The 121896-nt window shown below is 36.1% G+C and overlaps 2 long non-coding RNA genes across 3 annotated transcripts; one reads left to right on the top strand and one right to left on the bottom strand.

Moving 5' to 3' along the window:
- Positions 1-22904: 22904 nt before the first annotated feature.
- On the bottom strand, positions 22905-64144 carry LOC115340694. 2 transcript variants are annotated; one of them, XR_003923138.1, is made up of 5 exons: positions 63913-64144; positions 53207-53333; positions 40383-40511; positions 40042-40080; positions 22905-23010 (listed from the first exon to the last, which is right to left on the bottom strand). It is a non-coding gene; the product is annotated as an uncharacterized LOC115340694 (long non-coding RNA). The 2 variants fall into 2 exon arrangements; XR_003923137.1 differs by lacking the exon at positions 22905-23010 and adding an exon at positions 39478-39524.
- Positions 64145-68351: 4207 nt separating this feature from the next.
- On the top strand, positions 68352-92580 carry LOC115340875. Its single transcript, XR_003923242.1, has 3 exons — positions 68352-68978; positions 69203-69295; positions 91520-92580. It is a non-coding gene; the product is annotated as an uncharacterized LOC115340875 (long non-coding RNA).
- The last annotated feature ends 29316 nt before the right edge of the window (positions 92581-121896 follow it).

Raw genomic sequence — 121896 nt, 5'->3', positions numbered from 1 at the left:
GTTCCCTCAGTACTCTTGGATGGATCCCGTCTGGTCCCATAGATTTGTGAGTGTCCAAATGGCGTAGTAGGTCACTAACTATTTCCTCCTGGATTAAGGGGGATATGTTCTGCTCTTCATCCTTTCCTTCCAGCTCAGGGGCCAGAGTACCCTGAGGATAACTGGTGTCCCTATTAAAGATTGAGGCAAAGAAGGCATTAAGTACCTCAGCCTTTTCCTCATCTCTGGTGGCAACCTTCCCTTCTGTATCTATTAAAGGATAGATACTCTCCTTGGCTCTCTTTTTGTTAACGTGTTTGTAAAAACATTTTTTGTTGTCTCTTACAATAGTGGCCAGATTGAGTTCTAGCTGAGCTTTTGCCTTTCTAATTTCCTCTCTGCATGACCTAACAAGAACCCTGTACTTCTCCTGAGTTGCCTGCCCTTTCTTCCAGAGATGATAAACTCTCCTTTTTTTCTTGAGTCCTAGCAAAAGATCCCTGTTTAGTCAGGCCGTTCATCTTCCTCAGTGGTTCATCTTGCGGCGCATGGGAATAGCCTGGTCCTGAGCCATTAAGATTTCCTTCTTAAAGAATGTCCATCCCTCCTAGACCCCTTTGCCCTTCAGGACTGTCTCCCAAGGGACTCTTTCAACCAGTGTCCTGAAGAGGCCAAAGTTTGCTCTCCGGAAGTCCATAGTGGTGGTTTTGCTGACCACCTTCCTTGCCTCACCAAAAATTGAGACTAATTGAGAACTCCCACCCCAAAACCTAACTTTACCTATCCAGTGATGTAGCTTAAGCAGTGATTCAGGAATAAGATCCTGGAGTTGTAGTAAAGAGTGTGTGAAAAAACTATATGAACTCCATTCCCAGTAGCAGTCAGAAGCAGACAGGATATTAGAAATGATTAGGAAGGGAAACATGATAGAAATACCCCTATGACTTTATTTAAAATGATGGTGTACTAATATCTGTTATACTCTGAACCATTCTTGTTTTTTTCTCCTCAAAAATATTACACCTTCAAAGTGTCCAGGGAAGGGCAGTAAGAACGACCAAAGGTATGAAACAGCTTCAAGTGAGTGAGGAACTAGTATTCTTCTGTCCTGTAATTATACCCTTCCCAAGGCATTTCCTATGGGCTTCTGTTGGGGACAGGATGTTGGTCTATGTGGATCTTTGATGTGGCCTAGTGTGGCAGTGCTTTGGCTCTGCTGTGTCTGTCGTGGAGGGAGGAGTATGGCATCAGGGCAAGCAGACAGAATTAAATTCCACTGAAACACAGTATCCACTACTGCTTGCCTTTGAAGAAGTGCTCCTCTCCTTTTATAAAGAAGGTGTGAGAGTGCATAAGGCTGTAAAGAAATTCAGATTAAGCACTGCCTCATCCTGAGGAGTTCAAACACACACCTTCCATCTCTAAGGGAATTTCCTCCTTAACAGGCTAGAATTAAACCTATTCTCCAAATAAATATTTAATCTGACTTTTGAGTTGCATTTGGGTATGTCTTCATTAGCAAGCAGCGCAGCAGAACAGGAGCAGATCTGTAGAGTGAGGCAAAAGGAACCCAGTTCATGTGCCAGTGATGGCTCCAGAACATGAACCACAGCGTGGTAAGGGCGACAGTGGGGGGTTTCACTTCACAGCCATAACCCTGATACAACACTACATGCTCATATGGACGTACGCTGCTGGAATCTAGTTCTCAGCCCTGTGAGTGAGCAGACTAGACATTAAGAGGAGATTGACAACCCTTATGCTCCTTTTCTCTGATACAGTAAGTCTTCAGGGTTTTATTTTGCAGGATAGCAAAATCTGAACGGAAGGAGGGGTGCAGCATCGTCTGTAACCAAGTGTCTAGGACAGTCACCAGAGGATGACAACATGGGTTTGAATGCCTTCGGATTGAGAAAAGCACTCATCAGCGGAGTACTTGTGAGGTATTGCACTATTACCATCAACCTCTCCTCTCAACCACTTTTAGAATAAAGGTATAATCCCATCTCTACTGCCAAAAAAGACATTTTAGGCAACAATGACTAGGTGTTTATGAATCTTAAAGAGGTGCATGAAGCCCTCTCACCTTCTTCAGAAAAGAGGGTAGAATTGCAAGATGCTTCAGTTTCCTCAAGGTTTTTTAATGCCTAGTTCTAATGCCTGTTAAATCCTTCTCTGAGGTGCATAACTTTTCCTAAAATTACATATGGAGTTAATACTTACACTCAGCATAAGAAACTAAATTGTGAATTTCACCTTACAGTTATAGAATGGAGTCTTTTTTGTCTTTGACTTTATCCCAGCTGAAACCAGGGGAGACAAACAGGAAATAATAACCAAAAAATGAAAATAAAGTTCTGTCGAGGTCTTTTTGTCATATTTGACTTCTTAAGGTCTTCCAAACCCTTGCATTACACTTTATATTTCTTTTTCAGTTTTATTAAATACTTAAATGAATTGCTAGAAAGAGTTTTTCCTAAACTACGTGTAAGCAGCAACTCACTGTCTTCACCTGTACCTGGCCTAGCTGATCTTGGAGCTCAACACTGACAGAAGCCACATCCATGGGACCAAAAGCTATTTCAGCTTGCAGCAGCTGGGACGTTATCGTTTTATACTTTCTTCACCGACCTGAATTTTGTAGCAAGATGTTAACCCTAAAACTCATTTTCATCCCAGTGAAAATGTAATTCCTTCTTCTGTTACTGTTTATGTAATGCTTATACTGTAGTTTAAAGACTCATTTGGGGTTAAGACCCTATAGACTCTATGGCCTTTAGCTACTGGACAAATACCTCTGAACAGTAACCCCTGCCACATTTATAGACATAGGTGTTGTCTAAATTGGTAGCCATTTCCTGACAAGGATGGTGAAAATAAGAGCTTTAGCCCAGAACACAAGGAATTTCTCAGTTCTTTATGGTTTTTGTGGGGTTTTTTTGTCGTTGACGTTGTTTTTTTCATTGGTTCAGTTTGTTTTTTTTTTTTAACTCACAGCAATTTTCAGACTATTTTTCATGACACAGTTCATTAACTAGCTCCTTTAAAAATATCACTTGAGAGTAGTATAAAATATCTTTCGGCTTAGTTGCTTTGCTGCCAGGAAGCTGGACGGTTAAGTGCAGCCAGAGCATGCCCCAAGTTCCTAACCTATCCACAGCAATAATGAGGACCTGGTGCACAACACAGTGCTCACTGCATTACCTGAGGAATGCCTCTAAAATTTCTGAAGGCTTCTCATGGTAAGCAGCCATCTATCCTGTGTTATTACCTACTTTTTACCTGCTGTTGATTTTTCCTTTGGGAGAGGAAACTGTCTGGCTGACAAATTAATGCAGTCCTCTCAGTTTTGATTTCAGTGGAGAAATGAGTTGGCTAAAATATTTTCCCGTTAATATATGCTTGAAATAACTCCAAGAATTTGCTTTTAATTGCTCCCTAATAATAGTTTTATATGACCGGTAGTTGAAAACACTTTTCTCTCACGTTTCTCCTTAATTGCAACATTAGCTTTTTCCTCACAGTATAACTGCATGAAACAAGGAGAAGAAGTGCTGGATTCTGCACCTGGGACAGTGTAATCCTGGATGTATGTATAGACTGGGGGACAAGAGGTTGGAGTGCAGCCCTGCAGAAAGGAATCCATGGGTTTTGGTTGGTTGTAAGTTCAATATGAGTCAACAATGTGCCCTGGCAGCCAAAAGGGCCAACCCTATCCAGGGGTGCATGAAGCACAGTATAGCTAACTGGTTGAAAGAAGGATTGTCCCACTATACCTCAGCATTGGTGCGGCCTCAACTGGAGTACTCTGTGCAGTTTTGGGCTCCACAATATAAACAGGATATAAAAATAGAATGTGTCCAAAGGTGGGCACAGAGATGGTGAAAGGAGTAGAGAGCATGACTTACAAGGAGTGGGTGAGGATACTGGGTTTGTTCAGCTTAGAGGAGACTGAGGGATGACCTCATTGCTGTCTACAACTTCCTCATGATGGGGAGCAGAGATGGAGGTGCTGATCTCTTCTCTCTGGTGTCTGGTGATAGGACACGAGGAATGGCTTAAAGCTGCATTGAGGAAGTTCAGATTGGATATTAGAAAAAAGTTTTTTTACTGAGAGGATGGCCAAGCACTGGAACCAGCTCCCCAAGGAAGTGGTGATGGCCCCAAGCCTGTCAGTGCTCAAGAAGCATTTGGACAATGCTCTTAGACATATGGTTTAATTTCTAGGTTCCCCTGTGTGGAGTCAGGAGGTAGACTTGATGATCCTCATGGGTCCTTTCCAGCTCAGGACATTCTGTGGTTCTGTGATTCTAATACAATGGTAAGCCTATCCTTTAAACCCTTCTGAGTATTTTTCTTACACTTTTGCTTCATTATATAATTAAAATAGAAATTGCAGTTTAATTAAACCTGAATTAGCTACAAATTTTTAGTTTTTTTAAAAATGACAACAGTGTTTAGGAAAAAATTTAATCCTAAATATATTTTAGTTGCTCTTAAATCCAAAATGTATTTCACCTTTCAAAAGACTTAAATTCACAGTGAAATACAACAACGGTCTGAAGATAGCTTAACTAATATGTACAGCCTTTTGTGTATATATGTATTTGTTTTTCTCTAAATAGTATAGATACTGTTTTCTGCAAACTGTTCTGTACAGTCTCAGGAAATAGAAAAGTCTTTTGTCAAGAGTATGATATCCTATGAAAAGTTATAGCAACCTCATGGACAAGTAGAAACAAGTCATTTATACTAATTACTGAGTTACACCCTGATTTACAGAATTTCGGAAACTGGTAAGTAAATGCATACAGCAAAACCTATGAAAATGAAAATGAGAATAAAGCCATACAAAATGTAATTTTTCAACTTTAATTTATGTTTACTTATAAGAAATACTTTTGTGTTTATTACTGCTTATAGCATTTCCACACAAGCTTTATTTGCAGTGAAGTTTGTTCTAGTAATTAACATAAACCTTAAACACACTGAAGAATGAATTAATGCAATTCAGGTTTGGAATATAAAAACCTATATAAATGTTAAGATAAATATTTTCTGATTTATAACATATTTTGCAAATTAAATCTTCTCTACCCATTTTAATAAGAACTTTTAACTCTATCTTATTTTAAAAAAAATCTAACTCTATTTTAGAAACAGACTTTTGTAAAATATAAATTTCATTATACATATTGCTAGAGCCACAGATCTTTAAAATTTGCATAGTTCCATTGAAATCTCTGCAACAGTAAGCAGCTGAGAAACTGGGCCCTTGAAGTCCCTTAAAATTAGTCTATAATTAATGAAAATGTCACCAATTAAATTAATCTACAGCAGCTCCTGTTGCATTTCAAAAACAGCTGTTTGTATAAGAAAAGATAAGGAAGTGTAAATCCTAAAAGTTCAGTGGAACGCAAATGCTGAGATATATTAATAGGTTATGGATAAAACTAGCATTTACATTACAAGTCAGCATGTGAATCCTTTGAAGTCAACAAATTATATCCTTGTAGTGTCAAAGTCAAACGACGTTCACAAGGAAAAGATACTTATGTGAAAGATTTTTAATTAGATATGAGAGGACAGAGAAAGAGAGGGAGGAGTGACAAATCAATTCTTTCTCAAACTTGCTTTAATTTAGGCAGTTGGTCATGTACCTTTAGCTATGTCCAGATTCTCTTTCAAGTGAGTCTCCAAAGGCAAGAGGAAAAATGGTTTTATTGTATGTAATTCATGCTTCCTTGGATAAAGCTGGATATCGTTTGTCTACTATAGATTTTTTTTTTTTTTAATTCTAGAAAGCCTATTTTCTTTGTTGTCTGTTTTTCCCTCCACACTTGCATGATTGGACTTGGACTGGGGAAGGCAGAAATCCTGATACCTTTGTGTGTCATCTCTTGTATTTCTCACTGTTGTCAATACTTTGTCTTGCTTCTGAAGATGAGATATCATTGCAGTCATTGTGATTTTACCATTCTAGACAGTTTGTTTACTCCCACTAGGTATTTTTTAACTTATCTCTTTAAAGAAAGGTTTTTTCTTTTCACTAACGTCAGGCAGAAGAGACAGTAAAGAACAGTCCATAACACTGAATGCACAAGTCCTTGGTTTCAGCAAAGTGTCTCAGGAAAGGCAGAATTTTATCTGTTAATTTGAACTTGATTTAGCTTTATTGCTTATCTAGTTATTTAACTACTATATTCACATTTAACATAATTAATGTTTTTCTTAGGATGGTAATCTTTCGCCACAGCAGCATTTTGGTACTTCAGCACTTCCCCAGTACAAAAGATAGACCATTTATTTTCAAGAGCAGAGTTTGCTTGAATAGTCAGATAAACTTGCATGCAACAGAGAATTCCGAGCATAACAAAAAGCTAAAACATCTTTATTACCACTCAGCCTCAGTGACATTACTATGAAAGCAAGGTCTGCATTTTATCTCTCATCTTATAATTTTCTTTCCTTATTATTTAGATTTATATTAAGCATACCTTTTATAATAAAACTGTAACCTATAACCTACCATTTTTCTAGCAATGCCTTTTTTGAAAATCACTTCCATATATCTCATTCTAATTCAGACGATGGTGTTTTCTAGAAAGCCTAAAAATACACTTCACTTTTGTATTATTTGTATAGAGTAGATGAATATGATGATATGAACATACTAAAACTGAGTATGGAATAAATGCTATTGAACTCATGGGAGACTTGTAACTTTACTTCATCAGAATGGCCTTCTCTATTGATATAAAAGTACTGTGTTAGGTTCTTGAGAACTGAACTGTGGGAGGAAACTATTCTACTCCTTGTTGTTACGAAGTTATCAAAGTAGTTTAACAGTGGATTTCTCCCCTGTTGCTTGCAGTTGCAGTAATCTTTCAGAATATAAAAGCATTTATTAATTAATGGAATAAACTGTATTTAAAATATGGATTATTTGAGTTATCACTCTCATGTAAAGATCATGGACTCCTGGAGCTACTGAAACAGAATGAAAATTTCAATCAAGTTCTGTTTTCCTGCAGGAGAAGAGAAGAGTGAAGATCGTTTTTAATGTGCTGTACATCTGGAGACTATGCCATCTTAAAACTTTTTACTCCTTTTAGATTCTGAAATCCTGAGGAAATCCAAAAGATTAAAAAAGGAAGGAATTTGAAGTATCTGTTCATAAAGATGTTCAAATTAACTCTCTGTGGTTTCAGAGAAAGTGTCCAATAAAATTAAGATTACTTCATACTGTTTCTTAGGAAAGGCTAACTCTGTTTTACAGACTCTGCTACAGAGAGCCAAATGATTTCTCATCATCCATGACACTATTCTCCAGTTCTGTCTTTTCAGGGAGAACACACAGAATCCACACAGCTGACCCTATTCAGCTTCACATCAGTGGTTACACTCACAGATAATTGCTTTAAGTAGAAGAGCTCCTCAGAGAATGCTATTCAAGTGCTGCCCCTATCTACATTATATTTAAGTGTAGATATTACTGTTACATAGTAAGGAGGGCAATGCAAAGGGTTTTGATATTTCTCTAGAGGGCTTCAGAGTTTTACTGAGTAAAGTATGAATAGAAAACAGTAAAGAAAAATCAGTGTTCTCAGCCAGCTATGAAATCCCTGTTAGTGTCCTAACTATTTAATTTGGAATTCTGTGGGTAAAAAGAATTTCTCAGGGTATCAGTTTTCAAAGACCATTTTAGTTATTGATAGCTAGATAACTATACATTTAGAAAACTTGAATATATTAAACATTAACTTTAATTTTATTCTTTTTTATATCTCTTCATGTGGGAAAAACAAAATAAAAAGCTTTCATCTGAATGATGTTCTGTGTCGTAACATTTCAGTGTTTCCCATACACTTCTTGGAATGTTATCACGAAACCTGGACACTCTATGTGAATATCAACAGTTGGTTTAGAATATTTGTGTCCAATATAATTAAGAAATTACATTTTTTATCTACATATTTGTTTAATATTGCATGTATGACTCAGATGTTTAGAAAGAGTAGTAAATAACATTGAATTCTCTCCCTTTCAATGGTTCATCGCCCATCAGACTGACTTCAGATTATTTGTTTCTGATTATGAGTCTAACATATATTAATGCTTATTACTTACAGTTTTGGAAGATTCTGTTTTACTCCTAATCCAAAAATCTGTGAGACTGAACAACTGTTATGATCCTGTTAGGAATTAGCTTTCTACTTTTTTCCTTTACTTGTTTTTTTGTTTAGATTGCTGTTAGTATTATTAGCTCCAGCAGTAAGTTGTTTACAGAACTGCAGTACAACAGGGTTGATAAGATAGTTTTTTGTCTCTTTTTCTTTGGCTGGACATCTGGTGGCCATTAACAACCAAGCATTCTGATGTGTTATTCATCTGTGCTGATACTGCACAAAGGATTTTGCCACCTGTTTGATTTTTATTCACTGCTTTAAATATATATTTAGAAGGGGAGCTTTTAATACTTTTGAGTTAAACGTGAAGGACATCGTATCAGAATGCGTAGTTCAGCAGGCAGAGCTTATAAAACATACTAAATCCCACAATTTTGAATCTCATGAGGTTTCCTTCTTCAGTTAAGGTTTGCTTGCAGTAATTTGGAACTGCATATTTGTTTACAGACATTGAATACTGTGCTGAGGAAGTCTCTGTCTCAGAAAGCATAGCTGAGATTTTCCCCTCTGATACTTGAAGGCTTGCATTTTTAGAATCGGAGGGATCCCCCACTCTGGCCCTAGTACTGATGATCTTCAAGGTGGCACTGATTATTCCTCATTAATCTGAGGTCACGATTACAGACACTCTGAGGATAATGGAGGGTTAAACCCACTCCCAAACTTTAAGGAAATGTGGTTAGAGAGCTAATCTCTCTGTCACCTGTACACCAAATGGAACAAGAGGAGGTCTTCTAAAACATAATTCAGGAATTTATAATGGAAATCTAGTCTACATAGTGCAAGTAAAGAAATGTCATCATAAATTTCAAGGATCCAGTGAAATTTGGTATTACATCTAAAATAATGCTGAAATTTCTTAAGTAGTTAATAGATGTGAATGTCTTTGAAAGCTTCCAGGAGAACATGCCCAGCTTAGTTTAGGTTTCTAAATTAAGGTGCTAACTGCACAGAAGATAATGCTCCTTTCTGATCAATGTTAATCAAGAAAAGCTAGCAGTGTTTTAAAATGTACAAACTCTAAAGGTTTAAAATCTACAAAGTCGAAAGGAGGTGCACAAAAATAAGGTGTTGTCGGTCTGTTTAAAGTTGTCATTTTGATGTGCTCAGCATCAGAAAGACTAATGGCTTGGGAGAAGGTAAGCTATGTCATCTTCTGGTAGGAGGGAACGATATTTTGCACGTTGTGAATAACATAGAGCATGTGATACAATTAAACAAACATTACCTGCCAGTGATTATCCCACAGCTGTAAATATGCTTGTTTATCTGTGGAATCCTGAGATAGATGAAGGCATTTCTTAGATATTTAAAAAATAACAAACATCATTGTCCTCCCCAAACTCTGGAATAACTGTAATTTCAGAAGCCTACAAATTTTACATTAAGCTCTCATTTCAATTAAATATACATCTTAATAAATTTACTTCTAGCTTATCTTTTGCTATAACATAATGGGTAAGGAAAACAAAAATCTCAGTTAGATGCATAATTTCACTTGGGTTTTGGGGTATGTTTTCCCTGCATGCTTACAGAAATTCCTTACAGTGAAACACTATTTCCTGTAGAGAAATGACTGAAAGCCTTAGAGCCTATGACAGTTAGGATGTCTATTATCCAGTTTAGAAACTCTAAATTGCATGTAAATGTATATATTTATAAAATAATACTACTAAGCATTTTATGCCATCTGAAAAAATAACCTTACTCTATTAAGTCGCCTATACAATGTAAGTGACATTTGAAGATTAGAATGTCTTCAAATGTTGTAAATTTGAGTGTTTTCTTCCCTCTCTGGTTATATTCTCTGCTACTTATATTTATAGGAAAAAATAGGTCAAAAAAGAAAAGAGGTATTGTAGATCATCTAGTCCAAACTTCAAAGTTAAATCAGGGTGCTCAAGGCCATAGCTACACAATAAGTGATTCCACGGTTACATTTCTTTGATGTTTCTACGTACTAAATAGAAAACTTAAATTTTATTATGAACTTTGTTTTAAAAGTATGAAGAAGGCTTGTTGGCTTCCTAAGATCTTTTTTTTCCCCCCTCTAATTGATTTCACAATCCCACTAAATAAACAAAAGAATTATTGATTTATGAAGACAGAACGATACTGTTATGCCAAAAATCAGAGCAATCTCTTGATATCAGCATTCTAAAATAAATGATAGATCACATAACAAAGTCCATAAGAAGTATAGTTCACCAAGCTAGACCAAATTTGGTTAACTCAGTCTAAAGTACAATAGGAATGTATCTTATTTCTTTCATCACAGAAAAAAATAATCATTTTAAGTTGGTTAAAATTGGAAGACAGCTGTGTTAGTGCAGATTTAAAAATAGTAGAATATTCTTTACTAAAGAATGAGATAGAGAGGAGACTACAAGGAATATAGGTCCAAAGTCTTCCTCTCCACCAACAGAGGCATTTTATTTCTCTCAAGTGATTTTCACCTAGTTGTTTATGTAAAGAATTGCCTGCAGAATGTTAATTTTTGCTTCAAATGCAATCTCTTGATCAGCTTCTACCACAGAAAGACTTTCTATCTTTGTGTCTGGCATCCAAAAAAAATTTGTTTTCATGCTGTCACACTGTCCTTCAAACAGTTCTGCTAGTATATTAATAGGGCTCCTGCCGTGATTTAACCCCAGCCGAAACCAGGACAGCTCGTTAGGTGTTTTCTCCCACTTCCTGGAACCTATGCTAAATCAGATATGGTATCCATTTCTGGGGAAAAAAAAAAAGAAAAGTTTCTCTGATCTTGTTTAACCTTTGAAATTTTAAATGCTACTTCAAAATCATGTGATTACTGCTTGGTAAAACGGTCAGTAGAATTTAAAGAGTTGCCTTGCAAATATAGCAGAATTCATCTGGATGGCTGTACCACTCCCTGTTTTCATTTTCTTCCACTTAAATAACAGCAAACAGCGGGGGCAGCTCCATTCACTCCACAGAACTGCATGAGACAAAATATTTTAAACTGGTAGCCAGTCATTTACATTTCAAAGTATTTTGAAACCTGAATCTGGTTTTATATTTAATTTTCTCTTCTCAGCAACCTACAGAGAGAACTTTCTATTTATTTAGGCTGAGAACGTAGGGATCTTACAAGGTATTCAAAGCTGAATCATTGCATAAACAATACCCAGTTTTGCTCTTTCTGGAACAAAAAAAAAAAAAAAAATTACTTGAAATAATGCTTAATTAACTTGCAAGTGAATTGAAACATGAAGGAACAAACTAAGACATCAAACAAACATTTTTCTTTGAGGTGACTTAATACTAGGGTACAAGAGTTTTTGATATCTGAAAAAGGATGGTATTCTTAAGGAAAGATGGCACAAGATCTTTCTTTTGAAAAATCATCTTATGACTATGGGAACAATAGATGTGACTTTTAATATTACGACTTAACTGGAAGAGATAATTCAGTAGCACCTGAACTTGTTTTCCCAGAAGTTGGATTTATACCACTGTATGCACAGTAATGTGAATGTGGTTGTTCTGGAGATACAGTGTCGAGAATCTGCCCTCAGTAACAGCTACTTTAATGGATAACACTGGCACTGGCGTGTTCTTATCTGAGGTCACAGATTGGTCCATGATTTTCAAATCCATGCTACTGATTTTGTGATTTGTATTTCGGTATCTTAATTCACCTTAGCTGTCATACTGAATTAATTGTGCCCTCTGAACAAAATCACTACATGTAATTTTTTTTTTTTCTGAATTGGCTTTTATTTATTATTGTTGTCAATTTATAGTTATTATTAAACTTTCTAATCTGTCCTGGACTTAGAAGGCTGAGTATGATGGCTTAGCTCATATATTCCTTGCAAGGATTCAAACTCTGAACAAGGAAAAGAATTAGTGTGGATTTCACTTGGAAAAATATGAACTTCAGGAATTAAACCCTGCAGATTTCATTAGCCTTAACCTGGATTCCATCCAAGACCTTGCAAGTTCCCATGTGGTGGGTTCGGATGATAAAAGGACAGGCCCTATGAGATTGTGCTTCTTATTATAATGCAACACTGATTCAGTGCCCCCAACAGTTTAGAAATAGCTGAATTCTACTTAGGTGGCAGAGTAACTTAGTGAAAAGTTATTTCAATATATTTTGTAATTATAAATGTATTTTTGTGGTAGGCAAATTTCAGTTCTTCTGCATGCTCAGAACCCAGTTTATTTATCATATATTAATGCACATCATCCAGGCCATGGAGGACATTAATACCTCGTTTTAAAGAGGACCTGACATGTTATGACAAATTTAATCTTATCTAAAACCTTATTATCTAAAGTCCACCATATCCCTGTCTGATAATAGTCTAGCAATTTTTCTTTGATTTTGCTTTGGGTTTTTTGGCACTTTCTAATATCTTGTTAAAACAACACTATCAGAAAAAGTATAAAATATTTTGGATGTGATAGGCATAATAGATGATTTTAAGCTTGTGTAAGACATTTAAATTATCAAGTAAATACAAGATAGGTCAAGCATTATTCTGCATTTCAGAGACACTAGGAAAGATGCAGGAACATTCATTCCGTCCCAGTAGGAGATAGGCACATTTATAGTCCATTTGAAAATAAAGCCTGTGTAACTGAAGTAACTATTAACCACAGCTTTAGGGACACACATTTTGGTAAAGTTGCTTTGACTTTTCCTCAAAAATTCACTTTTAGCATCTGCTTAAAAATGTGCTTAGCTGAAGCATGAAATTAGTTCTTATTCTGACATCAAAATTAAGTTTACTCTGAAGTACATATCAGAAGTAATGAAAATACTGGAAGAGTTGACTCACTTGAGTATTCCTTAAGACAGTAGAGGAATGTCAGGAGTAAGGTTATTTACGAGTGCATGAAGTATTGGACTTTCTTGTTTGTATCTCTTACACTCCCAAAGAAGAGATAAAATACTTAGAAAAATAAAGAAATATGATGCTAAATTATTTTTAAATATATGTTGGGACACTCAAGGGCACTTATTTTCTCAGACATTATTTCATTTCCTTAAAGTACCCCTCAAAAAAATAGATATTATCTTGCCAGTGCCCTTTATGTTTTAATATAGTTTCTTGTACAGTAACACTCTGACCATCAAAAAAGATAATTTTTCAAAAATGTTGTTAGTTGACACAAAGTTAATTCTCACATAAATCTAAATGCAACCAATAACATTTCCAAGTTGGGTAATTGATTGAATTCTGTTTTCACTGTAGGTACTCAAGTACTTAAAATATACTATGCAGCCTGAATAACTTCATCAGGAAGCTGGTTTGTTTTGGTTTGGTTTTCAGATTCCTCAGAGAAAGACCACATTTTTGTAAGACATACAGCTTTATTTGCATTTTGTAATTTCATTGGTATTTATTTTCCCAAAGGACTACAGCAGAATCTTACTTGGTGTATATAGTACTATCTGTAGCGCTTACCTGGTACCCATAGTACTGATAGGTGTATAAAATATATGATGGGTAGGAAGAAGGATTATATTTAAGCAGTAGAGTGACTAAATGATATTTTCCAGTAATCCTGGATGAAAATTGTCAAATGTTGGTCTCAGATTCACCTCATTTGCTGAATTCTGGACATTTAAAAAGGCACTTTATTCAGGAACCTTATACTGTTTTTAAAGCTGATGGGAAATCTCAAACTCTTTCACAGCAGAAATCAAACACCTAGGCTGATGTTTAATATTAACTACAATGCTATGTTTCACAGTGTTCAGCACCCAGTAATTGCCAAGTAATTGATACTCAGCAACTCAAAATGACAAATGAAAGAAGGGTCTGTTCTTCATCACTGATCTTTTTAAAAAATAGTACCTCTACAGGTGGGGAGTGTTTATTAAAACCTTCTTTGGCTACATGTACCCCTCTTCCCCTTCAGTTTCAGGGATGAGAGTGTCTAAAACATAAATTCATGCTCTACCTCTTCAGAAATCGGCATGCATCTTCCTTTAAAGGTTGTTGAGACTTGCTGAGACTTGTTGATGACAGATACAAATAAACATTGGATAACAGCACAGGTCAGAGCAATTTTCAGTTCAGAAGTCCCCTGTTATAGTTTTATCCATAGAGAGATTCACCCCATCTAGATTAAGTTTCTGATCCAAACTATCATCCCCATGGGCCACTTTCTCCATTGACTATCTGAAAGCCGTCTTTGCTTTGCATTAGTTTGTCAATATAGCTCCTCACTCCAGGACTGCTAAATCTGGTAAACACCACCTAAAAGGGTGGACAACTTTAAGTGGGGAGTTGACCTGCTGCAGAGGTTCAGGAGGAGACTATAATTCATCCCTCATAGGAAGACCAACTACCACTCTCTCATGGAATAACTTTGAAGCAAGTCTGCTTCAGATTCCTGAAGAGCTTTTCCTCTTCCTGTGCTCCCTCTCACAGGTAAAGTGAGGGTTTAGAAAGTCAGAAACAGAACAGGGAATTCTGATTACTAATAATCTATTTTCCCTGTGATTGCAGCTTTTTTTTAGTTTAGTGGATTTAAGCACCAGAAGGGCCAGTTTTTACAGGAGCTATCTTTCCTTAAACTTTTCATGACTTAAACTAGCATTTTTTTGTGGTTCTTATTTGCAAAAGTTTCTTATCACTGCAAGCTTTTCATCTACTAAACAAAATTTGTTCTGTTTTCATAACAGTACATTACCAATACCACACAGTGTCTCTGGCATTTGCTATTTTGAAAATTAGTTTAAAAATACCTGTGGTGTTTCTTAGTGAAATTGTTGTCAATAAAAGAGTTAGCAGTGATGACATTTAGATATTTGTAAAACCCACTGCCTTGCAATAAGATGAGATTATAGTCAAAAGAAACCCCTGTGTATAAAACCCAATATGCAGCTGATCAGTTATGTGCTAAAATGTCCCATTATTTCATCATATATCTTCTATTAGTAGGTTTTGCATTACAAATCTATGACTAGCTGCCAAAACATTTCATTAGCTAAATGAACCATGATAGAAAGTAGATGACCTGCGTGTATTGGTAATCATTTATGTAGTTTGAAGTGAGACATGTTCCTGAATCACCGCGTTGTTACGTGACTTTTCCTTATCATTTCTGATCATTCTGAAAGCTGTTGAAAAATGCAGCACTCTTGGTAATAGCCTGGTTACTTTCAGCATGTAGGACATCCATTAGGGCTGCACTTCTATTGCAAAGGGGTGGGATGATCACGGGTAACTCTGCTTAGAGCATTTTATTTCCTGGTCTGGAGGCTGCACTCAGATCAACTTTGAATCTGTGAGGTGTAAAGATGAAGCTCTCTGGCCCTCAGTAGATGCAGTGGATAATCTGCCCTATCAAATCATTTAAGCATAGCCTATTTCATTCTTCCCGAATGTATGAAAGTCTAGGGCTGAGCAGGAGCAGGGGACAGGAACCTGATAAAGTCACAGTCAGAGCTGCAGTACTAACCCCAGAGAAAGAATCAATAGCAAAATGATCAATATTGAATAGCAAAGATGACAGGGCATCTACATAACTGTATACACTGCAACTTAGCTAATACTTTACCATCTTAACCTATGGCAGGGCAAACATTTGCTAGTCTTCTGTTGTCAGTGTAAAAGGGTGTAGTTCATTGATACACTTTGTTCAGATTTGAAAGATACCACTGCAGTCTACTTTCTTCGGTCTTACTAAATTCTCAGGTGTTGCATTACCTTCATAAAAAGTGTATATAGACAACATTAAAATACCACAGAAGCATTTACTTTCCCCTCTTGCCTGACGGAAAACTCACAGATTTAATAGATGCTTAACATGCAAAAAATTTTCTTAAAGGTTATGATTTGCTGTTGATTGTATTTCTAACTAATAACAGGAATAATTCCCAGGTTGATGTTTGTTTCTTATATGACCGTTTCTACTATATTTAAGTGTATGTGAGTGGTTTAAAGTCTGTATTTGAATTTTTCAGATTCTATCTATAGATATCTGTTTTCAGTTCCTTACAACCTTGTTAGAGTTTGATCAATTTAAGCAGACATTTTCAAGAAGAGATTTCTGGCATATGCAGAAAGTTTCAAGGAATAGTTCAGCTGAAAATAAATTGACATTTCTGAGAACCAGGTTAGGGAAAAAGTATTCTTATATCCATGTTGGAAAAAATTAGTTCAATTTTACATTGAAAAGTTTTGGGGTTTTTTTTAAACTTGAAATTAAATAGTGTTTTAACAGCAGTAATGTGGCTTACCCAGCTTTAGTCACATTATAAAAGGTACAAAAATTATTTGTTGCCCACACAGAGATGTTTTTATATCTTACCTAAATGACAAGAAAATATAATTTTGTAAGTGTTGATAGGACTGTAGAAGACATGCATGCTATTTCCAGGCCTTTCTCTTCCTGCCTTTTTCTTCCAGTTGTTACTCTAAGCTGTTATTGTCCAAGTTTGGGTGTAAAAGAGCTGAAAAGAGTTGGGAAGAGTTGCTGTCTTCATTTATCATTACATCTGCTGTTGGTATCTAGCAAGCACAAAGAATAACAGAAAGGATGTGATGGGAAAGGTGAGAAAGGAGTAACGGACAGATTTGGAGGGAACAGGAGGAAAAAGTTGCAAGGACAAGAGTTGGGAAGTAAGTGAGGGTAAACGGTGGATCATGATATAAATCAGGACAAGGCTGAGAACTGACAAGACCAAAAGGCGAGAAGATGAGGAGTGTAGAGTGGGATTGCAGAAGGAGGTAAGTAAGCATGCTGTGTAAGGCCAAAAGCTAAAGACAGAACAGGGAGAAAGGGCAATGTAGAAGGCTGTGGGATAGGCTCAATGATTGTTGATCACTGCAGAAAATTAACCTGCAAAACCCAGAACTGAATGCAAGACTGCTTATATCTACACTTTGCTGCTGCTGGCACATATTTGTGAAATCTGATGATGAAATTTATGTCCCACTCCATTTTACGGGAGACTTCATGCAAAGGCAAAGGCTTTTAAAATTGCTTTTAAAAGATGGCTTGTGAATTTAATTTGATCTGCTCAAGCCTCTCTGTAAGATACTTTTCCTGATAAATGCGATCCAACTTTTTTTTGAACAAATATATTTGTGTAGCTCAGTACTCAAAATGAAATACTTAGTCCCAAAATTCAGGCATGTTGGGAAGGAGGCTGTTTTATGATCTATGCTCAGTTGTGGTAGAAGTATACGTTATGTAATATATTATGTATTATTAAGTGTATTTTATACAACTGAAGAAACAGAAAGTCTGGTCTCATGGTTGAACTTTGATATTGTTTCCTCTTTTGGTGCAGGTTTCCTGTAGGTGGCTGCTCAGTTCACATGAAACAAACTTTTTGGGATTGGCCAGTGCCCTTTTTCTGGGTTTTCAACACGAGATGCCTATGCACATTTTGTGAAACTGTTACATTAATGCAGCTGCATAGCAAATAATTTACAAGTGCCAAGTTCTCTAAAATATCAAGTCCTAGGTGTTTCCAACTGAGTACCATGAATTCTTGGATATTTTAAATTATTTTGTTCTTAATTTCTTTTTGACTCAGTTTCTTATTTATAAAGTCAGGTTTAATCTTACATATACTGTAAAGAGAAATATATTAATGCTTGTAAAATGGTTAGTTCCTATGGTGAGAATGCAGGAGAAATATGTGTGAAGAAATTAGTAGTTTAGTGTTCAGCTCAGGGTTTAAATACTACATTTAATTAGTCTGGAGCTACATATTAAACTAGGGCAAAAATAATACTGAGTGGTGGAAGAAAAATAACAAGTGTGAAAAATAGCATCTCAGGCTACAGATGCAAATGATATCAAAACACATGAATGTAAGAACACTAGACATGTCAGTTCTGACAAGTCTTAACTAAGGTCTGAATTTTGGACCTTACAGTATTTTTTACCTTTTTTAGCTATTGGTCTTAGTATTACTGTAAAATACAGATTCCTATTTTGGCCATTCAGAATCATGGAGTGTGAGATTTCTGTTTCTTGCAGTTCCTATGACAACACATCCAGCTCACTGTTTCTGTCATTTTCTAATCTAGTCAGCAGGTCCTTTCTCTTCCTTTTCTGGTTTACCTGTTTCACAGTAAAATCAGTTGACATGTACAGATAACCAGCAGAGATTGCTCACTTCTTAAACCTAGAACTCACAGCATCAACTAGAAATATTAAATGATGTAGCTGCAAATGTTCATTTCAGTGCCGTGGATGTACAAGGATATCGGTACCAAACCGTTGCTGCATAGCAAGTACGCCGCCTGGGTCACTTCTGACCAGTGGAGCAGTAGATGCATTGACTCAGTGGATATTAGGCTATTTGTTGCTGCTCTAAAAAAATGAAGTAGCGTTACTCAGTCGTGGACAGCTGATATTTCAGCGTTGAAATCTGGGCTGAATTTATTGTTCTCAATTTGAGACCTTAGGAATGATAACACCTGTCCTGAGAAAACAATCATTAATTAAATAACATCAGAATGACATAGTCTCTTAGCAACAAAGAAATATATTATAAAAAAAATCTCACATACCAATAGAGCCTCTGTAAATGATTTTTCTGGGGAAGGGATAGAGATCGTTCACCTATAATCTTTTTACAGCAAAACAATGTTTTCTTTGCAATAAAAATAGCTTTACTGCAACAACTGACATTATAGCATCCTGGCATGCAGTTTTGAAATTTCTCTCTCTCTTACTCCCTGGGTTCGAGGTCTATTTCTGTGGCGGAATAAGCTGCGTAAAATAATTAACAGATGCTGGCATTTGATTTTGCAATAGAAAATATAATGAAAAATGTAAGTGGTGCTACTTTGTGCTGAATTTTTGGGAATACAGGCCAGAAGAAAGGAATAGCTCTCTGATCACAACACTTCATATTTAGCCATGAGGATCTTTTCTGTACAAGATTTACATGAAGCAATCATATCTCACTCCAACCTTGTAGATATTTACATCTCCTAGACATGCCATTGATTTGGAGGTGAATACCATTTAGTGGATGCACAAAACTTTGCTCAGTCAGGACCTCAGTTTTAAGAGCTTCACCTTCTCTTTCCTTTTTCAGGAACTATGCGGGTTTTCCTCAAAAGCTAGGGTGACCAAAGGCCCCTTTCTAGCTTGGTCTCTTAAAGTAAAAATTTTGCTAAAATGCTGTGTAAAGAACACTTTCTGATGAGCACTGAATGGATCTAATCCTGTAGGTTGTGATCCTGAATGCTCTATTCAGTGACAGATCATTTTTTGAATGCAGTAAGTTGCTTCAGGTCCATGAAGCTTCTCTTTGCTTCCTACCCCATCTGTGTCAGTACCTTGCCTCACTCAGACTTTTTCCCATCCTCTTGCTGCTGCCAATCATTTAGTCTTTTTCCTCCTTTGCATTTTTTGTCAATTTTTCTTCCACCAGAAACTAGATGAAATCTCTAAAAAAAACCCCCGACACAAAAACCTCAGGACTTAGAGATATATTACCATTACCCTTTTCCTTCCTTTTCTTTTGTTTTCCTGTAGTGAACATATTACAAATTTGTCTTCTTACCTAGCTCACAACATAACTCTGGTGTCTCATAACTAGTTTTTACTTGATGCATCAAGCTTTTGTTTTCATTTTTGCTACTCAATTCTGAGTTACCTGGTTTGGGGAGAAAATTAAAACTGAGTAGGTATTTGCCATCTCCCAAATGGCATCACTGTAATAAGTATTGCTCTCTGATTGACAAAAGATTAATTACCAGTGTGCAGAGAAAGTTGCCTTCTAATCTGAGCTATCTTTTCTGATGTTGTATTAATGATGTAGTACAGTGTGCTTCCTCCCACCTAAAACATATTATGGGAGTATCCCTATTTCTCACTTTAAAAAATACTACAACAGTTATCATGTTATATCTTATCTAGGCCGGAGACTACCTGTATTACTTTTTCATCTGTAGGAATTTCCTTTCTCTGTTACAAATTACTTTTATGTCTCTGTTGGTTACCTGTAAGATGCTGCTACAGTATCTCTAAAAAATCTGTGAGTGCTGGTTTGACAAAATATCTTAATTCAGTCATAGAATCACAGAATCACAGAATAGTTTGGATTGGAAGGGACCTGAAAAATCATCTAGTTCCAACCCCCTGCCATGGGCAGGGACACCTTCCACTAGACCAGGCTGCTCAAAGCCCCATCCAACCTGGCCTTGAACACTTCCAAGGATGGGGCATCCACGGCCTTTCTGGGCAATCTGTTCCAGTGCCTCACCACCTTCAATGTAGAGTGAAGAATTTTTTCCTTATACCTAATCGAAATCTACCCTCTTTCAGTTTAAAGCCATTACCCCTTGTCCTATCACTACATGCCCTTGTAAAAAGTCCCTCCCCAGCTTTCCTGTAGGTCCCCTTCAGGTACTGGCAGGCTGCTATAAGGTGTCGCCGGAGCCTTCTCTTCTCCAGGCTGAACAACCCCAACTCTCAGAACCTGTCTTCACAGGAGAGGGGCTCCATCCTTGTAATTTACATATCACACATCCCCTTGTTATCTGTTACTGTCTCATCCTGGGTAATTGTTAGGTTCTACCACTTTTACCTTAGTTGTAGAATAATAGGCTGCAAATGTATGTTGACATTATGTGAGCTTTTGAGAAAGAAAAACATCATTTGAAACTGTTTGGTTTTACTAAATGAAAAAGAGCCACAACTAAGTTTTGACTAACTTTCTTTCCATATCTGTGTTAATATCAAAGCTATTACTAACAGAATAATGACTGTAGTTGGATATATCAGGGTAATTTTCCCCTGCTTTGGCATATTCAGTTTTCCATTGTTTTAATTGAACAGTATATAGAGGTATTTAATGTGTGCTAGAGAATGCATCATAAAAGAGCCATTACATGTTCTAACATCTGTTGATATCTAAAAAACTCATTATTTTACAGCCTTCAGGGTGATTCCATTTCACTCTTTCTAATTCTAATATCGCCTAGAAATAATGTTTGGCTGAGCTCTTTAGCTTGTTGTTTTATTCTCTTAAATGTTCTTTAGGCACTTGAGGTTGTTACCTTTAGACATACTGCAAACAAAGCAAACTCAGCCCACTTTATGCACAGTTGCAACCGATTTTATAGCCTGTGTTGGGTTCATCTCATGATATCTATGCTTTAGAGGTACCAGTCCTAGTCTTTGATACAGTCTTTGCATCCACGTTGCTCTAGGGAAGCACCAACCAATATGCGTTCCACAGGGAACGCACCAAATGATACCTATTTCATTACTGTTTCAGGTTTAACACATAATATTGTAATGAAGTGGTTAATATATGAGCTATACGGAATGGAATTGCCATCTGCAGTGTTTACGAACCAGTTACAGGCCTTTCCAGCCTCCTCCTTGTGTGATTGCAAAACAGCAGGCTCCATGTGAGACCACATCTGATATAATACTGGCAACTCTAGTGCTCCTGACTTGTTTTGTCCATTGTGCTCAGGAAGCCATAATACAATTTTAGTTGTGTCTCATTCTTTAAGACTGAATTAGGTGAGCCACTGCTGCATGACCAGATCCTTCATTCTGATCGAAATAGGAATCTAGAAGTTTCAGAATACGGAAATTAATTCCACAGATACAAACCAATATGTCTGCAGGTCACAATGGATTGCATTTGCAACCATGTCTATAGGGAAAACATTTTGGATCTTGAAAAAGTAGTGATTTAAAATATGATCACATTGGTTCATATACTTGCTATGGCCATCAGGAGATCTGGATATCTAGATGAAGGGAGAAACATTTAAGATCTTTCTGCATGCATTATTCAACACAGGTGTACCCTATCACTGAAGAGTCTTGCAGGTCGTGTCCTAGTAGCTGGAGTGTAGCTTGGGACAAGCAAGTCCACTATAGGCATGATTGTGGCTTCCCCACGTATAGTTTATGGCTCCTGGATTGAGGATATCAGATACAAGTAGCTGTGTCCCCAAAATGGGAATTTGTGATACTATTACAGTGGAAAAATAACTATTAAGGGGGGGGGGGGGGGGGGGGGCAAAAAAAAAAAAGCTGCAAGACATGGCATCAGCTCTGGCTTGTAGATGTTTACGCCATTGTACTTCCTTATGAGAACTTGCACTTTTTTCCTTCAACAGCACAACAGACAATTATGGTATTTCTCAAAGTGAAAAGAGGGGATTCAGATCTCAGAGGACATTTACTCTATTTTAAAGTAAATCTGTCGTTTAATAGTTCCAGATGCTTTACTGTTCTGTACATTTGGTTTCCCAAATACATAGTTACCCATGATCTTTTTATCTTCTGTTCTCGTGGCACCAGGTTTGGTCAACAAATACCTACTCTTTCCTTGGATTTTCTATTAAGTGCATCCAACAGTAAGACGATAAAGAATGACTGAGTATCATCACTGATGTGAGATTATATGAAATTTAGATGGAATCCAACATTAGTCTAGTAATTTGTATTTTCATTAAAATACTCGCTAACACAAATGTATATTCAATAGAATACATTAAAAAGAGTCATACCTTCATAAATAATATTGCAAATAATATTGCCAGATGAAAAGTAAATATGCATACAAAAATTAAGTATGCACAAACTAGATGGTTTCCAAGGCAAAAACTGAAAGATCCTCATATGATCAGAATTTGGATATTGAAACAAAGCACAAAGAAGAAAGGCTCATATTCTGTTTAAGTAGAAAACTCACAGCACAGCTGCAAACAATCATTGTAAGTGACAATAAAATTGCTGTATATCAGAAGGCTGAGAGGGATATATCAAGAAACTGTTGAACATACAGAATGCTTTTCATGATGTTTCCTTAACAGTAACCATTTCCTTTGCAGGCGTGTCTTGAAAAATGAAGTTTCTGAAAACAAATGGATTCAGTTTTTATTTATGATCATATTTTTTAGTAATTTGTGTTTTTCACATTTATATTTTTCTTGATTAACAAGCAGACCTAGTATGTAGAAATACAGGCTTCCAAAATACATACAATGTAGTTCAAAGGAAATTTTTCCAAGCTTTAGTCTGTTTATGAACTGCTTATTCCAGTATTGTGTAGTTGCTATTCACGCTGTATGTTTGGTCACCTCAGGCGTTGTGCCTGTTCTTTGCCTGGATGAGTCAGTATCTTCAAATATGACCATAACAAATGGTGTTTATGTGATTCGTAATTTCTGAAACCTGAAACTTTGCTGACCTGCTAACATTTTCTAAAATGCCAAGAAATCACCCTGAAAAGAATTGTTGCCACTATAGGGAAGAGTAATTTCCTTAATTATAAGAACGTTCTGAGGTGAGAGAAATGACAAAGTAATTGTATGAGAACCAGCAAATCCAGGAGACAAATGGTAGATCTAGAAAAAGCAAAATATAAGCTATTGCCATTTTATAACTTTTTTTTTCCTAGACTAAAAAACTTTTTATACTTTTGGTTTGGGCACTAGATTAAAAAGAATAATTAATAACACTTTTTCAGGATAAGTGAACTTTAATTATGTTTCACAACTTGTAACTTGATGGATCAGCTCTTCACAAAATGACAGCAATCTGAGACTTCTGAAAGAATATTCGGTAAGAAGCCAGAAAATATGATCATTGTAATAACTTGCCGTGTTATTTGACTTTTGCTGTTGCACTGATTTGTTATTGTTCTCTGATTATACCAGCGCAGATAATTTTTCCTTCTTAAATATCAGTCTACTGCAGGGAATTCTGGACTTCAATGTATGTGATAACAGATGAAGTTAAACCCAATTGCAGCAGACAGTATATTGTCAAACATGTTCTTGTGATAAGACAAACTTTTAACAGCAGAGTTCCCTTTCCATAGATCTGAATTTAGCGCTATCAAAAGGAAAACATATGCTTAAATTTAGATGAAACTATAGAATAGAAAATAAGCTATATTATGACATATAATACACAGTAGTGAATAATTTGTATTTTATTTAACTAAAAAATATTAAGCATTCAGATTCTGCTGGTTTTCTCTTTTAAGTCAACTTAATATCAGTTGTAATCCAGCCTAACCACTTCTCGTGTATAGATACTACTGAGGGGAACCCTTCTTCTCCTTGAAAGTATTTTTGCTTTTTTTTTTTTTTTTTTTGGTCTGTGTGTATGCATTTGTCTATATTTGTCTGTGATGAATTCTATAGATTTTAAATTATGGGCATTAACTGTTGAATACTTAGTAAGAGAATTAAATCTAGACTACATACCAGAACCATCCTTTCCCTTTTCCCTAGTAAAAAGGCAATCTTTCACTTTAATGATGAGGAAAACAAATGTTTCTGACCATGGATAAGAACACAACATGAATAGGGTATGGAAACACACGAGTCACATTATAATCTGACCACCAGTGTACACTACTGAACTATGACCAGCAAGCCCTTGGACAGATTGTTCTCGACCATTAACACACAGCCACACTGTTTTATCTAAGGTAAAATACCGCACACTTTGTTGAAGATCATCCCTTTAATCACTGTATTGTGTATCAATACCACTTTGAATTCTGATGCTGTCCTTCTAGTTTGGTCCACAGACACTTTATTCCATTGTTAATAAGTAATTCCATTTTATTCCATTATTTTTAAGTTGTTAATAAGGCACTAAATAGAACTGGTCCAAGGCAGATTGTATATGAAAGTTCTTAGTCTAAGGCATTAAAGGTCAGTTGAGGTTCTTCCTCCAAGTGAGTAAAATAGTTAATACTTCGAAATAAAAGTTCCAAGTATCTTTGGTTTGGTCTTGTTTGTAATGAAAAACCAGAGCCTTATATTGGAGTCAGTACTGGCCTTTTCTGCTTTATGATGAAATTAAAAATAAGACTGAAAATTTTCATCTCAGATGGACTTAATCTTAAAACATACCTTCAGTGCAACCGTGAAGTATAAATTCAAAGGCATGATAGTTGTTCCAAAGCAATTCATTACAATGGACATTGGATTTACCTGTGAACAGTATTGGAACAAATATGGAAACAGAAGTTCTATTTTTGCTCAGTGTGTGCAGAAATCAATATGTCAGGGGCTGAATATGGATGCACTGTCTGATTCCTCCACTGAAATGGTTGACTAAGAAGCATACTTCTATTGCACTGGACCCAGAACATAATTTTCCAACTGAACAGCTTGGGAAAGAGATTGTTTACATCAACATCATATTTATAGTAAAATGCCTGGTGCAGAATTTGTATCTGACATCATGGCCTTCTAGGACTTATTTTTCTTTCCACTTTGGTCTTAGTGGTCCACACTTTAAACAGATTACTTTGATTTTATTTTGCCTTTAATGAGATTTAATGTCATCCCCTAAAGATGAGCAGTGGAAATAAAACACCAAATCAATTTATTGTTTTCTTAGGTGTTTGGAACATAAAATGCCAAAGGTGTTGATGTGTTTCACCACTGACAAAGTGCAACAATTCCTGTTTCAGTTTTTTATTGCAGATACTCAATCTCTCCTATTAATGTGGTCTTCTTCTCCAATGTCAGACCTTTTTTTAACTCTTTCAAGTGCTCTGAAGATCCTGGCATGTTGCAGTAGATATTTACCTATCCAACAGAAATTAAGTCTTTTTTAGTGTTTTAGCATTTGTACAAAACCTCTTAGTAACAGTGGAATAAGAAATAGAACCACCCAGGTTGCACAAAATCAGTTTATATACTCACGCAGAAAAATTCTGACAGTAAAATCTGACAACTATAGTGAGTAGTAGACTCATCTTTTTACTGAAATTAAGAAAATCTGTGCTTTTCTGATCTGTGTTACCTCTTACGAAGTCTTCTATAAAATTTAGACACATACTTCCACCTTTCTCTGTGCAGTTTTCTTCCCATTCATATCTTGCATTACCAAAGGATTTTAAGTGTCGAAATGAGTGATAGATAGATACCAGGGTACTTGTAAAGTCTGCCTCTAAACACTTTGCAGTAGCAAAGCCTCTATTATACAGCAACAAGTGCAGATCACCTTAGCCACTACTGTCTTTCAGAGTGTTAGCATTGTAAAGTCACAAATCAGAAATCTCGGATGAGAGTGATATAAATATAGTTCTTTTGTGTCAGTAACCAGGGGCTGAAGATGTAAGTCAAATTTTGGTGGGTACCCTGATCAGCAGCAGAGTAGGATTACAGCCACCGCCTTAGCAAAAGAAAACAGATGGTTTTGTCAATGACACAAGCAGGTACTTCACACTGAAGTTATTGCTGTCAGGTGATGGTAATGAGGTGTCTGCTCTTCTGTCCCAGAAGGTAAATGCTTCTATGTGATAAACACAAGGGTATCAAGTATGGAGATGATTGGTCTAAGACTGGGCATGAATTTCCCAGGAGAAATAGGGAGATACTGAATTATACTGGCATACTTCATGGACCGGTGACTTTATTTTCACAATTTCCAAGTATTTGGTATTACATCACCATTTTTACAAATGACAAATAAAAAAGAGACTAAAATCAAAAGTATCCATTAACTTGGGCTAATTTAAATAATCTGAAATCTGTTTTTCAAAATTAAAAATTTAGAGCATTTTTCTTCTCAGTGCATGAACATTTCAGGGGCTCAGGCTCAGAAGCATGCAATTACCAGGCATCCAGGGAAAGTTTAATTTCATGTGATTTTTTTTCCAATAACACACTGTAACTCAGTGGCAGATTTAGAGAAAACCATGCAATTTTCCAGGGCAGCACTTAACTTACTAATGTGTAAGACTGTGGCTGCTTTTCTTGTAATCCCTGCTTCATTCTATATGCTCTTGCCACCTTTGATGACAAATTATTCCACCCCAAAGCACAGTCCAATCTGTGTGTTGAATGAAACATTGATCATGGCTTCTGGAAAATTAGTATGTGAGCACATAAAAGCTGGAGGAGTATCAGACAGTACACTTGATTTTGATTGCATAGGAAATGCACTGGGCATACATTTCAAATTCTCAATTCATTTAAATAGATGATTTTAAAAAATTTCCTCTGAAACACTGTAGCTGGAATGAAGGAACATGCCTGTTCTTTGTCTTTGGTTGTTATGTACAGGAGCTCTCAAATTCAAGTTCACACATTATCATACTCTCCTCAGCACACATGCGGCCAAACACAATTTCTTTGATGAAAGCATTTAAAAAGAAAGTTTCTTGCCATTTTCCCCCACCTCGTTTCCTTATAGGGTAATTCTGCTGCTAGGCAATACTTTAAATCAGCTTGATTTGCAAAGCAATAGATTTTTACACACCATTCCAAACTAATTGCATAGTCACAAAAGAATGAGTCACACCAAACCAAGGGTCTAAAAGGACTGCTGATGAACTCACCATAACCTTATGTTCCTTTCACTGATTTCCTGGAGCATGTCTAAAATGACAGTAGCAGCACACCAGGTGCTGTTGAGTACCATCAGTGACACAATTAAACAGAACAAATCACATTAATTGATTCAAAATTAATTTTTAATTGCCTAGTATCTCAAGATAATGTTAAACTACCTCAATCGGAAACTGTTAACTATATATAAAAGATAAAAGCAATTTTTATTTTTCCTCCCATTTGTGGATGGGGCAGTGTTTTGGGATACAATAATCAAATCTGATTTCAAAGAATATTGATTAATCTGCAATTTCTTGGTAGAAATTAAGGAATTTGAATGAGCAATTTAATATTTGTTTTTTAGTTCACATGACTTGTTTGAAGAAAATTTTATCTAAACATTGTCTCTGTTTTGGAAATCAGAAGTTTAGAAATTTGCTAAGAATGTATTTCAGTGTGGAGTGTATTTACACATGTACTGACTGTCTGATCTACAGAAGATTCCCTGTTAAGATTTTGTCTGGATATTTTAACCCAAATGAAAATTCAGTTTCCCTCCAGCTGGTGAGAGTCACAATGTGGCATCAAAGTAACCATATTGGGTTTATGTGGCAAGGTTTTGGTAGAGGGGGGCTGCAGGGGTGCCTTGTGTGAGAACACACCAGGAGCTGCCCCCATGTCAATCAGAGCCTGTTCTAGTTGGCTCTGGCTCCAAGTCGGATCCGCTGCTGGCCAAAGCAGAGCCCATCAGTGACAGTGGTAATGCCTCTGGGAGAACAGATTTAAGAAGGGGTAAAAACTGCTGTGCAACAGCAGCTGGGAGCGAGGAGTGAGAACGTGTGAGAGGGACAGCCCTGCAGACCCCCAGGTCAGTGAAGAAGGAGGGGGAGGAGGTGCTCCATGTGCAGGAGCAGAGATTCCCCTGCAGCCCGTGGGGAAGCCCATGGTGAGGCAGGCTGTCCCCCTGCAGCCCAGGGAGGTCCACGGTGGAGCAGATCTCCACCTGCAGCCCGGGCAGGACCCCATGCCAGAGCAGGTGGATGTGCTCTTAGCTGCAGCCTGTGGAGAGCCCACACTGGAGCAGGCTCCTTGCAGGAACTGCAGCCCATGGAGAGGAGCCCGGGCAGGAGCAGGTTTTCTGGCAGGACTTGTGACCCTGCAGGGAAGCCATGCTGGAGCAGTCTGTGCCTGAAGGACTGCAGCCCACAGAGAGGATCCACATTGGAGCAGTTTGTGAAGGACTGTCTCCCATGGGTGGGAACCTACACTGGAGCAGGGGAAGAGTGTGAGGAGAAAGGAGTGGCAGAGAAAGCCTTATGAACTGACCACATCTCCCATTTCCCACCCCTCTGCACCGCTCGGGGGGAGGAGGTAGAGAAGTTGAGAGTGAAGTTGAGCCCGGGAAGAAGGGAATAGTGGGGAGAAGGAGTTTTTAGATTTATTCTTAGTTCTCATTTTCACACTCTGTTTAATTGGCAATAAATTAAATTAATTTTTAGAATCATAGAATCATAGAATAATTTGAGTTGGAAAGCACTTAAAGGTCATCTAGGCCACTCCCCCCACCCCCTGCAATGAGCAGGGACATCTTCAACTAGATCAGGTTGCTCAGAGCCCCATCCAGCCTGACCTGGAATGTTTCCAGGGATGGAGCATCTACCACCTCTCTGGGCAATCTGTGCCAGGGTTTCATCAAGTCTTCCCAAGTCCAGTCTGTTTTGCCATGACAGTCACTTGTAAGTGATCTCTCCCTGTCTTTATCTCGACCCATGAGCTTTTCACAGTATTTTCTCCCCCTGTCCTGTAAAGAATGGGGAGTGATAGAGCGGCTTGGCGGGCACCTGGCAGCCAGCAAAGGTCAACGCACCACATAACAAATGTTTCATTAGAATTATTTTTATTTCTGCAATATAAAAAGTAAGAAGTAGAGAAAAGAAATGGGGATCTATGACCTAAAATGCAGAAGACTGGACATTTCTTCTGTCTGGTGAAATCTATCAAATGTGCTGATTATTCTGTATTTTCTTTTTTTGCCATTTATTAAATATCTTTTCATCACAATTATTATCATGAGGAAACAAATAATTGCTTTGTAAGTGCACCCATTGCAAAGAATCATTGAAAACATGTTGAAACTATCCGAGACAATTCCACTAAAATTTGCATTAGGAAGAGACAATCACATTCTTCCACTGGACTTCACATTGGATTGTGAACTGGACCATAAAGAGTAACTCCTGCAGCGTGTATCCCAGAATCTTTACTGAAAATTTCAGTAGTACAGGTACCACTTGCAAGAGAATTTCCAAGCCCTTGATGTTATCCAATCCATTCAGGACAAGCTTTTCCACTTTCTTTTCATTCATATTTAATAGCCCTAAGCTTAAGAAAGTCTTCCTTGGTTTCTGCAAATGGATTTTGCCCACTAAGGTAACAGAAGGGGACATTAGCATACTCAGCACATAAAATGCTAATGGCTAACACTTATTGTTAGGCCTTTTGTCTTACATTTCTTTGCTAAGGCTATGTGGACTATCTGACAAAACTCACAAAAGCAATAGAACTTAGAGCAGATACTTTAATTCTATTTTAATTAAATCATTCTACAAAATGTTTTGCAGTCCATATGGTGACCCCCTGCTCTTTTCCATACGCTATGGGGAGAGACTTGTGTCTTCATTTCCCTATCGTGCAGGTTTAAATTAGCCCCACAGTGTTATATTTGTTTTCTGCATTTTCTGTGAGTTTCCTTAAGTATGCAAGAGAGGACCAACCTCCTGCTGTTGTGGATTCATCCAATCCAGCAAGAGCAGAAGGAAATCTGTCCACAGTGAACATTCACTTCATTCTGGTTTGCATCCTGATTTCAACTGGGAAAGATATTACATAAGAAAACAGCTGCTTTTTAAGCAGAAAATAAGTGCTATGCACATTCACTTTACATACTGATTGTGTCATTGTGTCCTTTTGTACAATATCATAGAACTTAGAGTCATATACACTGTTTATTTTCTCTTCTAGTCACTTTAACTCAAACCCAATCCCTCCTTATTTTCATTTTTTTTAAAACTAAAACCAACAATAAAAGTCACCACATCCCTTCTACTGAGGTTTGTTGAAGTCTGTTTCATGGGTCATTATATTTGTCAGTGTATTTTTGAAGACTGTGAAAAATCACTTGACAAAAGCCCTCAGAATCTGATGGGTAAGAATACTATGTCTCAGAATAAGTCTCCTGGATTAACATATACTGATGCTGATGTACTTTAAATTTTGTGTCTCAACTCATAGCTCTACATGGTGGGAATTCATGACAGGTATCATGATACCTAATTGTCTTTCAATAGTATTCTGCATTACAGACATTAGCTTAGCTTATGTCATTACTTCATAGGTGATAGAATAGCTGCTACATTTCTAATTAACTCCTGGACTCTGAACTGCAGTTATTTCCTGAGCAGCAGAATGGAAATGACTGGTGACAGACAAGACTCTTTGCCTACCCAGGTTCTGGCTCTCTGTTGCACTCCTGTTGTCATGCTCTGCTGGAGCAAGGCGATGGGACCAGTGTCAATAGTGATGGCCTGTTCAAGTTAATTGCAGCTGCTGCAGAGCAGAGTAAGGATTGAAGAGTTCAGGAAGCACTTTGGGTTTCCACTGTCTTCTGTTTAGAGCATTTTGGGAACATAGTTTTGCAATATTCTCTTAAAAAGAGACACAAATAGAAGTTGAAAATCTCAGTGAGTATGAAAGTTGGAAATGGAAACTGGCTGCCAACTCCTAAATTGTTATGTGGCTGGAATTTTATCCTGCAAACTGTATGGATTTTTCTGTAAGGTTGGATGAGTACCTTCTGCTCCATGACTTTTTGAATAGAACAGATAAGACAAAGCATTTACAGAAGGGCTTAAAAGTTGTTCCCAACATTATTAGGATTCTGCAAATGGGTAACTTACTAGGGAGAGCTGGGGAAAGGAAGATCCCTTTAAATTGCCAGTTGAATAAGATATGTTTCACACACTTAATACCTTGACAATATTTTCTAAAAGAGAGTTAAACTTTAAAAAATAGCTTTATATTTGTGCTCACTTAATCTTTACATTGATCTCAGTGAGAGGTTTTGAATGCACAGCAGGAATGTAGCTCTGAATCTAGTGGTCTGACTTTGAGTGCAAATGTGACATTTTTGTCCTTTATTTTTATCTCAGATTTTGCTCCACTTGACTCCAATTTTAACACTTTTGTCCTTTTCTTTCATCCATTTATGATCAGTAGCAGCTTTCAAGCCCCCAGCTTTAATGACGAACTTTTAAGACTTGGTATATGATATTCATAAACATTTCTTCATCTTGTTCCATTTTTCACTCACAATACGCAGCATGAGCATACAAAAATCTACAAGGTAGAAAGAGTCAATAATATCTAGCTGCAAAAGTGACTTTTGTTTGACAATTTTCCTGAAGACTGGAGGGATATATAAATATACAGCAGACAAATGGGATCCACAGGGACCCCTTTGAGATCTTTATGAATATTTGAAAGGGCATCTGGATCCATGGCTACACAGGGCAATCAATTGCTATGAATTTTTATTTCCCCAAGCACTCAAAGGGAACGGCATGACAGGTATGTATTATCAGCAAGCTTCATTTAAAGAAACATGGGGTTTATTTTGGTAGGACCAAGGGGGAGAAAAAACCTCATCCATAAGTAATCTCATTTAAATTGAGGCTGGCAAAGCTGGTTATTTAATTACTGCAGTTATTGTAAAACTGAATGCTTCCTATTATTTTTAGATGCTGTATAGTCTTTTTTGAATTCCAGCACTGTTTCTCTGGAAATTTGAAAAGCAGTCTCAGGAGCCTACAGAAATGAATAATGAAAAGAAACCTTTTTATGAGAATTGAAAATCAAATTAGAAATTGGGATTTTGAAGGTGTCCTTCCTTCCTTCCTTCTATAGAGACTACTTTTCAAAAAACACTGAGGGAGAAGAGTTCAGACCTTTAAGCTTATCTTGACAGTCACCAAGCATTTTAAAATCAGAGATTTTGTCAAAGGCAATTACAAATGTTATTGTGTCACTGGAAATCCCATTGTCACTGTCATTTATGTATATTTTTTGTGGTTTATATTTGCAATAAGCTAAAACACATAAACATTAACTCACACTTGTAATAAACCTGTAAGAGGAGGCAATATTATGTCTATTTAAATTAAAAAATAGCACAAGGTACCTTCTATTTGTTTTTACTTTTTTTTTAGAAGTCCAGTCAGGTCCAAAATGTTGTTCTTAACAAAGCCCAAGTTCAAATGGTGTAGAATTAACAACAGTCAGGAGATCAAAAAGGAGTACATATACTGCGGAGATACAATATACTATATACATAGTATAGAAATGAAGACTGGGGTTTGCCTGTGTGGGTACTTAACCACGTATATAACCATAATTATGGTGTGTATGCAGCTTACTTTTCTGAGATCTTAAATTCACTCCCACAAATCCAGCTATTTAGTCAGCCATGACATTACTGGCTCCAGAAATTATCTGTAGAAGACACAAGTTGAAGGACTTGATGCAGAAGGTGTCACAGTTATTTTAAGCTACCCTAAGACATGTGCTCCTTAGTTTTGCCATTTTTCAGTCAGCTCAAATTTTTAGGAAGACTATAATCCAAAACACATTGCCAGTGTGTAAGTTGCAAATAGTATAAAATAGTTGGTAAATTCTAAGCAGCTAGTAGGCAGGGATTAATATATGGAATAAAATGTTTTCTTGGTGACTATTCAGGGTCCTCAGGGCATAAACTTTTTTACCCCAAAATCCATTCCCTTGGACCTTAGTCTTAGAGAGAACTGTTTTTGCTTTACAGTATTTCTTATACAGAGGCCACTGGCCATAAAAGGTATTGAATCCATCATAATCTTGCAGAATTTCTCAAAATCATGTCACAGTTTAGTCTTGCCATTTCCACAGATCAATTCCAGAAGCACTATTTCTATAAAAATAATCTTGGTTTTGTTTTGTTTTTTTTTTTAAATGCCTAAAGCTAAAATATGGAACATATAGATCAGTGTAGCTGATAGCTACACTGATAGCTTGGTAGTTATTGTTTCTGAATACCATGTACTGAGGTTTCACCTCAAGCTATTTTTGATCTACAGATAGCCATTAAAAGACTGTTGACTTATGTACACATGAAAACCTAGTTCAATACTCAAATATATGACTGACTCAGAGGTCCTCCTGGTTAAATAACAAATGAACTAAAAAAAACCCAATACCAACTACAGACATCACCTTTTATTTTCCCAATTTATTTTAATTAATTCATGTATTGGATTTTTAGCTTCACCTTTATTGTTAAAAAAAAAAAAAAGATTAAAACACAGAGTACAAGCTTCCTTGCATTGGCATAGCATAAATGTTGTTCAGTTAAATGCTAGGGGTTTGTTGTTTGTGGATACTGACTTTAAGATTTCAATATTGATACTGGCTCATGTGTGTACTGCATAAGAAACATCTTGCTGTTTATTTCTGTTTGCTGATGGACCGGATACTTTGCCTCAGTTTGTTTGTAGTGTCCCATTGATTTTAAGGTCTCTTGTTTTGAGTAGATGATTGCAAAAATGGCTTGAATACTCAGAATAGCTTGTGTATGCTCATTATTCTCACATCTCACTTCACCTATCAAATTTCCCTTTGAGGAAATGACATAAGTAAGATTATGTATGTGTGATATTTGTAGTGTTGAGTATTAAGCCGTGCCAACCTACTGAAGTCACTGGGATTCTAGCCTGAGAAAACCGTACAGGATCAGACTTACTTCCAAGGTAAGAATAACTGAATTTCTTCCAGAATTTCTTGCATCAATTTTAGAAATCACTTTGCATTCTTCAAACAATTACTAGCTCAAATGAGGTATTTTTCTTTTCTAAACTATGTTGCAATACAATTCTGTCTGAATGGCTCTAATCTCGAACAACATTTATAGGTCAGATTCTACTTCGCTACCTCTGGAAAAAAATTAAATTATTTGTCTCAGGACAGAGGACACAAGATAATCTTTCTGCTTGTCTGTTGTCTTAAAATAAGACAAAAATCTGCAAGAAAACTCCAAAAAGCAGGACACCTAGAAGACTTTTATCAATGAAATTTGGGGTGGAGGTTCAGATGAAAACCTCTGTTAACACCCTAAGACAGTGATACATTTCCATTCATCACCACAGACTTGAGCTCCTCACACAGAACGCTTCCAGCACAACAAAGGAAGTGGCCAAATATCTCCTAAGTCCAGGCTAGCATCCTGTCTCTTAGTTCACTTTTTTTTTTTCCCAATTCTGGTGTGGGATATAGTTATTCAACTACCTCATTGTATGAGAATGTGCAGAGACAGAGATAGTCCTTTTGTGAGAAGATTTCCGACTCCATTCAAAAATCCATTTCAACGGTGGAAGTAGGAATCTGCTCACACACAGACATAAATGTAGGGCTTGATTTTCAGAAGATCTGAGCAGTAAACAGTAGATTCCGAAATTAGGTGGTAACACTGAAAAAAATCAACTCTATCAACACCTGAATGCAGGTACATACATGTGAACATTTATAGCCTCTAAATACATATTTTAAAATTGATAGTTGTCTTTCTTCTGCTTGCACTTGTCGAAAACCAGAAGATGCGTAAACCCATGGAAATATTTCTACTTGTTACTTACCCTCTCTTCTGCCAGTTCATTAAACATTGGTTCAGTTCATATTTGTTATAACAAGACTTTTTTTCACTGCAGTGACTTTTGTTGTCTATAAAAAATATTTTGGTACCAGTTCAGACAATGCAAGGAAATTACACTGGATTTTTGTTCAGTTCCCCCCGCTTCCCCCCTCCCCAGTATTTCTTTAATTCTGAGAAAGGGTTTGGTTCACCATTAACCATCTTCTCTGCCTGAAAGCACTTTAAGAAGAGTGCTGTGGAAGCTCTGATCTATGTTCTCAAGGGAGTATGACACATTAAATTGGAGCTGGGACTGCTTTAATCACCTTTATTTTCATTGTAGGCCAGCACAGTTATTTAAACAGAAACTGGGCTACTAACCTTGTTATTTGAATCTCTCTCTACTCTTTACTGTAGTTGGCAAATCTGTGTCTCTTACACACTCTGTCATTTTCAGATCCTTGCTTTCTGCTTCCTATTCTATATTTAGCCTGTTATTAGAAACATGTTTAACCCCTCATTTTCAATGATATTGAAAATCCTTGCCAATAATTTAAATTCCCGTATTGCAATTACTCTGCATGGGCCGAATTGGCCTTCGTGGCTTCAATGAAATCTTATGCTATAGAGCTGAATAGTGAATTGTGTTCATTTCAGTGTATGTAGGGGAAAACTACAGCTACAATGATTTGTGCATCTTATTCTCTGGAGGCTACATGTGTCTAATATTCAGGCCTTAGGACACTGTTCTCAGTTAAGGTCACAGAAGGAGAAGGGTGTTAAGATAATTGACACAAATAGAGCTAGTAAAAACAGTGCTAAAGTGTCAAACTTTTAGAAAGTTTAAACATTGAAGAAAAGGATGGTCATGGTGGTCCCATCACTCAAGTATCCAGTCAGAGACAAGCTATAGACCCATAGACCATGGGCAGGCATAAGAAGAGTTTTCTCCCATGTAGCCAAGATAGCAAGACTAGAGATGCCTTTCCAGTCTCCTGTCTCTCACTGATATTGCTGTAGGCCCTTTGCTCACCCTAGCTTCATGCAAGATGTGACTGATTTGTCCCGCTTTCAGTATTCTCAACATTTAGTCGCTTTATTGATCCCTTCATTGTGCAGTCTTTTCTCACAGAAATTTCCTTAATCCTGTCTTCCAAATGAGGACATTAACAATAAAATACTGCTCTAGTCTGGAGGATTGGGCTTGAAGGCACCCTGTGATAAAATATACTTGAATATAGGAGGGTTTTTTATATAAAATGCCAATAGAATACAAAACAATACGGTAAAGGCATTCTGATTAGTGACTTCTTCATTACAGAGAAACAAATGCATTAACACTTTAGAGACCAGCAGTGCCTAAAGGAAACGTATCTGAAGTTTTCCTGGCTCATACTAAAAACTGCAATTTACAGTTTTCAATAGTTTCTATACAACTCTGTAACAGACTGAAAAACTCAGATGAAAGAAGAGCCACAAGGATAAAAGAAACCATAGTGATAGCCAGCTCAGGTGAGTGATCAGTCCTCTTTATAAGTATAATGTTCTGGCTACAAGTAAACATGCAGAGAAGTTATGAATTGAATTCTCATACCTAGGTACACATATACTAATACAAAATTACTACATAGTCTGGTTCTTCTTTAAGAAAATCCTTTTGTAGAATTATGATGCAACTTCATTTGGTAAAGGCAGTTATCTGAAAACCATGATAAAATCCTTGTTGTGGGACTATCATTGTACTGCTTCTCTATTTATGTAAGACAAAGGATCTGTGTTATCCCTTTGTGTAATTAAGGACATTAGTAAATAGGATCCACCTGTCTTAATAACAGGTATTCTAGAAGAAGCTAGTTGAGGAGCTACAAAACAGCCAAGGAGCTCAAAGGAAGGCTGATAAATTTAAATAGATTTGCAATCCAGAAAGGAGGAAGAAGAATAAGTTCAGTCTTATTTTCAGGGAGAAGTTCCTCAAAAATGGGTAGGAATGCAGCATACTTACTAGGTATACAAGTGGGTTGTTTCTTAAGCCCATGGGTGGATAATATTGCATGCCTGGCAGCAATATAGAGGGTTTTTTCATTAGTTTTTCCCTTGTTCATCAGGTGGACATGTCCTGTCTTTTCATTAGACTAAGCACAGAGAAATGTTGTACCAATGTGGCTGTGACACTGAGTAGTCCTGGCTGGCAGGAAGACAAAGAGACTTATGTTTCTATGCTTGTTTTTAGTCTGGATTTCTTTGCCGCATTTGAATGTCCCTTAAGAGTTAGGCTGGCCTTTCAAGGCCTTGAAAATCCCACTCCTGCAAATGACCTTTTTTTTTTCCATACCATGAAGTTTCATGCTCAGGCTTCAAGACAGTTTTCATTGTCCTCTTTTTCTCTAAAATAGTTAATCAGAACCTATGCTGTTGGTGATCTGACTGTTAGTAATCTCCTTGGAATACACAGCAAAAAAAGAATTGGTTTGCTCTGCTGGGCACCCATCTTTTTCTCTGAGCCTGCTCTGATAAAGTGGACAAGTGCCAAAGCTGAGCAATCCTCTGCTGTCAGCTCTGTGCTTTCCTTGTCATTCCCTTCTGATTTTTGTATTAAAAGAGGAGCACGATGCAGCAGAGAAGAAACGTACAAAGTGCTGCTCTAGTCAGGTGCAAACGGACAGGAAAAATCTGTGCCAAACCTTATGTGTAACCTCTACAGAGACAAATACTTCAGACCTGGAGTGTGTATGTTAGTGTATATATATACACACGTCACATATATGTATACAAAAAGAGAAGATGGTGGAAATGAAGAGCAAGAGACAGGAAAAATCCCTTAGGATCTACACACAATAAAGACAATATATCGTTAACTACTTTACATATCCCAGTAATAGCAGCCACGTTACTACAATGATACTATGATACTACCCAAGCTAGTGAAATTTTAGATAATCCTTTCCACCAGCTATGCTTTTATGTTTTTTGTGATCCACAAAAGTATGTTATATTTTGGTGTATTTATTATACTTGTAATTGTATCAGAGTTACTGTTTGTTTATAATTGGTCTATAATAAATGATGTAATCTAAGAGGAAATAACTAGCTCTGTTACAAACCATTAATTTCCACGGACCAAAGTTGACACCCTACAGACATAATTTGCAAGTCTAATGCAAGCTTTTTTTTTTTCTTTCTCCACCCCCCCTGCCCTGGTGCTGTCTTATTTACAAGCATCTTGGTTGAATTAATAAATAAACAATAGCTGAAATCTTTCATTTTAATTAGCATAAAGTGGCATTTGTATAGCAATGTTTAGCAAAGAGATCCGAGGTGCTGTCAGATGGAGGATTAACACTGAAACAAAGATCTGAATAAATACATGGTATTTCAAACCAAATTCACTAACCACACATGGGATCACATTTTTAGATAAGGCTCTTGCATTTAATATGAGATAGTACAACCCTGCTGTTTGGACTGTGATAAATTGCTCAGTGCATGTCTGCTGGGACGTAAGACGACAACATATTATTCTTAACCCCAGAACTGTCAAGCCCGATTGTTTCCTAAGAAGCTTGACAGCTTTGGGAGTGATAAAAGGAAACCTCTGGAGGAAAGAGGGGAGCAAGGAGAGAACGTTCTGCAGGTGTTTTTCGTATTCCTAATGGAAACAATGTGGAGCCTGTGTAATTAGAGTGGTTTGGTTTGGTTTTTTCCTCATGCAAAAGAAAGCTAGGAAAATGGCACTGGCCAGAGAAAGGTGTGGCTTTTACTGTTAACATCCTACATCTACAGAAGTGAGCCATCAAGAAAGGAGTAGTTAATTTAGTAGAGCTAATAAAAGAAGCCCATAGATATAGACCACCTGTGATCTCAATCAATTTGCCACTGCCTGGACTCCAGGGTGGTGAGGTCCCTGTGGCAGAGCTTGGCTTACAGCGGCTGTGGTCGCTCATGTGCAAGTAGGGTGGGCTGCTTTGCTCTCGGGCTTTGAACGTCGAGCAGGCTTCTCAGGAGCTTTCTGCCTAAGCTGACAAAGGAGTGCGTGTGGGGTGCTGGAGGAACAGAGAGGGCAGGTGCCAGGCTCTTGGGGGCGGATGGAGGAGGTGGCAGTCCCGGCTCAGATCCAGTGGCTACAGCAAGGTTAGACATTGCAGGACTTCGACTTTGTTGCTGTGTCACGTGAGGCGAGAACGTACAAAATGTTATGGGAACAGCGTGTACAGGCCATGTCTTTGCTAGTAGGCTGGCTCAGCATGTTTTTACGTAATTTTGGAGGGTGTGTGCTTGAAACCTTGATTATTTCCTTTTTTTTTTTTAATCCTGAAGCAAACATGAGATTGCTGGTTCCTCAAATATCCAGCCGCCCTGAAAAGAGAATGCCAACATTTTTCCTTGGGTTTTTCTGGTCTGAATTCTTATTTGTGTTTACATTAAGAAAGTTAGCTTCTCCACTGCTCTTTGCTTCTTGTTGATTTTTTTGTGGTCTGTTATAGTTGTCAGGAAAATGAAAGGTCACTGAGGACATTCTGTGCTGTGCGCAAAAGTATACCAGAAATTTAAGTTCGCAACTGAATAGAGAGTTTAACAGAGGAGCAAGTGGCAAAAGGACCTTCAGAAGTGCATAGAACAGCAGGGAAAGGGCTGTTAAGTAGGGTTTTATCAAGAAGGAAAGAAATAAGAGTATATGAGTATGAATATTGGCAACGCTCTTTGAACCGAATTGCAGATCAGCAAAAGGGAAGTGAGGTACATGTAGGATGCCTGTCCCAGCTCTACTGTCACACTGGGAGAGGAAGTATCCAAGTCTACTTTTAATCCTGAGAAGCATTAGGAGTTGGTGAAAATTTTGGCCAAATTTCTTTGCTTTTCAGAAGCAACTCACCTGCACCAATTCATTTCTTGATTCTCTCATTGCAGCTACCTGTCATAACATAAAAATGTTCCAGTAAAGATTTTTGTTGTCAAAGAATTAAATTTCAGACTAATCAAACTTTCTCAAGATATTTAATTGGATTATAGTTGCTAGACATTGGAGAAAAGACTTCTCATCTCTGATGTAGCTAAGCAAACATTTCTTCTTTTTTTTTTTTTAATCTGCAAGAATTGCAATAAAATTAGGCTTTATCATTCTCTTTCCTCTAGGGCTTCTGAGAAGAAAGAACAATCCAAATACTGTTGTAAAATAATATTAAGAACAAACGAAATAAAATTAATAAAACCAACATGATTTAGAGGAAAACCTGTGGCAGAAAAGTAAAGATGCAGTGGAAATGTTATGACTCTCGGTTGGTGAAGGAGGTCCCAGGTAACACCTCTTGTACTGCATCGCTGCTCTGGTCCAGGAAAGGATGTCTGTACAGGAAAAAAAGTAGAGTCTGAGCAGTGATAGATACCAATAAAGGAGAAAAGGAGCATGAAGAATACAGCCACATTAATACATCAGGAAACTTTTTTTAATAGTAATATTTCATTTTATGACAAAGATTCATTTAAACTTTGCGAGGGAAATACATATTTTTTTTTATGCATTTGTATGTTAGCATTTTCCATGAAGAGAGCAATATAACACCTGCTCCTCCCCTGTTCCTTTTGTACTGAGTTGGCCAGGCTAATTATGTGCCTTTAGCTTTGGATAGAGGTATTCAGCCTGAAGAGATCATCTGCCCTTGCCTCCTACAGCATTCGTAACTTTACTAGCTAGTTTTAAGCTTTGAATTTTTGCTGCAGCAATAGGATATTTATGAGCAAGATGCACTGTTCTGAATTTAAGAGTTCAAGCAACAAGGAATCCATTAGATACCTAAATAGGTTTCTTCATTGCAAAAACAAAAGCCAGCAAAAAGTCATGCTCTATTTCCTAGCTTTGATGGAATCAGGTTTAATGAATGTCTAGCTTTAGTTTTTCATCCATTTGTAAAACTATGCTTGTGTGGTGCTTGTACAAGGTGACTTAGGCCCCTTCAAGAGTAGATAATCACTAAATACAGTCCTATTCCTTTCACTTGGTGGGAAGTCTAGCAGTCTGATTACCCTCCCAAGAATAGAAGTATTTTTTCAACATTGTTTTACACAGCTCTACAACTGAAAAGCTGGGAAGCAGAAAAATATAATTTGACATTACACTGTCGGCTTTTTTTCTGGAGGAAAGGCACCTTTTGAATTTTCTTATGAGAACTGATATATGAGATAAGGAGTCTCAATGATTCCTTAACTAATATATATAGTGTATACACACAGTTATTTAAGGAATCTTTGAGAACCACGAGTATTATAGTTAGTATGATGTTTAAAATACTCTTTAGCAATGTTCAGAACAAACATACGTAAATATATATGTGCCTGCAGGCTAATTTAGATGCAGAAAATATTTATGATGATTAAGATAGGAATCTCTGTGAATCTCATCTTTATTTGTGGTGTATTTTACAGTGAATGGAGCAAATGATTCTGTACATCCTTTTTTTGTTGTGCATTTTTTAACATCACAGTAATTGCTGAAGTATTTATCTTCCAGATTTCAGAGAGCAGAACTGATTGAGATGGCCCTAATGCTTTGCAAAATATTTCTACCTCATCATATTTCTTTATTTCCAAATGTTATACTTTAACATTACATTATAGCACCCTAACCAGGAGGATATTTTGATACTTCTTGGGATTTACAGTCCACCAAGCCCATAGAACAAAATGCAGGGATAAAAGGACAACTGTCATTCCTGTGAAATTTTGCAGTAGTTTGGGTCAGCTGATGTGTGATTGAACAAAAATGAAAAGTATCACCAATACCGAGAAATTGAGTGCTTACCCTGAAATTCAATTAGTTTCACTTTTTCATTTAAAAATTGGAATATTATTGCATTAAAGCTAGCTATCCTGCTCTTAAAAAAAAAAAAAAAAAAGACAGAAATCTCTCAAGCACCTTCATTTATGCCATAATGATACACTGGTTCAAGATGGCTGCTCTTATTGCAGCTTTCTATTTTATAGCTTAAATTCCTCATTGCTCTGGAATTGATTGCAATATAAATCCTAAGAAGGTTGGAAGCAAATAGAAATCTGGATTGCCAGATTTAGAGTGGCATGTATGGATCACACACTTCAGATTCATTTTGACTTGAAGAATTAACAATAGTGAGAAAGATATAGTCCTTAAAAGTTCAGGACTGGGGAACGCAAGAGAACTGTTAACAAAGCTCCTGGGTTCTTTGGACTCTGAAAGCTGAGGGCTGTTTAGAACCAGATTTTTCTTCTAGATTTTTTGAGGGAAGCTGGAAGCTCAGGCCCACATCTGAAGAAGCCTTTGACCATTGCCTGAAGCTAATCTCAGTTTCTCTATCTTTCTTTCACTCACTTGTTCTTTTGGTTGTTCACCCTTTTGCTCACTTGCTCTTTCCTGCTCAGGCTTATACCTTTTAAGCATTTCTGGGTTAAAGTGGAAGAGTGTGACTAAAAACTGCTGGTAATTTGTGTACTATGTCAGAAATTCCTATATCATACTGTCATTTACAGTGGATCTAAAAACATTTAAAACTAAACAAAATAATTTTTTATGTAGGTTGGAGAGGTGTTTGGGTTTTTTTGGGGGAGTTGGGAGGGTGATTTTCATTCCTTGGTAGTTTCGTGGTTGGTTTTTTTTTTGTTTTGGTTTGGTTTATTTTGCTTTAATTAAAGCTCTACCATATCTATTCCTTAGCGCACTGGGCATATAGAGCAGTGGCATTAGTTTCACTCTCGTTGTGGACTATGTTGAAAGCAAAGATATTCAGTATTATACTATTAAATTTGTTATTAATGGGAAAAATGGACGTATCAAAATAATTGTCTTCATAACCAATATAAGATGTGCTTCAGTAAAGGAATAAAACTGAAAAAGGAAAAGCAGGATTTTCAGTTTGCTTAAGAGAACAGTTATTTAAAGTCCATTGGCACCCACCTTGAATGTATATCTGACTGAACAGAAAATGAAGAAAGATATAGAAGACATCTGATTCATGCAGTGTAATAAATCTATGACAGTTATGAGTGGTGAAAAACATTGAATTATAATGGAAATGCCCAGCACAAAATCAAGATGCCAGGAACTATTAATCAAGACCATAAGGAATGCAAAGAGGAGAAATTAAATGCAATGGGCAGTTGAGTAATAAACAGGAAGGACTATCTACCAGGTAGGAAAATTCATATCATCTGCACGTTAAAATAATTGTTCATAATCTACTTAGACTGAGTGGGCAAAAAGTTTGGGGGGAGTCAACTGGAGTGAAAAATTACGTTGTGTGCTTCAGAACACTGAGAGCTCAGAAATAAATTATTTTATTTTATTATGGGTCTACATCTTAGAGAATGAAACATAAGACACTTCTCTAATCTGATAGACATTACATCTACTGCAGATCATCACATCCTGCTAAAGAAGGTAAGTTATACCCCTAAGCACTGATTTATAAAATGTAGTGGTGAGGAAAAACTACATTATTATTGAGACTTCAGTCTGGGTTGCTTGCTTAACACCTCTTACTTACAAGGCCTGTATCACCTGCTGAACTTAGAGATGGCATTTTCCTGACTTTAGAAAGAGCCGCATACATCACAGTAAAATTTGGTTTAGTCTGTATTTTAGAAAAATAAAGGTGAGTTCATCACAGAACTATAAAACTTGCAGTTTCTGTCTCAGGTGACAATGACTTGATTACATATATTATGTGCATAGAGAGCAAAGTCTGAAATAGAAATGTAAATTTTTGGCACTTCAGCAGCTAAATTATTTTGATGCAAATCAACTAGGAGAAAAAGTCCCACAGAGTCACATACATGCTTAATGAACTGAAAACTGTTAAAAACAGTTTGTTTGGATATGTTCTGGAAAAGATATACTTCAATTAAACCATGTCCATTGAAATTGCAGAAGGAACTAGTTCAGGAATTTCCTATGGTTTGTGTTATGCAGGTGGTGATCAAGAGTGATGGTGACAGGGCCTCCTGGCTGCATAATTTATTGAATCTATTAATTTTGACAATGTTTCATATCACCTAAATTTTAGGTTTATAAAGGGCCAAAGGGAGTTAGATTTTGGCTTCCATTAACTTCTAGTAAGAAGATGGTCCTATACCCCTTCTTCCACTTTGAAAATTGTAGCTGTCCTTTATATACAGATGTCACACGTTCACTTCCTAATATTGGCTTCTACAGCTAGAAGGTGATTTTGAATACAGCCCAAATGGCAATAATATGCAAGCACCTGTATCACCTAGGTGCTTTGGAAAAAACTGCCTCATATAATTTGATCTAATTATTTCTGGTATTCCTTCCTTGTATTTACTACATAGGACTTCAGTTAGGGACTTATAACTTCATTAACATAAAATGACAGAATTACTTGTTGTAAAATGTGAAATGTATTGTAAATAATATTGTATGTTCATGTGTGTACAGCATTATAAATTACACATTTTACAATTATTTAGGAAATGTTTTTAAAATCTGAGAGTCTTCCATTTTGATCAGCCGTCATGCTGTAGAAGTTTGCATTTTAAAAAATATCTTTTGAAGAGTTGGAGGGTTTTATCTTCAGATAACCTTTTGATGTCTCATCGTCATCTATCTTTCTAAATGAATGTAGTATTTGCCTGATGTCATTGATTCTTATGAAATTGGAATAATCCCTTCCTTTGAGCTTCCCAATGAAAATATTTTTAATGATTTTGCTCCTGCTGTCTTCCATTGCAAATTTCAAAAGTGGGCTGCCTTCTTTCTCTCTAAAAGTTTCAAAACTTTGAAGGGAAAGGTAATCCTAAGGTTGACTTAATAAAAAGTATGAAAGCACCTGCCAAAGTGTTCAAGATCAAGGAGACAGCTGCAGTTTCAAAAGTGAATCTTTAAAGCTTCAATGGATGTGAAGAGGAAAAAGCTTCCCTTAATCTGTCATAAAACATCTTTTGTAGTAGCAAGTAACAAGAACAACAAGACTGAGAACTAAGCATTATCATAGAGTATACTACTTTTGAGTCACTGAAAATTAGCTGCAATTCAACTGAAAAATTTGTGTTTGGGCAGCCAGACTGTCCAATAGAGAGTTAAAAAAAAGCAACAAACCAATGAAAACACATACATACATCAAGAAACAAACAAATTTTGTCAAATACAAATTGTATTTTGGGCTAGATTGTTCATTCTACTCCATGAAAAATAAAATGTATCAGCTATCCTGCTCACAAAATAAGCTAATATAGTTCAACATTAAGTAAAGGAAACAAAATTTGAGTTTATTCTCTGAACATCCAATCAGACTGAGTATCCAGTATACTTGGTGATAAAAAGACTACTTAAAAATTGACCAGATTTTAGAAGAAATGACAAATATTTAGAAGAAAATGGAGAAAGAGAATTTCAAAAGCTAGCACAAAACTAGAGTAACTGGAGTAAGTCTGAACAATGTTATCAAGTTTGAAGTCTTTTCTAAAAGCTATAAAGAAGTAAAACTAATAAATATGTTAGTGAACACTTGATCACCTAATAAATTTGTTACATTTCAAGTCTGCTTTCAAGTAATTCCTGTATCATGGGTAATTCCAGTATTAATTCAAGTAAATTAATTTTTGAAGCAAAGCCCAGCCTTTGGTTTGTGTCTAACTGGTTGTTTTGCATTGTCTTTCCCTTGTTGTGAAATAAGGACATAGCACTCACAATGAACATCTCAGTCTACATAGAATATTCTGCTGAATGTTATTGTATGTATTGATACTATTGTATCTCACTGTATGCTTAATTTTTTAAATAACAAATTAGAATAATTTTGTGTTTATAAAACGAACCTATTTTCCACTTGTACTAGAGTTTTTCCATTAAACTCATGCTCTCTTAGTGATTTTTCTGTAACCTTCTAGCAATCTTACTTGCATTTTTTGGCAGAGCCCTTTACGTATATCCTGAGACTTAGTGCATTAATCAATAATTCATGTCAGGAAACCATGACTGAATATCAAAATGTGAAGCCAAATGGTAAATTGAGTTCTGTATACCTGGCCTAAGACAAGTGGGTGAATGCTTTATTAGTTAATGCAGGTACAAGTTCTTGCTTTGCAGAGGTACTTATGGACATTCACGACAGATTTTTTCTTCTCCTAGCAGATGTACAGATAGCTACAAAACCACAAATTAGTGCACAGGCAGGACTTTGGTGACTTTGCAAAATTAACTTTGTAAGGAGCCACATGCTCAGAGTCCCCAAGAAAGAGTCCAAAGTGAATAACTGCTTAAACTTGACTGCATACAGCTTAAGTAAGACTTTTTTTTTTTTTTTTTTTTAAATTAACCCACTTATAAACAAGTTAATGTACAATTTAAGTGTAGCCAGGAAAAGACAAATGCACAAGTGATTACAAAATTTAAATAGCATTGTTGTAGTACCAAATGAGGAGATAATCTATTCTGAAGATGTGTTTTCAAGTTTTACTGAGTATTTTTGGTTAATGGCTTGATAATGGAAAAGGGTGTAGCCTCATAAAATTAGTTGATGATTCCGTTGTGGGATGGGTTGCACTTTGAAGGGCAGTGTCAGAACAGTGTGGAACAAAACAAGATTCTTAGTTCCATACCTAATTCCCTGATTCATGTAAGTATCCTACTCCAGATGGTTTACTGCCCTTGGATGACAGAAGATACAAGTTCCTGCGATTTCTTTAATTTATCTAACTGTAAAGGTAAGCAAAATATTCTCCAGCTCTCGTGTGTAGAAATATTTGTAATATAGCATACTTCAGCTAAGGCATGAGTAAGCTTGTAAAGACCTATACTTTCTATGGAATTATAATAATTTTATTAATGATAATTTTAGATATATGTTTAGGTTTCTCCTCCATCATTAATAATGAATGTTACAGGTACTTGAGTTTAGTAAATCTATGCCTGCTGAGTTCTCTTTCTTCCTTGTCTCCTTAGCTTTGTTACCATAATGAATTCTTTTCTTTTTAATATTGTAAATTTGACTATAGTAAAGCAAATGTTACATTATAGTCATACTTTCAGCAAAAACCTCTCTTAAAAATTAATGGGAGACAATGTTTCTGAGTGGGGAACATAATCTGGTATTTTAGGAAACCTTTTAGTATAAATCATTTGAATGTATATTCATGCACATTGTTGTGGCAAACTGAGGAAAGGGTGTAGTCTGAAATAATTTTCTATAGTCCATAAATTTTAATAATGCTGAAACCAAGTGCCATAGAGAAGATGGAGAATCTAGGCAAAAGATGCAAGAAAAGGAGTAGTCAGGATGCACATATTAGGGAGACAAAGATAAATGAGTGGAAATTGATCACAGAGAGTTATTATCCACATAAAAAGTGATTGGAACACTCTGCTCCATTTATCACGTGCTACACCCGCAGGCAGAATTTTGCTAAAAAGCTTGTACTTCTCTGATGAAAGGCTTTAAATTTAAATTCTCAAGTCAATAATTTTGCAGCATTAAACTTACCTTCAGCTAAATTAAACAAGTTTTATTTTACATTTTTTTTAAGAAGGTAAGGATGGAAAGGCTATATAGATACAAATGTCAAGAATATATCTAAAGGCTCTGAGGGCCAATTTGAATAGGTTAGCCCAAAAGTGGGCTTTTTATTACATTACTCCCAAGAGATGCTGCAGTAAAAGCCACTTCTCTAGTATATGTCAGGAAAGCGAACAGCACTTTGTTTCGTTTTTTGCCTGTAAGTAACACAAATGTATAATACCATCAGGCTGCAAAGAAAGAAGATATCTGAAAGTGACAAGGGCCAGCAAGAAATGTTTTTGATCTCCTTGCAGAGTATTCATGTTATTAATGTACTTGTTAAGAACAGATGAATGATCTAGTGAAGCTCTGAGACAGGATCTGAATATAGAGGACCAAACTGAAGAAGAAAGCAGATGAATTTTTAAGCTATGGCTTATGTATAGGGAATCTAGAGAGCAATCTATCATAACACCCTCTCCTTCTTACATGGTGGTGTTCAGAGATGCAGATAAGAGAAAAATCTCTAACTGGGATTTACAGCCAGTGTCAAGTCTTTGTCTTTTCCAGGAGCCTTGAGGCTTTCAGAGTGTGTAGACCAAAGCATAGGACCAGGTATGATACTTTCTGAAATATCATCTAGCACTTCTCTTATGGACAGTGATGATATCGACTTAGCCTGAAAAAAACCATGATCTGTACATTTCAGTGAAAGACATCAAAGCTTTAAGCATCTTCTTCACCTAATTCATGTGTATATGACTTACCATTTAGATAATGGAATCAGCCATTCAAAGCCCTCAAAACGGTTCGCATGTTTTGTCAGGACGCCAGGTGTTTATGTTACTTTTCCTGCACAAAGACCTATTGCTTATTACTCTGATGCTTGATCATGATGGCAGGGTGAGACTGCCCTAACAAAGAGATTTAGTTAATTGGGCAGTATAACCAATACACAAATGGCATTCAAGTGCTGTTGTGTTAACCAGTTGTACTTAAAATGTGAGTTTTAAGTTTTAGCAATAGAGTAATTTAGGAATGGACAAAAGGAAATAGTTAAGCATTTTCAGGCCAAAACAGTTTTCTGAATCCAAACAAGCCAATACTATAAAGGGCTTTTTACTGCCTTTTTTTTTTTTTTTAACAGTTTTCAGCATTAGATAGTGAAAGGCTACTGCCTCTCATGATACAGTTGGCCTGGGATTAGTGCGGTAAATACTGCTTTTGACTAGAGGATAGTGCAGCAAAGGTGTCTAGATGGCTGTTAGAGAAAAGAAAGATTACTGTCTAAGGTGCTAAGAGTCTGAAATGGGTACATAACATTTCAGGTATTTTTTCTTCAGCATACTTACTTTCAGTGGATTTCAGAGCAAGCTGTGGAAATGACAAAATGAACAGGTGGTTCTTAAACCGTATGCTGTCTTGAATAAGACATGCTCTTCAAAGGTTGTTTGTTGCTGCTTAGTTTAGGAGGAGAATGGCAATATTTGTAGGAGTATCAGACACAAATAAAATGTTGTTGCTGAGTGCTTCATAATAACAATTTCCATGAAACAGCCATAACATAACTCCCTGCTGAGTTACAGAAGCTTAATAGTTACCTTAAATTATCTGCAAACACATAAATGATGCTGAAGTTACTACATTTTTAATCTGGAAAAGGAAGTCTCTTGGCAACTGCTTAGTTTTTTTCTAAATATGGCACATCAGGGATTTATTTTTTTTGTTACCCTTTAGGAGTGAGGACCTGCCTGCAGAGCACAGATTATTACCTTGACTTGTAAAATCAATTAAGAACTTTCTCTTCTTGTCCATAGCTATACTGTACACAATAGATTCAGAAAAAGCTCTCAGTTTTCTCCTTCCTTATTTCTAAGTATAATTACAAACATTCTAAATAATCAAACAATGTTACTGTCGTCAGAAGTCATGGTTTACATGCACCAGTATTTCTGAAATTAACTCCTTCCTGAAATTTTAGAGTAAACAAGGCAAAAGCATGCTACAGACTTAAGAAATACTAACTGGCAGTATGAAGAATGAGGTGGAAAGTGGAACAAAAATATTCAGTTATACCTACACATACATGCTTTGACCCCTGCCATGATTTGTTTGATGTCTACTAAATTTTGCAGTATACAGAGCACAAGAAAAGTTTTAACTGATTTGTTAAGGACAATTCTCCAAACAGTACAAAACTTTTTTAGTGCTGTATTGCAGCAACAGCTTTATGTTGTATAAACCTTAGCATAACTGTCTAAGTTCCGGGGATGGTGTCAGACATGGGAGGTAGTTTTCACTTGCTGCTGGTGTCAGTTCATTTCCTACTACCCTGGCTTGAAATTGCTCCTCAGCAGGAAACAATTTGCTGGTATTTCCTCTAATTGACACTGGTGGTGGAAAAGTAATGTTGTAAAGCATCATGTGGCCAGACAATGCTGCTTTGGAAGATCTTGCTGAACACACGCAGCCCTTTCAGAGATCTTTTGTCCTTTTCCCATTTATATTGTGTCTGGCATCATGGTTTTGTCACAAAATCTACATTATTTTTTCTTCCCTGTAGTCATCCACACTGTACAGGAAAATAGTTTATTGGTAACAGGAAGAACAAGGATTTTTTTCCACAGCTTTAATCCTTTTTTACCTCCTTTAGGCCAAATAAAATGTGAAATGAAATAAAAATTTAAATATTGAGGTACAGATGCATGGTGATAGAATTTGGAGAACATTTTCTCCTATGCCCCATTTAAAGTAAGCATTCAGATATCCTGTAATTTTCAAAAGTGTATTTCTACAATTGGTGTAAATGGAGCATACAAATATACTGGTATACTAGACAACAGTTATTTGACAGTGTACCAATATATTTAAATAACATGGAAGGTTATTTAAACTGTAGACCCTATCAGCCATGTGGTATTCAGTTTACATATATTGTAGTAAAAGTTTTGTGTTCTTAACATAGTTTTTGGAGCATGGGTGGGCTTCCTTCTTGAACGAGTAATACTTAGTTGCACCTCAAAAGTAATGTGCAGATTAATGTCAAATGTAGACCATTGGACCTCCAGTCAAAAAAAGGCAGAAGCGGAGGTGGTTTGAAAGTTGGGCAATTTGTAAATTAGTTTAGTTCATTTTATAATTTAGATTAAGTTGAACTGAGTTTGCAGAAATTAATATATATCTTGGAAAGACTGAACAGTCATAAAAAAGTTTTTTGCCATGAACCTTTTTCAAGCTACAGGGTAAACTGAAGGGACAACACACAGAATGATACAATCTGTTATTGAATTTCTGGTTGGCTGGACACATCAGCATCAGATATAAGGAGTATGGTAGGTTCATAAATAAATTTTATAGGCTAGGTTTATTTTATTAATGGAAAAGCTGGTTAAGTTCATTTTGGAGCTTTCATATCTTTTTACATATCCTTTGTTTACGTGAATGAAACACATTACTACAACTTTACCTTCAGAGACAGAAGGGAAAAAGAAGTAATGCTTATTTATGTTTAAAATGTCTTCAAACATAAAGTGGATATCTGTGTGCAATAGACATATGTTATGGAACAATAATTTTAGTAAAAATTTCAAAGTACAAATGTATCTTTTACAGATATACATACATATATAAAACCTTATTATTAATTTAGTCCTTGTGATTATACATTGTATTTAGGAATATTTCAGGAATAAAATCATTACCCTTTTGTTTTTAGGTAACTCTGTCCTGACAGCAACCAACTTCACTAGTTCAAATCAATGTGCTGAGGAGCCTTGTTGTGCCAAAAAGCCACATAAAAGAAGCTCAGAGGATTTTTTTTTTATCCTTGCACTTGTAAACAAACAATACAGACATAGAAAACATTATGAATACCAGCTTCTTTTCACCTAGAAAGACTGAGGCACAGGGATATTAAGTATTTTTTCGAGGAAGGGTTAAGACTCAAGTACATACACACAAATGTACCTTTCTATACAAAAGAAATGCATGTATGTGCTGTGTGAATATTATATACGTGACTAAGCCTTAATTTTAAAAAGTAACTATGGTTTCACTTCTCACTGGAGTAAAGCAGATGCTTATAAAGATGGGATGCTACTGCTGTTCATAAAATTTGTGCAAGAAATTTAATAGAAATGGATGTTCAGTTACAATAATAGTATAGAGAAATAACTCCAAGGAATAGAATATATTATCTAATAAAAGATTAATTTAAATAGAAAGACCTCATCTTACAAAATTGTGTATGTATATTTTGAAAAAAAAATTAATTTTTCCATCCAGAAATTTTCATTGTTATTTTAAATAGCCTGATATTAATTCTATTTTTATATTTCTATGGATACTTCAAAAAGTCCTGTGTTTTCTAAGTGTAAACGCTTTCAGAGGTAATATAGCAAACCAGGAAAAGCACTGTATGAGGATACACTGTTAGCAAATCTAGAAAAGATGTTTAGGTAGTATTAGGTGATGGAAGAGCAATAAAGTTGGTCCAGAAGGAGGACACTGGCACATTGGAGAGAAGATTCAAGTACATCAACATATTGTATTACATAAAGTAAGGCAAAGCAAAACAGTGAACAAACAAAAAAAGTATTTACTGATTCTGGCATCTTCAGAGTTCTGAATTCTCATTTTCGTTATCCATTTATTTGTTCACTATAAATTCTTCATTCTGTACATAATTGTGTATTTGTCTACTCCTAAATTACCTATAAAAGATAATGATTTATACATCTAGGGGTGAAAACTGGATTTATACACATATTTTAACTATAATACCTTTAAACTCAAAGAGAGATTTCTCGTATGAGCAAAACAAGAGCAATTAATGTGGCCAAAAATAATTGGAGTGCATTCTGGTTTTGCACTTTAATGCTGTGTTTATAAAGATGAAAGGACTTATACCTTTAAGGAGAAAATCCTTTTATCTGTAGCAGGGTGCAGTCTGTTTAAATTTTTATGCAGTAAATGTTTCCACTGGCTCCTTTATGTTTTCTTATATTTGAAATTAGCACACATTTATATACCTTTATGAAAGAGGGTCCTAATCTGTAAATTGCCACTTCCTATGGTTGATTTGCCCCCTACAGATGTCTCTGCTTCTTATCAGCCTATGAGTAACTCTTAAATTAAATTACAAATAAGTTCTGCATAACAGGCATTTTACATTTCTTAACAGTATGCTTGTCTCACATCTTATTAGCAGTCACGAGGATAAGTGAGACATCTCCACTTTTAACTGAAATTTTCTTTTTTGTCCTAAGATTCTTGAGCTGAATAGTGTTTACTGGTGGGTGAGAATTTGTATAGATTATTTTGGACTGATTGGTGTGATATCATAAAGTACAATATGGTATACGTGAGTTTTACTTGCACAGTTTTTTGCAATTTGTTTGAACCAACGTCGTACATCTAGATTTATGATAACATTGCAGTCTCTTATTGTGTATAGTTTTGATTTCATTTTATTTTACCTGGTTTCATAAACTGGCCAGCTCTTGAAATACTAAGCTTTACTTTCATATGTAATTTGTGAAGAGATTGGAAGCTTACTAAATAAAATAGTGAGTAGATTTCAATGTTGCTGAAGGAAGAGTTCTTAGAAGTGTCTTTCTGGCAAGTCCTTCCATCTGTCAGTACTTCTGTTTCTTAAGTAGCCATGTGTTTGCTAACACAATACCTAAGTTAAGAAAAAAACAACAAAGAAAGCAGAGAGCTTTTGAATCACAAAGAAAAACTACAGCCTTTTAAAAAAGTTCATAGAAAACCAGAAAATGGCTTGTCAGTCAGTCAACAGTTGTCAATTCAGTCAACAACCTTCTTTTCCTTAGATCAAAGAAAATAATTTGAGGGAGGGAAATCTAAATTAGGAGTCCATAAAAATATTTCTGGTGTATTAAATAATGTGGTAGTTGTGTTATCAGTAGTTCATTTATATAGCGTACTTTGTTTTTTCCAAGGGCCTTTCAGACCTACTTAACATTAACACTTTTCTCATGAGACAGAACATTTACTAGAGAAGCAAAAGTTTATAGGCAGAATATTTGTACCTTGGCCACACTTGAGCCCCCAGAATGCTAGACTGATTATGTGCAAAAAAACATAAATGCCTATAACAGAGTGGAAGGCAGAGACATGCTTTTTTGGGTTCCTGAACATCAGTGAACATCTTTAGTGTAACCTCTTGCTTCAGTCCTTGGCACAGCCAACTTGGGAAGAGCTACTGTTGTTGAATGTAGAAACTCCTTTACAATAGACACTTCCTTCTAATATGTCTCATTATGGAGGATCAGTTGTGCATGCATTTCACCTATCACATCTCCCATCATTCCTAAAAATGTTTCACATGATATGCCTCTTAGAATCCACAGTGACTCTTCTGAGTGATAAATTGCCCCTTAACAACCTTAACAAAGTAGTAAGTATTTTCAGTACAAAATTATGCAACGCATCAAAAGTGAGAGTTTGGGGACAGTCTATAGTAAGCAGAATTTAATAAGAAATTAAATCAAGCACTGTACTGATTATGTTACTCATTTGCATATATAATTCAATAAGCCTCCTTCATTTTCAATGTACTGGAACTCATGAAGAGTTTTCATCCTCCTTCAGTGACATACAGCACAGTAGCTTATGGCTTACTCCAGACACCTACCAGTCAAACTCATAAACTACATCATCATGTATTCCAGTTATGACACATTTTGCAAAGAAAGCAAACAAATAACTTGGAAAATATTTAATAGATGGAAAAAATATTACTGTTTAGGGGAGGAGTTAGGTTTTTTTCTTTTAGTCCATTTATTTGTAAACTTCAGGTTTTGAAACACTGCACAGGTTGACTGGAGAAATACAGTTCTTCATTTGAGACACTATTCTGATGGCTTTGCCAGCCAAACTAATGTCTCAGGACTCTTGATCTTGTGTTCAACAAGACTTAAAGATCAAAAAAAGTATTTATGAGTTTCTGTAAGCTTTGTTGCCAATTATTTACTGGAGTTTGGAGCTGGAAATGCAATGTTTGAATTATAAAGATGGATTAAAATGTTCTTTAAGACTATATTCACAAAATTGTTGGAATGTATGTTGATACATGTTTTTTATCTACTAACTCCAGGAGGTGGTGAGAGTCCTCATCTAGAAAAAAGGAAATTTAAATATACCATCTTCTGTTAAAGAATAGTTAAACTATATCTTCAAAATTATTTTACTGAGCTGTAGAACCATTCTAGCTATTTCAATGACTATTTATGTATTTTATATATAAAGGATTTTACCAAACAAAAAAGTCTGTCTGTGAAGCTTGGTTGAGGGCATTTATTATGTTCAGTGAATATACTTTTCTATTACATATGTGATAGGGATAGCCCTGGAGCAAATTACATTTATCATGTATTTATTTTCATTTTCATTCTGCACACTAATCCATCTCCCGTAATGTTGGTAGTTGAGATGCTCACCTGAGCATCCTTGATTTTAATTCTCTCTTTGGCATAGTCTTGGGTGATTATCTTAAGTAATGGTTTATAAGAATTTTTATTCCTGTACAATTTATCACTAAGAGGAGGACTGGTACGTTATTGGATGAGGGAGATATTGCTCCTCCTCCAAAAATCTGTGTTGTTTTTTTGTCCTCACAGAAGCCCCAAGTATATTCGTATTTGTTTAGATTTTTCATAACATACAAAATGTTTCTTTCAGACAAAATCTAGTAAAGAAAGAAGTGTTTCAGCCAGAAAAAGCCACATGCAATTGGATTTAGGTCACTTTTCTGTGTTTGGTTGTGTAGTTTTGGGAATTTTTTTGTTTTGAGTATGTGTCCTTTGGTTTAGTGTGGTTTCAGAAGCTAGACTGAAAATCAGTTGAATTCTGTCTATTCACTGTTCTCCTCACATAAGGCTGTGGAGAGCAAGTTTTTGTGCCAAGGAATACCTCTCCAAAAGACTTTTATGAGACTTGTTAGAAAGTTCGCATAAACTAGACCTATCTCTAAGGGAGATGGATTAGTGGGCAGAGTGAAGGTGAGGAGACATACATGATGAACACAATTTGTCTCATGGCTATCCTTATCATAGATGCATACAAGAAAATGTATTCACTGAGCATAATAAAATGCAGTCACCTTTGCAACATTACCTATGCAACAGCTGTTTAATTGTGCACAACAACATAGCAGTAATACACAACCACTTTAGTGGCAAAATATTCCCTTCACTATTAGAAAATTATGCAGAGAGATAATAATAAGGGGCACAATGCAATTAGGAACATTCTATTTGAGCACATGAAGTACAGAGCATCCAGCTGAAAATATGCTATGGGGCATATAACAACCATAATGGCCAGGACATCAATTTGTCTGAAAGAACAGCCCTGATTGTGGTTTTCTAAAGTAGTGTGAAGAGCTCTTAAAAAGGGTGGAATCCAGAGCACACAAACACCCACACATTAAAAAAGATGGGCAAAATGTTGCATTGTGGAAATGTGGATCTGCCCTGTATTTTTGTAGGTGTGCAATTAGAAAAATAGTTTTCCATCATTTACTTTTATATGACATTTTGGTTATATAAAAAGAACTAGAAGCTCCAAGTCCCACTGTAAAGCAGCTAAAAAAGATCAAAGTATTTGAGGTTATGCAATAGTGAGGTTTGCAAAATTAAGTAGGAGTTTGAACTTTGACAGCTTAAATTTTCAAATCAGCCTAAACTTCAAAGGATTTATTATCTTCTTTCAGAAATACATTTGAAAAAAAAGGCATAGGTTGACATCTACTTATTGTCCCCATACTGGAAATTCCTTTCCTTTGACATGCCTTGTCTCTGAGACTTGGATTTACAAGCAACTAGACACTGCTACACAGCAATTTTCAAAGCCATAAAACTTCCTTTGAGGAGAAACTAATATGTTAGCCTAAGGTTTGTGCTTTCAAATGGACTTTCATCCTCAGCTGTTTCTTCTCATTATTTGAGGGTTAGCGCTTGACCTTGCTTTTCTGGAATGTGAATCAGGACTATATTGATACAAATTGTTCAGGAGGTAATTGTCCAATTCATCATTAGGAACACAATTATAAAATAAAATTAAATTGCTGTCCTAGAGTGTAAAATAAGTAGGTGTTATCAGTGTTAAATGTCAATCAGGATGGAAATGGCTTTGCATTTGTATCACTGTAACAAAGCAGGCTTCAGGAAAAATAGTATTCTCATGTAATTCCAGAGAGCATCCTGTAAGCACAATTGCTTAAGGGGAAAAAGTTACTTTTGGCAAATGTTAAATAAGAAAGGCTTTCAAGCATGCAGAGGGCACTTAATAAAACTGAAATTTGAGCTATTATTTACATTTATTTACAAAAAGTAAACTGAAATGTTCTACTTATAGTGTCACCAGTTTTTATGGCTCTGCTACCTCTTTACTCAGATGCCACTTCATCATGATCTTTAAATTCTTTAGCTTCCTGAAAGCATTATCTTTTGCTGGGTTTCTTTCTTTTTTTTTTTTTTTTTCCTTTTTTAAAGCTTAGCTAGAAGTAAGTAGCAAAAAATGTGTTGATTAAGCTTTCAAAAGGAAAAGTAATTGAAAGACTGAAGTTTTCCTAGCTGTGGAAAAGCTGGTAATCACTTAAGCTTAATGCCAACAACAAAATTTTGTGTGTATGTGGTGTCACTGGACATAGATTTTTGTTTGCTACTATGTGTAAGCTGTAAACTTGGCTTTCTGAATTCAATGTTAATTAGAAAATAAAAGCCTCAAGTAAATCTGATAGCAAATGGGAGAGATGAGTCCTTGTTTTTAAAATGAAAGAAAGGGATATTTGTGACTCTGGCTGCATCCTTATTAATAAATATTGTGGAGTAATAGGAGCAAAGCTGTAGAGTGAAGCAGTTGGTGTTAAGGATCCAAAATCCACACCTCCTGTTGGGGATTTTACTTCAGAATAGATCTAGTCTAATCTAGTCTGGTCTGCTGGATTTACCAGCTGCTGAAGCACATGAAGTTCATTTCTAGAATGTATCTTCCAGTTTAGTTTCCTCTGAAAGGAAACCAGTTTATACACCTCAAGATTGTTCTCTGATGTGAACCACAGAGCCGGAGTGGGAAAAATCAGGATTCAGTTCAAGAGTGCATTCCTGATCTGAACTAAAATGCTCAGGCATATGCAGAGTAGCATTTGATTTCTAACCAGCAGTTGCAGCAGCCTACCTTCCTACTGTGGGGACTGGCAGGATTGTGGGATGCCCAACAGTAACCCAAGTGAAGTTCCTTTGGGTCTCCACTGGTGGGAGAACTGAACTCAATTTCTACTTATTTGTTAGGAGATTTTAATATGTCCTTTCTAATGGTGTCTCATGATCATTGAGCAAAAGACTACTCTCAGTCCCATGTTTGAAATGTTTCCACTTTATACGAGTAAATATTCCGCAGAACAGGGATCAGAACCCAGTTGTTTCTTGGTTTTTGGATAAAAGTACAAAGCCTCAAGGTAGAAAGTCAGGCTCTTTTTACCCCTTTATTCTTCCTCCTTTACAAAGACTCTGAATAATGTTTGATTTACTTGATCTTCCATGAAATGTTAATTTTTTTCATGGAAAAAAGTTCTAATTTGAACTGGACATTGTCATTCTCTTCACTCTTCCTGCATTAGTTAAGTGCTATTCCTTGAATTTGTACCATATACATTTCAGGGTGTTTTACTTTGGATTAGTCTTAGTCTAAATGCTTTTTGTATTTACACTGCATTAAGTGAACTCCTGCAGTGCATCTTCCAGTTTTATTTTATCCATAAGGAATCCAGTTCATGTCACAAATCAATGGATAGCAAGTCAGAGATGGTTGCAAAATATGATTCAAATGTTCAGTCCCAACTAGAACACTGATGGGGTTGCACCTCTTATGTACAAATCTCTACAAATGAAAACCAAACATAATCCCTGCTTGAAAGCAAATTTCATGTCTATATAGAATCAGTACAACTAGCTGCATTAGATGAATAATCGAGTCTTGCACATATGGTTCCTTGGCATTTGTTTCCCACAGATATTGCTGTATTTTTCAAAATACAGTATTGAAAAGATTGGCTAATAGGCCTATGCTGTTTGTAAAATGATAATAGTTACAGTGTCCTTAATATGATTACTTCATCAGATAAAATGAAGGCAGAAACTGTTGGTTTAAAGTTGAGAGGAATGTTGGAAAAATCAGAATGTTTTTAAAGGTGCCTGCTCTCAAAATAAGCTTTTATTCAGTAGATTTCTCTTATTGTGCAAGCAATTTTTATGGCTTTCATACTCTGTGACTTTTGTAATCTGTATAAATTTTCAATTCCGTAATTTCATCATGCATGATTTAGCACTGTATAAATTCCAATTTGAATGAAAAAGTGGCTTTCTTATATCAATACAGAAGTAGGTTTTCAGTAAGATTGTGCAGAATTATTGTACGGTACCACTAACCCAGCTTCAAAACATGTATATATATCTTTCCATTAATTATCCTCTAAATTGAATCTGATTTTTTAATCTTGTTTTAATCAAGGAAAAAAAAAGTTTGTTAATGAAATTAAACCCCTATCTTTTATTATTTTCTTTCATCAGGTAAAGAAGAAAAGAGGTTTGCCTTATCAATGAAGATATTAAATGTGTTCTTTGCCTTGCAAATTGGTTGTATGGAAGTATTTTTAGCTTACATTTCCAGCATCTCTCATCTAAGAAACAGGATGGCCATTTTTTTCAAGTGATCAGCCTGGTCTTACTTGCTTTCCACTTCAGCTCTCAGGTAATATGTGGGATCTGAGCATAAATGTTCAGTAGATGATATTTCCAGACATTAGCTGGAAATTCTTTTCACTCCAAGTAAGGTTTCATGTCAGCCTTGCCTGAGGATTTTGATATGGTAATACTAAAGATAGATTTCTAAATAAGGCATCTTTATAATGTTGAAAGGAACTTATATCTGGTTTGTATGATAAACTTAGTCTTTAGTCAGCTTCTACTATTCACAAATAATTTTAGATTGATTCAAAGTATCTCTCAGATAAGAAACTAAACCCCAAAATTTTAATCCAGAGTATACTGAGATTATGATAATCAGCATGATGGCTTTCTAAAATAAAGTATCCATGCTGGAAAGACAGATAACACTAAAATCCAAACTCTTTTCTTTTGATAATCAACAGACAGGGGTTTGATAACTTTTACCGTGCAGTTTTATGTTTTCATTATGTACGAAAAAAGAACATTCTAGACATAAAAGTTAAGGCAGTATTAAAATGCAATACATGCTTATTTACAGTCCCCAAAGACTTGATTTCAGATGGTTTTTTTGTCATCCTCCTTCTTTATTCTTATCACTTTGGAAGACTAAAATTCTCTCTTGGAAGTCTCAAGAGCTTTACTGAAGACTTTTTTCCCCCTTCATTATGATTTTTCCACAGTTTTTAAAGCCACTTTGTCAGATTAGGATTGGCACAAGAAAGTCCAGATTAATTTAAGAAAATGTTTATTTGGGGCTTGAAATAAATTAATCAAAGAAAAAAATGAAACAGGTTTTTTTACTTGCAGATATAGACTTGAGGCAATCATTTTAGTGTTAATACTGTTTTAGTCTAGCCTTCTAGAAAAAAAAAAAGAAGCTGCAAATGTTTTCATCAACAAGATTGAAGGAGATGTGTAGGCTAAACGAGAAGCATAACTTCTCTCTATCACTGATATGAGATAATTTTTATCTTAGTTTTCTTTCTTCTTCCTTTGTTCAGGGCCCTTCTTCACAATTATTTTGCTTTCCCTGCACACCTCTGGGCCTGTTTGCCTGCTTCTCTCTCTCCACTTCAGTGATAGCCCGTCTTCAGAAACAAGTGCAAAATGCCTGTCTGGGTGCTGCTGTTGTTTAAAGGCAATAATTTCTATTTCTAAGAGGTGTTGGAGAACACATTGTATAAGAAACTTGATTTGAGTTTGAGAGATGCAGCTTTCTGTTGCAGATTTCACCGTTGGCTGGAATATGACTCGCATAAATTGTACCATGCCTTGTGTATAACCTATCAGAATTTGCCTGCAGTCTCTTCTAGCAAGTACTAGGGCTAGTATGTGATTATAAACTTGCATGAACATTTAGACAGCACTGTAGTGTGAACAAATACTGGAAGGGAAGTGTTGGAAGAACAATAATATTAAAGTGTGTTATTCTTCGCTGAATATTTTAAGACCCCTTCTTAATTGTTTCAGAAAGTGCCTACTGATGGAATTACTCAGAAAGGGTAGCAGTACAATTCCAACTTACTTATATTATCAGTCAGGCTACTTAAACATGGCAAGATTTTTTTCTCTTTCCTAAATTTATTTGATGCCTTAATCAGTGGTTTTCCTCTGGATGAAAACAGAAAAAGCGAAAGAAGATTAAAAAAAAAAAAAAATCCAGAAAGAAAAGAGAGGTCATTCACCATAATCAGAACTACTGATTAGTTGGTATTCAAGTATCTGAAAGTAAAGAAGTGAGAATCTTTAGAATATTTTATCATAAATACTGCTTTTTAAGGAGCAACAGTCAAAAACCCCACAATCTCACCTAATTATGGGAAACCTTATTTAATCATTCATAGTGAGACATACCCCTTATTAATCACACTGTAGGTGACACTGCTGATCATGTTAATGCATATCAGTTCTACTCTCTCACGCTGCCTGAAACTTAGTCAATCCACATGATACTGTCAGTCAACCTGATAGTGATATTTCTGCTTGCAGATGTTGACCATTATTCATTAAATAATTTGTACCATCAGCAACCATCCTATCTCTCTTTTGACTATAATTTGAAATCTAATGATGATGAGAGATGATGGATTCACAGCTTCATGGTGCAGTTTCTTGCTCTGGTACTGAATGACCAAAATAAAATCTTTTAAATTCTGATCTTTTTATATGCTTATCAAAAACATTATGTATCATTATTTACACTCCTCATCAGGATAGCAGGAATAATAATTTTCTCTCAGTAAAAACTTTATACAATGAATATTAAATAGTTTCTTCTTTGAATAAGTGAGTTAGATGAATCAGTCCACCTCATACGCAATCATTATTTTTAAATTCAGTCTCAGATTGCAGTTTGAAGGTTAGGTCTTGTCTTGTCCAAATGTTCTTTAAATTTGACAATTAGATATCTTCTTTAGAATAGCTATTCTTTAAAAAAAAAAAACCCCCCCCCCCCCCCCCGAGAAATGTCAGTACGTGGCCCTCAAGAAATGCAAATAAAATACATTATTGCTCTCAATTCAGAGAGATCATGAATAGATACTACAGTTTTATCATTCCAACTTTGTTAATTGATTCAGAAAAGTATACTCTGTGTTAAAAAAACTCCTCTTTCTTCTTAAATAATATATATTATTTTCTAGCATAAAAATTTCTGTTTCACCTATGTCATATGGAAGGAAGAAATGTAAAAGTATAAACTTTTATATAAAGCATGAAGATCTAAGTATGTTTCCAACACTACCTCATGCTAACACACTTATCCATATACAGCATCTTACTCTGAAATTGAAGATGCCTGTACACATGGGGCATTATCTGTGAGCAGTGAGCAGTTAAATCTCATTTATTCTGTCAGATGATATTAAAACTAATGCTATGCTTTTGTGTATTTATACTTAAAGTCCATTATGTAATCAAGGAAAAATAGCCCATAGGGACGTTAAATTTGTCAGAGATGTTATTGTAAGGCTGGCTTAGTTAATGTTTTTTCAGACCATATTTTTGTTGTAAGAAAGATTCATCTGCAGTTTTGCTGTCATTAGAGTGTAGTGTGTATTTATTTTTTTGAGGTGAATTGACTTCATATAGTACCTAAAAAGATAGCATCAGAGACATGCAGTCATTCTGGTCTTCCTTTCAAGTACATATTGTATTTAGACTTTAACCTTCCCTAACTTTACATTTATGTTCAGTCTTTTTAGGCCAAACTGTGGATATTAAATACAGCTGAAATGATAAAGCTATTGTAAATATTTTTGCAGTCTTAGAATCATCCCTGTCTACTCAGTTAATGAGTAAGTTAATTTCCTTAACAGACTTGTATTTGAATAGTTTCTCCAGCATTACTAAAACATGAAATTATAATGTTGTTTTTTTCTTATGAAATATTTTCATTCTTTTAAAGTACTGAATTGTCTCAAGCTTTAAATTATTCCCAGGCATGAGATGATGATGAACTGGAAGACTTGACCTCTAGAGGATGTAGATTTCTAGGCTCTTAGCCAATGTAAAGTACTTTTCCAATATACTAATATACTTCCTTAATACTTTTGAGTGTCTTATACGTTGGGTGGGAAATGGGAAATCAGAATGTATTTCAGCCCTGAAACTGATTGACTGCAGCAGCTTATTTTTCTTCTATAACATAGGTTCGATAATAAGCTTCCTTCTAATTTTGTTAAAATAACTAAAGGAGCTTAAGGTGCTCTTTGCATGGCATAACTATATCATCAGAATTTGCACGTGAGCCTTGGAAAAAATTGCTCCTGCCAGCAGACAGAAGTAATGTGCAGAGTTGCTGCTTCCCATGTATTTTCCATCACAGAGGGAAAAGAAGCTAACAGAGAAACTAAGATACTGCTTGTGTGATGAAAACCTGTATTGTTGTTTTAGCCAGGTTTTGAAATATCTTTACTTAAAAAAAAAAATATTTTGAACATACTTTATATTTGAATCTCTAAAGCTTTGAGAAAAGACAATTTTCCCAATATTCTACTGCTATTATTTAAAAATGTGGGAAAAATTTGTGTAGTTTTGCACCAGTAATACTATTTTATTTCACAAGTAATACTACTATTTTCCTTTCCCCAAATCCATCTTTGTCTTTCAAGTTGACATTATGGAATGAAGTAAGATTTCAGGAGAGGGATTGTCTAGTTTAAAATGAATATTTCAATCAAGGCATTACCATTCCATAATTAGTAAAAAATTGTATGTTTAAAAATCTACTTAATGAAGTTATTTTGCCACCTTGCTTTAAGGAAACAAAACCAAAATTAACTAGAAAGCAATATCATTAGCTTTAATTGAACACTGACATAATCAAGACTTCTTAATGCTATTTGAAACCATTGCATGCTGCAATGGGAGGCTAGGCACTCTTTATTTACACAAGTGATGATAATCTGAAATAGTCGTTGTCAGCCCTGTAAGTCTCTCTTTGGAATCAGTTTCCAGAACCTCAGCAGTTACGTCAAGAAATCTATAATATAAAGAACAAATACGTACATGCTGTGCAGGAGTCTTCAGGCTTTTGGATTGGAATCGCTCGTGAATACAGGAGCATTTAAGAATTTACAAAACATAGGCTCTTCATATTTTACCTCTTAACCATACACTACCGAGTTAAATCTCCACTTCTAGTGCTCCATGCATTATTGTGGTAGGTTGACCCTGGTTGGGCGCCAGGTGCCCACCAAATCCGTTCTATCACTCCCCCTCCTCAGCTGGACAGGGGGGAGGAAATATGACAAAGGGCTCATGGGTCAAGATAAGGACAGTTTAATAAAGTGAAAGCAAAGGTCGCACACGAAAGCAAAGAAAACCAAATGATGTTATTCTCTACTTCCCATCAGCAGGCGATGTCTAGCCACTTGCTGGGAAGCAGGGCTTCAGCACGCGTGGTGGTTGCTCCGGAAGACAAAAATGTCCCCCTTCCGTCTCCCTTTACTTAGCTTTTATATCTGAGCTGACGTCATATGGTATGGAATATCTGTTTGGTTAGTTTAGGTCAGCTGTCCTGGTTATGTCCCCTCCCAAGATCTTGCCCAGCCCCAGCCTGCTGTTGGGGGGGGGGCAAAAATGTTGGAGAGACAGCCTTGATGCTGTGCCAGCGCTGCTCAGCAGTAGCCAAAACACTGGTGTGTTATCAACACCTTTCTAGCTACTGATGCAGAGCACAGTGCTGTGAGGGCTGCTATGGGGACTATTAACTCCATCTCAGCCAGACCCAATACAATTATGTAATTATCATTTATTAAAATGAAGAACTGTAAAATGAAAACTGTCTCCTGAAGACATGAAGACAGGTGGGTTACTAAGTCAGCAGATTTCATATGTGTAATAAGACTCAGTGGCAAAACTATTATAAAGTTGAGGAAGAGATGTGTCTGAAGAAACAAGCAGCTGGAGTGATAGGAAGTGCTCAGATTAGCTTTCGGCTGATGCTCACTTACAGCGTGACTCTGGCTTCAGTCTGTCATTAGTGAAATGAAATTTAATTACATTTTCAAATTCATTTTTTCTGAATTATCGTTAAAAAAAAAATTGGATTCAAAACCAGCACTCTTACCTGTACTTACGATTTAGACTTTATACATGGACAGCTGTTAATATTTTGTGTGTGCAAGTGTACGGGGTGCAGGTGCCCAGGCGCAGGCAGCGGGTTCTGCAGGGCGGCCTCTGTGAGGAGAGGCTGGGGCTGCCCCGTGCCGGACACAGCCGGTTCCAGCCGGTTCCAGCCGACCCACCGCAGGGCACGGCTGAGCCCCTCGGACAAGATGGTGGCCTCTGAGAAAGCATATGTCAGATAGGGCAAAAAATGCCATGCAGCAGTGAGAGGAGTGAGGAAAAAATGCGAGAGAAACAGCCCTGCAGACCCCAAGGTCGGTGAAGAAGGAGGGGAAGAGGTGGTCTTGGAGAGACCCCAGTGGAGCAGGTATTTTCCTGAAGCCTGTGGAAAGGACCCAAGCTGGAGCAGGGGAAAAGTGTGAGGAGGAAGGAATGGCAGACAGTAATTGTTATGAACTGAGTGCAACCCCCCGTTCCGCACCCTCCTCTGCGCTGCTCAGGGTAGGGGCGGGTAGAGGAGTCAGGAACGAAGGGGTGAAGCTGGGCCTGGGAAGAATAGGGTGGCTGGAGGGAAGGTGTTTTAGTTTTTGTCTTTGTTTCTCACCATCCTACTCTATTTTTATTTGGCAATAAATTAAATCATTTTTTCCCAAGTTGAGACTGTTTTGCTCATGCTAGTAACAGATGACTGATCTCCCTGTCTCCATCTCATCCCATGAGGTTTTCTGTGTTATTTTCTCCCCTGTCCTGTTTAGGAGGGGGAATGAGAGAACATCTGGGTGGGCATCTGGTAGCCAGCCAAGGTCAACCCACCACAGCAAGTAAGAATATGCATATTTAGAGAAAATCCACTTTCACTTTCAATGACTTTTCTTAGTTATACCAAGTTAAACCTTTTCATATTTACCAGCGATGAAAGATACTTGATGGAAATTATGTAGGTGTTTTCTGCATTGCACAAATTCTCAGAGTGATCTTTGAATGCAGATGCTATTTTGTGCCATCATTTTACGCATGTCATATCAGTATCGGGACTATAAAATCTGAATGGGGCTTTATTAAAAAAAAAAAATCCAGATAAAATAACAGTCTCTTCACAAAGCTGATTCTAGAGCTTTTTTTTCCTGATGGACCATCTTAAATAAATTCTTCTAACCATGTGGACTACCTGAAGGGAAGAAGAGAGAGATGGAAAGGTGGTTTGTTTACTCAAGAGCAAATTTTTTTTTTCTGGCTTTCAGGAGCTAGTAAGGTATATGCAGTCAGAGAGGAGTGGAATGCATCGTTATTCCTTTGGAGTCATGGATTCATATTTTCAAGGTCACATAGTGAATCTTAGAAGAGTGCTTGACAGACTGAATCAAGATCCCCAATATGCAGTTTTTTAAAAATGCAGAATTTGTCTGCCTCTAAAGGGATGTTTGAGGAAAATATCATCTGCTGTAACTGGATTTTTAGGCAATAAGGACAAAAGGGACAGCTAGCATTGTTTGATCTGGTACACAGTGCTGTCAGAGCATTTCAGTCCACAATTTTTGTTTTGACCTATGTCTTTAAAAAGGCATTCAGACTTGATTAAAAAGCTGCTTGCTGCATTAACACTCAGCTGACATGCTGTGGTACTTTATTAGCAAAAAACTTATACTAAAATGAAAAAATGAGCTAAGCCTAGATCAAATAAAGGTGTCTGATGCCTAGGAGGTAAGTACTGCAGCAAATAACTTTGGGTATTTTGACTTTGAAGCCACATGCAGAATTCTGCGTAGTGTACCTCAGCTCCTTAAGTAGTTTGGTTGACTCAGAGTGGTGAGCTAAATAGTGCCCTGCACTATGCACTGGGAGTCATGCAAAACCATTCAACAGAAAATGTGGAGAGCAGGCTTATACCCGAAGATTCCTCCTTCTCTGAATTTTAGATGCTCAACGGATTTCAGAAAATGCTTTCATCTGTTCGAGATCCTGACATGAATGCAACAAGTTACATCATTTGAAAGGGTGAGCAAATGCCACCCTTTCCAAAGGGGATGAAAAAATGGAACTCTGAGGCAGGAAATAAAATCTTTTAAAATCCTTCTTCATCCTGAGGAGGTTCACACCGACAACTGCTACCTGCCAGGGTTCAGATGAAGACAGGAGGAAACATAACTGTAGCTGATGAGATCCTCTCTATTTTGAGTAAGAGGTCCCGAAATAGTGACAGAGTTGATATTTCCCTTTTCTAACAGAATATTGTAATCACTGGTCTGCAGAATCACACTATTTCCTGTATTGCTTTAGTCTCTTAATTTCTGGATGAGGTCTCTGGCTGAAAAAGAATTATAAAGTCTCAGTTCATTCTGGTGGATGTGGTCTCCTTTCTACACTTCCAAGTTTTCTACATTTCTAGTATTTCTACAATTATTAACCATCAGAAGACTTGAGGTATTTCCTCAGGAAGTTGCAACAATACACAAACAGCATTTTTCAGGTATACAGCAAATCTTGAGAATTTATAATGTTGGAATTATTTTAATAGACAAAGAGGAGAAGAGAGACACCTACTTTTAATGAAAGCTTTCAAAACCTAGTGTTGATTTCATCTCTTGAAACATGAGAAAACTTTCAAATCTCAAATTGACAAGGCAATATGTATCCCAGATTTCCTTAATTAACTCTTTAAGAGCACAGGGAAGATTTAACATTTGATAACAGTGCTGTAAACACTTAAGCTTATTTTTCCCTGAAAAGATGAGAAAGCTGTAGGGAAAAGAACAGATACTTATTTCATCATTCCTGATGGGGCTTACACGTGACTTTTTGTTATCCTTCCCCCCGCCTCCCCCCAAGAATAAATTATTGAGAATAAATTTTCTATTAGAAGACAGGTGAGAAGCAGGTGGTTTGATATGCCAAACCTTTGTAGCCCTTCATTATCTCTCTTTATCCTTTTTTTTGTCTAGCAAGAAACTATGGCTTCTGGATGAGTAGTTTTTTGCTGTTGGCTCTTGGATATAACTATGTGATAAGACTTCATTGTGCTGGTTCTACTGTCAGCATCCTTATGAACAAGCTTTGCAGTATGAAAAATATTTTTTGTTGTTATTAGTGGTTAAAAATCAGATTGATGAAAATAATGTAATCTGAATGCTATTCTATATATATTAAAAAAATTAAAGGTTTTAGCATATATTTTTTATGACCTACTTTTCAAGAGTAATAGCTCTGTTGCTACCAATGTGTACATACAGGTATATACCATGCACACATACATAGAGCTAGAAATCTGTCTCTAAGAAAGGATTTGATCTTTTAGCTGGAATCTGTATCCTTCTGATGGGCTGTTCAGCTTCTGAGTAGTTATATAGGAACTGCTTATCTTTCAGAATATGGTCTGAAAGGGCCATCAAACAGGAACGACAGCCTTAAATTTTCCTGTAGATATACTTCCTTTCTCTAAAATGCTGATCAGGTCTCGTTTCTTTATTATTGTGTTCAGTTTAGTGTGTTGCTTTAAGAAAAAAAAACATGTTGTTTTGATTGCTTTGTTTTCTCACAGTTTTTACTGCCTAGACTGGTACTAGGGGACCCTCATTTTCCTGCTCTGGAGAATTGACTGTATATCTCATCTCTTCAAATTGTGCCCAAGCTACAGGATTAGAAACTTGCAAATGAGGATATTCACTAACCCTTCTGCTTCAGCTGTGTGTCTGTAAGGAGAATTGAGTGGTCAGTGGGCAAGGTGGGTAGCTGACATTTGTTTAAGGGTTAGACTGGTTGCTTAGGCCAAACAAACTTGGCTCCTGTTTGCTCTGTCAGCTCCCTGATCTTTCACCTGGGTTTCATTTGAATGGGCTGCAGAAATACTTTAACTGCAGTTGTGCCCACTTCCCCTGACTTTGGTGTCTTTCACAGCCTTTGCCTTGGCAGTAGAAAGAGAGAACTCCTTCCCCTGACAGACTTGGAGCTTTCCTGAGCCTGTGTGATAGGGCAGCTTGATCCATAGTTTCTAAAGCATTCTCTAGAAGGTAAGTGTGGCAGTCATTGAGTTGTGAAAAAAGCTGGTTGGGGCACTTGGGGACCCTTCCAACTAGAGCATGACTGATCAGATGACATCTACGTACTACTTGTATGTCTCTCTGTAAGGCTATGTGCTTAACTTCATCATACCATGCTTTTCTTTAGTATCTTTTCATGATGTTATAATTCTTAAGATTTCAGTATTGTAATATTTGATTTTCTTCCCTGAAAGGAAAATCAGGCCATGATGTTCCTGCTACACAGCCATATGTTAAGCTTAGTATAACATTGAATTTAGGAGGAGGCTCAAAGAAACAGATAAATTGTAGCTACCCTAATCATGAAAGAACTTTCTAACTCATGATCATGCCATTTTTTGCTGTACTGTTTTAGGAAATTCACAGTATTGTACAAGGTCAGTGTAATACTGCATATTTTATATAATGAAGCAGTAGCAATCGTTTCATGCCATTTTTTGTTATTTGTGACTATTTAGGGAGCAAGACCACCTTAGAATATGAGGAGTGGGCATTATAATGTAAAGAGGAAAAATAATGACAATAAACAAATGCTCAAAAATTTCCAGGTGAAAACTGTTTGATGCATCAATCAGTGTAGAGTTTTTGTTTAGGAGCCGTATCTCTCCAACATTTAATACATGTATATGACAAGCGGTTTGTTGTTTGTTTTTTTTCTCTTCTCTTTTTTTCATAGGAACAATTTCAATATTTAGTTATGTAGGTTAGAAAAAGGTTATACTTCTTCCCAATGATTTTTCATATTCTAATGTTGTTTTAGTTTCAAGTCTGTAAAGTACTCTTGTAACTTGTGACTCTCATGTGCAAAAGTTCTATGCTACATTGGCAGATTTCTGCTATAAATCACTTTGATCTGAATGGATAGTCCCCAAAGTAATTTTGCTTAGATTTGCTTAGAGTCATCTGACTGGAATGATTTTCAGTTTTCATAAAAACAGCAATAAATTGCCACTATTGCTATTACTTGCTGTACAGATATCCAACACAAACACACTGATGGTACAAAGGGCTCCAGAGACCTTTCTGAAAATTGAACAGTTTGAACAAAATATAACTTTTTTTTTTTTTTGTACCTCTGTGACTATTGTTAAAGGCTAATTTGAATACTTTAGAAAACAATGTTTTATTGTCTCCTCTCATTCAAAAATATAAATCCAATCCTATCACAAACCCTAAACCCAAGGTGTAACATGATCCTTCAGATATCATATATAGTCTTTACGTAGTTATTACACAGGTTTTAATAAAAGCTGCAAAAGATTGGAGGTGCAAAGTTAAGATACATTAGGAATGCATCAACAGAGAACTATGGAAGCTTAAAATTTTAAATTTGATAGGATAATTATATTAAGTATATTAAAGCTTTCTGCAAAAAAATTTGAAGAATTTTCCACCAACAGCTGAGCTGATACAAAAATGACATGCTTAACAAAATTGTTTAGATTTTGCTAAGGTATCTGTTTGGAGAAATTGTATAACTTGATTTTAAATAAAATGTTTTAATTTTCCATTTGAAATTATTTTTGGCAGCTACAAAAAAGATCACATTATGAGTATGTAAAATGAAATGTTTTAATCAGTGAAGATATTTTTAAGTATCTTCCTTCTTAAAGAGTTTAATTTTTTTTTTTCCAAAATTAGAACAAAGCAACAACTTTGATTCATGAAGTTCTTTGCAAAACTGGACTTTTGATCTTCTTAGTTTGCTTAGGAGTTCTTAGCTATTCTAAAGTTTTATGTAAAGAATTAAGAAATATCACTTTCGGGGATAAGGAAAACAAAATCTAAAAGATGTCCCTGAATGGTCTGCTTAAGTCTTCCTTTACATAGGAATCAGAAGAAACTAGAGTTCATTCAGATTTGCATTGTATTCAAACAAAAAGAGAGATTAATAGAAATGTATAAATCCATACAGCATAAATTTCACAGCTCCAAAAATAAGTTTGTGATAATTGCAGTGATTTCAAAGGGTGGGTTGCATAAAGCATGACCTAACACTATCCAGCAATTTTTTGTCATAATTAACATGATTGTGGTTAGTTTTCTTATAATTGCAGGGTCCTAGAACTTTGAGATTTCTCCTCTGTTAAACATCATTCACATGCATAATGAAAAGATCACATTTGCATCAAATGGCATAACATAGTCGTATAACACAACAATTATTGAAGAAGCATGGTGGAGATGCACTACAGAGAACCAGAGGGGCCATCTTGGTCAGCACAGTCATCAGTACTGTCTTGGTGTAACCACAGTTAAACAATATGATAACCTTTTAAAGCACTGCTTCAACGAGAGGAGCAATGAATGGAGGAGAAAACAAAACTTTTTTAACTGGCATATCTTGGTTAAAGTCAATGGTGAGCTGACAACAGAAATTTGGTGATAAATTCTATGGCATGGTAGAATTCACTGTGTATGAACTGCCTATGATTTCTTATAGTTTTTAATCATCTTATAATAAAACTAATAATTTTCTGTAGCATTTCAGTACAGTAAAATTAAAAATAAATGTATACAAAGTAGTATAACACTAGACTTACTTTCAAGTATTATCCAAGTATTACTTTTTTTATCATTTGTCAGTATAAAAATAAATTTAAGGGAGTTCACTTTGAGTATAGAAAACAGGAGATTTTCTAGAGAGTGGTTTTAATGCTGTAAAACCTATAAGTTTCCTGGAGGACTGAAATAGTATATGGTAGGTTTTCTTGGACATGTAACTTCTACTATACTAGAGTTAGTTATTTCTTTGACATACATGGGAAACAAGAGTACTACTCTTGCTATTTAATTTACTTAAGATGCTTACAAATATAAGCAGGCATAGAGAAATTTAACAGAAGAATTTAGGTATGCAGGTGTTGTGGCTTGACCCCAGCTGGCAACTAAACACCATCCAGCCTCTTGCTTACTCCCCACTGGTGGGATGGCAGAGAGAATCAGAAGGGTAAAAGCAAGAAAACTTGTGGGCTGAGATAAAGACAGTTTAATAGGTAAAGCAAAAGCCATGCATGCAAGCAAAGCAAACCAAGGAATTCCTTCCCCACTTCCCATGGGCAGGCAGGTGTTCAGCCATCTGGAGGAAAGCAGGGCTCCATCATGCCTAACAGTGACCTGGGAAGACAAACACCATCGCTCTGAACGTTCCCCCAGCTCTATATGCTGAGCATGATGTCATACGGTCTGGGATATCCCTTGGGTCAGTCGGGGTCAGCTGTCCCGGCTGTGTCCCCTCCCAACTCCTTGTGCCCCCCCAGCCTCCTCGCTGGTGGGGTGGGGTGAGAAGCAGAACAGCCCTTGGCTCTGGGTAAGCACTGCTCAGCAACAGCGAACACATCCCTGTGTTATCAGCACTGTTCTCAGCACAAATCCAAAACACAGCCCCGTACCAGCTACTAGGAAGAAAATTAACTCTATCTCAGCCAAAACCAGCACAGCAGGGAACTTTTAATGATTAAAAATGTCACTGTTTGCAAGTTTTTGAGCGTCTGAAGCATAAGAATAACTATATTTTGAAACTAAACATCCAAGTCTCACCTAACTTCTGCTCCACAATTTAGTCCTTTTTAAGTCTGGGCCTATTTGCTGTCTGAGAACTGTAAGGTTTCCTCTCATCCCTTAAATCTTGGTAAAACTACAGACTGCTTTTATCACATGATTGTTGATTTAATTGATCAGCAGGGAGTTGGCTGGGCCATGTTCCACATAACTGTCATTCAAAGTTAGATATGAGACAGGAGAGAGATGATTTAAAAGTTTATTCCTGACTCTGTTGTGACGTGAATGACCCTTACAACCAGGAGTATTTTGATGATTCAGTTTAAAGTGAAGCCACCTAAATAGTTGTTCTGGCACAGCTGAGAAGTGATAAGCTCAAGGCAAGAAAAGAAATGGAAGTGAGTGTTTGCCAAACCAGCTTTATCATAGAACAAAGCGTTCATGTAACAGCTTGAGTTATTCAGTACTCCCAGGACTTGAATATTTTTCTTTCACACATGTACTTTATGAAAAATAGATCTTACAGCTAGAATTTAGGCCTTGGACTTCTAAGTAAGGAAGTTACTAGCGTGTGAATTAATCTGAATACTTAGCAATGAAGAGAAAAGAAACTTAATCTTTCCAATTATGAGAAATTGGCATAGTTTAGTGGGGTCTGATGCTTTGGACTTTCTAGATAGGTTTCTGTGCATTTTTAATTTTTTTTTTTCACAGAGATTGGGTTTTTTTGTTGGTTTTTTTTTTGTTTGTTTGGTTGGCTTTTTTTTGTCTGAAATGGTCTGAGCTCTACCAGTTGTTAAAGCCACTCTCTAACCTCTGGTTTTTATCAAGACCAAAAAAATGCCCACCATATACTTTTTTTTCCCTTTGCTATTTTCCAGAATAGAGAACAACTGTAAGCCAATCGCCCCACTACCACCAACCATCTTAAGTCACATGTTGCTATTTCTGTTAGCTTTATGATCAGGGACCCATTAGAAACAGGTAGACTGTGACTCTTTTGGTGCTGTATCTCAAATGCTGTGTATCAAAAAAGCCAGCTTGTTGTTAGTTGTAAGAAAATTGTTACAGAATGAGTTCTTATGGTGAGCAAGATCTCATTCTTCTCAAGCAAATGACAATTTTCTTTGAAAAAAGGAATGCACCATTTGTGCTTGGGTTTTGCTTTGGATTTTTTTATAGTATAGTATTTATATATCTTTCCTGTGTCTCTAAACCCCTAAATAAATATTGGGCAAGTAAAATTAGAAAAAACAACTTTGTAAGGAAAGGTAGGTATGACCTAACTGAAAACTGATATAACTGCAAGCAAATTCAAGATGGGGTGGGGGGGGGGGGGTGGGGGGGGGCCGGAATCTGAGTGGAAAGTTATGTTCTGAGGGTCAGAGTTTCTCATGTGAAGTCAATGGGCATCATTTAAAAATGAAGATACTTCCCTGTGTAAACAGGGCTAGGTTAGTAAATTGTTATTTTTCTGTTTTGACTATGCCTGAAACCAGACTGCACATACCATATGCTAGTTGTGAAATTATGTGTGCTGTATACTGATTGTGAAAAGGCTTTATTCCACACCAATTAGCCATGCCTGGTTAAAGATATGCATGCAGTAAAAATAATAATGATTTTACAATAAAGACCCCTGTGATCATGCAAATCAGACACCTGAAGTTCAAGGAGCTACTTATAGAAGAGGGGGGAAAAAATCAAGTAAAAACTCTGTTATAGTGGGTCAATAATTATATCGCATCTCTCTGATCTGGCTGTGATGCTGTTTCAGGATAAGGTAACAAAATGTCATATGTGCTATGGAGTGGAATATGCAGCTGAAAATTAATAGGAGAAAAGATATATGCACTGAATGTTTGACCTGGAAATGTATGAAAGCGGAGGGTTTAAAGAGAAATAAATGCTGAAACATCTGCTGTCTTTGTAATTTAGTAGATACTTTTGTTTTGTAGATCGTTCAAATTCTTTCTGATTATTGTAGTCTTCTCTGATGTACACCAGTAGCTGAAATAATAGTGAATAAGTATTTGTAAAATGTCAGCTTGTTTTCTATTTAAAAGAAGAATCCTTTTATGTTTCCTCAGCTGCTGCTAGATTTAATAACTCTACCAGATGTCATATTTAAATTGTATTTTGCTTTTAAGGCTTTGAAAGGCATCAGAGCAGAGACAGCCTTTAGAATTTCAGTGGCTATGCCACAGTTTCTTAGAGTTATCCAGCTTCATAATTATTAAAAATCCTTAATGGTTAAAAAATATGGGGCTTCAATAAAATGTAAATATGCAACAGTATACTAGATAAAACTCTGAGACATTATTTGTTACAGATACTCAAAGGAGTTTATGTAGTTGAATCTAGTTTTCTGAACAACAGAATTGCCACTGTCTCTGGCATCTTGGTAATGGCAGCATGGCTAAACACCATTATAAAAAAAAAAAAAATGTATCTAATTTAAGGCATTGGTAGTATCCAGAGGGTTATGCACTTCCTATGGAAACACAACATCACTCTCAAGTCATTAGCAGCTGACTACCGCTCAATACAATGGGAAGTGGATCAGGACACCACCTTATCCTACAGAACTTTACTGAAAAAAAGTCCCTGAATGTCAAATGCATTAACAAATACCTGGCAAAACTAGACTTCTTGATCTTGATTTGAGAAATTTTGTATTTACTTTCTTTTTATTTGGCTAATTGTATACATACATGTGTATGAAAAATGCACATATGCTCCTGAAATATATTACCTGTTTTTGTTGCATACCTGATCAACATATTGTTGAAATCTTTTCTGTTTGTTTGTGGTTTGTAGTTTTGGGGTGGTTTTTTACTACTCTTTTGGTTTCTAATGCACCACTTACCAACATCAGGTTTTGAAACCTCTTCAGGGGTTGCAATAGGCCTGCACTCTTGGTGTTAGCATTCTAAATAGTAATAAGCTGCAATTTTTTCCCCTGGTGTCAAGCAATAAGCTCAAAGTAGCAAGTTCTTATCTGCTAGGGAGTGACTGAATCCTAAAATGTCTCTGTTATTATTATGCATATATGACTATGTTTTAGTTTTCTCATTGTAACAACCTGGCAAGCAACACCATGAGGTAAAAAGATAACTTGTTCAACTTCCTAGGATACTGATTTTAAAGCAGTGAAGGAAATATTTTTGCTTGATGTTAAAATATTTCTAATTAAAGAAAAGCATTTTTGGTGACACAGGCTACTTCTTGCTGGGAGAAAACTGTATCTAAGATTATAACAGGAATTCAGTATCAAGCTGAAACTATTTGTTAGTTATTGCACTTTTAACTTTAGTTTTAGTTGCATGTGTCCCAGCAGGGAACATTGTAGGAAAGACTTTTAAGAGGTAGGAGAAAAATAGTATGAAATCAAGTATGTTTAATTTGTCTCCTGAGTTTTGATTTCTTCTATTCTTTGCTTATGCATTCTATTTTGCTTCAAAGTAGTTGTGCTTTATGGTTGGTGATGGGAATGCTTTTCCAAGGGTGAAAGAAAGGTAGCCCAGTACTAGAAGTGGGATGTTTACTATTTATTGTATGTGTTGCAATGTTTCTTGGTCTCAATTTGATGTTAAGCTTTGGGTGAGATCTCACTGCGGCAGAAAGATGAGGTTCATTTCTCCCAGCCTGGCTGTCTGTTATCTCCTCTCACACTCTGTTTATTGGATGAATGAACAAGTTGAGCCTACTCAAAATTTTATATACATAAAAATGTTTTAAATATATAAGTATGCATATTTTACGTGTCTCTGTGTGTTGGTTTTCAGTTGGATGAGTAACCTGATCTCATTTAGACTGTGACATCACAGTCCCCAGAGCTGAAGCAAGGGAGGGTGAACTGTCCTTCAGGTCTTGAGTGACCTGGAATCAGTGCTGTCCAACAGCAAGACCGCACCATAGGGGGAAAGAACATGGCTCAATCAACAGAAGTGAGAAAAAGACTTTTTCTTTCTCAGCACTATAAATGCTGTCTGTGCCAGAGGAGAGATACTGATGAATGTTAAGTTTTTTAATCCTTGTTCTGGATAACCTGGCTAAAAGACCTCTTCGTGGTCTGTGGAAGTCCATTAAACTGACAAAGCTCTGAATAGATGTCTAGTTTTCTCTAAGCAGTTCTCAGTGCTTCTCAAAATTGAAGTTTAATCTTTAAAATACAGCAAATGGTACACCCAAAGCGTGAAATTCTGATTACATTTGAATTGAACTTTACCACTGCCATCGGCAAAGAGAGGATATCATCCCGTCCCTCTGTTTTTCAACTCTCTCTTGTTTGATGGCAGAAACAATATCTACACATGAAACAATATCTGTTTATATGGTGGGGCAGAGAGGACAAGACTATCTCTGGTTGTTTTGAAAACCAGAACCTTTTGAATTTCCCACTGAATTTCAAATTTGGGAAAGAATTATTAAGTTGTGGGTTTTTTTCTCTGCTTAAGTGGACGTCTGCCTTGTAAAGGTACAGCTCTGGAACCGGTCATGCAAAAGTACTTTTATGAACCAGAGGAGCCTAGTCCACAGTTTGCGTCATCCTAAAGCAAAACATCAAGACAAGCCAAAACAGTTATGCTCCGAAAGTGATTAGATACAGGAACCTAGGGAAATTACCTCATACAAACATCTGTGCTTTATATATCTAAAGTTAGATGAGATTAATCCACTCAATAAAAATCAGAGGTTTCATGTCATGCAGTATGAAATGTTTGCCATGATCATAATTTTTGAAGCATTGTAATTACATTTAAATTTAGGAAATCCTTTCAAATGCATATCTTGGGGGAGGACGGGGGGGTACGGGACACGACCCAAACCAACTTTATTTTGACTTTTTCATTTTCTCCCCAGTAGTAACAAATGTAATATTCATTCACAATTCAGATCAATTTGAATGGCTTTTAGAGAATGTGCTTTTAGTCTTGTGGAAAAGAAATACATACACATTTTTCTCCAGCTATAGTTTATGGTTTTTAACACTTCTATGGTGGCAAGAAAGAACTTGTTTTAGGATTACTGCTGCTAATTTTTCACTTCTACTGTCAAGATGCTAGTTTGCTGTTACGTAAGAAGTTGTACATTTATGCCACAAACATGCTAGAAGCTTTACAAGAATCGAGTGGATATGGAAAAATTCACTTAATTGGATTTTGAAGTTACTCTGGTGTATGAGCTTCTGAATACCTAGCTAGTCAGGTTCTGGCAGCTACGACAGTTTTGTAATATGTTAGACTATATGGAATCTCACATACCTTGTGACTTCACAACATTGTTCAAGTGTTTAGGTTATAATACAGTATTGAAAAAAGTAGTTTTCTTTCATGTACTTTACCTTATTCTTTAATTTCAGGATCATATCTGAAAACAAATAATAAAAGTATCAGTCTATGCATTTAGATATGGTTGTTTTTTTTTTTAATTCTAACATTTGTTGGATGAGCACTTTAAATATTCCATTTGTGATGAGCAAGTAGGTAATGTATTGCATTTAGTAGTATGCAAGGAAAATACTAGTTTAAATTTGTTTACTGCAAGTGGAAGAGTTACCATTGAACTTTTGGGGTTTTTTTCCCCACAAAGGAGGTAGTATATATTTCTAATCTATACTAATTTCAATAGAAAAGTGATAGAAAGAAGTCACTGACCATAGGGAATTTTGTCTTTTTCTTTTTTAAAAGCTTATACTGTCATGCTTGACCTGTACCTTACGCTGCATAATTGTCTGTAATAGAAATTCTGCTTTGCTGAAACTGTGATTTTCCCTAGCTATGTTTCTGCTGGTTAAAAGATACCACTTCCTATATATGCCAAAGACTTTATGATGAATCATGAAAAATACTTTGTACTGAAAGTACAAGCCAAGACACGGTGATTCCATCTGTGTTCTGCCTGTGTGCATGGAAAAAGTACAAGTCATTGGAAGATGCATTATTGGAGGAAAAGCTGGGAAACTGAATTCTTCCAAAGTGTACAGCATAGAAAGCATGTCAGATTGGGGACCTACTGTGCTTCTGCATGTTCTGCTGTCTTTACTGCCTAGGTCTTACATTGTAAGGCCCCACCAGAAGAGTCCTTACTCTTCCGTTGCTCTTGTTACTAGAGAAAACTATGCAGTCAAACTTGTCAGGGTTTTTTGAAAGAGTTCTAGTGATGATTTTGGTGTCTAGATTCACTGTTAGGTTTTGGTCATTTGGTTTGGCTTATCTGTAACATGAAAAAGTAAGACATATGAACACCAATAATTGTTTATAGAGATAACTAAGTAAATAAATACATGTAAGTTGAAGGGAGGAAACAAATATTTGTTAGATATTCATAGCCACATATACTCACAATATACTCCAGTCATGCACACGTCAGCAGTGCTGCAGTACTCTTAGAAACACAGACCTCATGCTACACAAGCCACAGTATCTAGAAAGAAATCACATAATCTGTTCCCAATAGCAAACCACTTGCTAATATTCTTACGATTTTCCTTGTTTTTATAATAATAATGAGAAATATCCTATGTATCTGAGTTATGCTGTCTCTGAAACTGAAGATCATTAGAAGTCTATCAAGAACTTCTGAGCCACCAGATAATATAGTACTGTTTGACAGATCTGGTGGGGTTTGGAGTCCAACAAGGTGCTTGGACAGGAGATGAAGAATTGTATCTGGGGAAATTATATTCATAGCAACCATGCAGTAGCTGCACCATTACATCCATCTACTCAACATATCCATAGAATATAGGTCATAAATTTGTATGGAATATAAGGAATGAAGGATGTATTTTGGTAGGTAGTTTGGAAAAGAACCAATTTTAAAGTTGTTAGCCGTATGTTACAACTGCATAGATAACAAGGCTGATACCATATTCTATATATGCACTTATTTGGATTTAACTGGCTCAATATACTTTATTTGCCAGCTTGGATTTAACGCTGTTTGGCTTTCAGTAAGTGTACATTTTTTTCCCCACACATATGAGCAAAGCTAGTGATTTTTTTTTTCTCCTTGGTTGTTTATAATTCCATGCATTTAATTGTTCTTATAGTGTGCATAAAATTAAAAGCATCTAGAACACATTGCATAGAGTTTATACAAATTGATCAGGATAGCTGAATAAGCTTCTAATATTCACTTCCTAGATACTAGTACATATGATCAGAGAAACACCAGAAAACTCAAAAACACTGGAGAGAGAACAACTGGAGAGCTGAGGTTTTAGAAGAAAATAAATGAAAAATATATTAGTAATAAGCAGAAAACAGTTCAATATCTCATCTTTTTTGTGATGTCCTCTGCCTAAATGTCCCCATGTGTTTGTTCCCTTTTGGTTTGTAGCTGAGCGATAAGCTTTCTGGAGAGGAACTATATTCTGTGCTTAGACAGTGCATATCACAACAGACTTTGCCTTCATGAAGGGAACTGCTGCTACTGCTGCCAAGAAATCAGTATAACTTTAAGAGTTGAATAGTACAATAGATCAACAAATCATTATTGCCACTAAAAACTGGAGGTCATAAGGGTTAGTGAAAAACAGCGTAGGACTTGACTTAACATCCCTTTTTGCACTGGTAGCTGGTAAAGGAAGGGGAAATCCATGAAAGGAAACATTTTGAAAGTTGCCTCCAGCAAATCTGATGTATATGAGGTTCTTTCTACTCAGCTTCCAAATGTCTAGTAGGAAAAATGGTGCAAACTGCCCACCTCCCATGCTATTCCATGCAGTGACCATCCTATCCTGGCGTTAGCTTTTCCCTTCAGTCATTGCCATTATTGTGTTGTCTGGACAGAAGATCATGTAAGCTTTTTGTGCAATATTTTAGCCACTTGGGCTTTTTTTTCCATATATGCGGACATCACAGCAAAAGACAAGCAAAATTGTGAAAATTATGAACTATAATTTTTATTCTTAAGGTGAGTTTTAAAGAGTTTTAAAGAGTTTTAAAATATGTACATTATTTTCAGAATTAAGCAAAACAGGTTATAGATGGATAATTAAATTTTAGTGAATGATATATATGTGAAAAAATATAAATAACCTTAACCAAGGTTCCTTTAAAACTTTTATGAAGTTATTCATAAAAATGTATTCAAAATATTATCTCAAGAGAAGCTATCCTGCAAGAATCAGGAAACTTAAACCTTAAATGCTTGTTTGTCTCATATAAGGTCTGTATAGGTTTGCACTTAATGATGGAAGCTGTTTGTAATGCAAATTACAACAGCATTTTAGTATCCCATTTATAAAATATGAGGAAAAAAATCCTGTGTGTGTGTATCTTGTCTGTGGCAAGGTCACACAGATATCATCCTCCCTCATGACAATGATTTTTAGTGATGGCATATTTTATAGAATCCGCCCTGAAAACTCACTGATTCTTTGTGTTGCATTTTGTTCTCTGTATATTTATCTGTCTGGCTGCTACTAATATGTATAAAAAAATGAATTTTAAAGCTGAATAGAAGCAGAGGGAGACTGTTCAATTTAGAAACCTTTCAAAAACTTTTCATAATATCCATCTCACTTTCAATGTATTTGAAATTTGCCAACATAACTCCATACTGAGCTAGTCTGTGTAACATTTTCATAAATATATTGTCTGCTTGGTGTGTATTCAGCTACTTGTAACTGTTTATTCTGTGGCTGAGCATTCCCAGAGAGTCTCTGCTGTTAAAGTTCTTTAATTTTTCACTTTTCTAATCCATTTTCTGAAATTTGCTTCATGTTTCATCTGGCATTAATAGCAATTGAAATTCTGATGCAAGGAAGTACAAATGTTTATTAAGTGATGTTCTGATCCTTATTACTGTCTTTATATTTGATTTTTAAAAACAAATTTTAAATTTGAGTAATATTTTAAAAAACATCATCTCCCCTTTGGATAAACCATTTTTGAGTTTTGGTGAGTAAACCACTTGGCTATTCCCAGTGCCTATCGAGATAGATATTCTGTATTGCAGCTGTATTGTTGTTTTTAATTAGTAACTAATCTAGCAGCATCACTGTAATTTTACATTGTAATGTTAACTGTTCACATTAGAGAGTTCTTATATTGCAAGTTTTCATTTAGATAAAATATGTACAATTACATCTTTACCAGTTGAGAAATATTCTGTGGTTTGTATTCCTGAAATGTAAAACAAATTGCATATGCTATAGTATCTGTAGCTTAATTAAAGCTTTTAGTAGTAATGGAGCTGTAGGCATAGCAATGAAATACAATTAGGCTTTTGAGAAGCCTAGCTAAAATCTCTGTTTCTTCATCTCTACTTTAACAAGTAATGAATGGCATCAGCATTTAAGTTGTTATGCAAACCTCCCCCCCCCCCAATTTGATAGTCTTATTTCTGTATCAATACAAGATGTATTTTGAATTATTTCACCTTATAGAATCATTTAATATATAAATAACCATGTTTTACATTTAATGCTGTGCATTTTGGGGGCAGGGCTTGGGGAGGGTTGTTTGGTTTTTTGGGGGGGTTGTTTTTTTTTTTCCTGCCCGGACCATCTTCAGTGAGAAGCTTCTTCAGAGATTGTTTGGGAATTTGCATGGAAGAATAAGAAACCTTAATGTAGTATTCACAGCTAATATTAGAATTCAATATATTAATATATTTGGTTCTTGACTCAAGTGAAGATTTTTCTTTTTGTTCTTTCCCCTGTGAAGCTTTTAGCAGATTTTTAGTATTCAAGTACTACTAATAATGAACAAATGTCCTTGTCCGTATTTTGAAGACACCCAAGGTGCAAATCACCCTTCCAGCCCCTCTCTCACTCTGTGATAGTGAAATAGTGGTTAATGCCTGCCATTCATCTCTCACAAGCTTCATTACAAGGTATAAAACACCTTGACAGCTTAATGGATGTTTAAAAAAATGTTAAGATAAAGGTGAAATATCCCAAATGTTTAACACTGTTGCCTTGTTATGACTGATCAAAAAAAGGATGTATCAACACTTCCTGACTGGATTTACTTACTATTTCTTGTCCATATGCATTCAAATTTGATTGTAAACTCAGCTGTAAATTCAAATTCACCTTTAAAGCACCCTTCCACAAACCTTTGTCTCAGAAAACTTGGTTACTTGACTGATGATGCTCTGAATTACCCAGTTACTTTATGCTGTGAATTAGTTTGTTTAATTTGGGTTCACTTCTCTTTTTTGTTTTGTTGCCACTTCAATTTCCTCCCCTTACTTTTCCCAGCTATTGACTGTTATATTCGCTTTATTCCAGTGCTCTCCAAACCTCAGAACAACTGCACAATACTGAATGTTCTACAAATTGAATAAGTAAGCACATTGATTGTTTTCATGTATGCTCAAATACAAAGAAAAGAAATTACTGATTATTGAGATAGGTGCTGGAAGTTTTAAATTGTAGACTGAAGTGATGTAAATCAAGCAATAAACTAACAGATTATCTCTTTTTACTAGAGGAAGAAATATGTTGTCAACTGTAGGAAATATCTGGTTCTCCTAATAATTCTATGTTAGTAAAAAAAAAACCAAACCAAAGCAAAAAAAAAAACCCCAAACTGCAACAAAAAACACCCCAATAAATAATAAACTGAAATTTTTATCATATTGAAGTTGCATAAATGTCAAAACAAGATTACTGCTGCATGCGTGTCCTATGGTGCGACACAGTTAGTCATAGTTAAATAAGGACCTGAACAAAGGTGAAGCAGATGAAAGAATCAAACCACTGCGTGCTTTTCCAGATGGTATCTAGTATCTTGACTTAATCATATATTTAAGAGGTGTTTCCCATAAATGCCTAAGAAATCTGTATTTGTCCATCTCTCTTTCAGACTCACATACAAAAGAATGATGAAACTAGGAACACTTTTGTTGGTTTCTCACACAGACATTACAGCTGTTTCTGTGCTATGAGCAAAGAAAGTAATTTAGAAAACTTCTGCATCTGCATTGCCTTTTGAGCAATGTGAACAACCTGTAGGAAACTGATGAAGAGAGAAAGGCTCCCTGTTGCACTTATTGTAGTGATGGCAAGGAATGACAGTTGAAAGTAGTTGTGCTGCAGTGTTTTCAAGGCAGTAGTATGGTTTGGGGTTTTTTTTGCTGTATTTATAAGATTTTTTTTTTTTTTAATTGGAATGTCTTTCTGACATACAAGTTAGTGATATATGTTAGAGGAATGCTCACAAAGTTAAGTTTCTTAAATAAGAATTAAAAAAGTACCTAGAATACAGTTCTCATGTTCAAATTATTTATCCTAGCATTAGCTGGTTTAGAGCAATGTTGCCTCTTGGTGTCACAGCAATAGTTGCTTTTCAGAATACACCACATGTTCTGTAAACTATGAATTTCTTAAAAAAGGTGCACGTTCTGACAGGATTAATTTACAATCAGTGCTGATTATTCAAACCCACAGTTATCCATCTCATTATCAGAGGTTTAAAACTACTGATATTGTACTCAGAAAGGTTTTGACCCATGTTTTTACTGCCTCCTTGGATAACATCTGAGACAACTTTTATGCTATAAATATTTTTATTTTCTTTTGGCCACACATGGTTCCCTTAATCTTCTTCAACTCAGATAGCAAATATCCTGCTCTGTCCTGAAGGTTTTCAGCTTAGAGTCCAGCAGGGGCAGATTTCTCTCATTGCAACCAAATTGGAGGTTTCAACCTGCTCTGAGTGGAGTTTGGTAGAGTTTAGCAGCTAGAGTACCTGCTGAAGAGGCAGACGTGCCAAGCATTCACTAAATTGGAAAATGTGCCTTGCTGTTTGTAAAGGAGTGGGGAAGGGCATACTGGTATTATTACCCTCAAAATTAAGAATTGGAAAGAGGAATATAGTCCTGGCAGCTCACCTAGGCTTTCTTAAAGTGTCAGTGTTGCTCTTTGGAGACAGAGATCTCATCTGGAACCAATTTTCTGACACAAGTGCAGAAAACAGTCCTGCCCTTCTAATGCAGGCTGCTTCACATTTCCCTGTCCTCATCAACATTTCTGGAGAGCAGGCGGTGTTAGCAAAGCTACTGTTTGTGACCAAAGGCTTTGTATTCACAAGCCTGAAATAAAATTTTAAGAACATATTTAGATAACATTGCTTGACTTATGCTAGGATGCTTCTGTTCCTAGTGCTCATCTGCAAACTACTGCTTCTGAGCATGCTCGTCTTGTGTTTCACAAGTTGGATAATCTCTTGGGTAACTTCAATGATAATAAAATCATTAGAGTGTTACATTAAGGATGAATTTGACCCAGCATCTCACCCAGCAGAGCACAGAGCAGTCTGTGCTCAAACTGCATTCTCTAATTGTGTTTTGCTTTCCTCATGTGCCTTGCTCAGTAAGTATTGTTTGTAAGCTAATATGATCTTGCAGCTCTGTATACTTCACAATCCTTTCCATTTGCCCATCATAAATGAACATGCAGTCAAAATGTTGTATGAACATTGAAAATAAAAAAAATAATTTTCTTTGAATATTATTCTAAAACCCATAAAACATATGGAAATATACATATTTTACTAGAAGGGAACACAGTGTAGTTACTAAGTATTTGTCTAATGATTATGTTTGAATCAATCCAAATGTGACAGTACATTATAAGGCTAATCTAATTTAACACTGCTGTATGCTGTAGGTAATTGGGATATTGCTAACTGCATTGACTAATTCCCCAATTTGTTTTTTAGAGGGGAAGGGCATTGGCTTTGTTTGTTTTATGTTCTCTGCACAAAAATAAGAAACATAAACATCAGGAGAAAAAAAAAATATAAGTATAAGCACTTAAAGCTTTCTAAGATCCCACATTCAATCCATCCTGAAAGGTGATACAGTAGAGGTGTGTGTATATGTATATATTTTATTGTAATATTCTTTAATAAGGGTATTAATCCAGTCCTTTCACTAGTTAGACCTCCCTCCATCTCTGCTGGTAGGGCTCTGTCAGTGTAGATGTCAACAGCGTGGAAGGATGGGACCGCTGGTGTGTGTGAAATGACACTTCTTTGACTAGTCCTGTACTATCACTCTGCTTGTGGCTTCAGCTGACATACCTGATTGATCTGTCTCCTGATTGTACTCCCTAAGTGGTGGCTTATGCTACGGATTCAGTCTGAAGGAAGTGGGTCTGGAGTAAGCAATTTGATCAACACACATTCATGTGGTAGGACCTGTTCGTATGTGCGTCTCTTTCTTCAGAGAGCATATACAGAATTGGCTTCGGCAGCTTGAGACCTGACCAAGTGATTACTTAAAGGTATTATACACACAACTTCAATACAGCTTCACGGAGGCTGAGTAAATTATCCCAGTCATCCTTATTCTTCCTCTTAAAGCTCAGTCAGCTCAGTAAATTCCTGGGAATTGATTGTCTTATCCATTGGATCTTTTCTTTTTGGCTCTGTTCTTTGCATTTTGCTTCACTGATGATTTGATACCCCAACTCTACTTAAGACTGCTTAGCTACCTAGAATTAGTAGGGCAGGTCCTTCAGCATTTCTGCTAGTCTCAAATCGCTGTTTCTGTTTCACAACCTACGTCAGGTGATTCTCTTAGATGTTACAGTTCTTTGTCCTTGCATGCAGTGTTTTTATAGCAATTAATCTTCGCTTGACCACTGTACAATACTGTATTTAAAATAATTGCTTTCCTTAAACTTTGCATTATTTTCTCTTAGTTTTATAAACTGAATACACTGTGTTTTCAGTCTTTTTTTGTGTGTCATTAAATGAACTACAATTTCATTTGCAATCACCCAGATTGGATCCAGAGATATATTTGCAATGTCTTTGATAATCTGTTTCTGCCTATTTTACCAGCTGCTGCTTCCTTTTCCGGTAAATTCTGTGTTTGATTCCCTCATCTCTAGGAGTATTGTAAGCTTTCATTGTCGCACTTTGCTCAAGAATTGCAACTTCATATCAACATATAGAATTGGCTTGTTAACATTTTATCCCAGGATTCTTCAAACACAAATCTACACAGTTCTTTTTAGGTGTCTCATGACTGTTTCTTAGCTCTGCTTTGGACAGGCCAGACACTGTTGGCTGTATCCTGATGGCTTGAAACAAGTTTGGATTTAGTTTAGTGGTAAATTCAGTTATGGAGATTGGTGTTAGAAGGCACTCATTCTTCTTATTTTCCTAGTTTTTCATGCCAGAAACATGATTGACTTGGGATTAATATGCTTTCTCTTTGGAGCTCTGGCTTGAAAAATAAAGGTATTTATCCTGAATGAGGAACTATCATCATTCACCAGCATCCATAAGACTTCATTAAACATTTACCTACTTGCTTATCAAACTGCAAAAAATAAGTAATAAAATATCAACCATTTTATAGTCAGTGTTTTATCTTTCTTCTTAGAGAGGCAGGCAATATGTTGTTCCTTAAAATATGTACTATATTAATTCCATTTTCATGTAAATATCTGCAGCCTACCTCTTGCTGGCATGCTTTACCTAGTAGAAGAGTTTTATTCATTCCTATCTAGTCAAGGAAATATTTTTTTTATTATTCTGAGAGGAAGATATTTGATCTGTTGGTGGAACAGGTAATATAAATTACTTTGGAAGTTTTCATAACCGGTGTTCCTGATGCCCCTTTTTTTGCCTCCTTTCTTTTCCTAATATTTAAAGTCATGGAAGGCTAAGGAGATGCACAGAAAACAATTTTTATGTACCATGTATCATTCAAATTTAAATATGTTTTTATATATCCAACACTGAGTGTTAGATATATAAATTGGATTCTGAGTAGTGCAGATCATTGTGGGTTTTACTACAATATCATATAAAGAGGAAATGCTGCACGTATAATCTTCTTAACCAAGTTCCTTGACTGTGGTGTTCATGCAGTTTATAGTGTTCAAGTAAATAATTCGTCTGGTCAAACATAAAGTCAGCTAATAACATGTTTAAAACTACTGTCTCAACAGATGATTCTGTTTATATGTTTTCTAGCGAGGCTAGAGCCTTACATAAAATATGAACTTTTATGAACTCTACTTATGAGTTAGTTTACCCAGTCAAGTAACCAAAGTATACATAATATATTATTATATAAAAGATAAATTATTTATATAAAAGATGGATTATTATAACGTAGCACATAGCACATAACTGTGGTTACAATGCCCTGTGAACCTGTGATTGTCTATCATTTAATATTTTAAGCCATCTGAAACATTAAAACCTCTATGCAAATAAAACCTTACTTTAAAGTGTGACCTAGATTTATGTTTGCATAAAGAAACTGAACACCTTGTTTATTCAGACAGTCTTTCCCAGGGTTTGTTTTGACTCTGGGTTTGGGTTTGTTTTTTTTTCCTTCTTCCACCCAACTTGGATGATGCTGGAAATACATGCAGATTTTATGACAATTTAAAGGGAGTGATGACCTGTTGATACCGATTGGTTTTTAAGTTACTTTCTATGACAGCATTTAGTAAAGTAGCATACAGAACTGAAGAGCAAAGCAACACTTGGCTAACAGCATATGTGGCTATTTGCATAGTGATTGGCATTTGTGCTAGTGTCTCTATCTCTGATTGTAAATGTATCAAAGATTTCAATCAAAGTAGGGAGCAAAGTCTAACACTCCCTAGCTTTATGTGAAAGAAATAGAGATTGATGCGAACTGGAAGAAGTGAGTATTAGAATGGCTGGGCTTTATGCTGCAGCACAAAATGTGCCTTTGTTTTGCTTTCATACTCATCACACATCTGACCTCTTTCTCTATTTTGAATATTTTATGTCACAGTTTTCAGAATAGCAAATGCTTAGTCCTTAACTTGAATGGGAATGTTTTGTTTTATGGTAGCATAAATGGGAAGTGTAACAGAAAACACAGGCTTTCTTTTCTGCTTTTAAAATAGGGAAGCTTAACCTAATTTCTTATATTGCTTACGTTTCCACATTCATGTGAGGTTTTAAAGGAATCTTAGCATTTTTTCTTTTATCAAAACAAATTAGCTTATGCTCTTCCAGATTTGACATGTCCTCATTCACTTCAGGATTGATGGTCTTAAGTGCTTCAAGTAAAACCATTAGTATACTCCTCATTAAGGCTATGCTCACGTCTGGCACACTGGTTGTGCAGTGCCTAGTGATGGTATAAAAAGTGTAACAGAGTTCTCAGTGAAAAGATTAGCCTTCAAAAAGTAAAAAGCCTCTCAGAACTGATTTTTTTTTTTTTTTTCCTTTCTGTGTGTGTATATTTTGTGGATCAGAATACATTGACCTTTCCCTCCAGCACATTTTGCATATTTCTGTGCTTGATGTTAAAGCAAAACTAAAAGAGAAGGAAAGGGACCTCAAGAAAATTGCCACGGCACAAAAGTTGCTCTATTTAACAGGTTTCTCAAAAAGCTAACAATGGTGGCTTAGGTACCTCTCCTGTCGTAAAAAATCAGATCTCCAAATTAAAAGGTTTTTTTTTTTTCTTTGTTTTGTTTTTAAGTCTGTTTTCACCCATTTCATGTATGTGTTGTAAGAAATCGAGAGGCATTGTACTGTTGTCTTTATTCTTAAGTCTTGGTTCTCATGTTTTATTTTTTATTTTCTCTACGTGAGTGAAAGAAGAGTTCAGCCCTAAAAATATTGGATTGGAAAGGATTTCCTCTGTGCTGAAGTCTAGCCATGGGCTGTCATGAGCACCACCTTATGTAATACACAGCATCGCTTTATCAAGTTCCATTTAAAAATACAGTTTTTATTGTACTTCTACCATCTCTGCTGTCTTTTGTAAGCCTGTAAGAGGTCTGTTGTCAGCTTAAATTTATTTACAGTCAATCTATACACATTTGTTTCTGTGCCAGTATTGTTGTTTAGTTAAATAGTTTATCTTCCCTGCAGCCCTTGTGTGTTCTCAGCTGATGCACTTATAAAACAATAATCACATTCCCTCTCATTCATCTTTTTGCTGGACTAAGCAAGAGCTTTTAGTACATTGAGAAAGTAGGTTCCTGATTCTCATCGTTGTTAGCCCTTCACTGCTGCTTTTAAAAAATATTTATATAACCATATTGAAAGGCTTTTTTTTGTTGTACATGTGATAGAGCAATAATATTGCACAGGATAGTGAACTATGAAAGTGAAAAGTGCATTTGGATTATAACCATTATGCACAGATTTCCACCTGGGGGTTTGGAAAGAGAAGAGCACCTGCTCATCTGTTTGCATTTTCCCCCTCTCACTTTTTCCCTTGCTTTTGTAGCTGCTTAGACCACAGAGATCAAACTGAACCTCTGAATGGCATCATGGCACAGTTCTGTAAGGATTTCACCACCCCACCCACCAAATAACACTTCCTCCCCCCCCCCACCCCGTTTTCAGAAACGTGATCACTGATGGAGCACTGATCAACACTCACTAAGTGTTCCCTTTCCCTGCTTCTAAGGCATACTGAAAGCTGTTAACAATATATGTTGTTGCCCCAAATCATACCGTCAAATCACTATAATGTTCTGATCACATTTTTTCTAAAATAGGGAGGGTTGAGAGCAGTTAATAAAAAGATTTTTCTTGTTTTGCTTTTTGTTTGTTTGTTTTTCTCATTTTTTTTTTCCTAGCTTGTAATAATGGAAGGCTAAAATAACTGTGAACTATTATCACTTTTTATGTAAGCTTTTATTTTGAAAAGAATATTTCTAGTTTTCACAAGTCACAAAGCGCATCTTTGGTGAAAAAAATAACTAGATATAAAAAAGGAACGTAAAGGAAGATTTTATAATTTTAGTACAATACCTTATTGGGTTATAAATAAGACGTCCTTGTAGATAAGTATCACAAGCATGTGTCTTGTGAGACTTTTTTTAATGGTCCCTGCTGGTTTATAATTTATACAGTCAGAAGTTAATGTAAGAAAGTGCCATAATAGCACATTTTAACAAGGAAAGGAGGAAGTTGAGCTGCAAAATATGCATAATAAAGATTTTTTTTTCCAACTGCCAGAAAATTTATATTCATGACTAAATTAGTTTCTAATAAATTATGCATAGCCTTTATGAAGTTAGTGAAAACATGAACCATACTGCTGTAGGTATGTTACCAGAACTGACTGCTTTGCAACATTTTCCACAAACCACTATATTTTTGTTTCCTCTGATACAGTTAATATAAGCATTTATTTGTATTCTAAAGGTTTTCTTTCTCAATTTTATCTCAATATTTTTAATAGCTTAATTCAAATGCTTTCCTTTGATTTTTTTTCTTTTTTTTTTTTTTTTTTTTAATCTGAGAATAAGGCTTTCAAATATTAAGTTCCAAGATAGTCTTTAATACATCTTATAAATGAGGTTGATCAGCCTTTTTTAAAAAAACAAACCAAACTAGGTTGTATCTTAGTTACAAAAAAAAAAAGGGGGGGGGGGGTTTGTCAACATTCCTGTATCCTCTTCCAATACTACTGTTTGATTTATTTTATTTTTTTTAAAGGTTAAATTGCTTTCTCTTTAGGATTGTCTAAGTATTTCTTCATTAGCTAAAAACTGGTGTCTATCCTTTAGATGACTAAGTAAGGACGTATCCATCCCCTCAAATTATCTCAATGGCATTCAAAAACCCAATTACACTCTGTACAGATATCCTCTGAATGATCCCAAAGTTTTTTGGGGAAATAGTCATGGCTTTACCCACTAATGGCTTTTCACCTTTACAACATGACCACCTCTGGAGTAATGGCAATGGCTCCAAGTTCTATTTTCTTATTTCTTTAAATTTTTAAAGAAGCCATTCTTATAGTTTTAGTCATTCTAGCAAGATATTATTTTCCATTGTCTGCTTTCCTTTTCAAAAAATCTTTTTTTATAACTTTCATAAAGAAAGAAATAACATTCTTGACTATGATAATTCAGCTTTGAAGAGCATGTTTCATGCAAAAGAGTTACTGCTGAGAGGTGGGGTGGTTTTTTTGTTCATGTTTTGTTTTTGGTTTTTTTTTTGTTTTGGTTTTTTTTAGTTTCTTCTTCAGGTTGGAACTGACAATAATATTGCATTTCAAAATTGGTTCTTCCACAGGTCACTACACTGGTTAAATTTGCCAGGACAGGAGCCATCTCTCTTGAATTCAGTTTTGGTTGCTGAAACTGAAGACAAAGAATTCTCTCTATTGCAACAAAACAGCTCATGCTGGCTTGTGGAGATGACATTGATGCATGCAGAACATATGCACAGAAGGGTAGAAATTTATTCTAATAATGAAATCAGGCAGTGTCCTCTGTTCTGAACTTCTGCTTATTTGTGTTATTAACTCATACTGAACTGATGTTCCTAACATTGGGATGTTCCTAACATAGGGATGATGTTCCTAACACCGTAACTTCTTATTATTTAAAAGACACATGAAATAGATCTTTACAATAAGATATATGTGGTTTATCACCAGGGAAAAAAGAGTTTGCATTTTTTGTAACTTTTAAAAAATAGTGTTTATTTTATGTAGGAGAGAAGCACTAATTTAGATACTAAAGTGAGGGGGTTGGCTCTTCAGCTAATGAACAATGAGAATTCATTCTGTACTAATACTTGCGCATTTTAAAACAAAAAGTCTGAGAAGTACATGGATTCTAGGGACAAAATTACTGTCTGCTCAGAATTTTATATTTAATTAACTCCCTTTTGCTGTTGATATACAATGCTGCACTTTAAAATACCAATAAATACTGGTTATGCAAGTAAACATAAAAATGAGAGGTGTACTGAGCAATAACTTTGGCTAAACATTGCTAGGGAAAGTAGGAGAAGGCACTTGGGGAGGGGAAGAAAAGACTTAGCAATCAGTATTTTCAGAGAATTTTTGACCAATATTTTACAGTAAGAAAAATATCTGTGACCAGGAGAGCGCTGCCAACATCTGTCAATCTGAGGGGACTGTAGAATGTATACTCTGATTTTTCAGCTCTTTTTCAGCAAGGCTTTAGAAGAGAGTATTATGCAACACATAAATGTGTCTTTGTTTTAATGTGGTGGTTCTTTGACGCTTTCAGTGATAATGTTGGTAGCTCAAAATAGCTGTACTGCACTGTCTGCTCTAGCAGCAGTTACAGTGGATTATAGAACATTTTCTATATAATAAACAGAAGCATGATTTCCCCCTGAATAAACAAGTATTGTGATTTGTGGGGGGGTTTCTGGTGGTGGTCTGGGTTTTTGTTTTGGTTTGTTTGGGGGGGGGGTTGTTTTGGGTTTTTTTAAGTACTTGCAGGTACCTAACTTTTGTTCAAAGAAGATATTCTGTTAAACTTCATACCTGCTCTTGCTTTCACTCCATTATTTGAAATTATATTAAGAAAAAGTATGTAAGATGTATTATTCTCTGCAGTGAGGCAAAGTCAGTGAGAACTTAGCAATTCAGGGTTTGGTTTGGGAAGGATAAAATATTCTAACATAATTTTGGTGGAAGAAGGAAAAGATTTAAGTAATATCATATAGAATCAATATCAAAATAGTTATGCTTTTTCCTATGTAAGGTTAAGTAAATTAAGAAGTAATGTGGTTTAAAGCACAAGTGAGAGTAAGTACCATGGTCTTTTCAAGATGGTAGTTAGCAGTGTTTTGGGTTTTTAAATATATTTTTACTTGTTTACATCTTTTACTCTTCTGCTGCTTGTAGAAAGCCTTCATGTACTATTTGTAAAATGGGATCTTAAAGTATGAAAGTAAAAGTCTTAGACTATTAAAGTCAGAAATTTGATTCTATATATCTTAATGTTTTAGTGAGGAAAAAAAAAATGTTTAGCTTCAAAGCAGTCCTTCTGGCGTCTGGGCATAACTGAGAAAGATTATCTATTTCTACTGAAATAGGATTCACATTAGAACAATTCACGAATTTTCAGTTTCTGAAATTTTATGATACTGACTAGTAGGAAAATGATGTATAGCAAGTTGTCTATAAGAATGAGTGCGTTACGGAAAAGGAAACATAATCCCCTTGGAATGATGAACGTGGTCATGTCTGATTTCAGACAGTATTTGATCTTGGAGGCATGAGAAAAATTACATAACATAGCTTCACCTTGCAAATCAACATACTGCATTAATTCTAAACCAGCAGGCTGGTGTGGTGAATGTGCAGATTAGACCAAAAGGGAAAGCTATGAAGCAGGGAGCATTTTAATTTTTCTCCTTATTTCTATTCTTCTCTAATAGCTATGCTTGAACAAATAAGAGTCATTTCTGTGAGTGGCATTGTTCATGGGGTTTTTGGTTTGGGTTTTTTTTTTTTTTTTTCTTCTTCTTTTTAATTCATGATGCAGAGATTTTTCTAGTGCATGAATTGAAAAAAACAGGAAGAGCAAGTAAAGACACAGTCTCTTATTAGAGTAGTGCACAACCTCAAGTGAACAGAAATTAAGAACTAAAACAGATTTAATACGTAAAGGAAAGACTAAGGCAAAGATGAGAACAACATCAATATTGGTAAGACAGGTATCTACCTTCATAGTTGGACTTTATTCTTGTTTGTTTATGTGTTGTTACCTGTTTATGTGCTAGTTTTTTCCTTTACCTGTCACAAGCAAGGAGGCAGCAGTGTTTGGAAGGAGATTAGTGTTATGGACAGCATAAGGATAAGCATGTTTTAATACTTAATCCAGCCAGTCGTTGGACGTGTCTGCATCTAGACAACATTTCAGATACAGAGGATACTGGGTACGGTGTTTGACACACAACTATTACTCAGCTCATATTTTACCTGCTGTACGTCTCAATGCATGCTGAAATATATTTTTTCATAAGAAGAATGATAATTCCTCTCCTTGTCAGGAGATTAGTTCTAATGTGGGTCCATTATTTCTCTTTTCCTAAATTTTCTCCTCTTAGACAGAGAAGTTAGCCTAGTTTACGGGAAATACAGACTCAAATCTAATTCTGTCATGAGCATCCAAGGAATGAAAAGTTGGAATATTACATGATTTTGAAAAGTGCTTAAGCATTTAAGATGAACTGAACATCTGACTCGGGCGTGATTAAGGAAAAATGCCTTCAGGAGCTAAGTAATTAAGTACTTACTGTCTCAGTAACTCTGTGTATTTCTTTCTCAGTTCCTCAGATCTCACCTGTGAAATGAATATAACAGCATTTCCAAGGTATTAGGAGGTAAAAGTAAATAAAGATGATGATGATGCAATGCCATACATCAGGATTTTTTTTTTTTTTTTTTTTCCCCCCTGAAGAACCTTTTGCTATTCCATTCTGCACTGGCCCTGGGAATTATCTGAATTAATGCAAAGCATGCTCCTTACGTAGTCTGAAGCATCTGTAACAAGCCTTCCAGCTATGAGTCTTAAAGCTTGTATCCCTTTTGCTTAAAATGAGTTAGTGCAATACAAGAATTGCTGTCATGCAGGAAGGGTAGATTGGTGCTCCTATACACACAACTGGGTACACACAAAAAAATGTCGTTTTAAGTTGTTGTTATTCAATAGTCTGGATTTCTACAAACAAAAGTAAATTAAACTGAAGATAAAAATGAATGGTCCCCAAACTGAATCTAGTCTACCCTTATTTATACTGTTTGAATTAAAAGTAACTTCACTAAAGAGTAAAATTACACCAGTATGAAACTCATGTCAGTAAGCTCAGGATAATCAGCTAAATATGTATGTCAGAGAGGAAAGCTCAGTATGCTTACAAATGAAGAGCAACCTCATAAAGAAAAGGGAATGTAAGGGAGAGTCTCTTTGTTTGAAATTGCTTCTTTCTCCCTATTAATTATTATCATTAGTTGGTTATAGCTGGTGAAAAGCACCAAGTCTTCAAAAAGTTAAGGTGACTTGAAGGGTGGTTTGGTTTTGGCGGGATTTGGGGTTTTCTTTTTTGTGGGGTGGGGAGGGTTTTTTTGGTAGCTGTGACTTTTTCACACACTGAAAATTGCCTTGTAGTTTTCCTGTCACAACAAAGAGACTAGCCTCTGAATTGACCTTCTCTTGAGTAGAGTGAGGAGGGAATATAAATTATATGACAGGAATCTTCAAGTGACTCATTATGATACACCTGGTAGACTAATGTGTAGTAAATTGAAGGCTGTCACTTAAAACTCAGTCTTACCTGTCTTTAGTCACCTATTTATCTGGATCAATCTGGTTTGGGGGATTTAAAGTTATATCTTTCAAAGATGTTGAGTGCCAAGTAACCAAAACTATAGATAGGAAGAAAATGGTATCTAGAATTAAATGTATTTACATGTGATTGTTAGTGATTAACAATTATTAGAGGATTTTCATTACACTAGTTACAGAATATTTAAAATTAGACTACTGATTACTGTTTGTTATGGTAATAATCCTCATAATCTAATATAGTATTTGGCAAGCAGTGAGACATACCACAAGAAGGAAACTGGTTTGTTTTTTTTAACTAAAAAATGGAACTTATGCTACAAGTTATAAATTGTATTCCACTTTATTAGTTGAACTAATAAGCAGTGAAAATGAACTCAAGATCCCCCAAAAAGGGTGAATTAGGTGCACTGTTTAAAAAGAATGAACAAGGGAATAATGCATCACCAAAACAACAATTTACTGTGAATTTCTTGAGCATAAAATATAATTAAAACAAGGCTTGATTTACTGTCTTTAAAGATTTAAGATAATGGAAATGAGCACTTTCAATAAATAATGAGAATCAGCAGAACGGTATTCAATTACCTAAAATATTACTAGCATCTCATAGGAATAGGATATTTTTTTTTTGTTATGCTAGTTGAGCTTCTTTAACATGATGCCATAGCAATAGTAAAAAATGTAAATACTGTGAATGTGACTAATATCATAATATTTAAATTCAATTTCATGATAGCTCTCTCAAGTGGGAAAAAGTTTTTTATTCAACTAATAATTTTAAGTTTTACAATTTCAAGAAAATAGTATCTGAGAACTTGAGTCATGCGTGTTTACAATTGATTGTGCAATTACACAATACTTCGACTTTTAAATAAAAGCATCGAGGACTTTCTTATAAAAACAAAAATAATACAAAATATCAGTCAATGAAGGGTAAGAAAACAGTTTTGTTGTGTATAAAGCTGAATTGTGTGTTTTGAAACAACCTAGTGATCAATCTTAAGAAATGTGTAATTTGCATTAATTTGTCTAAGAAACTCTCAGAGAATACTCCCAGTAACAGAACATTGAAAAAGATTTAAACCATCGAAGAAACTATAAATCAAAAGTACATGAAGAGACATGCTGTTAATATGAGAGACACTAAATGTTGACACCAAACTTTAATTAAAGGTACTGATTCAGAATTATATTTTTTCTTAAATTTTCAATTGAATAAAAAATGGTATTGCAAAGAACCTAGTTTTTATCACACACATGCAGAGTGAAATAAATTATCAGGACTAATATAATTTCTAAGTTTCAGAGACCATTTACACTGCTCCCACAAAAAAAAAAAATTTCTTTCTTCAGAGGAAATAGTTCAAGTTGTTATGAAGATCTATATCTAATAAGTCTTAAAGAAAATAACAAATTGAGTTTGCAAGGTTCAAAGTTTCTCTGAAGGTCACTTAGACTTTCCTTTCATTCACTGAATATATATATAACTCAAAATTGTTTCTTAATGCAGTAACTTGATAATTGTAGGTTAAAAATCAAAAAAACATATTTGGGGATCAAAATGACCCTTGGGTACCATAGTATAAAAGGTCTAGAATAATCCACAGAAGGAATTAAGGTTTTTTATATAAGCTGAAAATTTGTTTAAATCAAACTTTTGGGTTTAAATTCGGTATGTACTTGGCAAGCAGGAGAAATGTACTCCACTACACTGGAGACTCAGTCAGATGGAATGTGTCTCCCCAGGTTTCACCTGGGTTTTGTATAATATTGGTAATGCTCTGTCACAGAACACAAGCTCCTTTGGGATTTGCTGTAAATTATGAATGCCTGTATACAGATTGATAGTGAGCTCTTACAAAGCAGAATGGAAGTGATTGTGACAAAACTATTTGTTTTTTCTATTGTGAACAAAATCCTGGGGCACTGTCTCATTTTTGGCATCTCATTTTATTTTATTTTTTTCCACTGCTGTAGTAGCAGAAAGAAGGTACTTTCCTTCCTAAATTTCTTTCTTGGGTGCTTCAGTATATGATAATGAAGGAACTTTAGGTAATGAAATGACTTCACGTAAACTCCACAACTTCATTATTTGGAGATTGTGCCCAAACAAGTAGTCTGCTGAATAGTGTGATGCTGGAAAATTATATTTTCCACGTAAACTGTGACTTGCTAGCATTACACTGCGTAAGTGCTATGAGAACTTCTCACTGAGAACTTAATTGCAAGGCTATGAAACAGAATGACAATGGCAACCTTATCTGAAATTCTTGAAGGACTGTCTTATAACAGCATGATTTCTAAAGATAGATATATCATTAGGAGCAGAAAAAACAATATTATTGTAGCAAAGAGTAAAAATATTATTATTCATAGTAAATTACAAGGCCATGGTGCGTGTATCTTCTAGTGATGTTGTATTTTTGTCATTCACAGTACAATCAAGTAAGGAAGTGTATTTTCGCTTGTAGTCTGTGGTGGGCTGACCCCAGACAGAAGATAAGCTCCCACACACAGCTGTGCATTCACTCCCCTCAGGAGCAGGACAGAGGAGAGAATAGGAAGAGCAAAAGCAAGAAAATTCGTGGGTTAAGGTAAGGACAGTTTAATAAGAGAAGGAAAGAGGAAAAAAAAAACAACTGATGCAAAAGCAATCCCTCACCATCCCCCACAACCAGAACAATGCTCAGCCAGTCTCTGAGCAGCGGCCGCTTTGGAAGACAACCCCTCCACATTTTTTTTTTTTTTATTTTTTATTTTTTATTTTTTTTTAATTTGCTGAACATGATGTTATATGTTGTGGATTATCCTTTTGGCCAGTTCAGGTCAGCTGTCCTGTCTGTGTTCCCTCCCAACTTCTTGCCCACCCACAGCCTACTTGCTGGGGAGAAGGGAGGAGTGAGAAAAAGATAAAGGCTTGATCTTGTGCAAGCACTGTTCAGCAGTTACTAGCAATGGTGTGTTAACAGCTCTATTTTAGCCACAAATCCAAAACATCACACCATAGGGGTTGCCATGAAGAAAGTTAATGCCATCCCAGTCATACCCAGTACATAGTTTAAGAACCTAAATATTTAAATGCTGTTGATGGAAGGGTCCTATTCATAGTCACCCTTGTTTTGAATTATAAACAACATTTTTCCAAATAATAAAAAATAACTTTTGGTAATTATAAACAAAGCATTTGAAAACACTGTTACAATTGATTTGGCTTCAAAGGGTTGAGAAGCAAAGAAAGAGGAAGAAGGCAATGCTCTTGGGTAAAGGTGGAAGGGTGGTACTCCTGGCTAGAGAAATATTTTTAAATATTTTTTAAATATTTTTAATATTTTTAAACCACTTCAGGTCAAACAGATGTATTTGAATAGTTTTCAGTAGTGGTTTAAGCTCAGTTTGCACTAAAGTAGCTTCTACAGAATTGTGCCCAGGTTGGTTTCTGATGGATTTACCATAAGAATTGCAAGTCAGTTGCCCTTCTCCTGTCTTGATTACCTAGACTAGGAAAGAAGGATACTGTTTCTGTGATACCAGTTGGGAATTAATTTACTGGTGACTGTTCTGGAAAGCATTTGAGCTTGCAGTCAATTTGCTGAGCTGTCCTCTCTTTCTCTATCTTTGCTTTACTTTTTAAAAAAGATAGGTGCTTGGAATGAGTAACTTATTTTGGATCATTTAAAAAGGACTTATTTCTCCAAGATATATTTTCACATATTGATGTAACTTTTGCTTTTTTCCATCTTTGTATTTTCATTTAGACTTTTTTTAAGTGTTCAGAAATGTCATTTGTCTTTGTGCTGGTTTAGTTTAATTATTTAAAAGCTAAATTTTAATCCAAGTGTTAGAAGCCTCCTGAAGTTTGATTTGCAGCTATTAGCATGTTTTGTGTTAATGGGGTAGTGGTGGAGAATCAGATTTCAGTTTCATTTAAATATTCTATTCTTGTTTTCACCCTGTTGCTCCTTTTGAGATAGCCATAATTTAAATAATTGATTCAATGAAAAAAATCCAGCAGTGTAAAGCTTAACAGTCTATTCCAAAAAGGTCAGATACCAATTACTGTAATTTTGCATAAAATGAAATAAGAAAGCGTGCCCCTTTCACTCCCAGGGAAAAATATTAGGATAATCAGAATTCTCATGGGGCTTTTTCAATCAATAAATGTTTCAGTGAATAACTGCAGCACCAAAATTGAAAAGCATTGTTCTCACTCCTGCAATTATACTAATACTCCCGCCCCCGCCCTGCCCCATTTATCTGATTGGGAGGGGAGCTGTTTAGTTCTTTTCTCTTATTTGCATTTGTGGTTTCACTTTTCCAAAATGTTTTTATATGGTTTGACAGGCAGTGTCTACCTTGTTCTGATCCCTGAAACATAAACAGCAGATAATATGTTTCATAAATTTTAATACTTCATGCCATTCAAGGCCAACTACACATCACAAGGCAGTGCCATCTGGAGATAACAGAGCAAGCTCTGACCCAAGTCATTTCAGTATCAGAAATAGTCTAGTCATGTTAGTGTGGCATTCTGCCTGGGTTCATTAGCCTGCTGAGTAGTTAAGTATGTTATTTAGGTAAAGTACTGTGCCAATATAACTATGCTACTTTCAGCACGCAAAGCATTTTCAGCATCTCTGTGCAGTGCAGGATTATGGCATTGAACATGTTCTGTGCTGATCCCTTAGGAGAGGATACCCTCCATCAACTCATATCATAAAGTTTGACCTCTGGCAATGTTCTTACCTGGTCCAGAAATCCTACCAGGTAGGAAGTTGAATTTGGTCATCTTTCTGTTTGGTTCATTCAGAGCAGCTGGAATTTGTCTGCATCCTGCAGGCCTCCAGCACAAGAAGCTTACTTGTAGCCTTCCCACTGTTCCTTCTTTCTGACTGCCATCGCCTCTGCTTCCATACTCTTTCTAGAAACCTGAACAAAAGTTTAGGCAATGAATGCACAGGTCTATTTGCTTTGCAAATAAGAAGCATCAGTAGACAGATATATCAGAGACAGCTGCATAAAATATAGCTTAAGGAAGATGCTATATGTGGTTTTGGGCTAACTGAGGATAATCTAAATAAATAGAGTCCTTTGTCCAACCTGTTCTGCCTACCTGCCTTTGAGTGCTGTTTTCAAGTTGGCCTTTTTGATTGTCCTACATGCTGCACAGTATTTGTTGCAGAGACCTACCAGGACCTGTGACACTAGCATGCAAAAGTGGGTGAGAACATTTTGTGGACAGTTTCTTTCCAACCGTAGATTGTATAGCAAATGCATATACACTTAAACAAAAGCCCTCTGTAAGGCCAAAGAACTCCTATCAGTTGCTAGTATGTTGCAAAACAGTTTGCTCAGATGCACTACAGTATGACAATTCATATACTCCCTTATGAAAATAGTAAAAAAATATTTTTGTTTTTTCCTACCCTTCAAACTATGTGATTCTTCATCCCTTTCTCTCTCTGGAGCCTTCTTTAAAGGGCCACTGTCACAGAATCATAGAATATCTCAAGTTGGAAGGGACCCATAAGTGTCATCGAGTCCAACTTCCTGCTCCTTGCAGGACTACCTAAAACTAAATCGTATGACTAACAGCATCGTCCACATGCTCCTTGAACTCTGACAGGCTTGGTGCTGTGACCACTTCCCTGGGGAGCCTGTTCCAGTGACTGACCACCCTCTCAGTGAAGAACCTTTTCCTAATGTCCAATCTGAACTTCCTCTGACTCAGCTTCACACCATTTCCTTGTGTCCTGTCAATCCTACTGTGATGGAATCTGATCCTAAACAAAGTGGTAATGATTATTTTTTTTTTTCCAGACTAGTGGCCACTATATACCACTTGGTGTTATGAATTATCTTCATGTTTTGAAAACCATGTCTTAATTGAAATTCTTCTGATCTCAGATGAACTTCTGAAAGTTATCTGGAACTATCTGATAAGTTGTGTGTCTTCTAATTATTTTATAAGGGCTTTTTTCTGGTCTGATTGTTGTTTCCTTTAGGTGCTTACTTATCTTCATCTCAATTTTGCCCTTCAGCTTTTCCTTCTGGCTTTACTGGGATGCAGATCTGAAAGAGAAATAAGGAGAAAGCTGCTGATTAAACAGCTCTAGTGTAGCACATTGAATGGTGTGAGGGACAGAAAGCGCCAAGGCCCCAAAGCCGGCGCCCGCCGGGCCCGGCCGAACCGCCGGGCAGAGGCCGCTCAGCAGCAGCGGCAGGGCGCGGAGGCCGGAGCAGGGAGCATGCGCAGTTCCCTCTGCTGACAGGCGGAGCGGGGCAGCTCCCCGGCTACGGCCGGAGCTCAAGCCGGGGTCCCGCCTGCAGGGAGGGAGAAGGGACTCCCCAGAGGACCCCCGGGCCCGCCCGCCCCTCTCCCGAAGGCTCCGGGAGCGCGAACCGCCGGGACGCCTGATTAGCCTCGTGAGCCGGAGGGCCCGCCCGACGGAGGGGCACGGAGAGGAGGAAAGGGCGCGAGCGGAGGCCCCCCTGAGGGCGCCCGCTCTCCGGCGGTGGAGCGCTGGGCGGGCGGCGGGAGAAGTCGTCCTCTTTTCTCTGTTTTCTCCCTCTTTTTGCCCGTAGCCCCCACAGCTCGCCCCTTTCGAGACGGACCCGCTGACCGAGCCTGGGGCGGGGAGCGGGTCCAGCCGCCCCCGGGCTCCTCTCTGAGAAGGAGCCTGGAGCGCGGGGGGCTCCGCTCTGACCCTCCTGACGCGGCGGGAGGGATCTCCGGAGCTTCTCCCCTCAGCTGGTCCCCAGAGAAGCAGGGCTCGTGGGGCGTGCTGGGTGACGTGCGGTTAGCGCGTGTGGTGACACCGTTTGCTGAGGTGGTTTCCTGCCAACTCCTGTTGTGAGGAACTCTACCACCTACTGTTACACCTCCCAAATTCAGGCCGTTTCTGCCATAAATAAAACGTTCAGCTGATGGTTTGGTGTCGTTTCACCTTAATTTAGCCTGAGGGAATTCCAAACCCACCATGGCCCCTTCCTGGTCTGTCCAGCACAGGTTGTGACAAATGTACAGATTCTTATGGGTCCATCAGTGAAATCTCTTAATTTACACGTAATTTCTATTTTACATGAAAACACTTCTGTAGTCTATTAAGTCAACTATTTTTGGTCCTTCTTAATAACATAATTTTTTCACTCTTTTCATTACTCCTGTTCTATTGTACTGATATATTTCTTCTGTACTGATTAGTTAAAGCACATTTTTCCTTTTTCATTATTTCTGGATAGCTAACATCACTGCTTAAAAAAGCCAGAATTAGATTGTCTGACAATATTTATTATTAGTGATCCACTGATGTCAGGAAGTATTATGGAAACCAGTGAGGCAATATTCATTTACACTAGCTGTGCCTCATTAAACTTGTTTAACATGGACTTTCCATTCACTTCTTTATTTGTGAAATCACATCAGTGTCAAGGGTAGCAGAATGTGAAAAATGGTTTTGGTTAATAATTTTCAGACTGAGAAAAAAATACAATTCTTAAATCAAAACAAAATTACATTAAATACAGTGTCAACAGTACTTTCCCTTCTGAGCTATGCATTTTTGGAAAGAATTTATCTCTTGACCTAGAGCCATTGGGCGAAGAGTTGAAATTGGTAATGTGGTATCTATGCCTCATTTAATTAAACAAATGTCCACATTGCTGGCCTCCAAGGGCATACATTTATTTGCAAGTAGTTTTGCCTGAAGGGATTTCTGTGTGTGTGTCTTTTTCCTTAACTCACAGTATCACTGTTCAGAGTTTAGTTCAGCTTTCCCCTCTGCTGCTTTGTACCTAGATCTTGGAAACTTTTATGGTATGCTTAGTTTTAGTGTTGATACCCACTTCACTTCTTGTTGCAGAAAGAAACCCTCTCTGCAGTTCGTGAGTGAATGGAAAAACACCCCACAAATGGATAGTGATAGGAAAAAAACACCCTAGAGTTAAAATGACACTTAAAGGATGTTAAAATGAAGTACATGAGTCTTGTCTCTCTTAGTAGAATGATTCTGTAGGGAGTGTGACTTAATTCCAGAAAGTGAATTCTCAAGAATTGCTTTCTCTCATAATAAGTACATTTGTACAAACTGATTAATGTAAAAGACATTAAACAAAAGGTTTGTTGTTAACTACTTCCTGAGGGTCACTTTCTCACTCCCTACCCCCACAAAATATTATTGTTTTTCTTAAATTTTCACACAAATAGAAAGGTCTTCTTTTTTTTTTTTTTTTTTTTTTTTAAAGAACCCTTAAGTAAAACTGAGATTTAAAAGGATTTCATGAACAGGACAGATAAAACTAGCCATTCTCACCAGGGACAATTCAGAATAAAATTGAAACACACACACCCCACCTAAATGAGCAGTTTTGAATACCTGATAAGCCTCTTTTGTTTTAGCTGGAGCAAAGCTATTTTGTCTTGTAAGGAATACAGCAGCAATAAGTTATATTACAAAGCAATCAAGAAACTGCTAGAAAACAAACACATGGGCTTGATCAAAGACCAGCATTATGCTCTGAACCAATTTGCCCTTTTGCTGAATTCTGAATCATGTCATAATTCCTTACTGACATTATAAATGAATCCCTGAAATCTGATCCTCTGAAATGTTAATCTTCTCTTACAATTCTCATTCAAGAAGGAGATCAGGGTGTTACAGAAATTTCAAAGAAGGGAGAAAGGGGGGAAAGAAAAATATTTATTACTAGGAATTATTATTACTATTTAGGAATGTGCTAAAATTACTCATAGCTAAAATCTGGCAAATTCTACATAATTCCGCGAAGTTTCATGAATACCTAGGTATTAAATAATGTTTGTCCTCAAAAGGTTCCACAGGGCCGTATTTGTTTAATTGGTGTCATTGTTCTGTTAAGAAAGACTGAGCTCCAAGGAAATGGAAGGGTCTAAATATGTACTTTCATGTTCCAAGTGTGCATCTCAAAAACCTCCTGGCAGTACAGCCAGTTCTAAAGAGCCAGAGTATTTCTGAAGATCAGACTTCACATCTAATACCTTTTACACAAATACAGGGTAAGGGATGATCGATGATCAAATGCTGCTATTTTCTGCGGTAATGCATTTGGTGTAGGTGTACTCAAATATTCACTACTAGTGACTTTGGAAAGCTGTTTTAAGGAATTAGATCCACAAAAACCTTTTATTTGGATATACAAGTTGATGTGTGTTGTTTCAAAGTGCAGTGGTAGTAATGATTGAGCTTACCTACAGGTAGAGTACCAATAATGAGTTCCTACCATAGGTATAAGTCTAATCATATGTTAAACTTGAAGAAATTATTTGTTACCCTGTGTAAAAGAAGGCAAACTCCTTTATCATTTCCAGATCTCCCATATGGAAGGATGCTTTAGAAAACAACCTTTCATTAATGAAGTATTTTTCTCTTTGCTTACAGAAGCTTTTTTTTTTTTCTCTTCTATTTGATGTGTGGTATTACTAAGAATGAAAGACTTGAAAGTCTTTTATTCACCCAAAGGCAAAAAAAGCTCCTAGGCTTAATGTTTTACCAAATATCTTCAGTGCTCTTAGACCTGTTTCCCTTAAAATCCTTAAAAAAACCTTCTAATTTAGTCATTGAAATAGACTTTTTTTTTTTAATTGTTATCTCATTCTGGAATTTATTTCTAAATTTGCCTTCAATTGGTGATATCACAGTGATAGTGCATGATGATATACCATGACAAATACATCAATTTTGACAGGAAACAAAAAGTGCTATGGAGCCTTTTGTCTGAAAACCAAAATTCTGAACAAATATTTATATGTGAAAAAAGCCAGAAGTAAGAAGCGTGCTCTTTCACAATCAAGAAAATACTTTAAAACTTTTTGCAGAGAGATTCATTGCTGGAGACCACAGAAAACCAGACAGCTGCAAATTTTTATTGTCAGTTTTGTAACTTCAGATCCTCCCAGTTCACCCATGTTTCTGGTCACTAGCCCTGCAAGCTCTTAAAGGGACAGGATAGTCAGATGCGATTTGTTCTGTCTTAACCATCAATATAAATTCAAAGTACTAGTTCCACTCCTGTGTTTTAGTTATTTGACTTACTGGAGGACTCTTCAGGATGCACAAGACTAGAGAAAGTGTGAAAACTTTTTTTCCTCTCTCTCAACAAAACAGTTCTTGATGGCAATGGTTAATGCCAATAAGACTTGGCTGTAGTATCATAGTTAGTGACTTTTCTGAAAACATACTCAGTAACCTACTTCCTGAGACCATTTTCTGGTCTTCATTTATAATGTAAAGGGTCTGGAACTGCTGAACCACTAAACCAACAGAAATTCTCTGGTGGAACCAAGTTTTCTCTTTTCCTTAGTTTGGGAGAGGGATGTGTCATCTCTGTGCTCATGTGGTCTTTGTGAGTTATGGAAGTGGTTAATTATGTTAAGTAACAAATTCCTTTAACTTTTAGCACAGTCTTATTAGCATGATTAAACTGCTATGAGGACCTAGAGTAATATATTTACTTGCTGTTTTGTGGCAATGTAGATGGTTATGAATGTCTCTGTGGCTACCCTGGGGATCCTCACTTTGTATTTTGGTGATGGGGAGGCATATCTCTGGATGGCAAGTTGTTAAGACCAATCACGTTACAAATAGTTGTAAGTATAGGTGTTAAGTATATTAGGAGCCAGGCCTCTTGTGATTTTGAAAATTGTAAGTTGAGATGACACACAGTGGAACTTTGCAGGATGTTGCTGCTGTCCTTTGATTTCTTAATCTTGCTTTGTTTAAAATGTTATCACTTATCATGAGGCTGTATGTATTACTGCCCCCCCCCCAAAACCCAAACCAGCCAGAGATGCCCTGCCAGGAAGAAATTCTGCTCTGGCCTGTACAGATGGGTTGGGACAACAGACATGGTGCATAATCCACAGAGCTAGCTATCTTTAGAAGCTCGCTCTTTCTGGCACCCAGAAATGTAGGGGTTACGATTTTCCCCAGAACATGAAGCATGCTGCTTCTCCAAGAAGGAGCTATAAAAGGTTTCTGCAGTGCATCTGCAGATGAGCTGCCAGGTAGAATTCTACCTGCCACAAAAGTAAAAGTGTTTGTGTTTAGTTTCTTTTTTTTTCCATCCTAGAAATGCCTCTTAGGATCTTGGTCTCCAGTTTAGTGGCTCCCAGGCAGGTTATACAGGTTTATGCACTGTAACTGATGAAATTATCTGGGATAACAGAATCATAGGATGGGATATTTGTTCATTTGTAACAAGTAACACCTATTTTATTTTATTTTACATTCAGAATAAGGAGATTCTGCATCTGGTTACTTACTTCCCTAATTTTTGCATATTTGAAGATTCTCCTTTACTTACATGTAAGTGAGGGTTATATGTAAATAGCATGCAGTGTCCTGTTCATAATTAACTGTGAAAATGTCTCTTTGCTTCTTCTGACCATTTGAAATATGAAAGAAAAAGTATCATATTATTCCAGAATCCTCTGCTTTTGCAGTTTGAAAGGAACACAAAAGGCTGTGAATTCACTTCTATTTCTAAATAGAAAACAGCACTTTCAGTGAAAGTGAATAGCACTTTTGTCCTCTAACAATATTGGGTGTTCAGGATTCTGAGCTCTTTGCTTTTTGTGATTCAGCAGGACCTGCAGAATCATGATGGATGGCTGAAGCACTGTCCACTTTTTCCTCCATATGTCTTCTTGATTGCATTGAGGTTCAGTTACCACAGTCAAGGACTAGATATATAATACACTAGCATACAGCTGAACGTATAGCTATGAAGATGAATAGTGGGTTTTAACTTACCTTAATAAGATAAATGAGTGAAATCTTCCTGGCTTGTACCTATTAATTGACACTTATTGATCCAGTACAAAAGACTGCATTGCATGTGGTCTTTTCAACAGCAGTCTGATTTGTCTTATTGTTCAGAAAAGTGATACAGTGAACTCCTACAATGCAGAAGAATGACTGGCCAGGAATGAACTATAAGTGATCTGCACAGGCAATGCAAATATTGATATATGGATGAAATGGGTACTATGGGAACTGTACTCTTCAGTTTCATCAAAAAAGGCGAATAGTAACAATGCTCTGCTGCTTAGATTGTAATTATTTTTGTTAATCAGAATAGTCCAAGCTAATGAAAGCATTGTTGATGGTGACAATATAAGGCAGTCACCCAACACTATATTTTTTTTAACATCTCAAGTTTACATGAGAAATTAAATTTAAAATTTATTCCCCCCACCCCTTAATTCTGCTATGGTAAAACTCAGCAGCTTCATTCATGGGCCAGACTAGACAGCTGCAATTCAATCCATTGGATTGACTGGGCAGGAGTCGATGACCGCTTATCTGCAAGCTGTAGACTTGTCAGCTGAACAACCCTTAAATTATTTTTCATGATTGCTTCCTGTGAGTAGCTACTAATCCTTGGCCTTGTCCTTGAGGTAGACAGGTCAGCACCTCTTGTCTTGTCTGCTTCTCTGTGAGCAAAACGAAAAACAAAATAATCAAAAAGTGTGTGGGGGGATCCCTTTGGCTGAGGGGGAAAAGGACAAAAAGATACCTTTCCTTCCCAACTCCTATAAGCCCAAAAGCTTACAACATGTTTTAAAAGCTCTCATATTTTGAAAGGGGCAGCTGCTCAATGTCTTAGCCCACTGGTAGATCAGGTAAAATGGTTGAGATTCAGTGAAAGTTCTGGAGTCAACGACTCTACTCCTGGGTAAATGGGGTATTACCATCAACTACTCAGCTGCTGCATCTTCACAACCATCCTCCTTCTTTTTCCCTGACTCAGTGAAGCTTGTGCTCTTTTCTGCACAGTTTCTTGGTTTCCACAGGGGCAATGGAGCATGACTCTTACTCAAATTAGGCTTGACGGTTAGGGAGCTGTTGTGAAAGGCATGAAGCATCTCAAGTGAAAAAGGATTTGAAACAGAGCTGCTCACCTCTGGGATAAATGTTCTGACAAGTAGGTCCAGTCCTTCATGTTTTCATGAGTTACATTTGGAAGAGGAAAAAATTGAAAAGTTTGCTAAGAGAAATATAAAGCTCAAAAGATGTTATGAAGTAGGCAAGTCATCCTGCCTCTATGCAAATAATAATGAGGTGATTTAAAAAACAAACAAACCAAACCAAAACTAAGACGACATTTTTTCTATGCAAACTTCACTGTATAACTCCTTAAATGAGGTGGAAAATGTTTTTTATGACTGATGTAAAAAATTATTATCCCTATATTGTCTGGCATACCTCACCATTATTTCATAACATTTTCATCAGTGCTTACAATATCAGACTGAAATTGAAATGCATGCAAATTCTTAGGTATGAAAATTGAAAAGAAAAACACCTGGGGTTTTTTTTGCTGATCTTTGCTCCTGAAACTAAGTAAATTTACACTTTTTTTCAAGTGGGTAAAATACTTTCTTTCATTAGCATACTAAACCTATGAACTGGAACACTTGCTAGGAGCTTTTCAAAAACGTAACTGGTTAAAGCCACAGCTGGAAAGCAATCTGAGTAAGGACTACAGGCTGATGACTCGGACTTGTTTTATATCACTGTCGAGTCTGGAAGACAATTGTCTTCTTATTTTTATTTTTTTCTTCTTCTGTGTTAGGGGCCTAGCCCTAGTCCCACTGGAGTGGGAAATACTCTCCGCTTAGAAAGGTGTTACAGTTCTGCAGTTTGTGTTTGTACCCTCCTGAAACACTCTGGAAGACAGAGGCTTATGCCAAAGATTGCATCAATCCTAGATGTATCTCTTTATCTCTTTTTCTAACCACACAATATAGTAATGTGTAAAGTTATTATCAAGTTTGTTTCTAATGGGGAGTATGCAAAACCAGTAAGAACTGTGCAGCTTCTGGAACTTGTACTTTCAATAGTAGGTGAAGATTCATGTTAAGCAAGAGATATTAATTCAGTCAAATATTGTAAATGTGGATTTATAATTATAATCCCTTTGAAGTAAATTAGGCTTAATTATGATTTCAGCTCAAAATTGCTGCAACAATATTGCTTCTTTAAAAGGTTTGTTTACTAAAATGCTGCTCATTTCGTAAATTGAATTGTAAATGACATAGGTTCCGTTAAAATTACTTTAATAGTTACTTTCAGACCGCTTGTTAGTGTGAAGAATGCTGACACTAGTTTTACAGTGAAAATAGAGGTTTGCTCTGAAATGATGCTCAGTTCATTTGAAGATAGTTTTTTCTATTTTTTAATTACACTGTAATTGAAATATGTTTTATTTTTCTAATACTTTTAGACAAGGTTAACGTTAATTCTATATGAAAAGCCACATTTCAACTGAAGCTTGAGAGGGTTTTTAAAATTTCAGATCCTGATTTTTAAAGACTAAAACCCAAAAGATTTGACAGCAAAATTACAGTAACAAAAATGAATCATGTTACTTAGACTCTTTGAACAGTCTGGCAAATTTTATATTGAAAACATATTTTCTGTGAAGATGAGAATTCTAAAATCACAATTAATCTCTAAATGCTTGTGAAAGTATTGGGTTCTGCCACTCTCATACAAAATCTTATCCAAACAGTATTTAAATACCTGGAGAAGACAGACTTCTATGGATTTAAATGTTGGGGTTTTTTGGACTGCAACTGGGAATTTTTTGATCTATTATTTGTGAGTGCATAGTTTATTTCCCCCAAAAGACATCTGCACATCAAACTTCTGAAGTAGTATTCAGTTTCAGCTGGAGGGGTGAGCATGGGCAAGATGTGGGATGTGTGTGGAAATGAGATGTGTTGAATGAACTTGTTCTGAAGTTTTTCAAAAGCCTTTTCTAATTTGTATGTCAGGTTCTGTTTACAAAATGGAGAATGTCATCTTGGTATTCTCCCTTATATGCTTTAACTCAGTAGATAACACACTAGAGAATGGGATGGGATGGGATGTGCAGGTCCACAGCATGTGGTGTGTGGGGGGTTGTGTTCATTCTTTCTCTGAGACTCAGAACAAAGATTTGAATTGCAATGTGCAGATCTCATCCACTGAATTTGGGATCCATGGAGTCTCTCTAAGCTTTTCCAAATTGTAGATATGTGATTTGTTTTTCATTAGATTGCCTGGATAACTAATTGAAGCCAGCAGGCTAGGTGCTAAAAAATAGGTTGTGGAATCATTTAAATTGCTACAAAAATGGTTGTCAGCAGCGCTGGCTTAAGAGAAACCACCCTGAATGGGTAAATATGATCCTGATACTTTTCGCATGTACTGAATTCAGCGGGAGGGTGTCATGAAGAGTGGAATGGAGAACAGCTCCCTTTTTCTATTGATGCGAATGAAGTAAAATTGTATTAATTTCTTGATAATGTATTGTTACAGGATGGTGAAACGAAGAAGTGTGCTTGATGAGTGATTTCTCGTATGGCAAGGAACATTTATGCTCAGTCAAAATGTTACCTGTACAATTGCTGCAGTGCAACTCAATTGCCTTTCTGGATCTCCAAAAAGCTGAAGAAGATAACAGAATAAAAGACAAACTGCCAGCTAATTCCTTCCTAGGGGTGATTAGACACAGCAAATGTCTCTATAGCATCTGTTGAAGCTGTCCCAAAATTAGTGTGGGGATCAGATTTTCTTATATTCTGTGCTGTATACTTCATGTGTGACCTCAGTGAATGGCCAAATTGGATCACATTTTGTGCAGACCAGTACATGTGTGTAGCAGCCCCGACAGGTTCAAGTTGTTTCAGAGTAACGCAGCCAAACTGGCTGGACGGCAGCCAGGTGCCAGGCTATTGTACCTTGAATACACCCGCTGTATTTGCATGTGGCCAAGCAAGGATATGAGTGAACCAAAGGCATGGGAAGCCCCAGCCTCTTCTCTGCCTTGAGGCAGTAACAATTTGGTGGAGATCATGTGAAGCAATGCTCCAGAGGAATATCTTGTCATTATGGTGGCATTACAGGCTTTGGCAGGCAGTGAGGAAAGCTCTTCAAACTGGTAGCCATCACTCATAATCTTTGGATGAGTAAGGGGTTTGAGCTGTTGTCAAGTTTGTAACTTTTCCACTACTAAATTGACTCAGGAGATGCCTTAAAACAGGTCTATCAGTGCAGGCAGAAATAAAAATAACTTTAAAACCATTTTAAGACATGATGAAAACCTTATGAGGCAAAATACATCAAACTCCAGCCAAAATGAGGGATATGTCATGATTGTAGTGTTGTTTGATTTCTCTTTTCTTTTTTTCCTTTAGTTTTTTGTTTTACAAAAATCATTTATCTCTCTTTGCTGCACTGGTTTAAATGTGGTCATGAGAAGGGAACAGAAACTTTTTGCACAATTGAATTTCAGTGTGAGTTCCAGTGACTCCTGGGCATATGCTTCTATTTATTTTTACTTACATTTACTCTTTCTTGTTGGCCTGAAAAAGTATTTTCACTGCTTTTGAATCATTGACAAATACCATATTGCTTGTCTTTGATGTTTAAAAAAAATCAATAGGAGTAAGTATATCTGTACAGTTTTCTTAGGAGCCTTAATAGGAAATCAAGCAGTCTGTTGTAGTCAAAAGAACCTCTCCAAATCCAAAGGAGAGGTGAAATGCCTTTTAAAATACCTCTTGGAGAAAATGTGCATGGGTGTTGTTTTTTTTGTTTGTTTTGGTTTTTTTTGTTTTTTTTTCTTTTCTTTTCTGTTTTTCTTTTTTCTAGAGAAGTTCCTTGCTTAGGGTTAGGAAACTAAGTAGCTCTTAATGATGAAAAGATATAAATGAATTCAGTAAGTATTTGATTTGTTATTTGATGTTTTATTTCACTACTTTTTTCATTGAGTCATCTTCTTTGTTAAGTGATAGTCTTTTACAGTCAAACTGAATTTTTTATAGCATAGCATCAATAACTCAGTACTTTTAAAAGGGGAAAAATAGTCTAAACAAATCCCACTGTAATGTCAGTCTTTCTTAACACCTTTTTTTTTTTTCTGTCGTCTGTTTTTTCCCCATGGGATAGTAAGGCATAATTAATGGCTGCATTGTCTCCTTGTTGTTCATAGGGAGAAAACAGTGCATGCACTGACAAGTCTCTTAAGTCATCTCTGAGAGATGGTTTGAATTTCGGGAGTAGATGGGAACTATGAAACACGGAATTATTGCCAACATCTTGGCCTATAAACTGCACAAGCAGCTGAGAGGGAGGAGTTTGAAAAAGGTTCAAGTATCTCCAACCCTAACCAAGAAAACAGATCTATATAGATTGGGGGGGGGGGGGGGGGGGGGGGAGGTTTTAATCTACCCAGCCTTCCACATAATAGTCTGAAGAAACATCCTGCCTGGATGCAGCAGGTGAGGCAGTCTGGGGTTTTAGTGATTCAGGTTGCATTGTAATTTTGGCTATCTGGGCCAAAATTCTCATTGTTGAGTCAAATTTGCATAATTTCAGTCAAGAACAATAAGAAAGAAGCATTGCATAATTTGAATATTTTTTTTTATTGACAAAGAAAGGCAGTATTTAGAAAAAATATTCTTCCTAACAGTTTCAAGAAGTTGTTTTCACAGTCCTTTAGAAGTGTCACATTAATACTTAGTGAATGACAATGTGAGCAGATTACTCTTTGTGGGTGTTAACCTGATGAATGCTGCCCCAAACTAATTAATCCATAGGCACCCTAAATGTCTGTGGGAGCAAAGTTAATTACCCAATTTGAATTGATGGGTTCGACACCAAAAGATTTGAATCATACTGGAGCAGCTGATACACCGTAAGATACCATCATCTTACAGCTCTGTAAATTGTCTGTGAGCTTTTTGTAAGGAGAAAAAAAAAAAAAGAGAAAATATTTCATAATTGTTTCTCCTTCTCTTCATGGCAGAGACAGTTTATGTTAGTGTAGAAAGGATATGAAGCTATGGTCTAGATCACTGTACTTACAGTAATATAGATAGTACTTTGCATTAGCAGTGTGGAATATAGAATGGAATTTACACCAGAGATTGTGGATATGATTAGTTATTAGCAATGACATTGGTAGAGGACAATATGAATATCTGAGAAAAGTTTATAATTACTAATATTATTTTGGCTGTATTTGGAACTTAAATGTTTTCCAATGCATTTTTGAACCCTAGGCCTTCAATGGCTAACTTCATGTACTGGTTCAATTTATGGTTTCCTAATTGCCCTTCATCACTTTCCCCTGTATAAATTTCTTCATTACCTTTCATAATTGTAACATGAATTAAAAACAAAACAAAACCAAACAACTGAAAAAAACTACCCCCAAAAACTTTGAAACCAGGATTTTGAAGTGCTTGGAGTGCGAATTATGAAAGACTTCTGAGAGCACATAATGTACTTACGCAGATTAAACCAGTTCTCAGAGGGATTCTTGCAAGTTAAAAGACATGTAGAGATAAAATTTAAAAGGCTCCACAGTCTGCTTCAAATTAAATTTGAATTGCTTTCAAACCCCCTCCTTTGTTTCACTTTCTAGATGTCTAGTTATCTCATACGCTATCTAAAGTACATGTTTTTCCTTCAAGATACAGTATATTAGGAATTAGACTTGTTCAGGTGAAATGGCCTTTGGATTTGCATTGCCTGAGAATATGAATGACCTTTGCTACTTGCTTTCATTGACTCATTCTAACTGCAGTATGGTCGGGTGTTCAGCCTATTCCTGTTGCAGATCTCTCTCTCACTTTCTGTACTAATATAATAACATGGCAGGAGGCCTACACTGCAGTAAAATGTTGAAATAAAGTATTACTGTTTCTGTGGCAAAAAGGAAAGTGCAACATTTTGCTCTTGACTGTCCAAAGTAAATAGAAATATTGAACAGAAGGCAGTTTTTGAGACTTGACTTTATACAAATATTTATTGTAAACTGAGGGGAAAAATAACAACTTTTACATAACTGGTTTATTCTGAAGTGTTGGGTTTTGTTTGTGGGATTTTTTAAATTATTATTATTATTAGTAGTAGTAGTAATACACAGTGGTTTACAATTGTTAAAATAGAGTACCTGAGTGACTTAGAGGATGTACAAAACAAAGTTCCCTCACAGAAGATTGATTTTGTTACTATTTGCATATATGAAGGTTGAAATCTTAAAATATTTTGTTTTATTCGCATTTGGAAATCAACGGTCACATCATTTTCCTGATATCTTATCTCCTACAAGGCCCTTTCCCAATTAATGTCTTTCCTACAGGCGTGTTTCCTTGTCCAATAGTAAGAATTTTTCTCGAGACATTTAAGAAAAATCATGCTACTTAGTATTTGAAATGAAGTGAGGAATTGTCATGATGCTTCTCTATAACTAGCCAGATATTTTGGTAGTAGAGCAATTGCCAGTTTAACAGCTAAAAGAATTCAAGAAAATGTTAAATTGTTAGAAACTGATTTTATTTTTTGCAACTGGGGATGTGGTGGCAAGATTGGAACTTGTGATGATGACAGACACAGGGTATTTTCCTCTGTAATGGTATCCTAATAGAGCCTTCATACATGAATGTCATAGGTAGGTTTACCCCCTTTTCCACATATTATATTCACTGGGACATGGGAACTCATGTCTGACATCCCAAAGATAAATGTTTGAAATTGGGTGAGGTTTTTCTAGGACAATTATTCCTGGTGTTATGAAGAGAATGACAAAAAGAAAGGTCTTTATTTTGAACCAAAAATACATTTACAGATATACTAATATCATATGTGTAATGTCAAATCAGAAGATGATTTTAACTTGAAATAATTTCCATTCTTATCTAGATAATCTTGCAAAGAATGAGGAAAACACGGAAAACCACTTTCTGATAATTCGAGTTACTGTTCAATTTTTTTTGAATACAGAATGACAGGTTTTCTTGAATGTATGATGATTTAAAAAGAGATATGCAACCTTTTCATGTGTGGTCAGCTGGTATTAAATGCAGTGTGATATAATTCTGTGCAATGTGAGTTTTTGATACTTTTTTTGCGCTAGATTAAAAAATGGCAAAAAATCTCATTGATTTTCTAAAGACTAGAATTTCCCACTATCCATATCTTAAATTTCGTATTGAAACAGATTAATTTCAGTTACTTAATTTTTTTCTTCTGCATCAAAAGGAAGAGTTTTTCTTAATCACATGCATTTCACAGTTATTACCTTTATTAATGTGCTTTATAATGCTCAATATTATTATGCAATTCATGGATTAAATATATCTATCAGAGGTGTAAGCATGTGCACAACGTTAATTGCAAACTTTGTAAAAATTGTAGTAAAGTCTTCTTATCAGCCACTAAAGGGTATCCAAGCTCAGTCAGAACTTATATAATATTGTAATATACTATAATTATATATTTTTTCCTTTTTTATTGTCAATGAGTAGGATATAACTGAAAAGAAGCCTGCAATATGTAAGACATAATAAGAGGAAAGTGGATTCTGTAATTCCCCCCCCCCCCAACCCCCCCAGGATTTGACTATGTTCTGTGGTTTCAGAAATTCAGCAATATTAAATCTTTAGTAAAAAAAAAAAAAAAAAAAAAAAAAAAAGGCAGCAGTTATTTGAAGATATCGCCGCCTCCTCAAAAAAAAAAAAAAAAAAAAAAAAAGTGGTTAAGAAATTAGCTGATGTTTGCCTGAGGTTATCCACCATCCTCAGCACTGAAGTACATGGTTTTGCACTACTTCAAATTGCTTTGACTCCTCTAAGAAATAAAATCAGCAACCAAAACAGCATCTTAAATATCTACAGTCACAAAGAAAAGGAAAAGTCAATCCATTAGAAATTCCCCCCTAACAAAAGTAATTATCCAATAATTTAATATGAAAGTTGTACACCTATCTGAGAGACCAATATTCCAGCTTCTCCATATAGACAGGTAAAGCAAAGACTGCAAGTTTGGATTCACAGAACTAAAAGATATGGCAGAAATCAGAAGAACCTTGTAGTGATGATAGGCAATGGGGACTTTAGTACAAGAGGTTTCCTTTTGCAGCTACACTAATGTACTGTCAACAAAATAAACATAAGGGCTATGGGATGACTATTAGCAGTTTTAATTCCTGTCATATTACTTACTTATCACATCATACACAACATAAAGACATCCTTGCAGCTACAGAGGACAAGATGTATTGTGCAGAACTTCCATCTGTGTTTCACAAGTTAGTTCTGAAAAAAAAAGAATAAAGAAAGCCTAATAGGGAAAATATATTACTTATTATGAATGCCAGATGTAAAAGTTTGACTTAAAAGTTTTGCTTGACTAGGATGCTGATTCTGCTTACCATTTTTAGGGTAATTGCTGAGGTCACCTTACTGGAAAAACCGTCAGGCTGGTGCCAGCTTAGGCTCACTGATTGGTGCAGTCATGCACTATATTGTCATTATTAATTGGGGGGGGGCGGTTATGAGTTGCTTATTGCCTTTTTTCTTTTGCAGATGAAGCATGTAGCAAAAGTTTGACGCAGCTGAAAGAGATGTGCAGAGCACTAGATACTGATGTGAAAAATGAGCTTACTGCACTGAGAATCTAACCAAGAAGGATGAAGAAGGAAATACAGACCTTTGATTCTAAATCTGTATCTTTCAGAAATAAGGAAGGAAGACACTTCTTAACCTAAGGTCTTGGTTTTGTCCAATTCTTTTGATTCTTTGTTAAAGTTTTCTTTTTACTCATTCCTTATACTCTCATTATTAAGTTCAATGCTATTTTCACATTACTCAGTCTCAGTGAGTTGTCTTACATCCTTCTTAACTCCCTTAAACTCTTTAAGATTTATATAGATTGCACATATATGAGTGACTTTTGTATGCAAGACCTTGTCTGTTTTTTTTTTCATGGAATTGCAATAAGTTGCTCAGAAGAAAAGAGTAGGCACTGAAGTGATGATTCTCTTCAACTCCATACTCCATCTACATTAGCCCACCGTGAGATGTGTTTAGTTCTGCTAGGTAGAATATGGAGCATATCTCCTGCCTCAGAAGATTTGCTGAAAGCATGTATAATTTGTGTTCTGCTATGCTTCACTTTAGAGCATATATTATGCTTTTGTTAATCTATGATGTTATTTCCTCTTCAAGATGAAAAAAAGAAAAAAATTCCCTGTAGTGTATTCCTTAGCTGTGAAGTTCTGCTGAAAGACTCTGTGTGTATATATGTATCAATGCATTTTATATAGCTGCACTCATTCTTCTTGGAAATAATGTAAAAGTTTCCATATGAGAAGGGTATAATTTACTACCCTTTCTATAGTGGGTGAAAAGTTACCATGTGTTTGTTAATGCTTTAAGGTGGGTTGCAAGAAATTTAGAGTTGGTAAAAGCCTTGGAGATCTATGCTTTAGTTAAAGTTATCACTAGAGGAAAAATAATATCATTCACCAAACAAACAGTAAACCGGTTGTGTCTAGGGTCATATTCACAACCCAGTGGATCAGATAGCTCTTCTGAAACTGGTAGAACAACGTGTTTTATATTAGCTGGGAATCTGACTTCTTTGCCCCTGATTTCATTTACTTTGACTGTATTTTGAGAGCATATTTTTTCTGTTTATATATAGAATGCTTGCATGAATGAGAATGGAGGTGAACCTGAGGTTTTATATATAAAAATATATATATTTATAAAACATACACTTATATATTTATATCTGTGTGTGTGTGTGTTGTGTTTTTTTCCCCCCAAAAAAATTGTGCATGAAAATGTGCTTGGCTGTATGAAGAGAAGAGAAAATGAAGGGCTTTATTTCAATGATTCTTTGACTATGGAAAAAAAAAAATCTGTGCAAAGAACACTAAGACATTTAAAAACCAGCTTGTCTCAAAGTTTGCTTAATAACATGTTAGCACTGTTGCTTTCAAGGGTGGCACACAACGATGACAATTACTAGAATTCTTCAGTCATGCTTCCATAAGAGTTGGGATAATGATCAATAATCCTGAAATGCATTAACTGAACAAAGTTTGTATGGGGTAACCAGAACCTGTGCTACGCCAGAGGAGACCTGTCAATAGAGTATTAGTACCCACCAGGAACCAGATTGTTGAAATAGGATTTTGTTTATACTGAACCCTATAGGGAAAGTACATTAATGTCATCACAGGTACCTCTTTGTTACAATAACTTCTTTGTTATCGGTTACTCTGGCCCATCTTCTAAAATACCTAGTTGAGTGCAAGACAGGCCTTATATAGTATCATTCAAGACTCCAAAAATCATCTGTAGTCTGTGACCTGAGTCAATAATCACTGGCAGCATATTTCTAGATATAAGGATTTCAAGGATTTCCCCTTGAACATTTCTTAAGCCTTCAAAGTCTTCAGTAAGATTTCTAGTTACCTAAAGTGCTGTCCAATTATAATTCCATTGATTTCAGCGCTTCAGTCGATAAAAAGATGTATTGGACCTCATGGTGGATATCGACCTTGGCTTCACTTAGTATGTAACTTTTAGCCCAATGAATCATAACAGTTGAGAAGGATTTTGCCTCTGTAGAGTCTTGAGAAAATTTATGAGTAATTTTGGTTAGAGGAATGGAAAAAGTCTTTCTACTGCCTGGATCTGATCTTGGATGATCTAAAAGAGACAAAAGTGAATAGTTTTTCACGGAAGAAATAGAGCAGAATATTTTTACTTTTCATTCACACTTTAAATAAGTCTAAATGTAAACCAGCAAGGAAAACTTTGAATCTTGGAAACATTATCATACCACAATGGCAAGATTCAGGTAGTCTGTTTTTATGGGTCAAGGAGAAGAGGATAGTGGATAGAGGATAGTCTTATCCGCAGTGTAAACTGCTGTATTTGGCAATTCTCCAAGAAGTGAAAATCCACTTCTCCTTAGAATTAGTAAGAGAACTGTGACCTCATTTCATTTATTGCATTCTGTGCATCTTCACTCTTTCTCTCTGATCAAGCACAGGTCAACTCTTTGATTGGAGGTAAGAATAGCTAGTGAGAGGCATATTATCCACCTTTGCTCATGCAACTGTACAAGAATTTTCTGAAATTCCAGCTTCCTGAAAGGAGTTCTTTTTGTCACAGATTTTTTTTTCTCAAAAGAATGGTTTAATAAACAGATTTTTTTTTTTCTTTTATTATTCTTTTAGGTTTGGGGATAAAGCTGGCATTATTGAACCTACAGCAACTGTGACCAACCATGGCTTTTGACACTGAACAGGTATTTTGTAAAGGAAGAATATGAAGAAAAGCAAGACAGTCGAGCCACAACAGATGAGTAAACATTTACCTGATTCTCTGCACAGGTTGCTGATTAACAGTTTGTCTCCCACTGAGTCCTTGCAATAAATGTGCAAAAAGCATTAACACCTTTCTATAAAGAACCTTCAGAGTATATGACAGGATATGATTTTTTCCCTTTACAGTAAATACCGTCAAAGCACTCACAGAAACATTTAATTCCCAGCACTGATTTTGCAGTTTGAAATTTCTGATCGCTTTTAGGTATTGCTTTATGATGTACTGCATATGACTTTCTCTAGAGAATTCTCCATTGTGAATCAACAGCAATGCACTGGCTGAAACTTCAGTAGTTACATGTGATAACAGTAACAACTGGTGGTGTAGATTTATAGCAGACAGAAACCTAGCCCCTGTTATGCTATGTACTATAAAAAAGCAACATAACAAAAAAGACCCCAGGTTCTGCTAAAGCAAGTCCGGCTAAGGGCTGGTGGTAAAATAGTGTGTCTGTGTATGCACATGTATGTGATTGATAGAAACAGAGGAGGAAACTGGGTAGTGATTAGTGTTCCTTCCATGAGAAGGAGAAGGGCTTATAGATTAAAGACTGACAGAAGATACAGAGTGTTTTGACTCAGCTGCTTGATACTCTGCCTTGATTTTCTCATGAACCAGTTAGGGGAAATATAGTCTAGGAAAAAAGTGTTACAAAGTAAATTCACAACCAGTTGGAAAACTGTACCAAGGGAGAAGTAATGATTGATTTGCTGTCAAAATGAAGCCTGACAGTATATAACCACCTGTGATTCTGCAGGGTTCTGATCTGATTTTTTTCTTTTTTCTTCCCCCCCCCCCCCCCCCCCCCCCCCCCCCCCCCCCTCTTTTTTTTTCTTTTAATTGTTGGTATTTTCATGGATGGTATGTTTTCTAGGTGAATAGCAAAGACCCTGCATAAATTGTTGACACAAGTGAAGAAGGGCAGCAACCATGCTGGCTAGTAAACATGTTGAATAACTGATTACTGGACTAGACAGATTATAGGGCTAAATGTACAGTTCTGCATACATGTAGGAATAACCTAATGTATAAATAAAAAGATGAGGCACAGTTGGCCCAGATGCAGCCTTTGGGAAAGAATATAAGGGGTAAAGAAACTCATTGATTTTATTTTAGTCACTACTACATAACAATAATGATGATGTTGCTAAAAAGACAAGCATTCTTCTGGGCTGTATAAATAGGTGTATTTTGTATGATGTAAGAAATTATCTTACACCTGACTCTGTAATGGTAATATTTGCCTGTAATATTGTGACCGATTTAAGACACCTGTACCTCAAGAAAGATATGGACCAATTAGAGTCCCGAGGAGCCAAATAAGAATGACTGAAAATCTGGAAATAATGACCCAAGAAGAGAGACTGAAGGAACTAAGGATGTCTAGAGAAGAGGAGCTTAAGAGGAAACCAGGATAATACATTTTTATACACAAAGAATTCTGCAAGAAGGTAGGAAATAATCTGTTTGTGTTGTCTTTATAATACAAAAGCACAGGGTTTAAATGACAATGAAGAATGATGCATTTTGTTCATGCAGAAAAGGCTTCTAACACTAGACTAGATGTATTAGCTAGCTAAGATGTGGAATATCAGTCTTTTTCAGGTTTTTAAAACAAATTTAAATGACATGACCTTGGACAGACGAGGAAATTTAGAGGTAGTTTTTTAGGTCTAGTTTTCTAGAATTCTGTGGTTATAATTGTCATAATTTCAAAACAAAAGTTCTGGACACTATGAGCATGGTTGCCTAGGCCCTCTGATGTATCTGAAACTTAGGAAGTGAACAATGAGTGTTAGCAACAGCTAATTCTAGGGATCAATGAGAATTTATTTTACTGCACCTTCCTGGAAACCAGTTTCTACCATTTTATATTTAAACGCTTAAAGATCTCAGAGTACATGTCTAAAAATCTCCAGATCCCTGTAGTAACTCCCATGCATTTTTATCTTTGTTTAATAAGAGTGTTTAGGATTAAGGTACCCTACTTGACTGTAGGTTGAGCTTTGGAGCTTAGGGAGAAATTACAGTTTTACTGACTAAAAGTACCTTGCCTTTCCAAAACTTTAATCAGTTCTAAAATGTTTTTTTTTTCATTGTAGATGTTCATAACCCAG

Source organism: Aquila chrysaetos, chromosome 4 (assembly GCF_900496995.4).
Source record: "Aquila chrysaetos chrysaetos chromosome 4, bAquChr1.4, whole genome shotgun sequence".
Classification (NCBI taxonomy): domain Eukaryota; kingdom Metazoa; phylum Chordata; class Aves; order Accipitriformes; family Accipitridae; genus Aquila; species Aquila chrysaetos.
The sequence above is the reverse complement of the archived record's forward strand: the minus strand, read 5'-3'. Positions and strand labels throughout refer to the sequence as shown.